General features: G+C 36.7%; 1 pseudogene; it reads left to right on the top strand.

Moving 5' to 3' along the window:
- The first annotated feature begins 66,731 nt into the window (after positions 1-66,731).
- On the top strand, positions 66,732-114,974 carry LOC149576442 (uncharacterized; annotated as a pseudogene).
- The last annotated feature ends 29,205 nt before the right edge of the window (positions 114,975-144,179 follow it).

Below are 144,179 nucleotides of genomic sequence, written 5' to 3'. Positions count from 1 at the left end.
TATTTAATTAAGATTAAATATTAATCCTCATGTTTATTAAAAAAGTTTTAATAAATATCTCCTCAACCCAAACCCTTGAAATAAATAAAACTTTATTTATTTCTTAAAAATCTAATTTATCCTCATCCTAAGAAGTTCTAGACTCTTCTAGAAAGTCTTCATGCTCATCCTAGAAAATTCTAGACTATTCTAGAAAGTCTTTATCCTCATCCAAAGTCTAGACTCTTCTAGAAGATGTCTTTAAACCTAATCCTAATCCCCTCCTAACCATGTCACATTCCCTAAACATGGGTTAAAACTTACTAACCCAAGCCAAAGTTAACAAATATCTCCTCCTTCACCCACCCTCATTAAATGCCATCCACTTGCCTATCCCTAAGCTAATCCTAAACCATCCTAATCCATCTTCTAATCATTTGCACAAGCCTAAACAAGCTTAAAACTTTCCTAATCAAGTCCAAGTCGAAATTGCTCTCATCACCCTCAAAATATCTCAACCATAAAACTTTATGAAGTCCACTAGGTCATAAATGACTCTTACAAGCCCTTTTATTGCTCTTACAAGTCATTATGAGGGTCTTTATGAAGATTTTATCCCTTGAGCCTCCTTTGTTGACTCATCCTTCCCCTTTCCTCCATCCTATCACCATGTGACATGTGTCACTCCTTGATTGGCTATAAGGAAGCACAATCCATGTGCTCTCTTCTCATGCAATCTGAGCCCTCCATAAGCTTTTTCCCATCCTTGCATCCTAGCTCTTGATCCCTCAAGCCCTTTGCCTATTTAAGGAATCCTCTCCCAAGTCATTTAAACACAATCCATGAAGTAAAGTCATAATGCCATTTTGAGAAGCCATTTTACATGAAAACCATACACTCACATCCAAATTCCAACTCCATTTGAAGCCCTTTTTGAAGCATAAGCTTGAGCATATATCCTATCTATTTAGACAAAGCTACTCAACAAGAGAGCTTCTCATTGAGAGAGCCCATTAATGGCTCATATTCTCAATTGAGAGCTCATCTTAGTCTATCTTGAAGTTTATGAATTTTGTTTAGTTTGTAGAAGCTTTATTTAAATTTGGTTTCTATTAGCATACTAACATTTCTCATATACAAGCTCCACTCAAACATTCCATAAGATCATCCTTTCTTGGCAAAGAAAATTGATACTTGATGGTTATTCTATTTATAGTTCAAGAGTCTATACACATTCTCCACTCTCCATCCTTCTTTGGTGCCAACACTATAGGTACTGCACATGTACTCAAGCTCTCTTGAATCAAACCTCTCCTCAATAGCTCCTAAACTTGTCTATTTAGCTCCTTAGTCTTATTATGAGTCATCCTATGAGCAACCTTGTTAGGAAAATTAGCTCCAGGGACTAAATCTATTTGATGACTGATTTTCCTTACTGGTGACAACCCTTCTAGAATATTATCAGAGATGACATCTCTATACTCACTTAATAGACTAGAAACTTCAAGTGGAATTTCACTACTACCTTCCTTATCTTTCCTAATAATTAAAGCATAACACATATGCTGATGTTTCATGCCATCCATAAATTTTCTTCCATCAACAAGACATACCCTAGCACTATTGCATACCTTGTAACCCTCCTTTATCAAGGGCTTTAATTTGTGGCAAACTCCATCCTTTGTCAAAGAGTATGTATTTGCATGAAAATCATGTATAGCATGCCTATCTAACTACCACGACATTCCCAACAATAAATGGCAAGCATCTATTGGAGTGATGTCACAAAGAGCCTTGTTATGGTAACTCCCAATCTTGAACTTTACCAAACATTGCTCACTAAAAAGGACCTTATGATCATCTTGCACCCAAGTAATCTGATAGGGTTGGGGGTGTTTCTCCCTCTTGAGCTTTAGCTTTGAGACCATCTCCTCTGACACCAAGTTTTTAGTGCTTCCATAATATACAATCACATCACAACATTTACCCTCAAACTTGCACTTGGTATAGAACAAACTCCTCCTTTTTCTAGGTTCAGTCTCACTGCTCAGTAAGACCCTTTCATTAACTAGAACCTCTCCTCTTTCTACATCCTCTAAATGTGATGACTATGCATCATCATCCACATGAGCAACCCTTGCTTGACCATCAGTTCTCCTATCTATCCTTCCTTGGTGTTGAGGGCATTCAAAGGTTCAATGACCTTCTTCATTATAATGAAAATAGGTACCATGAAAGCCTCCAATTATTGAACCTTGTCCATGTCCTCTACCTCTTCCTCTTTTATCTCTAAAGTTTTGATCACTAGAGTGGTTGAAACCATCATTCCTTTGATTTTGGCTAGTACCCACATCTTCATTTTCCTTTTGGTTCTCATTTCGGCCTCCAAATGACCTTCCACCACCCCTTCCTCTACCCTCTTTTCTTTCCATCAAAATTTTTATTTACCTTCCCCTCAAATCACAAGGAAAACCAGTATGCCTCTTTAATGCTAGTCATTCTAACTAGACTTAACTCCTCTTGAATGCTAGGTCTTAACCCACTAAGGTAATGGGCAACCTTCTCCTTTTTTACTTCTGCATGCCCCACCCTAATAAGGACTTGGTAAAATTCCTCTATGTATTCCTGGACAAATTTTCCCACTTGCTTTAACCCTTGCATCTTTTTAAACAAATCAAGCTTGTAATCAATAGGAATGAATTGCTTCTTTAGTTTGTCCACCATGTGATCCCATCTTGTGATTTTCTTCTTTCCTCTTCTATTTGTTTCCAACTAAATCTCTTCCCACTAGATTTTGGCATGGCCTTTCATTTTTTCCTTTCCAAACTTAACCCTCTCAGGGTCCCCAATATCCTCATACTCAAAATGTTCCTCTACCTCATTGATCTAGTTGATCAACTCATCCGAGTTTAGATTTCCCAAAAACATGTCGACACTAATTTTAAGTCTTTTTCCAAGCTTGGCAATGGCCCTAAAAAGCTTTTCCTCTGCCTAGTTTAGGAATTATCTATCTCCTTCCCCTTCCTACCTAATATTTCCTTCTTCTTCATTTTCTTCCTCACTTTCATCACCTATGACAACATTCATCCCTCTACAGATGTCCTCCTATAATGCCTGGACTTGTCTCTAGAGGGCTCTAACCTTAGGTGTAACAAATTTGGCCCTTCCACCATGCTTCCTTCATGGAGGCATCTCCTTGTATCAAAACCCATACCCACATAGTCCTGGTGCAAACTGCCTCACAGTCGGTGCTTTGTCTACACACTCAAGAAAACTTGGCTCTGATACCACTTGATGGGGACATAACCCAAGAAAAAATGAATGCAATAGGAAAAGGGAAATATTATTATCAAAAGTAATATGATATTACATCCAGTACAACAAAAATAGACTCCATGACATGCCCTATAGGCTTACAATATTATTAGATTTTGGAGAAAACCCTTCTCACAGTACCTTCTCCCAAACTCCACCAAAACTACCTTTACAATGCCAAAAATGTTCTTAAGTAGACCAAATTAGGTTTAAGGTTAGAAATGCATTTTAGAATATTCAATTTGGCATCCACCACCAAAATAGAAGGTTCTAGAAAACATGTTAGAATTCAGTGTAAAATTAGAAGAATCCAAAAATTGTAGTCCAACTTCCAGGAGACATAACTTTTGATCTGGGACTCCGATTGAAAAACTGTTTACATTTTTGGAAAGATCTCCAAGCACTCTATATCCCTATCAAAAATCTGTTCTTGTCCCCCATTTTTTGGGCCCTTATGAGGCCATTTAGTGCCTCAAATCTGACTTTGAAGTGCTCTTAGGAGGTCTCTAGGCAACTTAAAATTGCAATAACTTTCAAACCTGATTCTTAGGAGGTCTCTTTTGACCTGATTCTTTTTCTAGAGTTCTTTAAATTACAATTATAATCATCCCTCCAACTTACACCCTCTAAATAATTATAATTATGGCTTAGTTACAAAATAACCTATTTTCTACATTGGCACATATCCCAAAACTCTAACACAAATAACCAATAGTGGAACTATGAGAGTTGAAATCTTTATTTGACCCAAATCAGTATCCAAAAATGAAAAAAATTTAAACAAAAACTAACACTAAGAATATTTTTGGATGATATAGGATTTCCCTTACACCACTAGATGCTCCTGCATAAAAAAGAACAAGGGCTCCTGCATCATTAGTTGAAAAGTATTATAATGATGTGTGTTTCCTAGTTGACACTGATTACACATGTATATAGGAAGTTAAGCCTAGGGTAGCCTAGCTTAAACCTTTTGGATATGAAATAGATACTTTTGATGTGAGTGCAACAATTAATACACTATTTACTAAAGCGGTTGATGCAAGGGACTAGCCATTTGGAAAATATGAGGAAGAAAAATAAAGAATAATAGTCAATATTAAGCTCACTTTTACTAACAAGAAGAGGAAGAAAATGATTGAAGACCTAGAAGGGAAGCTAGGCACACAAATGAAAGGAAAATGACCTTTAATGATTACACAAGGACTTGGAGAGGATCAAGATAGTAAAGGCGATGCAAAGGAAGAGGAAGAAAGTGTAGAGAAATGGGGAAAAGCCCTAGTACTTGTCACCCCACCAGCATAAAAGGCCAAATCATAGTGCCTAAGGTGAGGACGGATGTAAATAAGGTAACATCTAAGCCCCTCTCTCCTCCTACACTATTAAGATTGAGAAATAGGGTAGCAAAAACAAAAGGTGCTAAGACACCAATAAAGAGGGGTGTTGTAATGATTACAAAACCTAGTGAAGGTTCTAGTGGCACAAGTGTAGTAAAAGGAAAATTGCTAGCCACCAAAGGTAAGAAAAAGAAGAGAAAATTGATAGCACAATAATATGCTAAAGAGGAAGATGTAGGGAGAACTTATCTTATAAAATTAGGCCATGATTAAGTTTCTATGCATATAAAGCCTAATACTATTGATGAGGTATGTGATAATATTAGGAACTCTACATGCTTATCAGGTTTCAAATTTATCAAGTATGGAACATTAAGTGTTGTTGACAAAGCTAAGCTAGAAGAGGCCATATTAGAGATGATGGAAAAATTCAAACTAACACCTATAGAGATATGAATTAAGGTTCCTACTAAATTATATAATAGAACTAACACCAAGTTGCAAAATGCAACAATAATTGAAAAGAAAATAAGAGAAGTGACATTAGCTAAGATTATGCTTGAACTAACAACTAAGAAAAAGATAATAATTTTGGAGAAGTATAACAATGGTTTTATGCCTAAATATAGAGCATTTATGATATTACAAAATAAAGTTGAGGTTGTTGTACAACATAATGAACTCTTGTGGAAGAGCATTTGTGGACTAACTATAGTTGAAAAAAGTAAAGGAGGTGAAAAGGAGAAAGAAAAAGAACACTATAACTATTGAAGATGATCATAATGATGAGGAAGATATAGATGTGCTGAGCCTACAAGGAAATATATCCCCTATTCATGCCACCACACATGACACTCCTATGATTCAAAAAATAAAGGACTATGCTAAGATAGGGAAAATAAAAGTTCAAGTTGTTGATTTTAATGAAAAAGTAAAAAAGATTGAGTAACAACTTTAACAAGCCTCACATACCAAAACATTGGTAATAGAATCCAAGGAGTTAGAAAAGGAGAAAGAAAAGAATGAGAAAAATAAGAAATTATATGTAAATCAATCTACTGCAAATCAAGATAGACCACAAGTCTCAGGACCTCTAGATGAGGGAAATATAGAGACAGAACATAAGGAAAAGGAAAAGGAAAAAGAAGATAATAAAAATGTAGAGCTGAGTGTGCCAATTCACATAAAAGAAATGTTAGATCTCACATCTGCACAACAAGTGTAAGTCCCCACAATTCAAATCACACTAAGTGTTACCATCACTATCTCTGGAACTAATACACACACTAGATCGAGTGGTGAAACCCCTTCACCTACTTTAGCCCTAACTATGCTAAGCATAAGAAGGAAAAAGGGAAGAAGAAGAAGGCTAGTTATCTAGGTACAAATATCACCTTGGATGAAGTTATTGAAATGCCATATTGGGATTTGAAGAATCTCGCATCTAAAAAAACTATAATGTTGCAAGACATTTTGGAAAGAAAGAAACAACAAGAGGAGATGCGAAGAGAGCAACAAAAAAGGCAAGTGTTGCATGATGTCAAAGATATATTTGTTAATACTTTTGATATTCATAACATAGATGAACATGCCCCTATTATCTCCCACCTAGTAGAAATTTTTGAGAAAGTCAACACCAAGGATATAGAAGCAAATGAAAAATTAATGGCATAGTCAGAGAAAATGTTTGAGAAGAAGGTATTGGAAAAAGTTTCTACTATGATTTCTTTAAGGAAGGTTGAACTGTCATCAACAAAATCTAGAGGAACTTGTGAAGAAAGTACAAGATCTGTACAATATTCTTTGTGATGTGCCCCGATTCACAAATGAATTTCAAGCTAGCATTTGAAAGATTTAGGTTGATTTGATATTATTAGGAAACTCTATCTCTCAATTAGATGGATCAAGCTCAAAGCACTATAATATATTATTGTTTGCACAAGGAAGGTTGGCCAAGCTACACATAGAAGACAACAAGATGAGGGCCAAGTTTATCTCCATACAATCAATGTTGATACCTCACTTGGAGGTCATGCAATGAGAGTTGGTTTCAGTAAAGGATCTAGTTCAAAAAGATCATAACCTTTCTACTTCTAATAGCTTAATTAATTTAGTTGTCAATTTGGAGATGAAGATACAAATTTTGGAATCGGCTAGAACCACATGGGATCATGCTATTTCCATGATCATTCAAAATCATAAACCATTCATTGACAAATATGGTTTGATTCCATCCTCCCAACCCCAACAATAGACATAAGTGAAAAAATCAAGGGGGATAAGATATATTAGATAAGAAATAAAAATGAAGAAATCAAGGGGGATAAGATGAATAGATTGAATGAAAATGATATAATAAAAGATGCAGAGCTGAGATGATAAACTAAAGTTAGAACAAAGGTATGCCAAGTCAAATTAGACTATTTTGAGTCATGTAACATATGTGATATCTCATATGTGATATCTCAGTTTCCCAATAAACTTCCAATAGAGATATTTGAACTATAGTGATATTTTTTTTGTAAACTTTATTCACATATTTAGGCTTTACGAGTTAGTAAATTTTTTCATGTTTATCTGAAGTTATTTGGATTGAAAATCTAGTATACTTAATTTTTTGTGTAAGTGTATAATTGTTTTTTGTATGTTCCTATTTTATAATTTGTATTTTTTTACTTGTTGAGCATTGTAATTGCACGACAAAAATGACATAAAATTTTGAAAATTTCTCTTCAAAAGTCAATAAAATATCAACTCCAAAGTTTCAAGAGGTTGTCTTTAATCGACTGGGTAGCTCAATTGAAGATAAATGTTTATATTTAATGAGAAGGCTTTTGCTGCTTCAATTAAGTCTAGTCTATAACTTTGTGACACTTAAAAAATATCTAATAGAATTTATTATTTTTTGTATTGTATAATTCAATGCTGATAATACATGAAAATCTAAATTAGTATAAATCTCCGGCTTAACCATATTTTGTGAAAATAAAATTACAAAGAGATAAGGTAGCGAGAAGATAAGAAAATTGTTGAAAATGAAATTTAAACAAACAAAAGTCATAATGGCAAAACATCTAAGAATTAAATATTCAAAGGGGATGGTAGGTGATGGAATCCTAATTTATAAATTTAGGGCCTCCATTTGAGTACTATTCTATCACCAATCTCTATTATGATAATGTTAGAAAATCATATATCATGGCTTGATGAATATTATTATCACTAGATTTTTCTCTTTCATGCCACTTCAAAAGTCTATTTTTCACAAGTATTCTGCTAATATACTGTGATGAACCTCCTTATAGCAATATCGTGAGAATGCTCGCAATAACAGAATACAAAGTGATAGCAGAACTCAGAATGAATCTATTGATCGCAGGCCACTTCGAGGGGGTAACCTCCTTTGAGCAAGCTCAATACAATAAATTCGTCCGTGCCCATCAAGGGCCTCAACCTATTCTTATATATTGAGTACGATCTAGAAAAGTAATACTACCTATGCATGTGGGATAATAAAATATACTCACGGGACGACTTACAAAGCATATGCGTCCAACAACACTACTCTAACAAAATAAACAGAAGGAACACACAGGTTCCTAACATCCCCTCTCCCTTAGAAAAAAGCTTTGTCCTCAAAGCTTAAGGTGTGGAAATTGTTGTTGAATCTGAAGAAGGGGTTCCCAGGTAGCATCCTCTGGTTGCATGCCATGCCACTGAATCAAGACCTCAGAGATGGAGCGAGAGCGAAGCTGGCGAGTGCGCTGGTCAATGATTGCCACCGGCTCCAGGATAATGGATCCTTCTGTATCCATTTCAGGGAGAGTAGTTTGTGCTCTGACAGTGGTACCCAGAACTTTCTTTAGACAAGAAACATGAAAGACTGGATGAATGCGGGAAGAAGGAGGAAGTTCCAGTTTATAAGCAACTGAACCAATCTTCTGCAGAACCTTATAAGGCCCATAAAATTTTGGGGCCAGCTTATGACGCCCTGTCAGCTTTAGGGAGGATTGTTTGTATGGCTGTAGACGAAGAAAAACCATATCCCCAACTTGAAATGAGCACTCAGAACGGTGTTGATCTGCTTGCTGTTTCATCCGATTACGGGCCATGTGAAGATTATCCTGTAAGGTACAAAGAATCTGATCCCTGCTGCGGAGAACTATGTCAACTGCCTGGACTGGTGAGCTGTTGGGAGTGTAGGGAAGGAGCACTGGAGGTGCCTGACCATAGACTGCTTCATATGGAGTCATTTTAGAGGCAGTGTGGTAAGAGGTATTGTACCACCATTCAGCTAAAGGGAGCCACTTGGCCCACTGATGTTGCTGTTCGGAAGTGAAGCAACGAAGATAAGTTTCCAAGCATTTATTGACAATTTCAGTTTGACCATCAGTTTGTGGGTGATAGCCCGAACTCATCTTCAGTTTGGTGCCAGTTTTCTGAAATAGTTCAGTCCAAAAATGACTGGTAAAAGTTGCATCACGATCAGAGACAATGGAAGAAGGGAGTCCATGAAGATGAAATATCTGGTCCATGAAGATTTGTGCAACAGAGGAGGCAGTATAGGGGTGGCTGAGGGCACAAAAATGACTATATTTCGAGAGACGATCAACCACAACCAAGATCACTATCTTGCCACCGGATTTAGGAAGCCCTTCAATGAAATCCATAGAAATATCAGTCCAAATCCGTGTAGGGATGGGCAATGGTTCGAGCAAGCCAGGAAGGAGGGTCGTTTCACCCTTGTGGCGTTGGCAAGTATCACATTCAGCCACCATCTGTTGAATCGTCTGTTTCATCCCTTTCCAAAAGAAGTTTCTCCTTGCTCGCTCATAAGTTTTGAGGAAGCCTGAGTGCCCTGCTGAAGGAGAAGCATGGAGTTCATAAAAAATAGCCTGATGTAGAGCTGGGTTCTGAGGAAGCACTAGCCGACCCTTGTATCGAAGAGAAGCACCATCCCAAGAGTAATGTGGTATAGCAGAAGGATTATTGGCTAGCTGGTGAATGATTTGAGATAAAGAAGAGTCACTGTCATAGCCCTGCTGAACAGACGCTAACCAATTGGGAATGGGCATAGAAATAGCGGAAAGGGAAGCTTGATTATCAAATGTGCGAGAAAGAGCATCTGCCACAATATTCTCCTTACCCTTCTTGTAGGTGATCTCATAATCATACCCCATGAGTTTGCTAACCCATTTCTGTTGTGTAGGAGAGGATACCCGTTGTTCCAGGAAGTATTTCAGACTTTGGTGATCGGTTCTGATGCAAAAATGACTCCCTAAGAGGTATGGCCGCCACTTCTGTACAGCATGCAAAATAGCCATCATTTCTTTTTCATAAGTAGAGAGGGCTAGATTCTTACCAGAGAGGGCTTTGCTAGTGAATGCAATAGGATGGTCATCTTGCAGGAGAACAGCACCCAATCCATTGCCGCAAGCATCACTCTCAATAGTGAAGGGTTTGGAAAAATCTGGCATTGCGAGAACAGGTGTACTGCACATAGCCTGTTTCAGTTGTTCAAATGCAGTCTCAGCAACAGGGGTCCAGGAGAAGGCATCCTTTTTTAACAGAGCTGTCAATGGTGCTGCAATTTTCCCGTAATCTTTGACAAACTTGCGGTAGTAGCCAGTCAACCCCAAAAAACCCCGAAGGCTCTTGAGAGTTTTAGGATGCGGCCAAGTTTTCATGGCATCTATTTTTGTAGGATCCACCCGCACTCCATGGTGTGCAACAATATGCCCGAGATACTCCACTTCCTCCTGGCCAAACACACATTTAGATAGTTTTGCACAAAGTTGATGATCAGAGAGAAGTTGCAAGACAAGCTCCAGATGATGGAGATGCTCAGCCCAAGTTTTGCTATATATGAGGATATCATCAAAGAAGACCAGAATGAATTTTCGGAGGTATGGTCGAAATATGTTATTCATCACTGCTTGAAATGTTGAAGGAGCATTCGTGAGGCCAAAGGGCATGACTAAAAATTCATAGTGACCATCATGTGTGCGGAAGGCAGTTTTAGGTATATCCTCCTCATTAACCCGAATTTGATGATACCCAGAACAAAGATCTAACTTGGAGAAAAAATGAGCCCCATGAAGTTCATCAAGAAGTTCATCAACAACTGGAATGGGAAACTTGTCCTTTATAGTGAGATGATTAAGTGCTCGGAAATCAATGCAGAGTCGCCATGACCCATCTTTTTTGCGAACAAGTAGAACTGGAGAAGAAAAGGAACTGGTACTAGGGCGAATAATACCTTGCTTCAGTAAGTCATGGACAAGTATCTCGATTTCGGTCTTCTGATGAAATGGGTAGCGGTAGGGCCTGATGTTGGGTGGAACACTACCAGGAAGGAGCTGAATACGGTGGTCCTCTAGACGAGAAGGAGGTAATCCCACAGGTTCAGCAAATACACCAGAATACTTGTCCAAAATGTGTTGGAGAGCGGCAGGACTGCTAGAGACTGCTGATGGCTGCATCTGAATGGAATGGAGCTGAGCGATGACACAATGTGAATTCTTCTTAAGAAGTTTTTCCATACGGTGTGAACTGATGATGCTGAGAGACCCTGGTTGTAAGCCTTTCAAAGTGTGTTGGTGCCCCTCGGCTGAAAACTGCATCCAAAGTTCAGCAAAATCCCAGAGAATGGGGCCAAGAGTGCGTAACCATTGGGCACCCAAAACCACATCACAGCCACCTAAGGGTAAGGCAAACATGTCAGAGCGCATGTTATAATCTCCAATAGAGAGACGCACATTGCGACATTTCCCTTTACAAGGTAAAGTGCCCCCATTGGCAATCATGACTTCAAAGCTAGAGCAGGGATGGATAAAGCAATCAGCCTGTTTGGCTATTCGTGGATCAATGAAGTTATGAGTGCTACCAGAATCAATGAGTATAGTAAGAGGGATCTTCTTGAAGAAACCCTGGACCCGCATGGTTTGTGGAGTAGTGACTCCTACCAAAGCATGGACAGATATCTCTGGTGGAGCTTCTGGTGAAGGAGGTTCAGGCTGGTGAGGCTCAACCTCATCATCCACTGTTTCCTGAGCATCTACATATTCTTCCAGTTCCGGTGGAGAATCCACATCCAAGAGATAGAGCTTTTGCTGAACACATCTATGGCCCCGAGACCATTTCTCATCACAATTATAACAAAGCCCTTTGTCTCGCCTGACTCGCATCTCTGTTTCAGACAAGTGCTTGATCGGAGTAGTTCTGGGAGCTGGTATGACTGGAGGGTTGTGAGAACCTGTATTTCTGAACGGAACAAAATTAGATCTGGAGCGTTGTAGAGCACTAATCTTGTCTTCTGCTAACTTAGCCAACCCAAGGGCTTCCATCATTGTAGTAGGTCGAAACATTTTGACTTCTGAGCGAAGTGCATCCTTCAGACCACTGACAAAACAACTACGGAAGAATTCATCAGACAAGCCCTCTGTGTGATTAGCTAATTTTTCAAACTCTGTCTGGTATTCTCTTACAGTGCCTGTTTGACGCAGTTTAGTGAGTGCTCCTGTGAAATCATCAAAGGAACTAGGGCCAAAGCGCTCCAAAATGAGGGTGCACAATTCTCTCCATGTTGGGCCTACATTAGCCTTGATGTACCAACGGAACCATTGAAGAGCTTCATGTTCCAAATGAAAAGATGCAAGGGGGACTTTGTGGTTATCCAAAGTATTATGCAAGCTGAAATACTACTCTGCCCTATAGATCCATCCAGTCGGATCAGAACCATCGAAGCGTGGAAAATCAAGCTTTGGTCCACGGAAATTGCCAGAAGAGGACCCAGTATCTCCTGAATGGTTTCGGCTCATGGCTGACTGCTGAAAGTTAAGACCCAGAATTTTGTCATCCAGATCTTGAAGTTTGGTTTTGAGGGATGCCATTTCTTCTTCCATGATTTTTGCTCCTGAAGGCCACGACAGAAAAAAAATTTGATGTAATTTCCACCCAGCGAGCCCAAGAGAGTGCTCTGATACCAGATGTGATGAACCTCCTTATAGCAATATCATGAGAATGCTCGCAATAACAGAATACAAAGTGATAGCAGAACTCAGAATGAATCTACTGATCGCAGGCCACTTCGAGGGGGTAACCTCCTTTGAGCAAGCTCAATACAATAAATTCGTCCGTGCCCATCAAGGGCCTCAACCTATTCTTATATACTGAGTACGATCTAGAAAAGTAATACTACCTATGCATGTGGGATAATAAAATATACTCACGGGACGACTTACAAAGCATATGCGTCCAACAACACTACTCTAACAAAATAAACAGAAGGAACACACAGGTTCCTAACATATACATGGTTTTATGTCATTGATCCTATCTCAAAACTTCCACATGGCAATAAGAAAGAGTGATTGCAACAACATAGACAAGGCTCAAAAGGAGGCAAATACTTAGATGTATATCAATAATAAATCATGTGGGGTTTAAATGAGACAAAAGAAACATGTGTGATAGTTGGTAATGTTTATGTCTGGGCTTGCAATGATAATACATATATCACACATACATACACTAGCTTTCTTGAGACATTATAGGTATTGAATAAGCTAGATGAAATATGTACTTCATAGTGATACATGGAAGAGTATATATTTAGCATAGATTCATTCAATAATTTGTTTATCTGGGCTTACTCATCATTAGAGGAGTTTTTCAAAAAATATTACAATGATTCATCTTGGTTATATGAGACCAAGTAAATCATATGAGATTTGAAGAAGAACAATAGAAGAATGTCACTTAGACACATCAAGGTAGTTGTTGTGTACACAAGAAAAGTTAATATTTATAGACCCAAATAGAAAAATAACTGATCAATATTTTTGTAGGGTACATTAAACATGTTATAGAAAGTGCAGTCAACATCCACCTTTACACTATTGAACATCACTGACTTTCAACTTCCAGTCACCAACTTCAGGTCAATCATATTCAAGGATTTTACATTCAATGTTTTTTACATTACAGTGAGCTCGATACCACTATTTGTGATCTTCATTTAGGGATTTGGAAAATATGACTGATTAGTTCATGCATAAGAAAATACATACTATTTGAGTAAGGGTTTAGTGTCTATTCATTATTATATAAATATAAGGGGCAAAAAAAAGGAAGATAATAGATTTTTGAATTTGACCTTTATCATCAATAAGGCAATTATTGAGTTATTCCTTACAAACGTTACTCATTATATATTTGATAGAATTATTTGTTTGATAATCAAGGATAATGTGAAATATATAAGTATTTCTTCATCCATGTCTAATTGGGCTTCCCACCAAAGAAGATAAAATTCCTTTCAGACTAGCATCAAATTTCATATGTGATTTATATTATGCATTTGGGGTATAAGAGTAATTGATGATATTTTACTATATTATCTCATAAAGTTTTATATAATAATTTCATTGTGGTTGACTCTATTGCTCAAATAAACAAGAAATTGGTCTTTCAAATCATTGAAATGATTGTTGGGTTCATAGTTGAAGTTAAAGATTATTTTTCATTTTTCCTTCTTACAAGCATCAACTCAATTATTATATAAACATTCAATCATATCAAAGAATTCATTTAACTTTATTTTCATCAATTTTAAATATTTTTCCAACTTATAACTCACAAATTTAAAATTTATATATAAATTTTTTGAATTGAGTCATAAGGGTTTAAGGAAGGTTCACCTGCCTAGGTTTAGCAAAGCCTAAAGTGTAGGGGAATTAGATCAAGAGCTTATTCTCATTCATTGGCCAAACATGATTGAGTAATCCTATTGGAAAATTAGAAAATCTCTTTGATTTCCAATCTATGGTTTTGGGGACCAATAGTAGGAAACCAATAAAATTCAGAGTAGTACAATCGTACTCTCCTTAGTGCAATCGTTAAGAGAACTTTGTAAGAATATATGATTTTTTACAACTCATCAAATCATGTAGCCATAGATGTGCATGCACATGAGACAAATTTCTATGAACATACATGTAGAAATCCCCTCTAATTCATCACTACAGAGGTATTATGTGGCTAATCCTAACAAACTCCTTGAAACTAAAATTGCATAAGCATTCTAAAAATAATAAGACTATTAGCTCCTTCATTATTCATAAATTATTAGTTCACAAAGAGAACACAAATTCAACAAATAATCACTGCACGTAGAATCAAAGCACCAATAGAATACTTTATTTCATAAAATGTTGACCTTGAATACATATTACAACCTTGTATTTATAGTGAACCCTCTCCTTCAAGTAAATTTTAGATCTGGGTTTTTTCCCATGCAAAGAGTATGCTAAAAATATTAAAATAAATCTAAATATATAAAAACTGACCCCCAATATGGTTCTAAGTAGGCCTACACACTTGATTTCATCAATTACATGGTGCATGAGCCTTTACACTTCTCAAAACTATAAAGAGAAGAACAAGTTAGAAGGGATACATCTTCAAGTGGTAGCTAAAGCTTACGAGCCTACCAAAAAGAGGAACTCAACCTCCTCCATGCATATCTACCAATTAACCATTTCCAAGGTCAAAAAATGTAATTTTGGTGCGTGAAAATGTAAAATAAAGAAACTAACAATTAACTGGTAGTGCAACTATGTCGTAAGAAATAATCGCACATGCAAAGTTGTGGAATTGCACACATGCAGAGGTGAAAATTTTTTCTTCATCAAAATCTTCAAAATTGTGAAGATGCAGAGGTGTGCATGTGTGCACACCGAGGTCCCAGGATCAAAATTGACAAAATTTTGTCTTAGTCAAAATCTCAATTTCCAAAATCTAGGTCGTGTTGAACTTTGACCAAAATGATGTATGGATGAGTTGTATTGAACTTTTTACTTGCCATTGTGATTTTTTTGGGATTTGAAAAATCAAGCACTTCATACTTATCGCTTATGCTCCTATGAAAATCATGGACCTCTTTTTGTACTTCATCAAAACTCTCCATTTTTTTAATCTAACACATTTACTGCTTCCTTGACTCTAAAAATTATCTTTATATCTTTTGAGGAGACTGCCTCAAAAGATGCCCAAAATTTGTGTAATACTGCCTCTACTAAACATAATATTTCTTTAGAGTAATCAACACAAATCTCTAGACTTTTCACACTATAATATTGGCATGCCTCCAAAATCTTGGTCTGGACCCTTTCCTACATTTCTTCTAAATCTTGGAAAATTGTTCCCATGGCCTTGCTTCTTACTTGGATATTTTCAATGCAATCATCTAATGTATTGAATTCCTTGATTGTGAAAATGGCTAGCAACATTTTGTACCTCTTGCTTTGATTTTCTACAAATCCTCCAAGTCATTGGACCATGTTTTGATCTCATCTACTAGAGAAAACTCTTGCTCTATTTTGCATCCCATTTTCTTTGCAAAATTTCTAATGTCATGCAAGAACTCCATACTTAGTTCTATTATATTCTCTCCCCACTTCTCAAAATGGTGATGCCATCTTTTATAGGCATCCAAAAATGAATCACTTGGTGGAGAGGCTAAAGCTCATTTCTCGAGGGTAGCCTCTAATGCCATCTCAAGGTGAGCAAGGTAAATGGGACATGCTACCTCTTTGTAAAATTCTTGCAATTTTGTTTCCTCAAAACTTGGATCTCTTCTTCACTTGATCCAATTCGTAGAAAAACAACCGTAGGCCCATGGTAGTCAAAACTTTGGTCGTTGCCTTTGTAGCCTTCCCTAATACAATTTCCTACATATGATAGTCTTGGGGAGCTATAGTTTGTGGATTGGTATGAGGCAAACGGATAACCACATGCACTATCAAATTATCCTACCTATCCCTCATTATAAATTCCAAATGCTAGGGATCCTCTGAAGGGGGCACATCTAGTTAACAAAATCTTTCAAGACCACCATTTCATATGCTAGAGTTTTTATGTATGTCCTCCTATAGGTCTCTACTATCTTCTTTAGCCATTTTATGTTTGTACCTAACAGAGACATAAATTGACTTGGTGATGGGTTTATCAGTGATGTTAGTCCTTTTCCTTTGTCTATTCTCCTCTCCAAAGTCTTCTCCACTCTTGGTTATTTAACTACTTGTGTGGTTATTGTGTGTCTTGAAGGAGAGGGAGGTTGTATCCCTATCTAAGGAGCCTATTCTTTCATAGGAGCTTTCTCTTCTATGGGATCCTACTCTGGTTGAGTTGTATGTACCTCCCCCTTTGTGGTAATATGACTTTGTTCCTTTGTAATGGGAGGAGACATTTACACTGCCATTGTATCTAGATTTGGTAGAGGTGAAGGTGGCATTCTTGACCTTCCTAAAGGTGAAGGAGGCATCTCTATTTGTCCTTGTGGGAACATAGGAGTAACAATCAAATAACCACCTTTCAAATCCTTGCATGGTCTATCCTGATGTAGAGGGATTTTAGAACCTTTAGAAAATAAAATACATGACTTCAGGGTTCACATGCATGAATGCAAATTTCAGCAAATGGATAGAAATTTAATGAAATGAGGGTCAACACATGAAGATGTTACCCATTCAAATCTGCATTACAACTGGGTTTTCCTGTAACCTGATATGAGACAACAATACAAAAATAAATAAATGCATGAAATTATAGAGGATCCTCCAATGGCCAACAAAGACCATTGGAGGATCTTTAGAAAACCCCCATGCAAAGACCACTCTCAAAACAACAGAGAGATTTGGCTGATAGGAAATGAAAAATAAGAAAATATTAAACTATTAAGTTCTGATTTTCAGATTTCTTCCAAGATGTTGATCTAAATACAAATAGAAAAATGCATGTAGAATACTACATAATCACATCTGTACAACACTAGAAACTTAAGAAAATTATAGGAAAACTCAAGAACTTCATTCTATTCACTTTCTCCCAAAAAAAAAAAAACCTCTCTCCAAAAATCTCCCTTACAATATGCACTCTTTCTCTTTTTGAAAAACCTTCTAATGTAACTCCCAAAAACCATCATAGCTTTCTTGTGGCGGTTACAATTTTAATGCCTACACATGATGCTTTAGGAATATTCATCATTTTCTTCTTTTTGATTTTTCCCATAAACATTTTTGAAAATTAGAAACTTTAACACACCCAAAATAAACTAAAATAAACTCATACTAAGTCTTAAGTGAATAATGTCGGGTAGGATTATAAGAATGCAACCTAAACATTTCCACCACAAGAAAAAGGACATTTATTTTAAAACATAAAACTCTAAACTCACACACACAAACATTTCAAATTTCAGATTTTAAACTCAAAACTTTCTAATATTTGCTTTGTGCCCTACATTTTAGTCATATTGCATGTTATCTTCTTGTCGCCACTAAACTTCCTGTCGCAGACGTGCTCTTGCACCATATCCCTTATTTCTCCTTCCTCCAAGTATGTTCCCATAGGTATGAAGTCAAAATTAGAGAAATCAAACTCATTTGACCCATCCCCTACTATTGATTCTATCCAACCTTCCTTCTTTTGAATTGTAAACTCTTCGATTGGGATAGGTTAGTCTTGTGTAGTTGATGGAGTTTTTATCAGGCTCCTCCTCCTCTCCCACTCATTAGCTTCCCTAATAAAATATGTTTTCCTATTCATGGGGATGTAATCTATCTAATCCTTTTCTACTTCCTTAGGATCTTCTAGTATGGTTTTAGGGATAAAGGGTGAAGGAGTGGTTTTCTTCTTCAATTGTCACTTCTTCACTACAATAACTATTGTTTTTATTTGGCTCTTCTTTGAGACTAATGGGGAGGCTTCATATTGATCTTGGGGTTCCTCTACCTATGCTTCTTCCTCTTGTACCACAACCTTTATCTTCTTCTTACCCTTCTCCTTTTACTCTCTATAGATGAAGACCACCTCCCTATCATACTTGTGGATCATCTTAGGCTATGCTGGAGACTTCTCCTTATATGTAGGATTAGTGACCCTGCCCCTTTTCCTTTCTTTGGCTTGGTTGACACTTTTAGAGTTGGTACACTAGGCAAGATGTCCAATGGAGAGGTCTTTGTACCAAGTGTTTGGTCATCTTAATCACATGTTAGGTTTAGTGTTGAATGTCACCGTTTTCCTCCATGTTTGCCTCAACATTCATTATCGGGTACTCAAAGATCTTATCCCTATTATAAGTGTGATCTAGGAAATTCGGAGCATCCTTATTACACACTTTATTGGATATCTATAGGTTCAAAACCTTTTCTATAAGTGTCAGGTCCATCCTGCAATATTCCCTAATTGAGACTTCATAATCATCTACATAGTTTTGCCAGTGATCCTTGATGGATGAATCAGGAATAAACTCCCATCTTGTAACATGCTTGAACATCCATATGTCACCAAAATAGGTGCAGGCTGCCATGTATTCTTCTAGGGTATAATTTTCCCATTCTATCTCATAAGAATCAATCTCCCTCTTCTCCTTGACCTTATAAGGCCCAATGAAAATAGGCCATACCCATGTATTTATATGCATGTCATAGATTATAGCATATGCTAACTCAGTTATTGGACAATTTCTAGGAGGATCAATGACATAGGGAGCATGCATGAGGAGACCTATAACAACATGTGAACTAAACTCAACCTGAAACCTTCTACCCCTATCTAGATTTACACATGAAAGCTATACATAAAACCAATGAAACCATAAAGTACACAAGACCAGATGCAACATATTTTAGGTGTGATCATTTAACTTCGCATAAAGAAAAAACCAAGGGAAGGCCACCAAGTATTCTTCTAGGGGATAATTATCCCATTCTATCTCATAATAACCAATCTCCTCTTCTCCTTGACCTTATAAGGCCCAATGGAAATAAGCCATACTCATTTATTTCTATGCTTGTCGCAGATTCCAGCATATGCTAAATTTAGCTACCAAGCAATTTCTAGGAGGATCAATTATGTAGGGAGGTTGTATGAGGAGTCCTATAAAAACATGTGGAATAAAATCAACCTACAACCTTCTACCCCTACTTAGAGTTACACATAAAAGCTATACATAAAACCAATGAAACCACATAGTACATAAGGCCAAATGCAACATATTTTAGGTGTGATTATTCAAGTTTGCATAAAGAACAACCACAACATGCCCAAATGTGAGGCCTTTTGGGGTGCGACCTTAAATAAAAAATAAATATAGAAAGTTAGAGCCTTAACTCACATCTTCTAAGCTTCTTGATCTTCTTATTTTCTCTTCCTATCTATTCTTCTACATCTAACCAAGACTCTTTTATACCCAGCTAAGCCACAAGTCAGCTAGTCAAACATTAATTATAATTTAGGACCATGCTTGGAAGAGTAAACAAAGACCCACATAAATGGTCATATAAAGCTACGTGCACTTGAAGGTAGGTCCACACATGTGTTAGAAGTTATCTCCTAACTACCCAAGAATCCATGCAAATAATAAAAACCATGTCGATTGGATTAAAATGTTACACAAGGTGGAAGCAATGGGGAAATGTGACTGAAAAGTTTGACACAAAACTTGAGAAATATCTAACATAATAATTTGCACACTTAGGACAAGGATTTAAGATAAGTCCTCAACATGATGAAAATTACACACAACACAAAAACAAAAGCAACAAAGAATACTTCACAAAAAATAGACTAATACACCAAGTTAGAAATATTTTTGGGTGATACAAGATTTATCAAAGAACCAAGATGCTCCTACATCAGACACCTATAGTTAATAAAGAATTGACGCCCACATCAAGCATGACTGTCATTCTGACCTGAATCATTGAGATCCAACTCATCTTGCAAAATCCATGAACTATCTTCAATTGGTTTGTCCTTCCACTGAACTAAGTATTCCAAGTAGTGTTTGTATCACCTAAAATTTTTTAGTGTCAATGGAATACAATAGTTAGACGAAGCATTAAAAAAAAAAACAAGGTTAACACCTATGAGTGGAGAAAAGGAAACAAGGTAAAAGAGAATGCCAATTCCAGAGTCTCCTGATAGTAAATGGATAATTCTTAGAAATGGATAAAATAAGTTTTAAATGTTGCAGTAGTGATTCAGTTTGAATCTAATTAGTGCTAGGTGTTTATTTGATCAGTTTGAGATTAGGTGTTTGATTTTGAATTTTTTTAAGCTGGGCCCACTTTTCGACTCGATTAATTTTCATTAGGTTGATGAGAATTGAAGATGTGAAATGTTTAAGGAGGAGATTATAGTGTTTTAATCATCATAATATTTTGATATGTATAGCTTACCTTTTTTCAATTAAATGAATATGCAGAGCTATATACATATGGTGAACACTAGAGGAAGGAGTTAAAACATATTGCTAAGTTGCCAATGGTCACAATTATTCAAGACCAATCCATTATTTATTTTCCTTGGTTGTAGTTATAAAGACCACATAATATGATTTTCATGTTTGAATATATAGTCCAAGTCACTTTGGTCATGCCTTATATTCAGCCTTGGAAGTTCTGATCAAAATTGTGAGGAAACACGTATGCTTAGTAAGTACATGCAATGTTAGAGGGTCATTGAATGGAATCTAATTTTTTTTGTCTCTTCACCTGGGGAGAGATATAGGTATATATCCAAATGATTAAAGAATGGCTATAATAGTTGTGCCATGGAGTCTTATCCCATGTAGAAAATCATGCATCTTTGTTGTGATGATTGAGGCCAAGTCACGAGTCTCTGTTTTTAAAGTTTCATCCAAGCTTTCTCACACCAAATAGGAGAAAATAATGTATGAACTTGATGCCTTGAATTTTTTTGTGAAGGAACCTTTCCTAATTGAAGAATTTAATGCTGAGTTTGCCCAAAGATTAGAGCCCTTAGCTACATTACCAAGATAGCCAGTGAAAATTGTAGAATTCCTATCAGTAGTGGATTCAATGGTCAGAAGGTTGTAGGGATTTGAAGGAGCAATGCAATGGAAAAAGATTGGAAATATGAGTTATTAACTAGGAGAAGAAATGTTGTTTTGATTCTTTGTTGTAGTTTGAAAAGTTGGGAACCTTTTCCACTAAAGATCCCTCTACAGCCTACATTAACTATGAAATGGTGAAATTGAAGAGAGTTGTACAACAATTTTAATTTCCTGGAGAAGTGTCAATTTAAGATTAGTCACGTTTGCATGGTATTAAAAAGTCTGAGATGACTTCCTCTACTTGTGTGGAGTCTGCAAGAAAATCCAAAAGAGAGAGACAAAGTAGTGGAGGCTCTTGTTCTTCCCTACCATCAAATTATTTTCACTCTAGTAGAGTGCCAATATTAGTAAAGAATGAGCTAGAAGTGGGTGGTGTTAGTACTGAGACTACACTTAAACCAAAGAGCATCCATTAATCACACCATTTTTTTGTTGAAGTATGGAGGAGTACAGAATCAAAGATCATCATATCTACTTAGCAGGATGGATTTCTTTGTTCATTGTAAGAGACAATCATCTATCTTATTTTTTCCTAATCATCAGGAATCACCAACTTGTAGGGGTCATCACTATTACTTGAATTGATTATGCATTGTGACAGATAGATATATATTCTCTCTCATGGGTGGACTCCATGTTTGGTAGAGATTTTTTGAAAGAATAATTTTTTTCCTCCTAATCCTCATGTGTGTGCTAGTTCTTCTCCTCTTTCTGGATGCACTAGTGGTGGTGGTCAACTATACATGTAGGGCAAGATGAAGCAAATTGGAGACAATTGGATGTATTCAAAACCAATTTTGATTTAAGCAGATGGCATATACGGTGCATGGATTTGGTTATGCACATAATATGATGCTAAAAATTCATCTATTGGTTGGGGTGTGTCTCAAAGTGGAGAAGAAGTTTTTTAGGTATATCCAACTGAATGCAAACATCACTGTTGAAAGGCACACTTATTTCAAAGAGAAAGTGCAATACACAATGCAAGATTAAAACACATAAGGCATTCTTAGCAGAGATAGCATCACATTTCCAAAAATAGTGGAGTCACATCTTTTAGTTGAAGAATACACCCCTTAGCAAGGATGAAGAGATAAGAAGCAAACCTACTAGTCAACCATGGCATGTTTTCAGACCCAATAGGTACAGAGATCACATGTGATTTGATGGAGCTATGACTAGTGCTAGTGCATTTGAGATGCAAAGTTCATTCACCAATATGTGCTCAAAGTAGCCACAAAATACATAAGTGTGATCTTATAGGACAAGGCCCAATTTGGATGCACATCCTAAAAAGTTATGATTTTTCCTAAATTGGCATGATGTAGACTAGAGTTTTAAAAGGTACATGTTGAAATTGTTGGGCTTTCTCAAATGACAAAGGCATCATGGATTTGTAAGTTGCACGTAGGTATAGTGTTATCTTTTTGTCCCACATTTGTAGGGTGATTATGTCTTTTTTGTTTTTATATGAAAACATTAGGTGTGTTAAGGTGTAGAGCTTCAAAGCTTTATGGAAAAGAGGGCATCTTACACGTGTGTGTCCCATCTCAATGATAATTAAAGATGACTTTTGACTAACCATGTGCGCAACTAAGGCTAACATCAGTAGTGACTAATGACTAATTAGACCAATGACAGAGTGCCACGTGGTACATTTTCAAAAGTAGATGGGAAATTTGACCAATCTTGTGCACAACTAAGGATGATGTTAGTAGTGACTCAATGACTGGTTAGACCATGTGGCATAAATTTTAGGGAAGATAGTAAAATAAGAGTGTGAAATATGGAAAACACCAAAGGTGGGCCCAAAGGCCACGTGGTCAACAATTAGTTTGTCAATTGCGATTGTGCAAATTGGTTAGTCTAGCAATTAAGTGGGTGGTTTCACACAGTCAGTGGATAAGAAAGTGGTTTCAGGCTAGCAGTTTCGACCATGTGAATCGCAGTTCGCAGGTAGTCAAAAGTGTGATTACAGGATAAAAATTCCAAGCAATTATAGTTTCTCTGACACTTATTGATTTTGCACCCTCTAGCATATATCTCTCAAAGTTTCAAGTGGGTCACTTGGTCACTTAGGTTAGCACACAATTAGTGATAAGAGTCGCAAAGGCGTGAGATAGTGACATGTGGCACTATGGGCCTCACAAGCAACTAAGGTGGTAGATTTGTGAGAGAATTAGATCATGAAACATGGTGATGATATGATGTAGGTGCCAAGTGGATGCTAATGTCATTAGTGACTATGCAGAGCCATCCATTCAAAGAGTGCCACATGTCAAGTGGCTAGTCAACTAGGTTCGACTTGAATTAAAAATTGGGAGAAATTACAAAGTTGCAATTTTTTTTTTTTTATTCATCTTTTAGAAATGAGTGTACATGATTTTTAAATCAAAATTGGTTTTATCATATAGTTTCAATTTTAGCTTAAATTTAAATGTTTGCAAGATTTCAAGCCTTGTAAACCAGTTTTCAACCTATAACTTCAAATGGTTTCTGTGGGTAGTTCTTTGAGGCCAATATAGGCTTATCATATATCATAAAAAAGATATCAATGTCTAGCTTCTAGATATCCCATCAAATTCTACAAAAGTATCATTGTGTAGTAGCTATGATCATTTTTGTCTGAGGTACTCTTTTCCAACTACATTTTGGTGTGAGCAATTCCAATTCAATTTATGGCAAAATAGTTAGATGGGTATGTGCCAAACTTAGAGAGATTCATCCTAGTAGTATTATTTTGACTTAAAATAAGTTTGGTAGGGGTTTTGGTAAATTTTGTTAACAAATAAGATCTCTTATTAGAAAGGGGCTTTTCTCATCATTTAGAGAGATATTTTTAGAATTGGTTATTCAAAATGATGGGATTTGATCTAGTTTTCAGTAGGAGAGAGAAGAGAGAGGCTTGGCTTCAATAGATGGAAGATTTTCAAGTGGAAAAGTGTTGATTCTAGATGACATCTAGGATTCCTTCTTTCTTCTATATGTTTCTTTTTTCTCTCATTGTAAGAGGTTCTAGACTTTTGGATAGGTTTCCATAGTTATGATACCACCAAGGTTGGATGTTATTGGTTCTAGACTATTGAGCAGAGCTCTAGCTATGTTTCCTCCATTCTCCTTAACATTTTCTCTATATGAACAAAAATAATGAAGCATAGAGTACAATTCTATTTATTGTGTGTTTTATGGGTATTTCATGCATCTTGAATGTACTTGTTTCAAAGGAATGAATACAAAGACCAGTAAATTACTTAGTTTCATTCTAAGTCTTGTCTCATGCCTCTGCTATTTGTAAACTTTTGTGAACTATTGACAAAGAACATAGGTCCAATTGCATTTTATCTTGAGTTGTATATCTTGATGTATTTTTCTTTTGGTTCAAAGAACCAAGTAAATTCTTGATATATTTTGATAGTGTTGCAGATTTCATAAGAAGGATGTCTAATAAGCACAAGGTTCAATATGAACATTGATGTTTGATTCACAAACTGATAGGATAGATCTAATATCTTTATGTATGAGATATGACATTGATAACTTTTGTCACAAAAGCTTTCACCCTTGTCCAAAGTCTTACCTAAGGACAACCTCATGAAACATGGAAATAACCTCCAAGTTGTGGGACTTGAACTATGAGGTTGAGTCTCTAGAGAAGGTCAAATTCCTCTACTATTAGGATGCACTTAAACTATTCTTGAAGAGAAAAGGGTGAGGGAAAACATGAAATCAAATACATAGTCTATTCTAAAGAGGTGGTGCACCAAAATAGGGTATCTAGATCAGTCTCTACCCATGCATGCACAATGCTATCATTATGATAGTGTAAAGATATACAGATTCAAACACTACTTTAATCTATAAGCTACGCATAGACCAATCAACAATATGAGTGATACAAGGAAGATGCTTCACTTCTTATCATTCACATGCCAAATAGATACAAAGAGTGCATATTACATATATTCGCAGTACTCTAGAGAAAGGAAAACAAAGTTCACGCAGTACAACAATAGTTGAAAGAGATAAGTCAAAAAGTCATATAACTCAAAGGCAATAGGGAATTTATAGTAGCATACCAAGGCAATACTAAAACAAAAAAGAAGATTTGACCCTAAGAAAGAGTACAACACTTGCCTTTATAGTGTAGGCACAACTTAGACAACTTCTATTACAAGCTAAAATTCAACAACAATGATCAAATCTCTAGAGAACAGTTACTGGAAAGTTGAAAAGATCTAGCCATTGAGTAAATCCACACCTAAGAGGATCACTTCCACACCAAAAAAATCCTTGAGAGATTAGGAGTGATGGATTATTTAATCTCTATCTAAATGAATGAATTAGCAAATGATGGTGGAGTATTTCTTTACACTTATCAGGCCTAGGGATCAATGAAAGTGGTTGTAGGAGATTGAAAGATCAAATTATTTATTCAAGGAACTACTTTTGCTATCACCAATCCACCAAATTGACTGTGATTTTAGTCAATTGGGACTAATCACCAAGATCTACCATGTGGACCAAGCATTTCTCACCCTTATGCCACCTTGTCAATGGTCCAAGCCTTATGTTCTACATTAATGTCACTCACGATCGTGTCTTCACCACCACATTCCCTTAATAATTATTACTTCTCATGAAACTGTGATTTGCTAGTCATCATCGCCTTGCCACCTTGAACTGGTATTACTATCTGACCTTTGTGACCAAGAAAAACAAAGGGAATTTCCCGATCACAACTCAAGTCATAGCCACCTCTCAATCCATGACAATCATGTGCTAGCTATAGATCTAAAAGATCTAATGGTGTAGGATATGTCTTAGACACTGGAGATCTACCACTAGTACATTTGCACCTATTTTTCTACCAAAGCTATGAATCCTCCTTATTTTTTATTTTCATTCCTGCATTAGTCGAAAATAAATTTATATGCCCCCTTTGGTCAAAATTTTGACCAACCTATGTTTTCCCAAGTTGAATTTCAACCAACTCATTCATGGAAAAAAGAAGAAGTTTCATTTGTGGGTAAAAAGGAAAAAAAATAATTCATTTGCGAGTAAGGTATGAGCATAGGCAAGATTCGTTTGTGTGCCTGAGCTAGGTATATTTTCTTCATTCCTTTCTTTGCCACATTTCAGCAAAGGTTCTCTAATGACAATGTCTTCCAGGCTATGAAGGGACTGGTTACTTTAACAACATAGGTTGCAAAGATGTGGATGAATGCAACAGGTTAGGGAGCATAAAAAATTAGTGAAATGTTTTTCATTACTCGAGCCTAGCAAGTGTCTTATTAGTGGATCTATAGATAAAACTATGTGCATTTGGAATAGTCTATAGGAGAGATTGGAGTGTATAATGGTGATAGACATAATGGATTCAATACATGAGGTGGATTCCCATGGAGAGATGCTTTTTCTAGTCACCAAGAGTTGGGGAGTTAAGGTACAACATGGATAGAGGGTAATAAAGGTTCTTAATGAAAATAAGAAAATTCAAAGCCTTGTCATGTCTGAGGACAAAATCTTCTGTGGATGCAAAGATCTAAGCATACAAGAGATAGATGTGGCAGGTAGCTAGGCAAAAAAATCCAAGGATGTACAAGAACCTAGATGGGAAAGAAACTGGTGTATGCAAAAGTCCCTTTTAGAGATTGGATTTATACTGTAGGTGCCCTAGTGGATGGTTTCAACCTCAAAGTATGGAGGAAAAAGGATGGAGCACTCCTTTCAATGGCATCAATAGGATTTGATGTTTGAGCAATAGCTATAACTAAAGAATTCGTTTACTTGATCTACAATTCATCTCCAACTAAAATTCAAATATGGCTATAGAAGAACTACAGAAAGTTACTAGCTAGTTAGTGGGCAGTAGAATCACAAGTCTCCTTGCATCCAATTACATCATGTTTTGTGTTCCAAGTAGCAATGTTGCACATACTAGAGGAAATGTGCTGATTTATTTATGGTATTTTTCATTTAGCATGAACATGAATGAAGTTGAAGTGAGGACATTGATGGGATTTCTAGATCCCATTGGGTAACTTTCAAATTCCATAAAATTTACAAAACAAGCAAGAAGTGTATTTGAATTTCATAATTTGGTGATGGTTAGACACTTTTTATTGCCAAGGTCAGGGTGCAGATAAGTTTGGGATTGTGAAATTTGATTGTGGTAGCAACAATCTCAATAGCCATCAATCTTCTCTTTTGGGTTCCCACTATGTCATTTTGCACTAACTATGCTTTGCTTTTCAGACATAGTGTAATAATTTTGGAGGTAGTATCCAAATTGACATAATTTTTGGCACTCATTATTCTCTTGGATGGTGTGCAACTAACTCACTTAGGTTATTTTTTTTCTCTTTTCTAGTAGTTTTGATCATATGAAAACATAAATATTTTATTTTGGAAAGAATGTTGATCTTATGATCTTGTGACAATTCTATGTAATGTATTTCTTCTTATAGGAGCAGGCACTTGGTGTAATTTATTCTTGCATGGCTATGGATAATTCTTGTTATTCTAAAGTATCTTTTCATAGGAGTACAACTTTTAGGTCTGCTTCTTATGCCCTCTATATATAATTTAAGCTTTCATTTCATAGCATTTTATTCCATCCAAGCTTAATTGGACCAAGTTGCAACACCAATTTTTTGTCCATTAGCTAAAGAAAAGGTATTAAAGGCAAGGGGTACAATTACTAGAGGTGAAGGCATACAATAAATAAATATAGATAGGGGTTACTGGATTAGGGTTATTATTTTATTAATTTGTTTCAATTTAAAAAACCTATACTTGAGCAGATTAAATGACACTTTTTTTTAAAACAACATACAATTTGTAGATAGATAATTGCACATAGAACATGATTGTCAATTACTTTCAAAGATGGTTAAAATTCAAATATAAATATTAATCATTTCTATTTTCATTCATCTAATCCAAAGAAGTAGATACAATATATATTTTATTGGTGTCTTCTTTTAGAGACTAGTCATCATATCATCTTCATGATTATTTGCCTAAGAAATGCTTAAAGAATGACATTGACACCCATGACGCCAAGCCTGTTGGTAGATAAATCCATCAAGAGAGACTACTTCACTTATAGATCTTTCATTGGCCTCTCTAGCTACTAGGTATTCCCTCTAAATTTGCATGATATATTTGTTAAAAAGATTTTTGTTTTAGGTTCTAGTCAATTAGGTTTGTATGAGCTAGGCTTTCATTTATTTAAATAAATATTTTTCTTAAAGGTGTAGACACCTAAAAACCTTTAGAAAATAAAGTATTTTTATTTTCTGAAAAAGTCCTGATGACATCATCATTTATTAATTAATTATTTATTTAATTAATTAATTTATTTTTATGCCATTAAATCCCTTTATCTTAATTAAAAATATTTAATTAAGAAATCCCTTCAAAAAATGTTTAAATCTTATTTAAACATTATTTCCTTATTTATTAATTATTTAATTAATAAATTGACCAAAAATCCTAAAATAAATAAAAAATTTATTTTTTGCCCAAAACTTGGCCAATTTCCTTATGACCAATAACCTCTTCCAAAATCTTCTAATCCTTCTTTAATTTTGATTAAAGGCTAATCCCATCATTTCCTACCCCTAATCCCAACTCAAAATATTTAATTAAGATTAAATATTAATCCTCATGTTTATTAAAAAAGTTTTAATAAATATCTCCTCAACCCAAACGCTTGAAATAAATAAAACTTTATTTATTTCTTAAAAATCTAATTTATCCTCATCCTAAGAAGTTCTAGACTCTTCTAGAAAGTCTTCATCCTCATCCTAGGAAATTCTAGACTATTCTAGAAAGTCTTTATCCTCATCCAAAGTCTAGACTCTTCTAGAAGATGTCTTTAAACCTAATCCTAATCCCCTCCTAACCTTGTCACATTCTCTAAACATGGGTTAAGACTTACTAACCCAAGCCAAAGTTAACAAATATCTCCTCCTTCACCCACCCTCATTAAATGCCATCCACTTGCCTATTCCTAAGCTAATCCTAAACCATCCTAATTCATCCTCTAATCATTTGCACAATCCTAAGCAAGCTTAAAACCCTCCTAATCAAGCCCAAGTCAAAATTTCTCTCATCTCCCTCAAAATATCTCAACCATAAAACTTTATGGAGTCCACTAGGTCATAAATGACTCTTACAAGCCCTTTTATGGCTCTTACAAGTCATTATGAGGGTCTTTACGAAGATTTTATCCCTTGAGCCTCCTTTGTTGACTCATAATTCCCCTTTCTTCCATCCTCTCACCATGTGACATGTGTCACTCCTTGATTGGCTATAAGGAAGCACAATCCATGTGCTCTCTTTTCATGCAATCTGAGCCCTCCATGAGCTTTTTTCCATCCTTGAATCTTAGCCCTTAATCCCTCAAGCCTCTTGCCTATAAATTGGATCCTTTCCCTTTGCAAAATAACACAATCCATGAAGTAAAGTCATAATGCCATTTTGAGAAGCCATTTTACATCAAAACCATACACTCACACCCAAATTCCAACTCCATTTGAAGCCCCTTTTGAAGCATAAAAGCTTGAGCATACATCCTATCTATTTAGACAAAGTTACTCAACAAGAGAGCTTCTCATTGAGAGAGTCCATTAATGGCTCATATTCTCAATTGAGAGCTCATCTTAGTCTATCTAGAAGTTTATGAATTTTGTTTGGTTTGTAGAAGCTTTATTTAAATTTGGTTTCTATTAGCATACTAACATTGCTCATATACATTTTGGCACGCCCGGTGGGACCCTACATGGGTCATCTTCATTAGCTTTTTTAGTCAAGTTTTGTATGTCATTTGCTGATTTTGGCTAATTTTTCTTGTTTTTGTGATTGGTAGGATTGTATAAATTGGTTTTGTAGGTCCACATGAGCATGAAGAAGACAAAGGAACTCATAGTCTATCTCATAGTATTTGCAGATTTTTCAAGCTTATAGGTGGACAAAGCACTTGGAATTCTTCTTCCTCTTCTTGTCTATATTCTTCTTATTCCATCTACTACTTCTTCTTCTTCTTGTGGGAGATCTTGGCCATTTTTTTTTTAAGGAAGCAAAATCATACACACTTCTTTTTAGTGCTTAAAATGAACCCCCAAATCATACTTAAATCCATTAAAAAATTAAAAATTTGCAAAAAAGAAAAAATCTTTTAACAAGTGAAACTAAACCAATCTAATCATTTGTTTCCTTGCAACATCAAGGTTTTAGATGCATTCATGCAAAGTTAGGAACACTTCATTTTTGGGAATTTAAAAAGAACTTCAAGTTTCCATTTCAAAAGGTTCAAAATCAACACTAAGTGCACACTAAAATCAACACTAAGTGCACACTAAAATCTAAATCAAACTCAAAGCATCAATCAAGGATAAAATGAACCTCATTTGCAAATATGTTAAAGTTCTTTTAAAAATCTCATGAAAACTAAGAGTCCTAAATGGTTGCCAAAATTGTCCTAAAAAGCTTTGTTATTTGTTCCAAACAAATGTCTTGTTGCAAAATCTTGAATGTTTTTTAGGTTTTTTATGCATCAAAACAATCTAGGAATACCATTTTTGGGCTTAAAACATGCAAAATAGAACACAAAATCTTGAATGAAAAACAAAGTCCAAAGAGTCATTTTCACTTTTGAGTCCAAAAACAATCTTGAATGATCTAAGGTTAAAACAAAGCACTTCAAAGTTCTTAAAACAACACACAAAATCTCAATCTTGAATGCTCAAAGGAAAAAACTTGAATGCTTAATCACTTGTCTTTGAATGCATGTTGCTAAAATCACTCTTGAGTGCCATGGATTAAAATCAAAGTTTATTTTTTTATGAATGCATGATTAAAACAACAAATCCAATCTTGAATGCCATAGATCAAATAATCATCTTTTAGAGCATAAAAAGAATCTACATTTTTGTAATCTTTTAAGTTATAAAAACAAATAAAAACACTTTGAGTGAGTTTGTTGTTGGACTCACCCTCTTTAATCACCCATCAATTTAACCATTGGTTGCAATCTCAGCGCCATCTATGGGGATGCGTCCACCTAAGAGGGTGTTAAGTGCTCCACACAAATTAAACTCCACTCACTTAGGTTTTTAGTGGTTTTTCTAAGTTAGAAAATTCCTTGAATGCGCATTAGTCTCGCTAACACTTCATTTGGGCATAAAAATTGGACAAATCTTGACGTGGAGGGCCTCTGGGCGCGCGCTTGAAATCGAATCTCACACACCTTTATTTTGGGCTTAAAATAAACTCACACTCAATCTTGAATGCCTTAAAGAAAAATCAATCAATACTTGACGTGGAGGGCCTTCGGGCGGACGGGTTTACCTTCTTGTTGACCCTAACTCTTCTTCTTGTTCGCATTCTTCGATCAATTTTATTTTTGTCGACGCTTCAAAGTTGGAATAAACATTGTATCTTAAACATGAGTGCTTGCAAAGTCTAGATCAGAAAACTTAAGCGTCAGTTGGTAAAAGAACAAGCGTGTTTTTTAGCCCAAGATCATCCAAGTCTTCTCTCCCCTTATCGTCTTTCGAGGCCATCTTGGGTGCATAAGATTAGGATCCAAAATCTTGTCTTAGCTTTTTAGGAGGCCTGCTTGGGGATTTCATCACCCCTTGGGATGACCTCAACTCCAGTGTTCTGGCAGAGTATAAAGATCGGGAGGTGAATCCAAAGACACCTCTCTTGGGATCAAGATTTTGTCACTCGGGCTAAGCCTCAAGGAACTTTATACCATTGAGAAGTGAAAGAGGAGAAGTGGGTTACCACTCCTCTCGGCTGTGTGACATCTTTTTGGTTTCATCTACGGATTTGGGCCTCACGTACCTTGTGTATATCGAGGACTCCCTAGCTATAACAAATTTCATCCTTGTAGAAAGCTTCCTAGGATGTTGGTGTGTTTATTGTACTTGCTCCAAAATTTTGTCTGCTTGTTTGTTCATAGCTTTTGAATGAATGTTTGCCAACTTTGGTCAAAATCCCAAAAAAGCAGAAATCTCCCAGCTCAAGGCATACTTAGCGTAGTCACTGCCTCATCAGAAAATCATCCAAGCTCCCCCGATGCAGCCAAATCTATCTAGTTCTTTACCTTAGAAAAATCCCAAATCCAAAGTCCATCCAAATCATCCCCCCCATCCAGCTAGCAACCCAATCCAAAATCACACCCAAGCCTTTAGAGAGTTGTTGTCATTCTGCTAGAATTTTCTATCCAATCAATCTGACCAACCCACCAGCCTCACCAAGGTTATCCCTCTGACAGAGCATTGTCTAGGGTAATCTATCTTTGTCACTTGCATCCCTCATCACTTTGAGCTAAAGGTTGGGATCCACAAGTGGTCAATCTCGTGTCATGCCCATAGGATCATTAGTCTATCCTCAAGTTGACACAGCCACCACCAAATCCAGCTCATAGGAAAGCAAAACTCTAACTTTTTGATAGCATGCCCTTGAAGTCTTCCATCCATAGGAAAGCCAAAAATCTCTAGCCAATCCTCCTTAGGTCTATCATACAGCTTTGACTTTCCCTAAGAAATCCTTCATCGGCCAATGCAAAATCTAGGCTTAATCCAAATCCAACCATGAGCTTTCGTGTTCATCCATATGCAAGACCCCATCCCCATCAAACTCATCATCAAAGCATGAAGTACCAATCCTATCATGATGTGTTTGGTCGCATTGTCCTTGCTCTCACCACCTCCTATTCCAATGATGATGAAAATCTTGTTGACTATGACGGGTATATTGAAAGCCTTATAAACATTCCCCCAAGCATCCCCCAAAATCCAAGAGTTATTCCAAACTATCTAATCATGCCATCTGATATTCCAGCTTCCCCTCCATCACCCCATCAACCAAGCTTCCTATCTTCCACCCCCATCACACTAGCTACTCCTATCAATCCACCTCCACCTTCGACACACGAGTCTCCAAGGAATCTCCTAGAGGAAATACAAGAAAAGTTGCCTCCAACAGTCGATAAGCCATGTCATCTAATCCAACCATATGAAGTAGTCAGTGATGAAGCTTCCCCATCTATAATATCACCTCCATCTCCCATAGCTATCATCCCCATACCATCCATCAAATTGCTTAAAATCCTTCCACTTCCCACAAGCATCAAAATCCCACCACCTGTCAAATCCCTCCAAATCCTATCCACATTTCCTCCAAGCATTTCCCAAATCTCTCGTAATGACCCTTATGCATCCATCTTCTACTCACCCATCTCCACTACTGAATCTCCCATCTATCCATCCGCTACCTTTGAAGAATCCATCCCTTCACCTCCTATTGCACCATCCACTCCAAACCAATCCTATCAAGATCCTGCCCAAAAGCATGTTGACATCCCCCAAAGCATAAATGAAGATATCATCATACCATGTCTTCCATCCATAGTGCAGTCACCATCTCCTCCATCTCCAAAACCTCAAGCCATATCTCCTCCACTACAAGATATCTTGTCATCCCACCAGCTACATCAAGATCCTATCCTTCCATCTCCCCCGCTCCATGCTTCCATCTTACCACCTATCCAAGCTATTCCACCATCTATAATCTACCCTCTTGGTTCACTTACATTCATCCACGATGGCCCTCTCTCAGCAGAAGAATTAAGAACAGTATCCCCCCATTGCAATACACCTAATAAATCACTTCTACCATTTTCTGCAAGCAAAAAGTTTCCTCAGCTTGTTCAAATGCTCAATCGATGGCATTATCAAGGTCAAGGTTTAGGACCACAAGAGCAAGGAATCAGAGAGCCTATTATTGCACAAAAAAATCTAGGATTTCATGGTCTTGAATATGTATCCAAAGGCTCACCATCTAAAGGTGTTGGTAAACCACACCCCCAAACCAAGCCTATCTCCAAGCCCACCATGCCAGCCTCCCATCACTCCTTCAAGAAATCTTATGTCATCCCCCCTCCACCATCTTTGCAACCCAAAACAACCTACCATATCCCCCCTTCATCCGCTAAATCCATTTTGGGTCCCTATGTCCCAAAATCTACCATCCTCCATCCTCCTATTAGCTATCATAAAAATCCTATTCCATCCATTTCTATGCAAGATCAACAAAGGCACATATCAGGGTACATCATCCATCATCATCCCCCTACATGCTCTTTCATATCCTCTCCATCTCTCAAAGCTTCTCTTAACCATCTTCCCAAAGATTAGCACAACAATGTGAATGCCAACTTCAAAATGCATAAAGCTAAAAATCCACATCCTAGGCAATCATATGTCTATTCTAAAAGACATACTCCAAAAAGGAAAAATCCAATCAAAGAATGCAAAACAATGCAAAAGCCTATGAAAAGAAAATCCAAAACCATGTGGATCCCCAAGAAAAAAGTTGAAACCCAATGCATAATGGCATCCACCATTGCTAATCCCCCATCTAGTGACTCATGTCCCCCATCTCCTAACTCCATCTTGGGTGCCTATATCCCCAAGCATGCTTCCACAAATCCTCCATCACGCCCGCATCTACCATCTATCCCCCATATGCTCTTTTCACACCCGTTCCAACATGTGCCAATGTTGCTCTTGCAAGCATCCCCATCTCATGCTCCTTTCCAGCATTTTCATCCCTCCATGTCCTACCATCAATCCCATCTAATCCGATCTATTGCATAAATCACACATCCGGTGTACCAACAGCTAGCAACAAAATTGAACATTCCAATAGCCAGTGAAAAATTCCAAAATAGCCAAAATAGCTGAAGAAAGCCAAAATCATTCCAGCTAAGTCCAAAGTCAAAAAGTCCAAAAAGAAAAGAAAAATAAAACGTCCACTGGTGAAAACTTGGCAATTCAAGCACCTTGGACAAGTACCATGATGAAAACTTGGCAAACAAGCGTCATGCATAATCCCGCCATCCCCAGCTTAGCCTATCACCCTCATGCTTTTGGTCATCTCTTGACATCCAACTCCATCTTCCAATCTATCCACCTATCCTCCATCCTCTAGCTTCCATCTCACACCATCCACTAATCTTATGCAGCTTCAGCCAATCATCTTAGCTATCATCCATCTCCCTAGCCCCTTCAGCTTTTTCCATCCTAGCTTCAATCCTATCACATCCATCATAAGACCTCCTTCCACACGTTATCTTCTAATTGGGGGCACTATATTCCTTGGAGATCTTGTCTTGTCCATCCTCCCTTGTCATTGGTATCTAGCTCTAGGCTATCCTCATGCAAACCCAATGTCATCTCTTTATATCCATCATAATCCTAGCTATCTACCATCCTATCCAGCCATCTCATCCTACTTGTCTAGCTATCCTTGGTCACAAAATCTCTCATCATCATTGGATGCATCCTGCCAAATCCATATCTTTCGTTATCACCCCACCCTTAGCTTTCACATCTTGCACAACATCAAACCATCCCACTATCCTATCATCCTGAGCTTTTGCCTGCTTGTAACTATCTTGGTCTGTTAGCTTGTACCATATCTTGGTCAGCTTCAGCTTGTAAATATCTTTGTCTGTCAGCTTATACATCCTTTTTAGCTTAGAACCATTGCATCTATCCAGCATTCGTGTCAGTTCATCCTTGATCAGCATCTTGCACCCATCACACATCTTTGTTAGCTATTCCAATGCATCCTTTAGCTAGATTTCATGTCACCAAAGTGTTATCTTTCTTAGTTCAGCTTGCTAGACACATCACTCATCCAAATCCACCAGCTTAGGTGCTCTCCGATAGGTCCTTGCAGGATATAGCTTTCCTCATGTCTGATCTTGGTCCGTTAGTACCTCGTTCTACCCATCTCATTGGAAAACGGTTCTCTTTTGGATTTTCGCTTTCTTTTGATTTGGACTCTTCCCTGTTGGGTCTTGAAATATCTTTTCTAAGCAATCTCCTTGTTCCCTCCTCAAGGTTTCCATGATCTTCCATATCATGGTATACTACGAATGGGGCAATCAGAGCGTAAGGTCTTGATCAAGTCTTTTGTTTTTTTTTCTTTTCTGCTTGTGGGTTACTCGGTGTTGGTTCCACACTACTTCCTCTTGGACTCATGTGTGATGTTGGGGCAATCTTTGCGTGTTTGTTTTGAGTCAGTTCGTCAGTCCTCTGGACAGTTGGTGAAAAGGCCTTGATGTTCTTGGTAACCTTGGCAATTAACCAACAGTCCTATAGAAAATCTAGTGCTCAACTACATGGTTGTACTTCTCTTTGAAGTACCCCCCCGCTCAAAAATCTTCAATGGTTTTCCTTCATCTCCATTATCCCCCATCCATATCCAGCATCTGTCTCTCCTACCCCAACTTATGCATCAGTATCTCTTTGAACCACTCCTCACCTTTAGCTTTAGGGATCCACAATCCTAGTCTTAGGGATCCACCAATCCAAATCAATCCACCAAGCCTCATCTTTCGAGATCCACAATCCTAGTCCTAGGGATCTGCGAAACCCATCTTTCACCAATCTGACTCTTTGAAATCCTGTTGCATCAGCTTTTTTTAATCCCCTCATCCATCTCCCCATCCTAGATTCCTTTTATAGCGCTCCGCTCCTTCATCCTCTGCAATCCCTGAGATCTTAAGCTTGCTTCCTCTTGTGCCTCTGTTTCTCCCTTTATCATTCTCCCGTAGTGAGAGTTTGAGCTAACCAAACCTCTTCTCTTAAGCAAATCTGAGTCTTCTTGTTCATCTCAGATTCTTTTACTTTTCAAGAAGTCATCGAGCCTTGCTTTCTCTCCCCACCGCCTTCTTGAGGGGGCATCTCACAGTCCATTCTCTCCTCTTCTGCTCTAGCCTTGGGCATCTTATTTTCTTATCTTTGATGCCATGCCACTTGCGACATCACATCAAAGAGGGGCAAAATTTAGACACCTAAAAACCTTTAGAAAATAAAGTATTTTTATTTTTTGAAAAAGTCCTGATGACATCATCATTTATTAATTAATTATTTATTTAATTAATTAATTTATTTTATGCCATTAAATCCCTTTATCTTAATTAAAAATATTTAATTAAGAAATCCCTCGCAAAAATGTTTAAATCTTATTTAAACATTATTTCCTTATTTATTAATTATTTAATTAATAAATTGACCAAAAATCCTAAAATAAATAAAAAAAATTTTTTTTTCTCAAAACTTGGCCAATTTCCTTATGACCAATAACCTCTTCCAAAATCTTCTAATCTTTCTTTAATTTCGATTAAAGGCTAATCCCATCATTTCCTACCCCTAATCCCAACTCAAAATATTTAATTAAGATTAAATATTAATCCTCATGTTTATTAAAAAAGTTTTAATAAATATCTCCTCAACCCAAACCCTTGAAATAAATAAAACTTTATTTATTTCCTAAAAATCTAATTTATCCTCATCCTAAGAAGTTCTAGACTCTTCTAGAAAGTCTTCATCCTCATCCTAGGAAATTCTAGACTATTCTAGAAAGTCTTTATCCTCATCCAAAGTCTAGACTCTTCTAGAAGATGTCTTTAAACCTAATCCTAATCCCCTCCTAACCTTGTCACATTCTCTAAACATGGGTTAAGACTTACTAACCCAAGCCAAAGTTAACAAATATCTCCTCCTTCACCCACCCTCATTAAATGCCATCCACTTGCCTATCCCTAAGCTAATCCTAAACCATCCTAATCCATCCTCTAATCATTTGAACAATCCTAAGCAAGTTTAAAACCCTCCTAATCAAGCCCAAGTCGAAATTGCTCTCATCTCCCTCAAAATATCTCAACCATAAAACTTTATGGAGTCCACTAGGTCATAAATGACTCTTACAAGCCCTTTTATGGCTCTTACAAGTCATTATGAGGGTCTTTATGAAGATTTTATCCCTTGAGCCTCCTTTGTTGACTCATCCTTCCCCTTTCCTCCATCCTCTCACCATGTGACATGTGTCACTCCTTGATTGGCTATAAGGAAGCACAATCCATGTGCTCTCTTCTCATGCAATCTGAGCCCTCCATGAGCTTTTTTCCATCTTTGCATCTTAGCCCTCAATCCCTCAAGACTCTTGCCTATAAATTGGATCCTTCCCCTTTGCAAAATAACACAATCCATGAAGTAAAGTCATAATGCCATTTTGAGAAGCCATTTTACATCAAAACCATACACTCACACCCAAATTCCAACTCCATTTGAAGCATAAAAGCTTGAGCATACATCTTATCTATTTAGACAAAGCTACTCAACAAGAGAGCTTCTCATTGAGAGAGTCCATTAATGGCTCATATTCTCAATTGAGAGCTCATCTTAGTCTATCTTGAAGTTTATGAATTTTGTTTAGTTTGTAGAAGCTTTATTTAAATTTGGTTTCTATTAGCATACTAACATTGCTCATATACAAAAGGTATGCACACAAATCTAATAATTTTGTGTGGTTGTGAAACTTTTTATTGATGACATTAATGACTCAGCACCAATGCCTCCAGGTTGTGAAAATCTTGGCAATGTACTTGGCTGGCCCTCAATACAAGGTTAATTTTCTCATTGATATTTTAAGCATGGGTGATGGAAATATATCATATGGTCTTAATGTGAGAGAAGGAAAATTTCTCTATAGGAGTATGTTGGATTTGGTGAGCTCAATTATGGGGAGATGGGGTTATGTAGTGGTAGTAGGAGAGGAGCAGAATCGAGACACAAATTTGCATGTAGAGGATGTGTGGCAATTATAGTTTGAAGGCTTTCTAAAAACAACCTTATCTAACTATCAGGTGAAAGATGAATTCTATCCTTCTTTCTCTACAATGAAGCTTTCCATGTTATTCTCAATTCCTACATTGGTGGATGCCCAAGTTTCATTGATAGTGAGGAATTGGCCGATCAATCTTATGCTAAGAGGCAACTCTAAATTAAAAAATTCTGGTTGTAAACTATAATTCTTGAGCTCTGGTAGAATCACCCATGTAAGTATATTATTATTAATATGAAACTTAAATTGATTCTTCAAGAAATCTAATGAAGAGGAGACAGAGGAAGATGCCTAATGAAATTGACATAGAGTTGATAAGAAGGTTGTGGGGAGGAGGCAAAGAGGTAATATTGCTACAATGGCCTAATTGTATAGGTATGCTTACATTTCACTTTGATTTATCTAATAGATAAAAAATTTAGACACCAAATCTATTATTCAGAGGCATCACGATAGATGTAGAATATTATTTGTCTCATATGCTTGAAATTAAAATATATTAGCATTATGTTTTTCTATTGGAAGTATTTGGACGTCATTGAGACATTGCTAGATTAGTCTCTTGTGTTTGGTGATAGTTTTGTGTAATATTTGATCATTTTGATGTCAAATATGAGGGTCATTCATCCCCAGATGTGACCAATAATTTGTGATAGACTTGTACTCATAGTTAGTTCCTCAACATTTTGAAGTTGATTTGTTAAGCTCAATGTTAACAGTGCTTGTTTCATACCTTGGGAGGCAATCTATGGGGAGAATCGATAGGGCCTTATTATGTTGACTCAGATGCCATGTATACAACTTCATAATAGCATTCTTGCAACAAACTCTACTTATTCTTATATACCTATAACCTTCATCTTTGCCCCTATTTTCAAGCTATGCAATGTTACAATTTCATATGTATATCTCTTACATGTTTTTGCACTATCATATGAAAGATGTGTCAAATTCATTTTAATGAGAATTGCATTTCTATTTAGTTTACAACTCCTAAGATATTTGTACAAATCTTTGAGTAGCCTTCTCCTCTTCTATGCTCACCACTATTGAGTGTGGTGCCCTGCCTTCTAGACACACATTAGCTTGTTGATGCTAACTATCTCATGTCTAAAATTTATAGGTCATTTATTATAGTGACATATCTCTATGATAATAATTTTACTTTTTCTCAAAGATGAAATCTTTCCTTGAAACTTCTCAATATTTTGGCTTCTTTCTTCTCTTCCCATGGTATGATTCGTGTGATTGGTTAAAATCATTTCTATTTTCGTCATTTCAATCAAGACATTTTTAGGTCATTTCATGGCATATAACTCTTAAGGAAGTCTAAAATTTAAAATTTCAACCATGATTAATATTGTTTTCATAACCAATAGTATTGCTCAAATTTTATTTTGTTAGATTTATCTTCAATGTTTATAAAGGAAAGATGATTTATTTTTAGTTGTGATATTGCTATTAGGATTTAACTCTGTGATTTTGTGTCAAACTCATTGACCCATATTTGTTTTTTGTCTAGTATAAATGTTGGCACATTTTGTTTGACTAAAATGGAGGCTTCACAAGTTTGTGTGCAAGAGAACTAGCAAATATTAAAGTGATACGTTGGAGCAGTTAGGCATGTTTTTTAAAAAATGTGGAGAATATCAAAGTATTTGATTGGCTTCCTTTTAAGCATTAGATTGTTAAAAGATTAATTTTCAAACTGAAGTGTGTTGGCAGATTGTAGAAAAACTTGAGCATCTATGTATAACTATAAACCTGCACATTGAAGTATGGTTGGTGGCTTGGCAAGTTAAGGATTAATAATGTATTAGAAACCTTGCATATTGAGATGATGTCTATAGTGCCAAGCCACGTGGTGAGCATGTACAAGAATGTTGAGGACATGCTAGACAAACATTGGAATGAAATTGTTTTTCTACTCTCTAGTGCAATGAACTTGTTTCTATGCTCTCACATTTAATATATTTTCTATTGTGATGTCATCATTTACATTGCTAGTTTCTCCATATCATAGTTAATTTATGCATCATTATCATCAACTTCAATTTGGTACCACTTCATCTATAGCTAATGAACATGATCTAAAGTTCAAGTTTTGCTTGGTCAAAATTGGCAGCCTACCCTTTACCAAATCTTTAAAATTTTTGTGTTGAAATGAATGGTTTAAAAATAGTGTATTACATATTACTAATTCACTTTTGATGTGGTATAGCTTGATATATTGACTCCTATATGTTCCAAGAAACAATGTTGCACATACTAGAGGACATGTGCTAATTTATTTATGGTATTTTTCATTTAGCATGAACATGAATGGAGTTGAAGTGAGGACACCAATGGAATTTCTAGATCCCATTGGGTAACTCTCAAATTCCATAAACTTTATAGAACAAGCAAGAAGAGTATTTGAATTTCATAATTTGGTGATGGTTAGACACTTTTTATTTTCAAGGATAGGGATGCAAATGAGCTTGAAATTGTGAAATTTGATTGTGTTAGCGACAATCTCAATAGCCATCAATCTTCTCTTTTGGGTTCCCACTATGTCATTTCACACTGAGTTTGCCTTGCTTTTCAGACAAAGTGCAATAATTTTGGAGGTAGTATCCAAATTGACATACTTTTTGGCACTCATTATTCTCCTAAATGGTCAGAAACTAACTCACCTAGGTTATTTTATTTCTCTTTTCTAATAGTTTTGATCATATGAAAACATAAATATTTTATTTTGGAAAGAATGTTGATCTTATGATCTTTTGATAGTTCTATGTAATGTATTTCTTCTTGCAGGAGTAGGCACTTGGTGTAGTTTATTCTTGCATGGTTATGGATAATTCTTGTTGTTCTGAAGTATCTTTTCATAGGAGCACAACTATTAGGTCAACTTCTTTTGCTCTCTATATACAATTTAAGCTTTCATTTCATAACATTTTATCCCATTCAAGCTCAATTGGACCAATTTACAGCACTAATTGTTTATCCATTAGCTAAAGAAAAGGTATTAAAGGCAAGGGCACAACTACTAGAGGTGAAGACATATAAGAAATAACTATAGACAAGGGTTATTGGATTAGGGTTATTATTTTATTAATTTGTTTCAATTTAAAAATCCTATACTTGAATAGATTAAATACCACTTTTTTTTAAACAACATACAATTTGCGGGTAGATAATTGCACATGGAACATGATTGTCAGTTACTTTCAAAGATGGTTAAAACTCAAATATAAATATTAATCATTTCTATTTTGATTCATCTAATTCAAAGAAGTAGATCCAATCTAATTTTTGTTGGTGTCTTCTTTTAGAGTCTAGTCATCATATCATCTTCATGATTATTTGCCTAAGAAATGCTTAAAGAATGATAGCAACACCCATGATGCCAAGCCTGTTGGTAGATAAATCCATCAAGAGAGACTGCTTCACTTATAGATCTTTCATTGGCCTCTCTAGCTACTAGGTATTCCCTCTAAATTTGCACGATATTTTTGTTAAAAAGATTTCTGTTTTAGGTTCCAGTCAATTAGGTTTGTATGAGCCAGGTTTTCATTTATTTAAATAATTATTTTTCTTAAAGGTATGCACACAAATTTGATAATTTTGTGTGAGTGTGAAACTTGTGATTGATGACATTAATGACTTAGCACCGATGCCTCCAAGTTGTGAAAATCTTGGCAATGTACTTGGCTGACACTCAATACAAGGTTAATTTTCTCATTGCTATTTTAAGCTTGGGTGACAGAAATATCTCAATATTTTTCTTATAGATAAAACATGTTTATCTCTCCTATGTGGACTAAACTCCTGTTCACACTGCAAGAAGCATAAGATGGAACATGTTTCACACACTTATGTGGACTGAAATTGCACTTTACTTTCCACAAACTAGAATTGGATGATCATCAAGAGTCTTTGAAGAAAACTTGTAATAGAAATTAGTTCAGAATTCCACAAAATAGAAGTGAATGATCATCAAGAGTCTTTGAAGAAAACTTGTAATAGAAATTAGTTCAGAATTCCAAAAATTGAAACATCTAATTAGAGAAGAAGTACCTTCATCTTGGTCTCTTCAAGTAACATTTGAAACAAAACTAAATGAGTTAGGTTAGCAGCTTTGTCTTTTTAGTAGTTGCATCTCAAGTGACCTTTGTTAGGAAATGCCATTTTTTTCCTTTAGTGCATCACCAAATTATTATTACTGTGATTCAAATTATTATTAAAGAACCATGATTCTTCAAATCTTGGGCAGGAATTTAGCTACCCTGTGAACCATGATTCTTCCAATCTTGAGCAGGAACTTAGCTGCCTTGTGGCTCTTGTTGTTAGCTGGTGTGTGTAATGAGTACTCTTATCCTAGAGAATGCAAATGATAGTATCATTAAGGATTGACTTGTTAATCTAAGTTTATGTTTTATGTCAGTTGTAGATTCATCTCAATGATTCTATTGCATTTAAAATTTATATTTAAATAGATCTAGAGATGTTGAAAAGCATAGGGTAATGTTGATGTTTATATGTTCTTTGGACCTAGATTACCAAATTATTGTTATTTTATATTATTGTGCCAGCTATATCTGACAACATTATGTTGAGATTGTGTAGACTCTATCCTTGTTTGCTTCAAACTTTTCTGTCCAAAAATGGACGGTAGGAAAATTGTAAGTTTTTTTTGTATATAGCATATGCTATGCTGGTCGGGTTTTCACCGTGTTCTAGTTAGATTTCACCAAAATATTAAAGCATGTGCATACTAGGTAAATTATTCATTTTTAGGGTCTTGTAAGTTATGCATTTGATTGTATTTTAAAACTAAATTTTGAGTGTTGCAGGAATTCCTGATTGGCAGTGCATCAACATTAGGAAAGTAGAATTTTAAGGAGTCTATTAGAGTCTCATTTTGTCTAGATATTTACTAGCAGGTTGATTGTATAATTAGAAAGGATGAATTTTCAATAAGATAACCTTTTATTAGTACTAGTTCTTTTTTCTTATTTTGAAGAAAGTGTCAGTATATAAAATTATAATCATTTTTATTGTCACCATTGAATGTGTAGGAAATGCCATGGCATGGTGTTGGAGTTACAATTCCAATTTTTTCTCTTAGAACAAATGATGGCATAGGAGTAGGCAAATTTTTGGACCTTAAACTACTTGTTGACTTGTAAATCAAGACTGGCTTTCATTTGATTCAACTACTTCCTGTGAATGATACTTTTATTCATGGGATGTGGTGGGATTCTTATCCATATAGGTACAATGGCTTGGAAATAATACTTAGGGTTATGTTGAGTTATACAGTAATATGTTTTTATTAGAAATCTATGCTACATCTAGTTTCACTTTCTTTCAGACACTAATTTGGGAAACAGGTCTAAATGACTAAAATGTAGTTGGATATTAGATTATTTTTGATGCATGGACAATATTCATAATTATTTTAGAAGAATTAGATTGTAAAAAGAGTAATTACCTTTGCAATTTGATAAATTGGACTTTTCAGCATTTGACTTCTCAATATTTGAGTTATTTTTGAACATTATTGCCTAGTTCACCCAATTAGGACATTCTTCAAATGGTTATGCTTTCTTTGAGGCTCAAGGCTCTAATACCAACTGTTATGTTCTGCACTATTTATGTACTTTAAACTGATTGGATAAACATAAAATAATAGCAATAAGAAATAAACTGCCAAACCACAAAGTAAACATCCGATAATTCATGACACCATGATTTTTGCTTTGGAAACTCAGTTAAGGGAAAAACAAGGGTGGGGATGGAACCTACAAATATTACTCTGCAAAAGTAATTAACCCTATTAAAGGTTTTAGTACAAAAGGTGTGAATGCATAAGCATTTAGGCTTACAACCTAGAACACACTGCTCTAATACAAAATGAGTGGGCTACAACCCAATTGATTATAAAAATAGGGCTATAACCCTAGATGAACAATCCAAAATCTGAAATAGCAACACTTTATGCTTGAATAGTTCCCTATAATTGCAATTTGATCAACTTGACCATATAAATTTTCCTTTTGCATAAATAATGTAGTACAAACACATCAACAATTTCACTCATCACATTGCTTATTATACAAAAAATTGATCTTATATACTTGATATAGTTAGTATTGATATAGTTTAACATAGGATATAGGCCTGAAATGCATTTGAGCTCAAGAGCTGTCTCTTTTCCAAAAGTCAACAAGGCTTGCCAAAGATCAAAATAAATCCCCTTTCCAAACACAAAAAAATCATGTTTGATGAAGAGGATTCTTCTTCTAAAAATAGCTCAACAACTTGTGAGGAAGAACAAGAGGACCAAGTTAATACTGCCCCAAATTTATCCAAACAAAAAACTATGACAAAGGCTTACCAAGTTAATGATATTGTGAATAATGATTATTCTAGTGATTCTCAAAGAGAGGAGAACAATAATGAGGAAACTTAGGAGATGGAGGAAGATGAGGTGACCAAGTTGGACCCTCTAAATGGAACAATGGAATGACTAGATCGGTTAGAAAGAAATTTGGATGAGAAAGGCTAGGCCATTGATAGAGCCTTGGACTCTATTGTTCGAATCATGGATGGAATCATGAACAAAGCTATAATGGCACTTCCACTAGGAAATCAAAGATCAGGAGGCATCTCTAAAAGCTCAGATACAATGCAGCTAATACCCATTGTATATGAACAATGTTAGTATGCTAATAGAAACCAAATTTAAATAAAGCTTCTACAAACTAAACAAAATTCATAAACTTCAAGATAGACTAAGATGAGCTCTCAATTGAGAATATGAGCCATTAATGGACTCTCTCAATGAGAAGCTCTCTTGTTGAGTAGCTTTTTCTAAATAGATAGGATGTATGCTCAAGCTTATGCTTCAAAAAGGGCTTCAAATGGAGTTGGAATTTGGGTGTGAGTGTATGGTTTTGATGTAAAATGGCTTCTTAAAATGGCATTATGACTTTACTTCATGGATTGTGTTATTTTGCAAAGGGGAAGGATCCAATTTATAGGCAAGAGGCTTGAGGGATTGAGGGCTAAGATGCAAGGATGGGAAAAAGCTCATGGAGGGCTCAGATTGCATGAGAAGACAACACATGGATCGTGCTTCCTTACAGCCAATCAAAGAGTGACACATGTCACATGGTGAGAGGATAGAGGAAAGGGGAAGGATGAGTCAACAAAGGAGGCTCAAGGGATAAAATCTTCATAAAGACCCTCATAATGACTTGTAAGAGCAATAAAAGGGCTTGGAAGAGTCATTTATGGCCTAGTGGGCTTTATAAAGTTTTATGGTTGAGATATTTTGAGAGAGATGAGAGAAATTTTGACTTGGGCTTGATTAGGAGGGTTTTAAGCTTGCTTAGGCTTGTGCAAATGATTAGAGGATGGATTAGGATGGTTTAGGATTAGCTTAGGGATAGGAAAGTAGATGGCATTTAATGAGGGTGGGTGAAGGAGGAGATATTTGTTAACTTTGGCTTGGGTTAGTAAGTTTTAACCCATGTTTAGGGAATGTGACAAGGTTAGGAGGGGATTAGGATTAGGTTTAAAGACATTTTCTAGAAGAGTCTAGACTTTGGATGAGGATAAAGACTTTCTAGAATAGTCTAGAATTTCCTAGGATGAGGATGAAGACTTTCTAGAAGAGTCTAGAACTTCTTAGGATGAGGATAAATTAGATTTTTAGGAAATAAATAAAGTTTTATTTATTTCAAGGGTTTGGGTTGAGGAGATATTTATTAAAACTTTTTTAATAAACATGAGGATTAATATTTAATCTTAATTAAATATTTTGAGTTGGGATTAGGGGTAGGAAATGATGGGATTAGCCTTTAATAAAAATTAAAGAAGGATTAGAAGATTTTGGAAGAGGTTAGTGGTCTTAAGAAAATTGGCCAAGTTTTGGGCAAAAAATAAATTTTTTATTTATTTTGAATTTTTTGGTCAATTTATTAATTAAATAATTAATAAATAAGGAAATAATGTTTAAATAAGATTTAAACATTTTTGGGAGGGATTCCTTAATTAAATATTTTTAATTAAGATAAAGGGATTTAATGACATAAAAATAAATAAATTAATTAAATAATTAATTAATTAATAAATGATGATGTCATCAGGAATTTTTTAGAAAATAAAAATACTTTATTTTTTAAAGGTTTTTAGGTGCCTACATTTTGCCCCTCTTTGATGTGATGCCACAAGTGGCATGGCATCAAAGATAAGAAAATAAGATGCCCAAGGCTAGAGCAGAAGAGGAGAGAATGGACTGTAAGATGCCCCCTCAAGAAGGTGGCAGGGAGAGAAAGCAAGGCTTGACAACTTCTTGAAAAGTACAAGAATCCAAGATGAGCAAGAAGACTCAGATGGGCAAAGAGAAGGGGCTAAATTAGCTCAAACTCTCACTATGGGAGAATGATAAAGGAGAATCAGATGCACAAGACGAAGCAAGCTTAAGACTTTAGGGAAGGTGGAGGATGAAGGAGCGGAGCGCTATAAAAAGGAATCCAGGAGAGGGAGATGGATGAGGGGATTATAAAGCTGATGCAATAGGATTTCAAAGAGTCAAATTGGCAGAAGATGGGTTTCAGAGATCCCTAAGACTAGGATTGTGGATCTCAAAAGATGAGGCTTGGTGGATTGATTTGGATTGGTGGATCCCTAAGACTAGGATTGTGGATCCCTAAAGCTAAAGGTGAGGAGTGATTCAAAGAGATACTAATGCATAAGCTGGGGTAGGAGAGATGGATGTTGGATATGGATGGGGGATAATGGAGATGAAGGGATTCCATTGAAGCTTTTTGAGCGAGGGGATACTTCAAAGCAAAGTACCACCATGTAGTTGAGCACTAGATTTTCTATAGGACTATTGGTTAATTGCCAAGGTTACCAAGAACATCAAGGCCTTTTCACCAACTATCTAGAGGACTAACAAACTGACTCAAAACAAACACGCAAGGATTGCCCCAACATCACACATGAATCCTAGAGGAAGCACCATGGAAATGACACTGGAGAACCCACAAGCAGAAAAGAAAAACAAATGAAAGACTTGATCAAGACCTTACGCTCTAATTGCCCCATTTGCAGCATACCATGATATGGAAGATCATGGCAACCTTGAGGAGGGAACAAGGAGATTTCTTGGAAAAGATATTTTAAGACCCAACAGGGAAGAGTCCAAATCAAAAGAAAGCAAAAATCCAAAAGAGAACCATTTGCCAACAAGATGGGTAGGACGAGGTACTAATGGACCAAGATTAGACATGAGGAAAGCTATATCCTGCAAGGACCTATCGAAGAGCACCTAAGCTGGTGGATTTGGATGAGTGATGCATCTGGCAAGCTGAACTAAGAAAGATAACACTTTGGTGATAGGAAATCTAGCTAAAGGATGCATTAGAATAGCTAACCAAGATGTGCGATGGGTGCAAGATGCTGATCAAGGATGAACTGACATGAACGCTGGATAGATACAATGGTACTAAGCTAAAGAGAATGTACAAGATGATGGACCAAGATATGTTACAAATGTACAAGTTTGTTCATGTTTTGGTTTTTGTGAGATGGAAATATTTGTGAAGGATGGGATGTCTATAATAGGTGATAGGTGGATGGGTAGATGGTTTGCAAAAAGCTTAAGTGAAAATGGGGTTTTGTGTGTGCACGTGATAGTATACAAGCTAGGATACAAGAGTATTTATAGGCTGGAATATGGTACAAACTTTGGACAAGATTCAGATATACAAGGTATGGTACAAGATTTACAAGGTATAATACAAGCTTTGGTACAAGATTTTACAAGCTGAGGTACAAGATTTTACAAGCTGTACAGGAGGTATTTACAAGCTCCATTAGATTTTGGGTATTTGGTTGGAACACCAAGAGAACAAGCAGGTATTTTATGGGATGGTGGGTGAATGGATGAGGGATAGGATAGTGATAGATAATGGATTAGTCTTAGTACACAAGGCACCTGAATTACCAGGTTTTCACCAAGGTACCTATCCAAGGTGCTTGAATTGCCAAGTTTTCACCATTGGATGCTTATTTCTCTTTACTATATATATATATATATATATATATATATATTTTGTATTTTTCAAAAGCTAGGTATACCAAGGATCTTCAAGCATAGAACTTCTTGAGATGAATGATGTTAGTAGGATCATTCAAGAGTTCTCCTTCTGGTGTAGATAGCTGATAGGCTCCGGAGCCAAAGGAAGCAGTGACAACATAAGGACCAAGCCATGTAGGTTCAAACTTGCCTTTCTTTTCTCGATCTGCTTGGACTTTCATGTTTTCTTTAAGGACCATGTCACCTGGCTGAAAGTGTCGTGGAAGCACCTTCTTGTTGAAATTCCTTTTGAGATGAGTTTGATAGACTGTGAGATGATCATAGGCTTGTTGTCGCTTCTCGTCTAAGAGATCTAGCTGGGTGAGCCAAGCTACTCTATATTCTTCATCTGATATTTGCCCTTGCAAAGATATGCGCAAGGAGGGAAGTTCAACCTCTATAGGTAGTACTACTTCGATACCATAGACTAGGGAGTATGGAGTTGTGCCTGTAGATGTACAGAAGGAAGTTCGATAGGCCCATAGGGTTGGATTTATTTGTAGGTGCCAATCACGGCCAGAATCATTGACAACTTTCTTTAGGATTTTGAGGAGGGTTTTGTTAGTTGCCTCTGCCTGGCCGTTACCTTGTGGGAAATATGGGCTAGAAAAGTGGTGATGGATGTGGAGGGAAGTGCATAATTCTTCCATGTTGATATTTTCAAAGTTACCTCCGTGGTCGGTGAAGATGGTGGATGGGATGCTGAAGCGGCAAAAAATGTGGTACAAGATGAACTTGGAGACCTGAACTCCTGTAGCTGAGACTAGGGGGACTACTTCCACCCATTTACTGAAATAGTCTGTAGTTTATGTCCATCAGATGAGAGGGGTGTGATAGTTCCAACTAGATCTAGGCCCCAACAAGCGAAAGGCCAAGGTGGTGCAATAGGCTGTAGATCCTGTGCTGGAGCATGCACAAGATTTGCATGCTGCTGACATGGGAGACACTTTCTGACAAAGTCACAGGAGTCTTCTTCAATGGTAGGCCAATAGTAGCCTGCTCTAAGGATTTGTCACGATAGGACAATACCACTCGTGTGGGCACCACAAAGTCCAGAGTGTACTTCCTTTAACACCATCGCGGCCTCGTTTTGGTCTAAACATTGAGAGAAAGTATCGTGATAACCCTGACGATATAGGGTATTGGCTATGATAACATAGCGAGATGATTTTCGGATGAGGTTTTGGCGTTGGGTACGTGTGAGGTGAGGGGATATGATACCATCATTAAGGTAAGCATGAATCTCATGGTACCAAGGGGATTGGGGACCAACCAAGATACAAACACGGTTTGAATCCTCATTCGCATAGGTAGGTGTGAGGAGCTGCTCCACTAAAAGCTCATACTGTGTAGCTGCTTGGGGAATTTCCAAGAGTGAGCCTATAGTAGCCATAGCATCTACTGCTTTGTTTTGTATTCGAGGCACTTGTGTAAACTGAAGCCTTGTAAAATGCTGGGTTAGCTGATCAACTAGCTCTTTTTAGGGTAATAGCTTTTCATCTTTGGTTTGATATTCATTTAGGGCTTGTTTGATGATGAGTTGAGAATTGCCAAAGATTTGTAGCTCAACAATGTTCCATTCTGCAGCTATCTTTAATCCTTCTATGAGGGCCTCATATTCAACTATATTGTTGGTGCTAGGGAATTGTAGCTTGAAGGCTTTTGGAATGTAATCTCCTTGAGGTGTGACCAACAATATTCCTGCCCCTGATCCATGAGATGTGTATGAGCCATCAAAATAAAGTTTCCATGGGGGTTGTTATTCAATTAGACAGATATGCTCATCTTGAAATTTTGTGATCAATGGATAAGAATCTATTAGAGGTGCATCAGCTAGGTGATCTGCTATAGCTTGCCCTTTGATTGCCTTTCTATCCACATACTGGATGTCAAATTCGCTAAGGAGCATAACCCATTTGGCCAAATGGCCTGTAAGTGCTATTCTGGAGAGCATATACTTGAGAGGGTCAATCTTGGAGACTAGTTGGATGGTATGACTTAGCATGTAATGGCGAAGCTTTTGAGTTGAGAAAACAACTGCCAAACAAGCTTTTTCCATAGGAGTGTAATTGAGTTCATAACCAACTAGGGTTCTACTGATGTAGTAGATGGCTCTTTCTCTACTGTAGTCATCGAGCTGTGCTAGAAGTGCCCCTAGAGCAGTAGGTGTTGCTGATATGTACAAAAGCAGGGGATGACCAGGAACTGGTGGAACCAAGATAGGGGGATTGGTGATATACTGCTTGAGCTGATTGAAGCTGTGCTGACATAAAGGATCCCACTTGAAGTTCTCATCCTTCTTTAGTAAATGTGAAAATGGTGTACACTTATCTACAAGCTGGGAGATGAAGCACCAGACAGATTGAAGCTTTCCCTAAAGAGAGTGAAGCTGTCGCAGTGTCTGGGGAGGAGGCATGTCTAAGATAGCCTTGACCTTCTTGGGGTCAATCTCTATACCTCATTTAGACACTATAAAGCCTAGAAGTTTGCCAGATGTGACCCCAAAGACACACTTCTTGGGATTCAGCATGAGATGATATTTGGCTAACCTATCAAAGACTTTCTCCAGGTCAGCAAGATGATCCATGAAGGTATGAGATTTGACCAAGATATCATCCACATAATCCTCCAAAATGCTATGGATGAGATCATGAAAGATGGCTATCATAGCTCTTTGATAGGTAGCCCCAACATTCTTTAGGCCAAAAGGCATCATGTTGTAGCAAAAGGTTCCCCTAGGGGTAGTGAATGATGTCTTATGCTGATCCTCTTCTGCAATCTTGATTTGATTATACCCAGAAAATCCATCCATGAGGGACAAAATTTCATGTCCAGCTGTAAGATCTACAATCATATCTTTGTTGGGCAAGGGAAAATCATCTTTTGGACAAGCTTTGTTAAGATCTCTAAAATCAGTGCAGATTCTGATGTCACTAGAAGGCTTAGTGATGGGGACCATGTCAGAGATCCACTCTGAATAGTCAATAGGTTGGATAACCTTAGCAGCTAACATTCTTTCTAACTCAGCTTTGACCAGTAATGCCACCTTGGGGTGCATTTTTCTAAGCTTTTGTCTGACGGGCTTGATCTGTGGATTGACTGCAAGATGATGAACTACAAGCTTTGGATCAAGCCCTGGCATGTCTTGATATGACTATGCAAATCAGCCAATGTTCTCTCTTAAGACCTCAAAGAGGAGATCAGCTTGGTCTTGTGATAGGGATGCAACAATGTGAACAAGCCTAGGGATCTCTGAAGAACCGATGTTGGCTTCCCTAGTATCCTCAATTAGAATAGAAGATATCTCTGGTTGATTATCTTGAGGAGGTAATGCTAAATCCTCATGTTCTGCTTGTGGCTCTAGATCTTCTTGCTAAGGGGTTCTCTTTGCTACCTTAGCTAGTCTCAGATTCACCTTAGTTCCAGTTTTGGGTGTATCGAAACTAGGTTGGGGATTTTCTCCAAAATACCCTTTGGGATCTAGCTTGTAGATATAGGCATAATCTGGCTTTGTTTTCTTGTGAGGTGTTTCAGCTCCCATGAATCTTAGATGCGCTTCCTCTGATGTGAACTCATCAATGTGTATGACGCTTGGTTGGTCCCAATCTATGAGTTGTGGATGGGCAAGTGGTAGGTCAATGAGGTGGATGGATAGTTCTTGGAGAACAGAGTCTCTGAGGGAGATTTGGTCTAGGATATCATCGTAGGCTCTCTTTTCAACTTCCTTAGGAATGTCTTCAATTTCGACAAGGTCACGGTGAATGTTCAAAAAAGCATGACCGTTCGTATTGGTGCCCTCAGTTGTGGGTATGCCAAAGCCAAGACCTGACTTCGATTCCCACTTGTGTGCGTCGATGGGGCACTGCATACCTCTTTCTTCTGGTCCTAGACCACCACCTTGATAGTTCCATTTGTTAGTGATGAGCTTATGTTCTTTGGGATACTTCTGGCTGAAGTGATCAAGGCGTGCCTGATTCCTTTGAGGTGCATCCTTATGTAACCATTTGTTGATATCTAGAGTGAGCTCCTCATGAAGAGGGATTTTCGAGGATACAAAGGTTGTTGGGCCAAACTGTTTGTATTGAGGAGGTGGAATCTCCTTAGCTTTGTGATATGTTGGTCATCCATGGGCATGTGGATCAAGTGGGAGTGCCCCGACAATAAATGCATCCGGCAAACTATACTCTCCACAGTCGTTGTTATTGATCTTCACGGTAGACAGGGTAGAGGTGAGGATGGTTTTTGCATCATTACAAGTGTGGGATGAGATAGCGATGGATGTGCCAATATCAATTTCAGGGCAATGGTTTTTATATGAAGCTTCAACCGCATTGCAGTAAGCAAAGGGTTATGGATCGGCATGGATGGTTACCTCAGTGCCTTGATGTGGAAATTTGACGCACTGATGGTAAGTGGATGGAACGGCTTTTATGGCATGAATCCATGGGCGGCCGAGGAGGATGTTGAATGGTAGGTTTAGATCAATAACATGGTAGAGTGTTTCTTGGATGACTAGCCCAACCTTGATTGGCAGCAAAATAGTTCCTTCTGTGGTTCTTTCCAAGTTGTCATAAGCTTTGATGGTGATAACCTCACTGATGATATCTGCCTCAGTATACCTAGCTTGTTTTATGAATTTTAGGGTGCAAATATTCAAGGCTGATCCATTATCTATCATTACTCTTTTCATGGAAAAATTGGATACCATGATGGCTATGCAAAGCGGAAGGGTGTGATCTGGCTCGACCACAGGTATGTCGGTGGGTTTGAATGATAGGGCACATGAGGAGGATAGGTGTCCAACAAGATTATGAAAATTAGTGGCATTGATATCTAAAGGGACACGGGATTCTATGAGAGCACTATCAAGGATGTTCTTGTACACAAGACTAGTGCGAAGAAGGTCTAAAATGGAGATTTGGGCTGGCATGTTCCTAAGGTGTTCCAAGATATTGTACTAACTTTTTGATGGAGCTGATGGTGCTAGTGGAATGGGTGGGCCTACGATGTTAAATTGCACTCTTCGAGTGGTGACTGCACATTCATTGTTTGGTCCTTGGATATTGATAACATCGACAGAAGGCTCTTTCCTGGATATACAACCTATAAGGCTACCATAGTCTATATAGGATGAAGTGTGGTCATTGTTCTTCCCATGTTGTTGGTTTGGCTGACGGTTGTTGGTGTTGTTGTTGTTGGTTTGGATAGGTGCTTTTCCAATATTTTGGTTGTGGTGTGGAGGAAAAGCATTTTGATAGATCTATAAGCCTGCATTGGGAGAAGTTTGGGCACCAACAGTGATTTCCTTCCGATCAATGAGGTCCTGCACATAGTCTTTCAGTTTCATGCATCTGAGGGTAGTGTGACCTTTTACCCTATGAAATTTGCAGTACTCATTATCTTTGTACCATGCAGCTTTAGATTGGCTTGGGTCAATTTGCTGGGTAGGAGGAAATTTGACGAGGTTTTCCTTGACTAATTTCTCAAAAATGACATCCAAAGGTTCACGAAGGGGTGTATAATTTCTAGGTGCAGGTTGGAATCTGGGCTTTTGTCCTGCAGCTACATTGATGGCATTAGCTTGATTGCTAGATACTTGAAAGTTGGGTCTTGGATTGTGGTTTTGATAGCTTTGGTGATTATGCTATTGGTAATTGATAGCTTGTTGATTGTTTGGTTGATATGGTGAGTTGGACAGGTTTTGAGAAGGACCAATAGTATTCACATGTCTGGTATCAGTGACGCCATCTGTTGCAATGTGCTTGTTTTTGTTGCAATACCTAGACTTGTCATTGGAATGTGATTGATTTTGGTTGGCTTCCTTGTAAATCTTGACCACACCATATTTAATGAGTCCTTGCTCAAGGATCATTCCTTTCTCTTTGATTTCTTTGTAGGTCTGCAAATAGTTCATGGTCATGTGGTGAGCCAAGCTAGGATGGGCATTATCAATAAACATTTTCACCACATGGCGCTCTGGCAAGGTGCAGGATATGTGGGTGGTAAGGGTTTGCCATCTTTGCAGGTATTCAGCAAGGCTTTCTCCACCTTTTTTCTTAGTGTGGACAAGGTCAACTATTGATAGCTCTGTTTCAACAAGATGGGCATATTGGGCTACGAATGCCTCAGATAATTCAGAAAAGTTTTTAATTGTGCCATAGGGGATTCTATAAAACCATTCAAGAGCTGGTCCAACCAAGCTTTTGGGAAAAAGGTGCAAGAGGAAGACATCATTGTATGCTACGTCCTGGCAGTGCATGTAAAATTCTTTGATATGTGTGACAGGGTCTCCTTTTCCTCTGAATTTGTCAAATTTGGGTACCTCAAAGTGTTTGGGAAATGGTGTCATGGTAATGGCTCTGTCAAATGGGTAAGGACACACATTCTCAAACTTGAATGTCTTCGGATCATTCCCTTCTTGGACGGCTTTCAGAGCTATCTTCATTTGCTCCCATTCTGAATTGATAGGTGATGGCTGGGGTGCCCAAAATGTAGGAGTGCCTTGAGGTAGGTATGCGCTAGATGGGGCCACTGAATATGGATGGCTGTGAGGGATTCGCTGATAGGGATTGTACATTGTTTGGGCAACTGCATGGTGGATGATGGGTTGTTGAGGGGGAGGTGGCGCATATTGCTGCATGTGCTACAGGGCTTGCTGTTGATATGGGATTTGAGGTTGGGATTGAGGAACATAAGCTGGCTGTGGGATAAATGAATGCCTTTGTGGAGGTAAGGTATAAGATGGCTGTGAAGCTTGGGAAAAGGATCGGGGGGCTTGTGGGGTTTGACCAAGGTATGTGGGCTGTGCCCCCATTTGGGATGGTACCTGCAAATAATTGGTGGTTGGCTGGATTGGTGGATTACCTCCTAGAAGTGGCATTGAAAAGTAGTTGGTAATAGGAGGTAATGGATTAGTTGGTGGTGGAGGTGGTGGGAATTGAAAGCTTGGAAATGAAACTGATGGGGTTTGATAGCTTGGTGGCTAGATTTGAAAGCTTGGTAGAGTGGTGGCGGGAGCTGGGGTTACTTGGGAGCTTGGTAGAAAATTGGTAGTAGCTTGTGGATTTGTGGCTGATGGCACTGAGCTCCCAAGACCTAATGGAAATGATGGGATTGTGCTTTGGGCTATAATAAACAAGCTGGGGGTGATGAAAGGTTGATTACTTGGCCCCATGGGTGGCATCCCTATTGTATATTGCTGAGGTTAGCTAAAGATGCTAGCACTGATTTGGGAGATGGGTGGATTTGGAAGGCTGGGTTGGGGAGCAGTAGCAACAATAGTGAAGGGGGTGAACGGTGAGCTGTTTTGGGTAAAGGGGGTTTGGAGCAGAGAGGTATGAACCAAGGATGGAGTGGTGGTGGCTGGGTTGGCTTGCGGCATGGAGATTTCAACTTGGGTGGATGATGGTATGTTTGGGTCTGTTGGATCATATGGATTGGCTGGAGGCTCTTCTTTTGGCATATATTGAGGATAATTTGGATCATGAGAGCCTATGGGTGGTGGTAGCTGCCCAAACAATGGGTGAGATGGATCTGATAATGGAGGGGGTCTTCCAAAGTCAAAGGTTCCTACATTTTCCCTTCAAAAATTAGCCATGATTGTCTCTTTGTTCTTGTCTATAATGGCATTTACCAATACTGCATTTCCTGGTTGGTTCATGAAAGCTTCAATGTTAGTACATGATGGCATAGCTTTCTCTGGGCTGAAGGATGGCTGAGTGCTCAAGGGGGGTCAGGCTGTTTGATCCAAATGATAGGGCTCCATTGTTTCTTTGTTCTTGGCTAAGCGAGTGACGGGTGGCATGAAAAATGCTCCTAGGGATGAGATGCAATAATGCTGATGGATGCAAAAGGGGGAAGGCTTCTCTATGCAAATGATTTCCTAGGTTAAGGCAAAGCTATATGAAAAAACCTAAGGAGGATTGGGTTGGAGATTCTAACTTCAAAGATATGTTGCCAAAGCACGAAAGGTCTGCTTTCCTATGTGCAAGCTTGGTGGTGATTGTGTCAACTTAAGGATAGACTGATGATCCTTTAGGAAGAACACGAGATTGACCACTTGTGGATCCCAACCTTTAGCTCAAGGTGATGAGGGATAACAAGTGACAAAGCTGGATTACCCTAGACAAAGATCTGTCAAAGGGATAACCTTGGTGAGATTGATGGATTTGGAAGATTTTAGGAGTGGCAAACTTTTGGCAAAAGTGACAACAATTTTGAAGGCTTGGATGTGAGGTTTTGATTGCTGGCTAGATGGTTTGGTTCTAAATGAGATGAATGAGCTAATAATGCTTAAGGGGATAACCTAAAATGGCTAGATTTTCTACAAAGATGACTCTAAAGTGAAGCTTATCCAAGAAGATGTGGAGAAACAAGGGGGTCTAATCATAGAAATCATGCCTAGTTGGTAAGGCATAAGCAGGATTAACTCCTGGATTTTGGCTAAATTTGATGGTGCGCTCTAACCAGGCCTCTTGAAGTGCTTTGTCGGTAGCTTTGTCCTCTACTTTGTGGAGTTTGGCAATTCAAGGACTTGGTGTTAGTTCCCTTCTCTTGGCTGAAAGTTCTTGGTCTGCCTGAGATGGTTTGAGTTTAACTTTGTGGAACTTCTGTTTGGGTTTGGGTTGCTCTGACATCAATTCTTGAATCTGCTTTGCTTTGAGAGATCTTGGTTATTTTGCTTCAACTTGTTCAACTTCTGGGATAGGTAGTGACTACGCTAAGTGTGCCCTAAGCTAGGATTGACCAAGTTTGGAAAACATGCATTCAATAAGTAAAAGACCAAGCAATAGATAGAAACAACCAGATAGAAGTTTTGATTCCCAGAATGTGATACTGGGGCCAAGGAGTGTGTGTGTTTTACAAATTTTTCAATCAGTCACTTCAAACACATTAACATCCTAGATGGTTGTCTACAAGGCTGACAGTTGGTTTAGCTAGGGAGTCCTCAATATACCCAAAGGTACGTGAGGCCCAAATCCGTAGATGAAACCAAAAATATGTCACACAGCCGAGAGGAGCGGTAACCCACTTCTCCTCTTTCACTTCTCAAGGGTATAAAGTTCCTTGAGGCTTAGCCCGAGTGACAAAAATCTTGATTCCAAGAGAGGTGTCTTTGGATTCACCTCCCGATCTTTATACTCTGCCAGAACGCTAGAGTTGAGGTTGTCCCAAGGGGTGATGAAATCCCCAAGCAGGCCTCCTAAAAAGAAACAAGGTTTTGGATCCTAATCTTATGCACCCAAGATGGCCCCAAAAGACGACAAGGGGAGAGAAGACTTGGATGACCTTGGGCTAAAAAACATGCTTGTTCTTTTACCAACTGACTCTTATGTATGCTGATCTAGACTTTGCAAGCACTCATGTTTAAGAGACAATGTTCAATTCCAACTTGAAGCGCCAACAAAACAAAATCGAGCAAAGAATGAATACAAGAAGAAGAGTTAGGGTCAAAAAAAAAGTAAACCCGCGCGCCCGGAGGCCCTCCACGTCAAGTATCGATTAATTTCCTTTTAAAGCATTCAAGAGTTGGTGTGATTTTGTTTTAAAGCCCAAAGCAAAGATGTGTGAGACTCGATTTGTCAAGCGTGCACCCGAAGGCCCTCCACGTCAATAGTTGTTCAATTTTATTGCCCAAACTTAAAGTGTGATCGATTTAATCTAGAGTTTTGATCATTTAAGAATTTTGATAAAGTTAAAGAAAACGTTCAAAGACCAAGTGAGTGAGTTAGATTGTGGAACATTTAATACCTTTTTCAAGTAGACCCATCCCCATAAATGGCGTTGAGATTGCAACCAATGATTGAATTGATGGGTGATTAGAAAAGAGGTGAGTCCAAGGAACTACTCAAGTTGATTTTTGAAAATTTGTATTTAACTTAACAAAGTTTCTTAAATGTCCAAAAATCAAACTTTACCTAGATTGCATGTGGAAAAGAGATTTGTTCTGTTCAATTTTAGAAGCTCCAAATGAAGTGTTTGATATTGCAATGGTTAATTGATCTTTGGCATTCAAGATTAGATTTGTTGTTTTAATCATGCATTCAAGGAAAATTTGATTTTAATCCATGGCATTCAAGAGTGATTTTAGCAACATGCATTCAAAGACAAGTGGTTAAACATTCAAGTTTTTTCCTTTGAGCATTCAAGATTGAGATTTTGTGTGTTGTTTTAAGAACTTTGAAGTGCTTTGTTTTAACCTTAGATCATTCAAGATTGTTTTGGACTCAAAAGTGAAAATGACTCTTTGGACTTTGGTTTTCATTCAAGATTTTGTGTTATAGTTGCATATTTTAAGCCCAAAAATGATATTCCTAGATTGTTTTGATGCATGAAAAACCTAAGAAACATTCAAGATTTTGCAACAAGAAATTTGTTTGGAACAAATAAAAAAGATTTTAGGACAATTTTTGGCAACCATTTAGGACTCTTAGTTTTCATGAGATTTTTAAAGAACTTTAAAATATTTACAAATGAGGTTCATTTTATCCTTGATTGATGCTTTGAGTTTGATTTAGATTTTAGTGTGCACTTAGTGTTGATTTTGAACCTTTTGAAATGGAAACTTGAAGTTCTTTTTAAATTCCCAAAAATGAAGTGTTCCTAACTTTACATGAATGCATCTAAAACCTTGATGTTGCAAGGATGCAAATGATTGGATTGGTTTAATTTCACTTGTTAAAAGATTTTTTCTTTTTTGCAAATTTTTAATTTTTTAATGGATTTAAGTATGATTTGGGGGTTCATTTTAAGCACTAAAAATAAGTGTGTATGATTTTGCTTCCTTAAAAAAAATGGCCAAGATCTCCCACAAGAAGAAGAAGAAGAAGTAGATGGAATAAGAAGAATATAGACAAGAAGAGGAAGAAGAATTCCAAGTCCTTTGTCCACCTATAAGCTTGAAAAATCTGCAAATACTGTGAGATAGACTATGAGTTCCTTTGTCTTCTTCATGCTCATGTGGACCTACAAAACCAATTTATACAATCCTACCAATAAAAAAAAACAAGCAAAATTAGCCAAAATTAGCAAATGACGTACAAAACCTGACTAAAAAAGCTAATGAAGATGACCCATGCAGGGTCCCACCAGGTGTGCCAAAATGTATATGAGCAATGTTAGTATGCTAATAGAAACCAAATTTAAATAAAGCTTCTACAAACTAAACAAAATTCATAAACTTCAAGATAGACTAAGATGAGCTCTCAATTGAGAATATGAGCCATTAATGGACTCTCTCAATGAGAAGCTCTCTTGTTGAGTAGCTTTGTCTAAATAGATAGGATGTATGCTCAAGCTTATGCTTCAAAAAGGGCTTCAAATGGAGTTGGAATTTGGGTGTGAGTGTATAGTTTTAATGTAAAATGGCTTCTTAAAATGGCATTATGACTTTACTTCATGGATTGTGTTATTTTGCAAAGGGGAAGGATCCAATTTATAGGCAAGAGGCTTGAGGGATTGAGGGCTAAGATGCAAGGATGGGAAAAAGCTCATGGAGGGCTCAGATTGCATGAGAAGAGAGCACATGGATTGTGCTTCCTTACAACCAATCAAAGAGTGACACATGTCACATGGTGAGAGGATGGAGGAAAGGGGAAGGATGAGTCAACAAAGGAGGCTCAAGGGATAAAATCTTCATAAAGACCCTCATAATGACTTGTAAGAGCAATAAAAGGGCTTGGAAGAGTCATTTATGGCCTAGTGGGCTTCATAAACTTTTATGGTTGAGATATTTTGAGGGAGATGAGAGCAATTTCGACTTGGGCTTGATTAGGAGGGTTTTAAGCTTGCTTAGGCTTGTGCAAATGATTAGAGGATGGATTAGGATGGTTTAGGATTAGCTTAGGGATAGGCAAGTGGATGGCATTTAATGAGGGTGGGTGAAGGAGGAGATATTTGTTAACTTTGGCTTGGGTTAGTAAGTTTTAACCCATGTTTAGGGAATGTGACAAGGTTAGGAGGGGATTAGGATTAGGTTTAAAGACATCTTCTAGAAGAGTCTAGACTTTGGATGAGGATAAAGACTTTCTAGAATAGTCTAGAATTTCCTAGGATGAGGATGAAGACTTTCTAGAAGAGTCTAGAACTTCTTAGGATGAGGATAAATTAGATTTTTAAGAAATAAATAAAGTTTTATTTATTTCAAGGGTTTGGGTTGAGGAGATATTTATTAAAACTTTTTTAATAAACATGAGGATTAATATTTAATCTTAATTAATATTTTGAGTTGGGATTAGGGGTAGGAAATGATGGGATTAGCCTTTAATAAAAATTAAAGAAGGATTAGAAGATTTTGGAAGAGGTTAGTGGTCTTAAGAAAATTGGCCAAGTTTTGGGCAAAAAATAAATTTTTAATTTATTTTGGGTTTTTTGGTCAATTTATTAATTAAATAATTAATAAATAAGGAAATAATGTTTAAATAAGATTTAAACATTTTTGGGAGGGATTCCTTAATTAAATATTTTTAATTAAGATAAAGGAATTTAATGGCATAAAAATAAATAAATAAATTAAATAATTAATTAATTAATAAATGATGATGTCATCAGGAATTTTTCAGAAAATAAAAATACTTTATTTTCTAAAGGTTTTTAGGTGTCTACACCCATGGGCCATGACCACCCGAAGGTAGGAAAGTTGGACACTTGGCTTGAGGTGCTTTAGGAGCTACACAAATATTAGAGCCTTGTTGAAGGCATCCAAATGTCCTAATGGTTCCTATGTTTGCTTTAGTCTTGCTTGTTGTCCCATTTAGGTTGACGCTATTTATCCATTTAAAGAGTCAGTGGAATATTATCTTTTCCAAGTTCCTTAGACTATATTGCTGATAAGTAGATTATCAATTTTACCATTTACTATTTTTTTAATACTATCATGGACACTATTGTGCATATTTGTAGTGGTACTATTTTGCATGTTGCTAATCAAATAAGCCTATTCTACTTAGTCAGTTTTGGGGGGTTTTGTGATAATCTAGTTTTATATAGTGTAGAGGCCCCTCACTATTTTTCTATGTCCTTATGCTATTTCTCTTTTCCTGTAATAACTGCATGGATCATAAAAATTGCCAATTTTAATAGATATTTTAGTATTACCTTACTGCTAGAAAATCTCACTTATCTTAAATAAAAAATTTAGACTTATTTAAAGAAATTTTCTAATATTACTACCTATAATAATTGAAAGTAGTAAAATTGTTATGTACATACCTAGTTGAAAACTAAATATGATGAAGTAGGAAATCCTAAAAATGCATAAAGCCAATCTCATCTTCTATTAAATGATAGGAGATGAGGACAAAGAAAAACTATGGACTGAGACAAAAAGATGAGCGAATGTCTTAAACATGAGGCTTCTATGGACAAATTTCTCTAGGATGGGACACCAAGCTTCTAAAGATGGGGATTGTGCCTCATGTTTCACAAAGGAAAGACACTTTGGTGGCCTCTATCAAGATGAGGCTTTGAGGTACAAAGATAGAGACTAAGCATCCAAAGCATATTGGTCTAGGTTCTCGATGAACTATGAGAGCTTTAGCAAAAGCAACCACTGACTCAATCCTAGTTTATTATCATCTCCATGATAGTTTTATAATTTTTGGCTCTTGATAAATTTTACAAACTCTCCTCTCCAAAAGGGTAAGAGGCATCACCTCATTTATTTACATTTCCATAGAATTTTTTAATTTTCTACCTCTAACATTGATAAAATGTGTGAGTGTGAGTACTACTCTCCAACCAATAGGGTAAGAGCCACTCTTTGTCTTGTTTCATTTTTTGTTTTCATCTCTATGGGAATCTTGGAGTTTTTAACTTGTAATAATTGTTCCATCTTCCGCACAATTTTCTCTCCAAAATGGAAAAGAGACAGCTCTAGAGATATAGTTTAACATAGGATATAGGCATGAAATGCATTTGAGCTCATTCATTAAAACAAGTTCCAATGTTTTGGCTTTTCCCTAATGAATATTCATTACATAAGTTTTGGGATTTAATTTTTAAAGCTAAATTTGAAGTATGTCCGAGCTTTAACAGGTACCACAAATCACTATGACTTTTCTCTGATACTTAGTTTTTTTTGTTTGTTGACCCTACCAATCTATGCGCTCAACAAGTTTATTGCCTATCAAGTTTTATTTTTCATTCTCCTTTCAGCTAGATGAACTGTGTTTTAACCTTTAATATCAAACCATCTCTAGAATTATTGCTGTGTGATTGACATCCTCAAGTTTCATTTGTGAAATTGGTTTGTAAATGCTACTTTGTGTTTTGCTTCAAATAAGTGCTTTGATGACCATGGTAGATTTAGTAAAGAGGTTAAGTCAAGGTTATTTTTACAACTGAAATTCTTTTAAACTGTAGATTTTTTAATTTTGTGTGATAATATAGAAATCTTGGATAATTTGTTTATTGAGTATATCAAACAATTCCAGTTTGCTTAAGATTTGAAGTATCATTTACAAAAGTATAGAATTTAGTGTTAAATTAAGGTACAATTTCACTTTGAGGTGATGTTTACATTTGTCATATTTCTGGATCCCTTGTAAATCAAAGTGTGATTGGATTGCTATAAAGAAATTGCCATCCATAAATATTGAATTTATTAAAACCAGAAGGGAAGATGCGAGGATAGCTCATGAAGGAAATTATGGAAGTGAATTGATGAACATATTTTATAGCTTTGATGCATGAACTTCTAGTTTTGATTGCATATGTATTTTGAACAAATTTATCACTCTTAATTTTATCGATGATAGGTTTTCAAACTTTGCTTTAAGATCCATCCATCATCCTTGTTTAGATTGTTTGGTCATATTTTGATAGCCAACGCTTCCGTAATGTGCCTTATTGTATAATGGTGGCAAATGTTTCTAGTCATTTAAGCTACTTAAGGTGTTTGAATGCTCTTCATCTATAAATTTTACAATGCAGTTGGATGTAATTTTCCACACCATTCCTTGATTCTAGTTTGCATTCTATGAACATTTGTACTTGTGAAAGGAAAACTTCACTTAGTAGAGAAAATAGAGACAAAGAAACAATCTTGTGGAGATCTTATAAACCTAATATTCTATAAACTATTTCTAGAAGGACAAAATTGGAAGATGCAAATCTTAAATATGAAAATTTTGCTCTCATCCATTTTATTGCACATCATATATTTCATTTCATTTGGATTAAGTATTTGAACTAATCCAAAATGATTGAAGGAGATAGGCACTACTAATCTCTACATAGTTAAATTGTCTAGTTCATAGACTAAAAAAAAACATTTAATTTGTTTCTTATCAGTTTATTTAGGCATGAAGAGTTGGGCATAGGAGCATCAATTCTGCCAGAACTTCATAATTTAGAGCTGATTGAATTAGAGCTCTCACTTGCAATGGAAGCATCAACAAGTGCCTGCGATGTTTTTGAACCATACCCAACCTTTCTTCTCATGCAACGTGAAATTAGAGGCTAGTCTGGGTCCTTCAACACTGATATAAATAGAAGTGTAGAATCATTACATACCACTCAATCTATTGGCTAAATGTAGCTTTTCCATGATGTTAAGAATTGCTGGACATTTAATAGGGATAATATGAAGATGGATGTCTTGATGGGGCTGATAAATTCATTTCCTCTAGTTGCAAATATGTAAAAATGTCAAAGTGAATTTGAATTGATATTGATGCTATCAACATCACTTAATTTTTTTTTGATAATTGATAAATTTGATGCCTATGAGGGTTTGAGGGAAGAGTTTGTTAAAAATTTATGGCTTCTATACAATGTTCTCAGATTTGTGCTATTCAGTAATAGGTTGTAGCTCAATCTACTCAAGGATGAGTTTAATCTGGAAATGCCACATTCCCATTACCAATTTGCAGTTTTATATGACTCTAAAAGGGAGGAATACTATGAGCATTGTAGGGCCAGAAAAGGATCATTCTTTGCCTATCATGAAAGCCTATAGAGAATTAGTACTCTATATTAAGGTTAGTTACTTTGGAGTTGCCTTTTCTAGTTGGAAATATCATGTGTGATATCTATATTTTTGTTTTTGGAAATGTTGTTCTTGACTTTTGATTTTGGATCATAGTTATAGGGAAAATTCATTATAGGAACAAAAACTGAACCTTTGTCCCCTTCTTAACATTCTCAATTTTTGATATATACATATATTAGTTTTATCTTATTCATTTGCTAATGGGCTCTAATTTGATTGGCATCTCTATCTCCATACTAGTGCCTATTTGCCTATGTCTCAAGCTGATTATGCTTTGGTAATATTCGTGCTCAAAATCAAGGATGTTGTTAAGAAATAGATTAGAGGTTGTTTCTAATATCCAACAAATAGCTTGAATACATGTCAAGATATTTCTTTAGGAAGATATTAAATGTGTGATTTGATTCAAATTTTGGCTACCTAATTCATGGATGTTGTGTTTTTCTATAGAATGCCTTGTATATTAGTTGGCATGTTTGTCATAAACCAACTTAAATGTTTTTATTATCTGCAGGGAAGACATTACTTAAATCTATTAAATCATACTTTCTGCTGATGTGGGTAGAGAGTACCATACTTGCATTGAATTGTAGTGGTGCAATTTTGCATATAATTAATGGTGCTTTGGAATCCCCTGGACTAGGTGTTCTTGATGGTTTTTTTGCAAGTTTGTCTATCATCATTTTTAGTGAGGTAGTATTCTATTTTTGAACATTTTAATGGAAGTTAAACAATGGTTCTCTTATGTTGCAATTTTGGTGAATTCTATTGCTTATTTTTGGCATTTATGGTGAATGCAATAATGTGCACATTAAAGATGTAACCATCCTTGCTCCATTGCACTCACCAAATACTAATGGAATCGATCTAGGTGACTTGATTCATTTTTTATATTAATAAATATCTAATGTATCAATATTTGTGGGGATGTGGTTCCTTTTTTTTAGTACATATTTTGAATTTTAATTTCAGACAACTCATTGAGCATTGAATTTTAAAATGTCATCAATGAAATTTATGCTTTTCAAGCTACATAATCTCTTAAAGTACGGTTGCATTATCAATTTAAACAAGGCAAATTAAAAATCTTTAGTTGTACAATTACTACAAAAAAATGTGGCATGGCATGGCTATTTATATACTTATTTGCATCTTTTCTCACTATGGTTGTGTTGTATGAAAAAGGGAGATTGCTAAATGATGGATGGAACTAGTTTGTGATACTTTGAACAAATCTTTGAACTTTGTGTTGATGGTTATGTATAATTTGTAACTAGTTTTTGTCTCGAGGTGTAGTAGGCCATTTTGTTTTGTTTTGTACAGTAAACAACCTCTATTTTGGTACAATGACCTAGAGTTATGCTTGAAGATCTTGGAGGACAACCTGCCATGCAGAGACCACCTAACATAGGACCAAATCCATTTAACAGTCCATTCCAAGGAGCTAGTTCTACATTTATTTGAGATGGATTAGGGGTATATGGAGAGAAATTTTTTGGAACTAGTTCAGAGTACATGTAAAGCAATGTGTGTAATGTCTCTATCTCTTGATTGCATTTTTTTTGAAATCTATTGATTGCTTTTGATTCTTTTGTCTATAGACTCCATTTTAGAAGACTTTATAGTATTTCTTACTTCTAGCTTTAGACTTTAAAAAATGATTGACCATATGTTTTAATTTGATGGTATATTCAATTTTTTTTTTTTAATGGAACATGTTTTGTAAGTAGATTAGCAAATATTTTTCTAATCCTCAATATTACTTTCAAGTTAATGATCAATACATGAAGAACAAGGTAAGTTGGTAAATTTACAATTTGGTTGCATTGAAAACATATCTCACTACTGTGCAAAATGCTCTAGTTGAGGATTGTTTTTGGATCAATTATAATTAACTTGGGTATGTATTTTATTTTATTGTTAAGGGTCATTGGACAATGATAGTTGAGCAGATTCTAGGAGGTCTCACATACAAGCTGCCTGTTTATGACATCAATGCTCCTAATTTATATATTCCTTTTATGGCATTTGGCACATATGTTATCTTTCTGGTATCACATTAGGATTTCTTGGAAAGTAAGCATGCTACCTTGCCTACATTTTTTGTGTATATTGACCTTTTCATCTTTTTGTGTCAATGCCCATGGCTCATATATTAAGCAATACTCATCTAGTTTGGTCTTTACCATTTTCTAAATGATCTATTGTCCTATGGAATCCAATCATAGGGGAGAAATGTAAAGTTTCTATTTTCTCATCTTAGGTTTTACATATATGGTCTGCATTTTGATTGGCTCCTTCTTCATCTAGCTACTTTTCATGTTTTCTATCTTTATACTATAGATGCTAAAAAATGGTTCGCATTTACGGTTTCATCAAAATGAAGCTCCATTTGACATATAGAGCACTTTTTGAAAGAAAAAGTCTTCACCTCATTCTAATTGGTGCTCATCACGTCTTCTCAATCTTCTATCATTAATTTCTTCATTCAACACAATGATCATGTATTCCGATGCACCAAATCATCTTCATCTTGCATTCCTGCATTCATACATCATCCCACACTGTTTGTCAACCTTCTGTGGCTTTCCACCAAGTACAACCTTTGTCTGACCAAGATTAACCAAATTTGACCATTTTTGACTGATTTCACCCATGTTATGAACTTTTTCTATCATTTTTGGCATGTATGCAAAGTTTTAGGTTATTTAAAGTCTAGTCGGGCTATTTTTGGCCCTCGAAGCCTTCTGGGGCATAGTCTGCACTCTCAGAGCACACTTGGGCTTCTTAAGTGCACCATGGGCACACTTGATACTATCATATCATACTTGGGCTTATCAAGTGCAAACTAGGCATACTTGGGTGCATTTTGGGCACACTTGGGGAAGTAAGATGCCCATAACTACTCACGTAACCCCTATGTTGCACTCTGGAGGCCATAACTTTTGCATTTCAACTTTGATTTATGAACTATCAGTTGTGTTGGATTTGTATCTTCATTGTTAAAATATTGAGCTACCATTTTCATTATTTGGTCATTGTCTTGAGTGGTAACCCTTGAAAATACTCTCGGGCCCTTGAATCGACATCACTTTTCATAATAATTCATCCCATTTTCTCATTCCACTAACTTTGATCTTTTGGCCAACATGATTGTATCTCAATAGTTTTTTTCATCATTCATATCCTCTTTCACATTATTTTCACATCATTTTGGAACCATTTCAACATCATTAGAAACCATTTCAAATCAACTCAAAACCATTTCAAATCAACTCAAAATCATATCAAATCAACCTAGAATCACCCCAAATCAACTCATAATCACCTATAATCAGTCCTAATCAACTGAAAACATGTCAAACATCCCAAATAAATCATCATTTATCCAATCCTAGGCATTGTTGTGGCTTTTTGTGCCTTGGAAACCTATCAATCTATCAAATCTTATCAATCTGATCTTAGTATTATCATGGCTCTTAGTGCTAGGTCAAACTATCATTCACATCATCTAATCTTTGATATTGTCGAGTCTCTTAGTGTTGGATGATGACCTTATCAACCATTTAATAAAATTTATAGTGTCTATCAATGTTATTATGATCAACCCTATCAACCAATCTCGATCCTATAGCATTTTACAATGTTAGTTAAGTGTTATATATCTTTAGTTCATGTCATGTGTCATTGGCATGTTATCATTTCAACCTATCAATCAATTTGACCATGGCTTTGGTCTATCCATCATCATCCTAGTCAATCTCCATTATTTTCATATTTCATCAAAGCATATTGTTGCACTTATCAAATCAAACTAGCCAATCATCTACTAATTTTTCCTATAGGATTAAACAACCCATAATTTCATCCTATGTCATTTCACTAATTATTATTCTTAACTAACCTTCTTAATTAATTGATATTTTATTAATTAATTGAGTCATCATTTACAAACCATTGAAATTCTTAATTTCCTAAGTCATATTTTCCACCATTAATTCCATTTTCCACGAATTTCTATTTGTGTGGAATAAGGGATTTTTAATTCAAATATTCCACATGAGATTGACATCAATGTGAGACATGGGTGTGACACCTCATGGATTCTCCATTGACAGTTGGCTAAGATATGTCATAATCCATATATTCTTATTCTCTTATGCACATCCATATTTGGCTTCCATTGTCATAGATACTTGGCTTTAAGTGGGTTTGAGGTGCCATATGATGCATCATAGAATCTCTTCCCTCTTTAGCCAAGTTTGACTTCCAAGTGTCATGCGATCCAACATTTAGCATCTCATGTCATATGCATCATGGATTCTCAAAGGAATCTCTTGCCAAGTTGCATATCCAAGGTGACAATTCCAATGCTCTCATCCTCCATGTTGATTATAAAATGAGTATTCTTCCTCTCATTTTCAGTCCCTAGTTTATAGACTTTTGCTCCATCTCTCATGCTAAAATCACATCCTCTAATATTCTCATACCATTATCCCTATCATAGATTTTTTCTTCAAAATTGTGTGCACTATAGGCAATTTGGAGCTACATCATATGGAGAAGAAATAAGGACATGGGAGCTACAAATGAAAGAGGGGGTTTCTAACCTTATGTTGCTTCCTTTCTATTAATTTGGCTTTCATGGTAGACTAGAGGGTGTCAATATATGTTTAGTGAGTTTGTGATTTTCTCATAGTATGTTAGACATTAGCCTAATTTTCTTATCCTACAATTGGGAACCTGATGTGAACATGCTTAACCAACTTGGGTTTCTTGTGTTTGTTCTTGTAGGTGCAAGGAAGAAACTCACTTGGCGGGGTATAGGGCTTATTCTCTCTCCTTTATCACACCTAGCATAATTAGGGGACCTATTAGTATGGTTTTATGCTCTTATTTCATGAATTTTGATAGCTTTCTATCCTAGGGTGCACTCTACTCTATCAGGGTGCACTTGGGACCCCTAGGAGGTAGTTTTAGGAGTCTAGGAGCCACTATAACCCCTATATGCTATTCTTAGCTTACCAACTACACTTAGAAACCATCAAATACACCCTTATGGGCCCCAAATACACCATGAGTGTAGTCTACACTATCTAAGAACACTTGGGAGGGTAGAGTTCAAAAATCTAGTTTCTGGGTATTATTTAGGGCTCAATTCCCTACAATCTGCAACTGACCTCCCATTTGTGCCTAGAAACTACCAATTGGACCCTTCTAGGCCCCAAGTTAACCATGGGTGTAGTTATCACTATTTGAGTGCACTTGGGGGCATCTCGAACCATTCTAGCCTTCTGGGGTGTAGTTTGCTCTGCCAAAGTGCTCTTGGTTCACAAAAAGCACATGTTTCAATCAGAATTTGAATTTAGGGTTTTTGTTTGCTTCTAGGACCTAGAGTAGATGTTTTTGTGTTACTAATGGTCTATTTTCAATGTGTAGTGATCATTGGATGAAGACATAATCCTTAAAAACTACTAATTCTTATTTTTAGGATGTTGGCAAAGACCCTATGTGTTTGTCAAAACCATGTGTGTGGATTTCCTAGATTAGATAACACTTTTTTGGGTGCATAAAATATACTTTTTCTTTTCCACTTGGCATGTCTATGGTGTTTAAAACCCTAGGGGTTACATGGACATATCCTCTCCCCTCGCCATTCATGGATCTTAGGTGTAAGAGAAATCTGTGTGACTTCTATAGGAAGCCTGCCTTGGACCAAGATACTTGATATTGGGTATTCCAGGGGACAACTTTAGAGTGATAACAAGCCAAAAGCCAGGTCAACATTCCAGTTGCTATATAAAACTCATATATGGTGAAAGCTATGTCAATGGTATTGCTATGTGATAGCTCTCTTCTAATACCCTTGTGGTGTGTCAAACATTGGTTCTCGGGGTTGGAAGACCTTTTGAGGAAGTTTATCATTCACTTGCTAAAAAACATGCCCTTACTAAAAACCATGTTTTAGTGGCCAAAATCCTTTCTATCCACTAGCTCAAGGGGTCACCCATGTCCATGATGAAATCCTACATTCTCACAGTCTTTAGTAGAGACAATAGTCCCTTGGAAAGTAGTTCTTGGTAGCCCTAAGAAGTGAGTGCATTGTAAGGGGGAGCCTGTGGTGCCAAGATCCTAGGTTGTTCACTCTAGATAAGTATGAATGAACTTCAGTTCAAGTAGGAATTCAGTGGATATAGTCCTAAAGCCTAGGTTGTGGTGTATTTTTTCACTTTTAACAACAACTATTCTTGTCTTAATGTGACTTGCATGTGTGTAAAACATTAATCAAGATAAAAGCCAAAATTCAAATTTACACCTTGGAAATCATTACACATTTTCGAAACATTACAACCTTTGTCAAAACTTTTCAAATTTTGGTCCTAAATGTGCAACTTGTTATCCTAAATATGCTTGGCATAACATAGGTTTCATCCTTACATATAACCCACTTGCATTCACCCTACTTTAAGCCTCATACTTACATAATATAGGCTTTATATTTCATCTTTTAGTCCTCACTTAGTATCGCTTATCTTTCATATTACATTCATTAGGGCTTAGCTTACATTCTTTGCATTTCAACCTCAAAATTTGCACTTTGCATCTTCCATCTTGCATCTTTGCATACCCAACCTTCATCTTGCACACTTTAACAATAATTATAGGCATCTTAAACATTATCTTGAACCTTCATGCTGATCTTAGCATTGTTCTCTACTATTTAGCTCACTGTGACATCAATCTGGAAACCCTAACACTTAAAATTACCTCAGTTTCAACCCAGCTTCCCAATTGCACTTTAAAACTACCAACTACACCTAAACTAGCTTCAACTACACCATAGGCCTAATTGGTACTATTTGAGTGCACTTGGTAGTTTGAGAACCCAGTTTGGGCTTCCAGATGGCATTTTGAGGCTTCAAAGGTGTCCATAAGTACCTAGATAGGCCCCCCTATAGTGGCATGCCCTGATCTACATTCTGCATCTCCTAGCCTTCATTTTCTTCACTTAAGACATCATTCCCTAGGTTTTTACCTTCATTCTAGATCTCCTAACCCATCAGAACATCATCCTTAGCATCCTAGGTTCCTGACATAACAACTTGACAACCACCCCACTCAAAATCAACAACCCTTCAACCTAGCTTCCCAATTGCACCATGAAACTACCAACTGTGTCTAAACTACACCATAGTTACAATTGATACTATTGAAGTGCACTTGGTGCTATCACAGTGTAGTAGCACACCTATATGACCATTTTGAGCCTCCAAACTACATTTTGGGACCCAAAAACTACATTTAAATGCCACTATAGGTCTTCACTATGCATCTCACCCAAAATGACATCCTGTACCCAAAATCTCATTTTGCATCTTAGGACCTATTGTCACATAGGTCTGCACCCTTGTCCAAAGTCTTACCTAAGGACAACCTTGTGAAACATGGAAACAACCTCCAAGCTGTGGGACTTAAACTATGAGGTTGAATCTCTGGAGAAGGCCAGCTTCCTCTTACTATCAGGGTGCACCTAACTATTCTTGGAGAAGAAAAGGGAGAAGGAGAGCATGAAAGAAAATCTACCTATTCTAATCTAAGAAGGTGATGCACCAAAATAGAGTGTTCAAAGAAATCTCTATCCATACATGCACTAGTGAACCATCATGACACCAAAAGATATACACATTCAGACTTATTTTAATCTAACAACCACATGCAAATCAAAAAACCTAGATGAATGACACAAGGAAAGAGAAGATTCACTTATATATCATTCATAAGCCAGAAGAGATATAGTCATCCAGATTACAGATATCCACAAAAAACTAATGAGAGGAAAATAGTTCTTGCACTTTACATCAATGGTTAAAGGAGATAAGGTAGAATGCCATATAGTTTAGAGGCAGAGGGAATTTACACATGAAATTGCAGAGCAATATCAGAGAAGTCAGAGAAGGTTTAGCCTGAACAAAATCTACAAAAATTACCTTTATAATTCAAGCATAACTAAGATATTTCTCCACTGACATTACTCTACAACCATTGCATTGAAGTCCTGCAGAGAATAATCATGGGGAAAATTTGATCTGAGTATAGATCTAGATGCAATGATATCTGATCTTTGTTGGAATAGGGCCCTAAGAAGATAGAAATGATGTCATTAAATTGTCTGACCAAGTAGACAAATCAGATCAGAGGTGGTGGAGTGCTCTCTTGGGGGTAGCATTCATTCCAGAGTGGTTGGCATCAATCACAAGGATTGGATCGCGCTGGAAAACCTAATTTTCTAGTTCTAGCTTGTCGATTAGCAAAATTAGCAAGTCAAATGAATCCTGCAAGAAAAATGAGCCACGTGGGCCAATGGTCTTTTATCCTCCTACCATCTCACAACGTCTTCGCACGGCTCACCACATCCAACTGACTAGCTGCACCACCTCCTCAAACCTTGACCATGATAATACATAACCGCCAGATCAACTGTCAATGCTAACTTTTAACACCTTGGCTAGGCCCACTAGGACATGTATCCCTTAGGTGCTTCCTTGCAATGTTTAAAGGTTATGCATTTTCAAAATGTTAGAATCCCCTGATCGTTGATCTCTGCAAGATCGACGATCATGAAAGATCCTCAAAAAGTTGTGCTTGCCCCCTCGAAATTCTTGGGCCCACAAGACACTTAGCATTCAACTTACCAACTACCCTGGCAACAACTGGCACCACTTGGAAAAAAATTGACCCCACAAGGACACATGGTAGCAAGGAACTTTCTTGCATTTCTTATCTTCCTCGCATCTTGTTAATGTGGGGAAGTGCCAGCCCTACGGGGACCAGAGATTTAGATGATTGTGTACCTAGTCAGTGAGATTGACCAATGAGATGCCCCTATTGTACTCTAACTCACCTAATAGATGCCATGAAAGATGAGCTATCATTACCACTTTTAGAAGGGTGGGCCCATGATGTCACACTAGCCACGTATTGCAAGGGTGCATACCTGCATTGCATAAAATCCTCACAACTCCTTATTGTGAGTATGTGTCACCCATTGATTAGATTGCATTGAACAGTGCTCAAAATCCATAACTTCTAAACCTTTGCAACCATCTACCATGACATCACTTGGATGTATGTCACCAAAGTGGTTCTCTGCATTGTTAGGAAGTTTGACAAAGCTTAGAATGTGGGAAAGCAGGCACCAATCAAAATACCAGCTCACCTTGCCACCTTGTCCACCCTCCAGCCCAAAAGAAGGACATGGACCCACCTACCACGTGTTATTAAGGGGCTTCCTCACATTGTTTAAATATCATGTATTTCCAAATTGCAGGAAAGCACCAACTGTAGATCTAAACCAGATCTACGACGAGAAAAGTTGTAGGCCTGTGAAGAAAATTTAGGGAATAAAGAAATAACAGAAGGTTTTTTCGTCTATTTTTCAATATTTCTTGAGCATCAAAATAATGTAAAAGATGGGAAGCAGCCGTTGGGTGGGCTCAAGCATTTGAAGTTTGAATTTTGGCAGGAGGCCAAAATGGATAACATTTATGGTGACTCAGAGGGGATGCAAGCCTGCTATGCATAAAACCAATGACCTTGCACATCCATTGGGATATAAAGTCATGAAAGATGTGGATTAGTACACTAAGAAACCCTAACCCTACCTCTGTGATAGAAAAACACTAAAAATCTCTGTCTCTGCAACTTTGCAACTGAAACTAGAGACTGAAAAACTTTTGCAAAACACATGTTCTTGTGCACTTCTTGGAAAGCAGGAAACAATAGAATGGAACTACTCTAATATGTACATGGAAAATCAAGCCCTATCAAAAACATGGGGCTTGAGGTAGATCCCATTGATTGGGATGGGAAAAACTTCACCACTAGGCTTGCTTAATTGAAAAGCATTGGCCTGCTCGCAACTGACAATAAAATAGGGACCATTCCATAGTACATCAAATTTTGATTGCTTCCTTGGTTTTGCCCTATCTGTATCCCATGTCAAGACTAAATCACCCTCCCTGAAGGTTCTGATCCTAGCCTTCTTATCAAAGCTCCTATTTACCTGCTACTGATGTGTCTCTAGAGTTTGAATGGCCTGATTTCTTTTCTCTTCTAACTCCATCAGCTCTGCCATTCTTACTATCATGGCATCATTTTCAACTAGCTCCAACTGATGAGCTAGCTCTAGGGATGGGAATTCTAATGAAATTAGAAGCCTTGCTTCTCTACCATATACCAACATAAATGGTGAATTCCCTATTGACCTTTTAGGTGTTATCCTATCAGCCCATAGAGCTATTCTAAATTTTTTATGTCAACACCTCTGGTTATCTTCTATTATCCTCTTTATGATCCTAATCAAGTTTTTGTTAGAGGACTCAACCAAACCATTGCCTTGGGGATAGTAGTTTGATGATGTGCTCAAGTAGATTCTATGATCAATTGCCCATGCAAAAATTTGAGCCCCTACAAAAGACTTTGCATTATCTGAAATAATGGTTGAAGGGGCACCAAACCTGGTCCAATTCCATCAGGGAACTCAACAACTAAAGATTTTGTGGCATCCTTTAATGCAACTGCCTCTATCCATCTGGTAAAGTAATTTGTAGTAGTTGAAATCCATTTTTGACCAGAACTAGAAGGAGGACTGATAGGGCCTATGAAATCCAATCCCCATTGAGCAAAAGGTTGGTCCACCTAGATGGGATGAATAGGAAGGGCTGCAAGCTTTTGTTTAATAGAGAATGTTGGTCTGACTTTTTCTGTAGTAAAAATTTTCAGTTAAATCATAGAAAAGTCAAATGTTCTATGCCTAAGTGAAACATAGGGTTTTGGATAAACCATCTATAAGAAATAATAGCCATATAAACCCTATATCATCTCTATTCATAAATTGTCGGGCGCGAAATTTTGAATTTTCAAAAGAGACGAATATGCTGTCATATTCCTTTTCCTTTCTCCCGGGTTACCTTTCTTCCTATTTGTCCCAACCGTCAGATCCGATTAGATCTACTATTGGCGTTACCTCACTATTGAGAGTTGCATGCTCATTAAGTATAGCGAGATAACGAGTATTGAGTATTTTAAGCGGTGGGACCATAAAGTGAAGATGCGGCGATCGAAGATTTGCTTATTAAATGTTTTATTGTGCAGGTACACTTTGTAATTCACCATCCAAAAAAAAAGAAAAAGGGATAGGGACCCACTAGAATATCTGACATCAGAGCTGAAATGTTGATTTCTCCGAAAGTTTCGCTACCTCGCTATCGGAAAATTTAGGTGCTTCACCGTTAGCGAAGTAGCGAGGCCATGTGAAAATATGAAAATGATGACATTGCATCTTGCTTGTATCATAATTACACCAGGTGGCATGACCAGTCATAAATACCGTTGTCAGAATCAGTTTTAATTAATAGAAGTAATTACTGGGTAACCCTTGCATTTTTTGGCACGGAATCCTTTTAAGTGCCGGAGCTCGCTACCTCGCTATCAAAAAATTTAGGTGCTTCACCGTTAGCGAGTTAGCGAGGCCCCGTAAAATGGCAAAAGATCAGCAAGATCTTTGATGACATGTAATGACAGATGACTATGATAAATTTTGACATGTGCCAACTATGCAGAGATCCGATTCTCATTAATACCTATCTGACTGAATGTACAAGAAATCTTGAACGTCAGCTTGAAGTGGATCAATGGAGCTCGCTACCTCGCTATGAAGAGTTACAAGGGAGATAATTATAGCGACATAGTGAGTTGGGCCCGCCGCCTTCTTTCTTAAGAAGCCCTATAGCGTATCTTTCGATCATTTCTTGATCTGATCAATGATTGTCGCCGCTTCGCCATGACAAGGTGCTTGTTCTTTATGCATAACGAAGTAGCGACATGCTGACACGTGTTCTCCGTCGTCAGTGGGTCTAAATATAAGTGCCATCAAAAGAAAGAATTCTGTACGTGGAAAGTTCTCATTGGGTAAACTAACTGACATGGCAAATATAACTCCTAGTTGTTCTCTCTGTACCGCATGATCGTAGGATCTTTGAAGATCGACGGCGCAGTTTTAAATGAAAAATGTAGTGCCACTCTCTGTATTAATTAGACAAGAAAGCTTTGTCTGTGAGGAAAAATAGAGTATAATACAGAGAGATTTCATCAGTTTCATTTCACGCGAGAAAATATTTGAAGCCATTCTTGTGCAGAAGCCATTACTGGAAGAAAAGTGTGCCAAGGTTTGATAAAATTTTTTTTTTTATCAAGTTGTCTGTTCGCGAAAAATTTGCAGGAATACAGAGGAGAATTGAGACAGATTTCAAGTAAGTAAAACTACCATCATCTTTGTGAGCTTTTAAGTTTTAAAAGATAGCCCAAGATGCCTCCTAAGAAGGGATTTACAGGTGCAATAAACTACCTGGATAGAAATGTGCATGATGATTTGCTTGAGGTACTTCCTGAATCCACTGTAGAAACGGTGCAAGTTAAGAGGTTAACCTCACTGAACCCTAGGCTAAGGATAGCTGATGGAGTGAATGATAAGGGTAATTGGGTCCGGGATGCTCAAACTTCTCAAACTGGTTTGAGTTTATTCAAAAAATGGTTTGCGGAAAGGAAGTTATATGCCCCTCATGCTAATATATGGAATTTTGATCTTGGGAAGCTTGTTGTCCCCAGCGTGTTTATGGATTTTGACCTGCTTGAAGCTATAGCAAAAAACTATGACCAAGCCACTAAGGTAGTGAGAAGAATGGATGGTGAGGCTTTAGTTACCATCAGTCCCGAGGAGATTAGGAAGGTTTTTAGTCTGGGACCCCTCACCATGTATCATGTGCCCATTAATTTGATAGATTTAGAAACAAAATATATATCCAAGAGGGATGTAGTTAGACAGGGTGCACTGAAAGCCCACATAGGCCAGATTGGAGGCCTCCCAACCATAACATCATCTTCTAAAGAACCATTCAAGAAATCATGCTTTAATGCCAGGGCAGTGGAGATATATAGGACCCTATGCAGAGTCTTCGGAGAGGGCGAAGAAGATTTTATTCCAGTGAGCTTCATGTATATGATCACCCAAATCTCCTCTTTTGGTGTGGAAATAATTTTTGATTTTGCATCTTACTTGGCAAATGAGATTCACCAGGGATTGGTGGGGATTGCACAGGGCAAGGTGGAAAAGGTTTGGGGTTAGTATTCCTTATTGATGCATATGTTTCTTTTTAAAGGGGCCACTTATTTTGGTAAAGAAATGGTTTTAAATAGAGAACAAGAAGGGGAGGCACTGCCAGTCCAATTATGGAGTGCAGACATGACCTGGGAAGCAGAAAATGCTAGCTTCGTTAGATTTGATAGGCACTTCACCTCCAAACTAAGGTGCCTCATATTGAGTGATAATCCCAGAATCCCTAAGGCATTAATGCACCTTGTTACGCCTATGGATAAAACCCATAATCTAAAAGTTTCACATAATTGGAGAGATATTATCTCATATTCAGTCTCAACTGTCATCAGGGTCTATGGATTCAAAGGAACACCCCATGTGTTAACCTATCAGGTAGCTTTAAAGGTAGGGATAGCTGAATTTTTGTGGCAGTTGGGAGGAGTGAAGGAGGCCTTTTTGCACAAAAGGGGGACAGGATCAATTTTTCCTACTTGTACTATAGCCCACCAATTTGTGATAACTAAAGAAGGGTGGGTCTTTCTCCATAAAATTTTGGATCAATATAAGATGGCAGTGTCTCACTCTCATTTTTGTGATACAGAAGGTTTTTTTAACTCTGCCCTTAGATTTAGAATCAAGCTTCGTCCAGTTCAAAATGAATTCTATTTTCCTGAAGATATAATAAGAAATGAATACTCTCTCCATGAGCAAGAAATAAAGAAAGAAAAATGGAGAGTCTATTCAAAAGTTTTGGAATTCATTAATTGTTTTGACAAAGATTTCAGTCCTCTTAGTAATGCTGCAACCAATGCGGATAAAATACATAAGCTCATGAGTACTTTCTCTAAGATAATGGAAGTAATGAATGAGAAGAAACAACATTTTATTAATTCTTTTCCAGATAAAGCCAGAGAAATTATGAGAAAATTGGGTTTCACCCCCAACATTGGAATAGGTCCACTGGTGGTACGAAAGAAGACATGATATACTATTGTTCGACAGTAGGTGCCCATTGTACATAAAGAAAAATAGATAGTTGAATCCACCAGCACTGTCCTAGAAGAAAGACCCCCTGAACCTTCTCCCAAAAGAAGAAGAATAATAAGGGAGGAAGAATCCCCTGATGAAAGTTACTCACCTTCTCAAACCCCAATAAGAATTGAGGAAGAACAGCTCACAAATGAGCAATTCGAACAAATGGGGTCACAAGGAGAAATTTTTTGTTACATAAGCAGAAATTGATGAAGGGAACCCCCAGGAACCCCCTGTGCCAAGTTTTGAATTAACTATAGTAGATTTCAGAGGAAGGGAATTGGACCCTGTTTTGGAACAAGCCAGTCAGCATTTTTTATCTGATAACAATTTTGTAAGATCTAGGGCTTTCCATCATTTTGTGTGGAGGGTAAACATGCACATTTTTGAGGAAAGGTATAAGAATATGAAAACAGAACATCCAGAAATGGATGAGACCTCCATTCAAAATCTAATAAAGGAACAAATGGTGCAAGAGTTCCAAAATATAACCCCTGATGAGGGAAGACAGATGGTAAAAAATGCTAATGTTTTATTATTGCCCAATTGGGACATTGCTGACGCATTAATTTTTAATTCTGTTTCAAATAATTTAGGACTCCAAGATCCAAATAAAGAGGAATTCTTGGGTACAGCATTCAGCAATGATCAAGCTGCCCTTGTTATGTGGTCCCTAAGAAGAGGATCCAGAACTACTTCATCACAGCCTGATGATTCAGTATTAACAGGGAGTATCATTGTAAGGAGAGTTGCTGATACTTCAAATGTACAGGCAGCCCACATGAATGTAGATTATTCTAAATTTGCCTTGGCTACTGCAGAAAGAGGAGAGAGGGAAATGATTGATATGCATAATAAATATGAAATAGTGGTGGATGCCTATAACCAAGAGGTAAAAAGGAGAATTGAGTTAGAAAACAGGGTATCTCAATTAGAAAAGGTACTTGGAAAGAGGAAAGTGGGAGAATCTAGTACACTGAGAATTGCATATCCCCCACAGTCATCTATGGGATTAACCCCTATTATTGAGATACCTGACACCCCTGAAAGACCCCAATTCTATACTGCAGAGGAATTTGAAGCAGAAAAAACTAAATTACATGAGTGGCAGATAGAATTTAGAAATCAGCAGGAAGAGAAATGGAGGCAGGGTGTGACATATTTGAGGGATAAAATACAATGGTAAACTTTTTATGATTAGTTGACAAGGATTGTAACCCTCATGGATGAGTTAAATAAACAAAAGGATGGACTAGATTCTCTTGCACAGAAATGGAGACAGAGAAACAATGATGTTACAATTATTTGTATATCTACAGTCCAAATGCCTTATCATCAGGTTGAAAGGATTTTTGATTTATTGAATTAATTAGATAATTTTGAGAATAAAAGGAAATGGATGAATTATTCAATAACAGAATAACAAACATCATCAGTGAGACTGGCCATTGGTTTTGGGCAAAGACAAATGAGGAGCTGGTAAAAATACAATTATATTACGCTAATATGAGAAAAGAATTCAATGATTTAGAGGAAAATGCCAATTCTTTAATAAAGATACAAAGAGAAACCCTAAGTTTTGATTGGCTAGATGATGATACTTTTAACAGATGGAAAAATCAGTTTAGTGAGCAGATGTCAGGAGACGATGACGAAGAAGATGTAAGAGTAATAGTTACTTTTGAAATCAGCAATGATGACATAGAAAATCTCCAGGTTAAAGTGAGTTTGCATGTAATAGAAGATGATACATCACTTACAGACCTTATGGGTATGTACTCTGAAGATGAAGAATGATTGTGAGATCAGATCATAACAACCAAGAAGTATAACATAAAGGGACCCGCCAAGAATTGTTGTTGTAATTAACCTTTCTATTATTCTTGTTTTTGTTTTTCTAAAGAAGGACACCTGTCACCTTCTTTAGCCTAAAGCTTGTTGCATCTCACATTATTTAAGTGAGATCCCAAGGCTAAAGAAGGGTCCAAATTTGGTTTTTACTAAGTATTGTGCTTAGTTCTATTTTTGGTCCAAACATTTTGGGAAGGAAATTTATAGTATACTTTTCTGTCAAAACTTCTGAGATATAGATGAATGTAGAAAGAACTGTGCTTCTTCTCTGAAGGTCTTTCTGGGTCTATTGTAAAGGATATACCATTTTCAAAGGAAATGAATACAAATTATGAACTGTCCCCATATCTGTTCTTTTCTAAATTTTGTCTCCTTTTAAATACTTAGCTACCTTGATGTTGTGTGAGTAAAAGCTTATGCAATTGATTGCAATATAGTAAGGCTGTACATCCATTTGTTATTGCTATTAATTCAATGGATTAAATAAAGGCTCTGATGAATGTGATGAGGTTGCTTGGGTGTTAATAAGGATTTTTGAATGATAAATTCTGGTAAGAATTGCTGATGAAAATTTGTTGCAAAGCAACAAATTAGATCTAAGAATTTACTTGACTCTGAATCCCTAATGGATTAGGCACTGATCGAAAGTATTTCAGCCAAAAGAGAAGTATATTATAACTGGCTTTTTCAAAGTACATCATAAAATCAATTTTTACTTATATTTCCTGTAAGATATTCAAAGTTGGCCAGCACTTGCCTGCATGGATTGTTTTAGCTTCATTTAGCCATTGCTATTGGAAACATCTGCAGAGCTATAGAAGATTTCTTGGCCATATCTGTTCAAGGGATGTGTTTATCAATTCGGTAAGATTTACGTATATGTTTGAAGATTTAGAGATGAGAATCAAAATGAAACTAAGAATAATTCTCATACAATTGTTCCATCTTTGAACCATCCTCGGGTACACCCGCCCTGGTTTTTACAGAGCCAAAAGAGTAGAAAACCATCTAAGGTTTTGTTGGAGTTGGGTCCTAGTACTTTGCATATGCAAGTGATAATGAGAATTGGCTATTCTTTAGGTTTTGTATGTACTGATATCTAGGTATTAAGCCTTTTGTCGTCTAGTAGTTTTATCACTATTAACATCATAATAAAACACCAACAATATGGTGACTCTGCTGGGGACTGTCTAACACATCTGTAAAAAGTACTGCAGTTGTCTTTAGTCTTACTAAGTAAGTATGTGTCGTGTGATCTTTATTTTGCCCATAGCTATAAGGGAATGTTTAGTGTCAAAACTTGAGGATTTAAAGAAGATATAACCCAAGTACCATTGCTACACACTGACGCATCCAGCTTATCCGAGTGTCTTATCTAACAAGCAAGAGTTGCAGTCTTACAACATCAGTGATTGGTCTCTTTGTGCTGTATTTTTGTTCCTACTTGTGTATTGTTTTCTTTCTGTCAGTAAGAGTGTTATTATATTTTCTCGAAAGAGGGTGGCGACTCAGTCAAGGTTTTGAAGCTAGTGCTTATTGTAACAAAAGAAGAATATGGCTAACAAGAGAAAAAACACAAGGGCTTACATGAGAGCCAATCCCGATGTATCAATGTATACTGATTTACCCCAAGGTGGTAGGAAGAACCAAAATAAGAAAAGAATAGATCCAAATCCTACTTGGAAGCCTAGAGGTAATGCCTCCGTAAATTCCCATTATCAACCGATAATAGCAAGAGAGTCATCTTTGCTTAGTTCTGAATCCGAAAATACAAGACTCTTAGGAGGTATTTTCAGCACCCCATTACCAGATCAGAGAGTTTTTCAAGACAAAGACGTATCTACTATGGGAATTGCTTCACTAAGACCAGGGCCTGTAGCAGATATAAATTGTAGGCTAGAATTTAGGAGTTCATCTGATACCCCTTTTAATCCCAGAGTAGCCCCATATATGGAACCAAACCTTATAGATCTAGATGACCCTGCTGATTTCGAGGCAACCTCTACTGATTCTAAAGAAGTGCAATCTGAAATAGGATTTTTGAAGAAATGGATTGCTAAGCAAGAAGCTAAATGCATCCATCTTGAAAAGGAAAGGGAGCGAGCCACTTTGGATGCAATAATAGAAAGAGATACTCTGCTAAGAAGGATGGCTGCTTTGAAAGAGCAAAATAAAAAATTAGAAGAGAATACCCCCACTCTCCATCAGGACGTCTTTGGAGATGTTGATAATCTAAGAGCTAAAGTTCAACAACAGGAGAAACTCCTAAATCAAAGGCAAGAACCAATTATTGCTCAAGTTCAAGCTTATAAACCCATTCAAGTTGATCCAATAGAGCCCACTGGAACAGTTCCAGATAAAGGGAAAGGCAAGGCTATAGGAATCCAAATAAATGAGCCTCAAGCCATACCGAGAAAACCTATACAACCCTCCATATCAAAATTAGATCTAGAACTAGAGAAGGCTCGAAAGGAGAGGGAAGACCTTGCAAAAGAACTTGAGAAGGTTGAAAATGAAGCTCAGGCCGCAGAAACTAGAAGGAAAATCCAATTCATAAAGTCTAATTCTGCATTGAATTCATGGCCTAGTTTGTCTATCCCACCTATAAATCCTACACTAGTTAGTGGTCCCATAATCTCGACTCAGAAAGTACCCCAATCTACTCCTACCTCATCTTCCAATATTGGCACTCAAGTCCCATTTGTCCCACCACAGCTGTCCCAAGCTGCTCTCCTAAGTCAAGCTAATGCAGCTAGTGCCTCTAACATTCTTGGTTTCCAGAAGAAACCTATATACCTCGAAAAATATAGACAAATATCATTTGCCAGTATTCCTGGTGCCCCCCATCCCATATCTTTTGATTTAAGGGATAAAGTGGTTAAGTTTTCTGGAAATAATGTTGTTACTGGTGAAGAACATTTGAGAATTTTCATTGACATGCTCAATGATTATGAAGTTGAACATGAGGACATGGTGATGAAATTATTTGTGCATTCACTCATAGAGGATGCAAGGGATTGATTCAGAAGGTTGCCTGATGATAATATTACTTCATGGAGTGATTTGGAGAAATTGTTCAAAGAACAATATGGGGACAATACTAATGCAGGATTCATGTTGAATGAGTTCAACAATATCAAGAAGAATCTAAATGAATCCACATTTGATTTCAATGTGAGATTTCAGAAAGGGATGTACAAACTATTTCAGTTTATGTGGTTAAATGAAGACGTCTATCTTACAACCTATTTCAATGCCTTTGATAGCAAAATGGCCTACCAACTGAGAGATAAGGATCCTAAAACTTTAAGAGATGCCTATAGAGTTGCATTGAATATAGAAAATAATAGAAAGGCCTCTGGAAAATTAGGGAGGAGGGATGATCCTAAGCTTTTCAATCCTAAGAATAATAATAAAAGGGAGGGTGACAAAACTCCCATAGGAAAAAAGCCTGAAGAACCTACTATAGGCCATGTTTTAGAAATGCTCAAGAAGATGAATCCCACTATTTTCAATAAGACAAATGTTACTTAGAGAACCCCTGTGAATAACAACAATTTCAATAGATAGCCTAGGATGCAGAATTACCCTTACACCACCCAGTGGAAAGATGGTAAACCAGTTCCCAACCAGACCCAAAATATGAAAGATAAGGGTACCCCAGACCCCCTGCAAAGGAACACTGTAAATATGAATGATGATGTACCTTGGTGCATTATATGCCAATCACCTCATTCTGCTGATTATTGTGCTGTTGCCCAGTCGTTCGCCCAAGCTCAAGGAGTGCAAGCAGAAGAAGAAACAGAAGAAAAAAACCATGATGATATAAGCTGCAATATGGTGAACACATCTGATAATTTGATAGATTCTGATTCAGAAGAACCTAAGAATGATGTTACCAGCCAGAGAATTGCTTACCAGTTACATCATCAGAAAATATTTTTAGATGATGAAAAGAATGATACTGATAAGGTATGCAATACATTTTCTGACGTAGGTTTTACAAACCTAAGAATCCCCTCCAAGGAGGAAATTGATAGAATTACAGCCGAGATGATTTCACAAGTCCATAGTAATTACAATTTGAGAAATAGAGCAATAAATAATGAGGCAGGAAGGCCATCTAGTGTGTTCATCAAAGACACCACTCATAAGACAAATGATCAACACAAGAAAGTCAGTATAGATGTGCCTAAGATCAAGGAGAACAAGAGTCAGAAATGGGAACCAAAAAAGAAGGTTCAATTTTAGATAGGTGAAGCAACAAAGACAGTAGTGCAACCAGAGAAATCAGAACTGGATGTTGTCAAGCAAAAAGCGGTGCCCACTACTCAAAAGACTCTGATTCCAGGTACTATTGTAAAACCTACTGTGGTTGAACCTATTGATATGATTGCCATGTTATCTCAAATTACTATGAAAGTACCCTTGTCTGAGCTTTTTAGAATTGAAGAGCATAAGAATAAGGCTTTGTCATGGTTGGGTGGAATAGCAAACAACAATAGTATTGATGATCAAGCTGTAGCCCAACAGACCCCATTAATAATAGAGGACAATGGTATTATATCCCAGATTTCTCAGATGTTTTTAGATGATTCATCAGTTGCGTTCATACAAGATATTGATCCTTTTTTCCTTAGTCTAATCATAAAAGGGAAAACCTTGAAAAATTGTATGATAGATTCTAGAGCTTCCAACACTATAATGCCTTTCAAAGTAATGGAAGCCCTAGGATTGAAGGTGGATACTAAGCAAGGTAGATGCTGAGGGATGGATGCTAGAGAGGTTCCAGTAATAGGTACTATAAATGTCTTACTATTCAAACTGGCTGCATTTCCTGAGGTAGAATTAACCATGTCTGTCCTTGTGGTGGATATACCCCCACACTATGGGATGCTACTTTCCAGAAAATGGAGTGCCGCCATGGGGGGAAGCCTACAATGTGACCTTACTTATGCCACCTTCCATATAGGGGAAAAAGCTATCAAGGTAAATAGGGAACCAAAGGTTAACCACATCTTAAGTGAAGAAATTGACAAAGATACCACTTGTTTCCTAGACACTAGGATTAATGCTTTTAGGGCCGAATTAATTATTCAGGAAGTGGAAAACTTGCCTGATATCATTGAAAATGAGGTTGAATGTTGCATGAACTCACCAAAATTATGGACAATGTTCTTTGATGGGGCTAGTTCTAAAGAGGGTGCAGGGGCAGGTGTAGTCTTTGTGTCCCCTGAAAATAACACCTTCAGGTATTCATTCACCTTGAAGTTTGCTTGTACTAATAACATCGCTGAATATGAAGCATTTCTGCTAGGACTCAAAGTGGCCACATACCACAAAATTAAGAAATTGTGTGTCATAGGGGATTCTGAATTGATCATCTCTCAGATCAAAGGAACCTACTCCTCAAAAAATAGGAGATTAAAACAATATAGAAACGCAGTCTGGGATCAAATAGAATTCTTTGATGCATTTGGGATCTCATGGAGAGATAGGACCCAGAATAAAATGGCTGATCTTCTGGCCAATGTAGCTATCAAACCAAAAGAAATATCATTTGTAGGAATCTCCCAGATTGAGGCCCAAAACAGACCTTCTATACCTGACAACATTGAAAATTGGCAGGTGTTTGAAGATGAAAAAGATATTACAAATTTTTTGCTAAATGAAGACAAATACCATGGTCAGAAGATGGACTGCAATGGATTGATTGAAAACATAAATGGGAAAGAAACCACTTTTGGTCAAGAAATCATGCAATTAAAAACAAATAAGATGCCTAAGGGGTTGGTAGTCTTGGAGAATATTTTTGATAACCAAGACAGAGTAAAATCGGGAGTAAATGACCCCAAACCGTAGGAGCTAGAAGAAATGAATTTGGGAACGGATGAATTCCCTAAAAGGGTTTACATTGGCCAAGATCTGCCTGTTCAAATCAGAAAAGCATTGATTGACCTACTTAGAAATTACATGCATGTTTTTGCTTGGTCATATGATGACCTTAAAGCTTATAGGGAGGACCTTTTCCAGCATGTCAGACCGTTGAAAGAAAATGTAAAACCTTTTAGGCAAAAACAGAGGCCAATCAATCCTACCCTTGCCCCAAAAATGCAGGAAGAACTGACAAAACTGAGAGATGGTGGAATAATCAAACCAATTAGGCATTCCACTTGGGTTTCAAACCTTGTTCCTGTAAGAAAAAAGAATGGAGATATTAGGCTTTGTGTGGATTTTAGAAATCTAAACATTGCATCTCTAAAAGATAATTATGGCTTACCTAATATGGAAGCCATGTTACAACAAGTGACCGGCTCTGAATTGATGTCAATGATGGATGGCTTTTCTGGATATAATCAAGTTTTGGTAAAAGAAAGTGAACAGTTCAAAACAGCTTTCACAACCCCTTGGGGAACATATGTGTATGTGAGGATGCCTTTTGGCTTGATTAATGGAGGAGCTACTTTCCAAAGAGCCATGGATGTAGCATTTCATGAGTATATTGACAAATTTATGGTTGTGTACTAGGATGATCTTACATCATATTCTAACAAGGCTAAAGATCACTGCAAACACTTGGAATTTTTTTTTATAAAAGCCCTAGAATATAGGGTATCTCTAAACCCAAAGAAATGCTCGTTTGGGGTCACAGAAGGAAAGTTATTAGGACACATAGTGTCTAAGGATGGGGTAAAAATAGACCCAGAAAGGGTAATAGCTATTGATAAAGTTCTCAAACCTAAAAACGTGAAAGGTATACAGTCCTTTTTTGGCCAGGTTAATTTTCTGAGGAGGTTTGTTACCAATTTCGCTGAAATTAGTAGACCCATTTCAAAAATGCTCAAGAAAGGAGCTGTTATAGATTGGAATGGTGAACCTTTATAGGCATTCTAGGATATAAAAACTGCGATAAAAAATGCTCCAGTGTTGAGGACCCCAGATTATACTAAACCCATGCATATTTTTTCTTTTGCATCATTCCATACTGTGGCTGCAGTTTTATTACAGAAAAACCAAGAAGGGTATGAGCAGCCTATTGCCTTTTTTAGCAAATCCCTACAGCATGCTAAACTGAAGTATGAAATAAATGAAAAACAAGCATATGCTTTGGTAAAGGCTGTAAAAGCATTCAGAAGTTATTTGGTAGGCGCTACTATTATTGCCTTTGTACCTAGTGCTGCAGTTAAAGATATTTTCTCTCAGTAGGAAGTGTCAGGAAGGATATGTAGATGGATCAATAGAATCCAAGAATTTAACATTGATATGCAGATAACTAAGTTAGTAAGAGGTCAAGGTTTAGCCAAACTTATGGCCGAAACTAACCTGGAAGCTAATCAGATAAACCTAGTAAATGACGATTTCAGAACTGATTTCTGCGACATGGACCAGTGTGACTGGTACACCAATGTTATACATTACTTGCAACATATGGAAGTTCCTCCCCATCTGCCTGATAATGAAAAAAGGAATATTAAATTGCAAGCCATCAGGTATGTAATTGTTCAAAATAACTTATGGTGGAGAAACTTTGAAGGAGTTCTATTGAAATGTGTTGACAAAGAAAGGGCAAAAGAGATTTTGAAAGAAATGCATGCTGGAGTATGTGGAGGACATTACATGGCCAAAACTACTGTGCATAAGATAATGAGGGCTGGTTTCTGGTGGCCTACTTTGTTCAAAGATGCTCAAGTTATGGTTAAGAAATGTGATCCTTGTCAGAGATTTGCTGGAAAGCTGAAATTCTCAGGAAATACTCCACTAAAGCCAGTTGAAACTAAAGCACCTTTTCAACAATGGGGTCTGGGCTTCATAGGAGAAATTTTTCCCAAGTCTAGTACTGGCTATTCTTGGATTCTGGTTGCTACTGACTACTTTACAAAATGGGTAGAGGCTATCCCTACCAGAAATGCAACGAGTAAAGTGGTAAATAATTTCCTATTGAATAATATCATTTCCAGATTTGGATGTCCACAGAAAGTTGTCACAGATAATGCTATGTGTTTAGGTCTGAGGAATTCATCAAGTTTTGTGATAAATATGGAATGACAAGAACATCATCTGCTCCATATCATCCACAAGGGAATGGGCAAGCTGAGTCCACAAATAAAAGCCTGTTGAAAATCATTAAGAGAACCTTGGACGATAATAAAAGGGCATGGGATTCCAAGTTACAGTTGGCAATATGGGCTGACAGAGTAACTGTAAAGAAGGCAATTGGGGTGGCTCCATTTGATTTAGTGTATGGAATTCAAGCTAGAATGCCCCAAAACAACTTGATGGGATTATACAATTACATCCAGTTATATGATGAAGATACTCCTGATGAAATGAAAGAAAGAATGAATGAATTGGTAGGATTGATCGAAGCCAGAAGAGAAGCATCTCTGAGGAATCAAAAATTGCAGTTACAAGTCAAAACACTCTATGATAAAAGAACTGTAAACAAGAAATTTGAAAATGGGGACCTAGTCTTAATGTGGAACACCAGATTTGAAGATAAAGGAAAACATGGCAAATTTGATCCCATTTGGTTAGGCCCATATCGCATTGAGAATGCTTGGTGTAAAGATTCTTACATAATCAAAGATATATTTGATAATATTCTTGAATTTCCAGTTCATGGATAGTTCTTGAAGAGGTATTTTTCTTGAAAAAATACTTATTTTCTTCCATGAACAATAGTTTTAGGGTTTCCTGTCGTCCTGTTTTCTATAAATCCTTGTACAATCTGAGTTTTTTGTTTTTGTGTGTTGCTCTGTGCTCTCTGAAGAAGTTGTCACTTTACCGGATGTGTGGCATGCTCTCCCATAAATTCTGAATCCTTGCATAGACTCAAGTAGTTTATCATCCCCAGACAGAGCCACTGTTGGTCTGACTTTTTCTGCAGTAAAAATTTTCAGTTAAATCATAGAAAAGTCAAATGTTCTATGCCTAAGTGAAACATAGGGTTTTGGATAAACCATCTATAAGAAATAATTGCCATATAAACCCTATATCATCTCTATTCATAAATTGTCGGGCGCAAAATTTTGAATTTTCAAAAGAGACGAATATGCTGTCATATTCCTTTTCCTTTCTCCCGGGTTACCTTTTTTCCTATTTGTCCCAACCGTCGGATCTGATTAGATCTACCGTTGGTGTTACCTTGCTATTGAGAGTTGCATGCTCATTAAGTATAGCGAGATAATGAGTATTGAGTATTTTAAGCGGTGGGACCATAAAGTGAAGATGCGGCGATCGGAGATTTGCTTATTAAATGTTTTATTGTGCAGGTACACTTTGCAATTCACCATCCAAAAAAAAAAAGAAGGGATAGGGACCCACTAGAATATCTGACATCAGAGCCAGAATGTTGATTTCTCTGGAAGTTCCACCACCTCGCTATCGGAAAATTCAGGTGCTTCACCGTTAGCGAAGTAGCGAGGCCACGTAAAAATCTGAAAATGATGACATTGCATCTTGCTTGTATCATAATTACACCAGGTGGCATGACCAATCATAAATACCATTGTCAGAATTAGTTTTAATTAACAGAAGTAATTACTGGGTAACCCTTGCATTTTCTGGCACAGAATCCTTTTAAGTGCCGGAGCTCGCTACCTCGCTATCGGAAAATTCAGGTGCTTCACTGTTAGCAAGTTAGCGAGGCCCTGTAAAATGGCAAAAGATCGGCAAGATCTTTGATGACGTGTAATGACAGATGACTATGATAAATTTTGACATGTGCCAACTATGCAGAGATTCGATTCTCATTAATACCTATCTGACTAAATGTATAAGAAATCTTGAACGTCAGCTTGAAGTGGATCAATGGAGCTCACTACCTCGCTATGAAGAGTTGCAAGGGAGATAATTATAGCGACATAGCGAGTTGGGCCTGCCGCCTTCTTTCTTAAGAAGCCCTGTAGCATATCTTTCAATCATTTCTTGATCTAATCAACGATTGTCGCCGCTTCGCCATGACAAGATGCTTGTTCTTTATGCATAACGAAGTAGCGACATGCTGACATGTGTTCTCCATTGTCAGTGGGTCTAAATATAAGTGCCATCAAAAGAAAAAATTCTGTACGTGGAAAGTTCTCATTGGGTAAACTAACTGACATGGCAAATATAACTCCTAGTTGTTCTCTCTGTACTGCATGATCGTAGGATCTTTGAAGATCGACGGCGCAGTTTTAAATGAAAAATGTAGTGCCACTCTCTGTATTAATTAGACAAGAAAGCTTCATCTGTGAGGAAAAACAGAGTATAATATAGAGAGATTTCATCAGTTTCATTTCACACGAGAAAAGATTTGAAGCCATTCTTGTGCAGAAGCCATTACTGAAAGAAAAGTGTGCTAAGGTTTGATAAATTTTTTTTTTTTGTCAAGTTGTCTGTTCGTGAAAAATTTGCAGGAATACAGAGGAGAATTGAGACAGATTTCAAGTAAGTAAAACTACCATCATCTTCATGAGCTTTTAAGTTTTAAAAGATAGCCCAAGATGCCTCCTAAGAAGGGATTTACAGGTGCAATAAACTACCTGGATAGAAATGTGCATGATGATTTGCTTGAGTTACTTCCTGAATCTACTGTAGAAACGGTGCAAGTTAAGAGGTTAACCTCACTGAACCCTAGGCTAAGGATAGCTGATGGATTGTATGATAAGGGTAATTGGGTCCGGGATGCCCAAACTTCTCAAACTGGTTTGAGTTTATTCAAAAAATGGTTTGCGAAAAGGAAGTTATATGCCCCTCATGCTAATATATGGAATTTTGATCTTGGGAAGCTTGTTGTCCCCAGCGTGTTTATGGATTTTGACCTGCTTGAAGCTATAGCAAAAAACTATGACCAAGCCACTAAGGTAGTGAGAAGAATGGATGGTGAGGCTTTAGTTACCATCAGTCCCGAGGAGATTAGGAAGGTTTTTAGTCTGGGACCCCTCACCATGTATCATGTGCCCATTAATTTGATAGATTTAGAAACATAATATATATCCAAGAGGGATGTAGTTAGACAGGGTGCACTGAAAGCCCACATAGGCCGGATTGGAGGCCTCCCAACCATAACATCATCTTCTAAAGAACCATTCAAGAAATCATGCTTTAATGCCAGGGTAGTGGAGATATATAGGACCCTGTGCAGAGTCTTCGGAGAGGATGAAGAAGATTTTATTCCGGTGAGCTTCATGTATATGATCACCCAAATCTCCTCTTTTGGTGTGGAAATAATTTTTGATTTTGCATCTTACTTGGCAAATGAGATTCACCAGGGATTGGTGGGGATTGCACAGGGCAAGGTGGAAAAGGTTTGGGGTCAGTATTCCTTATTGATGCATATGTTTCTTTTTAAAGGGGCCACTTATTTTGGTAAAGAAATGGTTTTAAATAGAGAACAAGAAGGGGAGGCACTGCCAGTCCAATTATGGAGTACAGACATGACCTGGGAAGCAGAAAATGCTAGCTTCGTTAGATTTGATAGGCACTTTGCCTCCAAACTAAGGTGCCTCATATTGAGTGATAATCCCAGAATCCCTACGGCATTAATGCACCTTGTTAGGCCTATGGATAAAACCCATAATCTAAAAGTTTCACATAATTGGGGAGATATTATCCCATATTCAGTCTCAACTATCATCAGGGTCTATGGATTCAAAGGAACACCCCATGTGTTAACCTATCAGGTAGCTTTAAAGGTAGGGATAGCTGAATTTTTGTGGCAGTTGGGAGGAGTGGAGGAGGCCTTTTTGGACAAAAGGGGGACAGGATCAATTTTTCCTACTTGTACTATAGCCCACCAGTTTGTGATAACTAAAGAAGGGTGGGTCTTTCTCCATAAAATTTTGGATCAATATAAGATGGCAGTGTCTCACTCTCGTTTTTGTGATACAGAAGGTTTCTTTAACTCTGCCCTTAGATTTAGAATCGAGCTTCGTCTAGTTTAGCATGAATTCTATTTTCTTGAAGATATAATAAGAAATGAATACTCTCTCCATGAGCAAGAAATAAAGAAAGAAAAATGGAGAGTCTATTCAAAAGTTTTGGAATTAATTAATTGTTTTGACAAAGATTTCAGTCCTCTTAGTAATGCTGCAACCAATGCAGATAAAATACATAAGCTCATGAGTACTTTCTCTGAGATAATGGAAGTAATGAATGAGAAGAAACAACATTTTATTAATTCTTTTCCAGATAAAGCCAGAGAAATTATGAGAAAATTGGGTTTCACCCCCAACATTGGAATAGGTCCACTAGTGGTACGAAAGAAGACAGGATATACTATTGTTCGACAGCAGGTGCCCATTGTACATAAAGAAAAATAGATAATTGTATCCACCAGCATTGTCCTAGAAGAAAGACCCCCTGAACCTTCTCCCAAAAGAAGAAGAATAATAAGGGAGGAAGAATCCCCTGATGAAAGTTACTCACCTTCTCAAACCCCAATAAGAATTGAGGAAGAACAGCTCACCAATGAGCAATTCGAACAAATGGGGTCACAAGGAGAATTTTTGTTACACAAGCAGAAATTGATGAAGGGAACCCCCAGGAACCCCCTGTGCCAAGTTTTGAATTAACTATAGCAGATTTTAGAGGAAGGGAATTGGACCCTGTTTTGGAACAAGCCAGTCAACATTTTTTATCTAATAACAATTTTGTAAGATCTAGGGCTTTCCATCAGTTTGCGTGGAGGGTAAACATGCACATTTTTGAGCAAAGGTGTAAGAATATGAAAATAGAATATCCAGAAATGGATGAGACCTCCATTAAAAATCTAATAAAGGAACAAATGGTGCAAGAGTTCCAAAATATAACCCCTGATGAGGGAAGACAGATGGTAAAAAATGCTAATGTTTTATTATTGCCCAATTGGGACATTGCTGACACATTAATTTTTAATTCTGTTTCAAATAATTTAGGACTCCAGGATCCAAATAAAGAGAAATTCTTGGGTATTGTATTCAGCAATGATCAAGCTGCCCTTGTTATGTGGTCCCTGAGAAGAGGATCCAGAACTACTTCATCACAGCCTGATGATTCAGGATTAACAGGGAGTATCATTGTAAGGAGAGTTGCTGATACTTCAAATGTATAGGCAGCCCACATGAATGTGGATTATTCTAAATTTTCCTTGGCTACTGCGGAAAGAGGAGAGAGGGAAATGATTGATATGCATAATAAATATGAAATAGTGGTGGATGCCTATAACCAAGAGGTAAAAAGGAGAATTGAGTTAGAAAATAGGGTATCTCAATTAGAAAAGGTACTTGGAAAGAGGAAAGTGGGAGAATCCAGTACACTGAGAATTGCATATCCCCCACAGTCATCTATGGGATTAACCCCTATTATTGAGATACCTGACACCCTTAAAAGACCCCAATTCTATACTGCAGAGGAATTTGAAGCAGAAAAAACCAAATTACATGAGTGGCAGATAGAATTTAGAAATCAGCAGGAAGAGAAATGGAGGCAGGGTGTGATATATTTGAGGGATAAAATACAATGGCCAACTTTTTATGATTAGTTGACAAGGATTGTAACCCTCATGGATGAGTTAAATAAAGAAAAGGATGGACTAGATTCTCTTGCACAGAAATGGAGACAGAGAAACAATGATGTTACAATTATTTGTATATCTACAGTCCAAATGCCTTATCATCAGGTTGAAAGGAATTTTGATTTATTGAATGAATTAGATAATTTTGAGAATAAAAGAGATTCTTTACAGAGAAAATTGTTACTCTATTTTTCAAAATATCTTGCTAAAAAATTCACCCTATTTCCTTGTGCCTTAGAATCTGTTGATACGGTAAAGGAAAAAGAAAAATGGAAAAAGGAAATGGATGAATTATTCGATAACAGAATAACAAACATCATCGGTGAGACTGGCCATTGGTTTTGGGCAAAGGCAAACGAGGAGCTGGTAAAAATACAATTATATTACGCTGATATGAGAAAAGAATTCGATGATTTAGAGGAAAATGCCAATTCTTTAATAAAGATACAAAGAGAAACCCTAAGTTTTGATTGGCCAGATGATGATACTTTTAATAGATGGAAAAATCTGTTTAGTGAGCAGATGTCAGGAGACGATGACGAAGAAGATGTAAGAGTAATAGTTACTTTTGAAATCAGCAATGATGACATAGAAAATCCCCAGGTTAAAGTGAGTTTGCATGTAACAGAAGATGATACATCACTTATAGACCTTATGGGTATGTACTCTAAAGATGAAGAATTATTGTGAGATCAGATCATAACAACCAAGAAGCATAACAGAAAGGGACCCACCAAGAATTGTTGTTGTAATTAACCTTTCTATTATTCTCGTTTTTGTTTTTCTAAAGAAGGACACCTGTCACCTTCTTTAGCCTGAACCTTGTTGCATCTCACATTATTTAAGTGAGATCCCAAGGCTGAAGAAGGGTCCGAATTTGGTTTTTACTAAGTATTGTGCTTAGTTCTATTTTTGGTCCAAACATTTTGGGAAGGAAATTTATAGTATACTTTTCTGTCAAAACTTCTGAGATATAGATGAATGTAGAAAGAACTATGCTTCTTCTCTAAAGGTCTTTCTGGGTCTATTGTAAAGGATATACCATTTTCAAAGGAAATGAATACAAATTATGAACTGTCCCCATATCTGTTCTTTTCTAAATTTTGTCTCCTTTTAAATACTTAGCTACCTTGATGTTGTGTGAGTAAAAGCTTATGCAATTGATTGCAATATAGTAAGGCTGTACATCCATTTGTTATTGTTGTTAATTCAATGGATTAAATAAAGGCTCTAATGAATGTGATGAGGTTGCTTGGGTGTTAATAAGGATTTTTGAATGATAAATTCTGGTAAGAATTGCTGATGAAAATTTGTTGCAAAGCAACAAATTAGATCTAAGAATTTACTTGACTCTGAATCCCCAATGGATTAGGCACTGATCGAAAGTATTTCAGCCAAAAGAGAAGTATATTATGACTGGCTTTTTCAAAGTACATCATAAAATCAATTTTTACTTATATTTCCTGTAAGATATTCAAAGTTGGCCAGCACTTGCCTGCATGGATTGTTTTAGCTTCATTTAGCCATTGCTGTTGGACACATCTACAGAGCTATAGAAGATTTCTTGGCCATATCTATTCAAGGGATGTGTTTATCAATTCGGTAAGATTTACATATATGTTTGAGGATTTAGACATGAGAATCAAAATGAAACTAAGAATAATTCTCATACAATTGTTCCATCTTTGAACCATCCCTGGGTACACCCGCCCTGGTTTTTATAGAGCCAAAAGAGTAGAAAACTGTCTAAGGTTTTGTTGGAGTTGGGTCCTAGTACTTTGCATATGCAAGTGATAATGAGAATTGGCTATTCTTTAGATTGTTTATGTACTGATATCTAGGTATTAAGCCTTTTGTCGCCTAGTAGTTTTAGCACTGTTAACATCATAATAAAATACCAACAGAGAAGAAGGCACATTTCTCACACTTCCTCACATATTTATGACAATCATGAAATAGGGATGGCTAGTAATAACCAGCTCTCATGATCTTCATTGCAGTTGTTCTGGCTAAGAAGTGACCACCATCAGGACCATCATGAAGTTCTTTGATCATCCTTTTAGCTTGGTCTATGTCAATGCATTTTAATAGGGCTCCATTTAAATCTTTCTTGAAAAGAATACCCTCAACTAAGACATAAGGAATTGGCTGCAATCTATACTGTCTCCTTTTAGTTCTATCTAACCCTTGAGTATATCCATTGCCTAATAAGAAATTCCTCATATCATCCATCCAATTCCTTGGGTCATCATTTCTTGCTCCTTGTTGCTCTGTTAGTATCATAACAACCTCTTCATGTAATTTTTGAGATGATAACATTTGTTTACACAATCCTTTCCCTCTTACCAGCTTGGTAATCTAGATGTCAACATCATATTCCATCACTTTTGTAATTCGACCAGCTCTTTTCTCACTAATATCTTTGCTCAAAATGAAATCTTTCAAGCTGGCATGAGGTACTAACAAATGAATCTTATTATGAGACAGGAGGTGTCTAAATTTCTTCAAAGCTCTGATGATTGCAAGGGCTTGCTTCTCTACAAAATTGTACTTGTCTTCATACTCTTTAAGCCCTTCACTAAAGAAGGCTATGGGTTGCTCTTCACTTTTATCATTTTTTTGAGTCAAGACAATAGAAATACCCAACTCACCACCTAGGGTATAGAGAATGAAATCCTTCTCAAAGTTTGGATTAATGAGAGTAGGGGCCGAGGCTATGGCTTCCTTGATCTCTTCAAAACTTTCTCTCCCTTCCTTGGTCCATGCAAAGACAAAACTTTTCTTAAGCATATCTGTAAGAGTTTCACCATGGTAGCAAGATTGGGGATGAATCTTCTCACAAAATTTATCCTACTAAGCAAACTTTGTAGCCCTTTCTTATGTTTAGGAAGAGGAAGAGTAAGTATTGCTTTTGTTTTGTTTGGATCAATGGTTAAGTCATCTTTAGATACAATGTGTCCTAATAATTTTCCTTGGTTGGTAGCAAAGACACACTTGCTTGGGTTAAGAGATACCCAAAACTCTCTACACCTTAAGAATACCTATATTAAATGATCAAAATCATCTTCTATATTCTTTGAATACACTATGATATCATCAAGGTAAACTAATACAAACTTTTCAATCATGTTTTTGAAGGCCATATCCATTGCCTTTTGAAATGTAGCACCTGCATTAGTTAGTGAAAATGACATCTCACAATAAGCACAGGTACCCCACTTGGTGGTAAATGCAGTCTTATATCTATCAGACTCTTTGACCAGTACCTGATTATAACTAGAGAACCCATCAAGAAATGAAAATCTCTTTGAACCACTGAGCTTGGTTAAGGTCCCTAAAGTCCACACACAATCTAATTTCCCCATTTTTCTTCCTAACGGGGACAAGGTTTACTACCCATGATGAGTGCTTGATAGGGAAAATTATGTTGGCCTCAATCAATTTGGATAGATCCTTTCTTATTGAGGGTTCAATTTTAGGATTCACTAGCCTCTATTTTTGTCTTACTAGTTTGACATCATCAATTAAATCTATGGTATGCTGAAAAAAACTTGGGTCAAAACCCTTCAAATCATCATATGTCAAGGTAAATATATCATTAAATTCTTGACATAGATGAATAAAACTTTTTTGCTCAATTTTAGAACATACCTTCCCCAAGTTTAAGGATTTTCCATCAGCAATCATGACTGGAGTCTGATCATCTTTGTTAATAGCTAAGTTCATGACTCTACCTCTTGCTTGATTAGCAGGGTTAAAAACACTCTCCAAAGTAATGAGACTTTTAGGCAATTTGTTGGAGCTAAGATTAATGATTTGGTCCCCATACTGATCCTGCAACCTTGACTGATTTCTCTTTGAAAACTCTACTTCATTCTGCAAGAAGCTTACAATTTGTTCATCAGATTCAAACACTTGCAAATGAATATTACTATCATGGATGGCAGGCCTTACTACCACTCTAATTTGTTGCTCTTTCTTCACCTCAAGATTCCATGGCACATCATAAGAGCACCTATTGCTGGAAGTCTATCAGCATATCTATTTTCTCTCTTAGGGATGCTTTGAATATTAAATTCACTAAAACCTTCAAGAAAATCCCATACCCTATGTTTATAAGACTTGAGAAAACCATTCTTGGTGATATTCTTATTTCTCACTTGATTAACCACCAAATCACTCTCTCCATACACACTTAAGGCTTGAATCCCTCTTGATGAGCAAGTAGGAGACCTTGAATCAAAGATTCATGCTCGGCTACATTATTAGTGCAACTAAATTGGAGCCTAAAGGAGAAGTAGTACCTTACTTGTGCAGGAGAAAGCAACATCACATCCACCCCTGATCCATTCTTATTTCTTGAGTCATCAAAGTACATACTCCATATCCCACTCATATCTTCTTTAGTCCCCACAAGATCAAGAATTAGGGCATCCTTTTCTAATATACAATAGGGATTGAGGCCTATCTCAAGGGTTTCTGGCATAGGATCAAATTGATATGCATTAGCCCATTCATCTAAGAGAAAATTAGGTATCTCTACTAGGGAAGTAGTAGGCTCATTGACTATGTCATTCTCATCTGCTTCTAGGATAGTGCAATTCATGTTGATGAGATTAGGGGTATAGGGTTTAGTATGGTGGAGGGCTAGAGGCTCTTCTCTGATTGACACTTTGGCACCATATCTTGTCCTAAAAAACATATATGACCAATCAGAAGATATGTAACACCTATTTGGGTAGTGAAGTCTCTTGACAGACAAATGGCAAAATGTGGCTTGAACTTAACTACTGATATATCTTGAGTGATAATACTAGGGCATGCATGTAGGGCCATCTCTACATTCCTAAGGATCCCTACAATCTTGACAATACTGCCATCTAACTGTAATACATCCTTAACAATGGGCTCATATTTCATCCCCAAAGTATCAGCAATGCACCTATGCATCACTAAACTACTAGCCCCTGAATCAATCATGCAATTGAAAACTAGTTTTATCCCCTATAATTAGAGAAACATAGAATGGAGGAGGTCTGACCTTTTTACTTGTTTCTTCCCTATCTGATGGTTGCACTAGACTTGTGGCACTTTCCATACTAGGTGTCTGATCCTTTGGTCCAATACTCTCCAAATCTTGCTACAACAACCTCTTTTGCATGGGTATAGTAGCAACATCATCCCATATGGAAATATTCACATTTGTCTTATTCATTTGTTTTACCATGCTGAATGGAGTAGAGGGCACTTTGGTAGAAGCCTTGGGAGCTGTCCTTGCAGGAGGTTGAGGTGGAACAATCAGAGGGTCACTCACATCCTTTCTGACATTACTTTGCCTTTGCTGTTGAAAAACATTTGATTGATCATCTACTATTGATTGCTCATGAGGTGTTGTATTTGAAGTCGAGGCCTAATTAGGAGGATGAGGGGCAGCATCTTCCGTAGCTCTTCTTTTGCTCCTAGTATTGTGAGCAATGGAATCCTGGTTTACATTACAATGTTCCTCCACTTGATGATTCATAAAGGAGCAATCACCTTTCCTCTGCATATATGAGGTCTCCTTAAATTGGTCCTATTTGTATGATTGTCCTGCTGTAGGCTCTTGGATGGTCAAAGCCAAGTAAGATTCAACCTTCTGACACATGCAATGGGCATAGGAGTAGTTATAGGAAGGAAAAAAATCTTGATCCTAGGCCATGTTGTTTTGAGGGACTATGGCCCTACTTTGGTTTACATTGGAGGTTGAAGCATGACTACTTTCCCTACTTTGATCAAAAGAATTTTTCCCATAATTTTGATTTGGGGGCCTACCACTATTCATATTTTGGTGTTGCAATTGATGAGCTTTACTACCTTGAGCCTACCTTTCTAAAGTCACCACCTTGTTGCTCATTTTCTACATCATAGAGAAGCTATCCTCTAACTTCTTTTCTTGGCCTTGCAATCTCTTATCTATGTTCATCATCATGGATTGCATCATCTCCTTGATTTCATCTATTCCATTTGAAGATGTGGAAGGTTGAGGGACTAGAGCAAGGGATTGTGAGGTGGAAGCTGTGGGAGGAGGAGCCATTGCTGGTTGAAGGTTTGGGACATCAGGAAAGAAGGGCACAAGAAGCCTTGGAGCTAACTTCCCTCCTTGTATCAATATATTTTCTGCCCTTATTGCTGTGTCATAAGCATTAGGTAAGGTATCTCCTCCCATAGTTTGGATTATAGTGGAAATGTCACTGTTGAAAGCTCTGAGGTAATGCAAGAAGGCATTACCAAGGGTAGGTTTTAATGAAGCAGGTATTCTATCCCATGTCTTTTTAAATCTATAGTTGAAATCAGTCATACATTCATGGGGGGCTCTTTTTATAGTAGTCAACTATTCTAAAAGTGACAAATGGTTACTTTTATCCTCAAAATGTTTATATAGTCCTACTTCTAATCCATCCCAATCTATTATAGAACCATGAGCCAAACCTCTATACCATTGTAGTGCTTTTCCTTTCAGAGATTAGGCTATAAGTCTAACTGCAACGTCATCTTCTGTAATACCATGGATATTACAAACATTTGCAACCTCTTTAATGTGATTTGAGGGAGAGATAGAAGTTTCACTAGTAAATTTTGGTATACCTTCAAGTGCAGCTATCGGTATGTCATGTCTTTGGGAAAATAAAAGAGGACTTCCACCATTAAAGGTGGAAAAGGTATGGGCTCTAGGCTGTGCCATATAGACCAGTGGTCTATTGATATGTGCTGATGGCAACCTAGGCTAAGATCTAATAGTAGGAGGGGTAGAAATAGATCTTGCAGGTGTATTTTTTACTATTGCACTCCTAACTGGTGATAAAGATACTCTAGTCCTCCTTCTTCTAAGATTTGAAAATGAAAGCTCTTGGTACTAAAATTTACCTCTAGAAAATGCCCTTGTTTCAGCTTTGGGCATGAATTGCTGCAACTTTAGTTTGGAACCATATGTATTTTAAGCTTAGAGTTGCCAAGTACTTTGTAGAATGAACCAATTGAAGGCTTGAACACTGAAGCCAGTACTGTCTCTTTAGTATTGATCTTAAAATCTTTCTTCTTGGCACTAGTAGACTTGAAATCTTCTAATATATGTCCCATAGGGCATGCCAAAAACTGTTGTCATAGAGGTCTGCACCCTTGTCCAAAGTCTTACCTAAGGACAACCTTGTGAAACATGGAAACAACCTCCAAGCTATGGGACTTGAACTGTGAGGTTGAATCTCCAGAGAAGGCTAGCTTCCTCTTACTATTAGGGTGCACCTAACTATTCTTGGAGAGGAAAAGGGAGAAGGAGAGCATGAAAGAAAATCTACCTATTCTAATCTAAGGAGGTGATGCACCAAAATAGAGTGTTCAAACCAATCTCTGCCCATACATGCACTATTGAGCCATCATGACACCAAAAGATATACCCATTCAGACTTATTTTAATCTAACAACCACATGCAGATCAAAAAACCTAGATGAATGATACAAGGAAAGAGAAGATTCACTTATATATCATTCATAGGCCAGAAGAGATAAAGTCATGTAGATTACAAATATCTACAAAACACTAATAAGAGGAAAATAGTTCTTGCACTTTACATCAATGGTTGAAGGAGATAAGGCAGAATGCCAGATAGTTCAGAGGCAAAGGGAATTTACACATGAAATTATAGAGCAATATTAGAGAAGTCAGAGAAGGTTTGACCTAAACAAAATGTACAAAAATTGCCTTTATATTTTAGGCATAACTGAGATATTTCTCCACTGACATTACTCTACAACCACTGCATTGAAGTCCTACAGAGAATAATCATGGGGAAAATCTGATCTGAGTACAGATCTAGATGTAATGATATCCGATCTTTGTTGGAATAGGGCCCTAAGAAGATAGAAATGACATCATTAAATTTTTTGACCTAGTCGATAGATCAGATCAGAGGTGGTGGAGTGCTCTCCTAGGGGTAGCATTCATTCTAGAGTGGTTGACATTGATTGCAAGGATCAAATTGCGCTCGAAAACCTAATTTTCTAGTTCTAGCTTATGGATTAGCAAAATTAGCAAGTCAAACAAATCTGGCAAGTAGAATGAGCCACGTGGGCCAATGGTCTTTTATCCTCCTACGATCTCGCAAGGTCTTCTCATGGCTAACCACATCCAACTGACTAGCTATTCCACCTCCTCAAACCCTAACCACGATAATACATAACCACCAGATCAACCGTCAATGCTAACTATTAACACCTTGGCTTGGCCCACTAGGACATGTGTCCCTCATGTGGTTCCCCGTAATATTTAAAGGTTGTGTATTTTCAAAATGCGAGAATGCCCTGATCATTGATCTCTGCAAGATTGATGATCGCAAAAGATCCTCAAAAAGCTGTGCTTGCCCCCTCGAAATTCTTGGGCCCATGAGAAACTTGGCATTTGACTTAGCAACTACCCTAGCAACAACTAGCACCACCTGCAACAAAACTAACCCCACAAGGACACATAGCAACAAGGTGCTTTCTCGCATTTCTTATCTTCCTCGCATCTTGTTAATGCAGGGAAGCACTAGCCCTTGATCTATTTTGAATCTATGACAATCAAAGCTTTATGTGATTGTGTACGTAGTCAGCAAGACTGACCAATGAGATGCCCCTATTGTACTCTGACTCACCTGATAGATGCCACGAAAGATGGGCCATTGTTACCTCTTTTAGAAGGGTGGGCCCATGACGTCACACCAACCACGTATCGCAAGGGTGCATACCCGCATTGCTTAAAATCCTTGCAACTCCTTATTGCTAGTATGTACCAATCGTTGATCAGATTGCATCGAATGGTGCTCAAAATCCATAACTTCTAAACCTCTGGCAACATCTACCGTGATGTCACCTAGACGTGTGTCACCAAAGCACTTCCTCGCATTGTCAGGAAGTTTGTCGAAGCTCAGAATGTGAGAAAGTGGGCAGCAATCAAAACACCAGCTCACCTTGCCACCTTTTACATCCTACAACCCACAAGAAGGACATGGAACCACCTGCCACACGTCATTAAGGGGCTTCCTCGCAACATTTAAAGATCGTGTATTTCCAAATTGTAGGAAAGCGCCCACCGTAGATCTGAACCAAATCTATGGTGAGGAAAGTTGCATGCCCATGAAGAAAATTTAGGGAATAAAGAAATAACATAAGCTTTTTCCATTCATTTTTCAATATTTTTGGACCATCAAAATAATGTAAAAGATGGGAAGTAGCCGTTGGGTGGGGTCAAGCATTTGAAGTTCAAATTTTGGTAGGAGGCCAAAATGGATAACAAGACCTTTGCATATTGCATATCCACTGAGCATAACTAGCATTTTGAACCCCAAAACCTTTGAACTTAGTCAAAATCCTAAATAAAGTATGAGTCCTAGAGTGTCTCCTAGTGTTGATGGATGATGGATCTTGACAAGTCCTTTTGTCTTTTGTTATCATTTTCTTTGGTCAAACTCTGTTTGTGTCTTGATAGATTTGACCTTGTCATCTTTTATCAATTTGATCTTTTTGTCTTTTATCACTTTTTGGTCAAGATCCAAAGTCCTTCCTTACAAGGTTAATCTCCTAGACAAAATACTTTCCAAAGATTTCACCTAAGTTCAAAACCTTGGCTATACCCTTATCATTAGCATAACCATATTTCTAGTGTCCCTAAATGTCATTTTTACTAACCCTAGTGGTATATCCCCTTCATCTTGCAATTTTCCAAAATCCTAGCATCATTTCCACCAGCAAACTCTATCAACTCATTTATCAACTAACTTGTCTCCTTGATCATTTACCCTCATTTTGCATATCCCAAACATCATTATCAACCCTAACACACCACCCCTTACATAGTCCACCTTGCATACATGAACCTCTAGCATCATTACCAAGTGCAAAATCCAACCCTAACCTTCATTTTGCATACACTAATCTTCATTTTGCATACCCTTTAGTCAAAATCCCAAAACATCATTCACATTTGCATTTGCATAGTTTCCCTAGAACATTTTCATCTTGCATATTTAAACCCTACTTCATTTGGCACTTTTCTAGGTTGCATAACATCCCTAAACACCTAAAAACCTAGAAAAATCTCACATCTTGCATACCCACTTCCAGATCATCAAGTTTTGACCTATTTTCCCAATTGCACCCTTGTTTTACCAACTGCAAACTTCATGTGTGTAGTTGGTAGTTTTAGAGTGCACTTGGTAATTAGGGATTTCATTCTAGGTTCTAGAACACTAATCTACACTTCCATAGCCTTCATAGCATCCCAAAACCCCATGAAACACTCAAAATCATTCAAATCAATCATTTTTTGTATTTTAGGCATCCCGACACCTCTTTTTACCAGCCGCATACCTTATACTTACCAACTACTTACCTTTAGGGCCCCAAGTGCACCAAGGGCCCACTTGGTACTATATGAGCATATTTGGTAGTTTAGGTGCACACTTGGGAGACTGAAAGTCCATTTAGGTTTTCCTCTATTGCAATTTTATCCCTAGGTATCATGCCAGCACTCACTAGGACACAATAAGCTTAGAGACCTAAAGAACTTTACCACCCTTATTTTCTAAGGTAACGACACAACCAAAACCTTGTCCAAGACAAAATAAGAGTAAGAAAAACCAAAAAACCTTTGATGTAGACCAAATTGAGGCATCACAACCATTACTTGCGGACCACTTAAACATGTATCCACAAGATCACCATAATCAAGAGATGGCACAAAAAACCCTAAATAATGCACTTACCATGAGGTTTCCTTCAAACACTTCCACTACACATGGGATGGTTCAATGGAGTGCTAACTTTGAAACTATATTTGTTTTGATACCACTCAAAGGTGGAAGTGTACCAACCACACATGAGGATGAACAAATACATTCCTTTGAATTCGACAAACCCAACACAAGTACCTTCAACTCTAATACATCAAACACACAACAAGGTATTGTACACCTAAATTATGACTCTAACATTGATTATGGCATCACTATTGGTGAAATGGCTAGGGCATGTCAAGACAATTTTTTTTGTAAGAACTTCAAACTTTTGGCAGCCCAAGAAATTGTCAAATTTAACCCAAACTTGGAGGGGCCTAAGTCCAAACATCAAACCAACACAAAAATTGAACACATACAACCCATGATCAATTTGGACTTAGATAAGGGAAAACAACCTTTGGAGTTTTCAAACACAATAATAGTGCCTATAAGGTCCCATAAGGAATCAACCATCAAAATCCTTTAAAGTACATTTGAACACATCAACATTAATCCCTTGTTTGATGAACCACAACCAATGAAAGGAAACAAGGCTCTTCTTAAGTATCCTAAAAGGACATTAAGACTTGATCTCAATTGCATGGTGCAGCAAAAAGACATGCCTAAAGGGACTTGTACTCTAGGAATGACAAACATACCTTCTTTGGAGGATAATCAACAAAGTGCACCTTTGCTCCTAACCCTACCAAGTTTTATGACATCAAATGTTATGGAACCTCCCATGAGTACACCATGTGAAACATCAATTGCAACAATCCCTATTGATGCACAAAGGAAAAGTCTTATTGAAATTACACCTATTCCAAAGAAGAACACACCACATTGTCAAGTCAATATGATGTCCCAAGGAGAAGCCTCTAACACACAAAGGTGCCAAAACAACAATATTAACATGGTGATCAATTCTCAAGGACATAACCAACTACCCTAACAACATCAACCTACAATAGTCCAAGGACTTAATGTTTCCAACACACATTTAATATATCAACAACAACATCAACCACACAAACCTGAAGTGGTGCAAGCATCCAACATCCCTAACACACAATCTAATGTAAACCCACTTGACTTCCATGCAATGTATGCGCAACAATTCCAACAACAACAAGCCATGCTTGCTAAACAAAAAGAGTGACTCAAACAATAGTTGGAATACCAAAGACACCTTGAGTAACAAATTGCATATCAATAACATTTGTTACAAAAATAGCATGTGCCACAACAACCTCAATAGATACCTATACAACAATAGTCACATACATGGTCTCACATGCAAGCAATAGGTATCCCAACAACCATCACAACAAATGGTACAACAACAACACATGGTACATCAATCACACTTGATATCACAACAAGTGCTACATCAAATACCACAAGTATCCCAATATCTATCACAACAAGGACCCTTTTGTCTTTGAGGTACTAACGTACCTTCACCACCTAGTGACACATCACCAGACTTATCAAACACAAAAATGCCAGATTCGAGTAGACATAATTCTCACCATAGCAAATAGTCTACTCATAGACACAAAAGACTTGAAGGGAAAGCTATCATGAAAAACCCTAATGAACAGCTATTACAATAATTCAAATGACTTTCCAAACAAGTCGAGGCATTGGGAGTCTAAAAGAAATAGACTCTATATATAGAAAGGGATCTATGCCCTAATCCATTTAATAAAAGTTTGTATATGCCTCCATTCCCAAAACACTTTGAGGCTCCAAGATTCAAAAAATACTGAGGAAAAGGAAACCCCATTGATCACATCTAAGAATTTTGTGCCTCTTGTACTGAACTCAGTGATGATACCACCTACCTCATGAGATTGTTCCCTCATTCTCTAGGTGGGCCCACACTTGAATGGTACTCCAAACTTCTTGGTACTATCAAATCTTGGTCAGAGCTAGCAAAAAAGTTCTTCTCCCACTTTGCCTTTAACATTACAAATAAAGTGACACTTTTCGATTTGTGTTCAACTAAACAAAAGAAGGGAGAACCATTTATTACATTCTTACTATGATGGAGAAGTTAGTTAGTCAATGCTCACTAGATGTTCCTAAAGAACAACAAGTTAACCTATGCATTGAAAACTTAGTCTTCAACTTGATGTATGAACTCAAAATCAAAAGTCCAAGAACCATTTCTAAATTGATGAAAAAAGGGGCTAATATTGAAGATGCTCTTATATGTAAGGGAATCCTCAAGATAAACAAGGAAAACACAAACACCAACTCCTCCAATGAAAAGGAAATTTTTTTCTCCAAAAACAAGAATGTGACTAATGATGGCATCATGGATGCACGCACAATTAGCACAATAGAACCTCAACTCACTTTGAAAGGTGTAAACCCTACAAATTTGCCAACTCCCAATTAAACATCACCTCCTTAATAGAAAACTGAGACTTCCACATAGGATGGACCTCAAAGGCATCCTAGAACCAAAGATAGAAAATTTACACCCTTGGGGATACTTCTTGAGACTTCACTTCAATAGTTACTTAGTAATAACTTCCTACAGTTAACCCTGTATACACTAAAAATTGTCCTGAATGACTTTATTAATTTAATTAATACTAGTCACATTCTTCTACTTATTTAATTAAATTATTTTAATTAAATAAGTTCATTTTTGCCTAAGTATTTAAATTTAATTTAAATACTTATTAGCTCTAATGTGTTAATTTAAATTAACACATAATCCTCCACATATTCTTTTTTAAAATAAATTTTATTTATTTAAAATCCTCCATATTCTATTAATTTCTTCTAGACCTAAATTAAATTAAATTTAATTTAATTTAATTTTTATCCTAATTTATGAGTCTAAGAGTATGTGTACTCTTATGAGTTGTCATCATAAGGGTTTGCATTTCTTTTTAAGCACATGGTGTCTACAACTTGAGAACTTTCTACACACATGTGCCACCTCATCATTTTATCTTCCTAACCAAGGATATGAGATAAAGAGATAAGATGCTTAATTGTTAATCCTTATCCTTATCTTTATCTTCTAGACACCCTCTAGATGTTTCCTAAGAGTCTTTAAATAGAAGCCTTGTCTCAAGCATTGCATATAGAGAGGATTATTGGATTGCATTGATACACCATCGCTTTGAGTCTAGAATCACCACATTGAGAGCTTGCATTATAAGGTATATTTTCATATGGAGTTCATAGGCTGCATCTTAGTGATTTGATAGTTGGTAAGATTTACATTTTGTATTGCATCTTAGTTTTTGTTGTGCATGCATATTTAGTTTACATTCTAGTTTAGCTTTCATTCTAGCTATAGCTTGCATCTTGCATATTTAGTTTACATTCTAGTTTTAGTTTTCATTTAGTTATAGCTTGCATCTCTAGATAGTTTTCATAATTTCATGTTCATTCCGTCATAGAATACCTTTTGAGTGTGACTTCCTCCATAGTCATATCTTGAAAGTATTCTTCTTTTCATATAGTCTAGGATCATATTGCACATTCATTTTGCACTCACATTCACATTTGCACTTCCACACAAGGGATTTACTTATTGTTGTGTTTGTGAGAGCATACCAAACATACCCTCCATCAGAGATACACCAACAATGACTACACATAGCTGCCCTTGTTGAGTATAAGAGGTAGTTGGAATTTTGATTTGTTGGTCGCTTTTGTGAATTTCTTTTGAATTAGCTTGATTCCTTTGGCTTCCAGCAATTTTTACATTTTTTTAGCACACATTTTGGCACGCCCAGTGGGACCCACGTCCCTGATCTCGCTTCAGAAGTCTGCTAATACAATTTTCTACAGTTCGAATTAGCATTTTGTCATCTCTGATAGTCATAGTGTCGTCTGCGTTGCGCATCTACGCATATCAGCGTCTCTACAAATCAGTGTCTCCGAGAATAACAGTCTGCGCCACCGCCAAAAAAAAATCAGGTTCTTTTCTTTTTGCGTCTGCGTATTACTTATTCTGTCGTCTGCGCTTATTTCTCTGTCGTTTCCGCTCTGTGATCTGTCATCTGGGATCTGAAATTGGCGTCTCCAATTTTTATTTTAGCGTCTCCAATTTTCATTTTAGCATCTTCGCTTTTTATTTTAGCGTCTGCAATTTTCATTTTAGCATCTGCGCTCTGCACTTTGTCATCTGCGCTTTGTGCTTTGTCATCTTCATGTTTTAGTGTCTCCGATTATTAGCGTCTGTGACTGTTATGGTTTAAACTAATGGTTAACAGTTTTCTTGAGCATTTTGTGACTTTGCAGGTCGAGGATTTGTGTTAGAGGATGAACTAAAGTGCAAAAGACTAGGTCACATTTGAAATTGGAGCGTTTTAAACGGGTACATTTAGTATAGAGCACATTTGGATTTGGGCCTTAAAATGAACTCACATCCAAAGCCCCAAGAAAAATTAATTTCATTTCAGCATTTTCATTTCATCATTTCCATTTTCAGCATTTTCTTTTAGTATTTTATTTTCTGCTATTTAAAGTTGGAAAGAACCTTCTATGCTCTAAACACACGTGTCTTCAATTAGAGTAGCAAACCTAAATTTTTGTGGATAACGAACAAGTGTCTTTTAAAGCCCAAGTCCACTTACGTATTCTCTCCCCTCGCACCTTTGGGCGACCTTGGGTGCACAAGAAATAAGTGGATTTTTTTTTCATTTTATTAGGAGGCTTGCTTGAGGATTTTATCACCCCTTGGGATGACCTCAACTCCAACATTCTGGCGGAGTATAAAAATCAGGAGGTGAATCGAAAAACACCTCTCTTGAAAGTGTAAATATTGTCACTCTTGGCTAAGCCCCAAAGAACTTTATACCTTTGGGAAGTGAAGGAGGAGATTGGGTTATAGTTTCCCCCTAGCTATGTGGCAGTATTTCCTTTCATCTATAGAATTGGGCCTCACGTACCTAGTGTATATCGAGGACGCCCTTTAGCTAAGCCTTGTACAGCCTAGTATCAGCCTTATTAGGATTGTTGTTGTGTTTGGTGTGTTTGTTCAAATAATCCAAAAAAAAAAAAAAAAAAAAACAAAAAAAAAAAAAAACAAAACAAAAACTTCAAACAAGCCAAAAAAATGAGTGAAATTGTGAGGGAACCTTTTACAGTAAGATAGGTTACGTGAGGTCTCTTTGAAACACAGTCATCTTTTGGAAGTTTTGCACTAGAGTCACATTTTGAGTTTTGGTTGAGTTTATTTTTGATGTCAAAAAGTTTGAGTCTTGTTTTGTTCTTGCCATGACCAAAAAAGTCAACCAAACCAAGCATAAGAAAGTGGAACTGTCCAAACCCCCTATCTACAAAGAAAGGAAGAGACTAAACCACGGTGATAAACAATTCAGCTACGCGATCAAGGACTTTCAAAAAGAAGAAGCTAGGAAAGACCGCTACGATAGGATCACCTATAACGGAAAACTTCAAAACTGGTCTGCTTTCCCAGGTGTAAACCCAAGGTTCTTATTTCCCGTAAACAAAAATTGAATCAACCGTACAAGTGGCCATCATACATTCATCTTTCTTATTCATTTCCATTTCTTCCATCTTCAAACTTTCTTCTAAGAGAGCTAAAAACCTAAAAACATCTTTTTATCGTGACATTAGACCTTACATCCATAAGCAAACATCATATCCTAATCACATTCTCTTGTTTGGGACCACAAGTCAGTCTCCAAATAGCAAGCAATCCATTTAGTGTCCTATCTTTCCTATAAGATTATATTTGACTATCTTTGGTAAGAGAAAGATACTCAAGTCTTACTTATTTGGGATCACAAGTCAATCTCCAAATAGTAAGCAGTTCACTCAATACTTTACCTTGCTTATTTGGGACCACAAGTCAGTCTCCAAATAGTAAGTGATCCATTTGGTGTCTTATCTTGCCTACAAGATCATATTTGACTATCTTTGGTAAGAAAAGGATACTATTATCTTTCAATATCATTTTGTTTGCTAAACTAAGGTCTCTTGTTCAAATTTGGGTAGTTGACCCACTAATCATCTAAGGTTAAGAGCTCTCATTTTCATTTTCTATTTCTCTCATAAGCCTTCATTCATCATTTGGCCATTCTTGTATGGTAAACACATGATCAGGAAGGTTTACATTCAACCCCAAAACACATTTGTGGGAATCAACAAAGCAATTAGAAATGGAGAATCTTCCTCTCTTAGCTACAACTTCATTAGGGGATGTGATTCCCTCTAATCCGAACCTTGGTATGCCTAATATCCAAGAGCCACAACAACCTTTTCATAATGGCAATCCAAGTGATAATGATGAAGAAGTAGACCAAGATGAAGACCCTATTTATTTTGGTGATATTTCTAGTGAGGTTAAGACCTTCCTTGCAGACCCTTACAATGTAGAGATGATGGAGAAATCCATTAAGGCAAACAAGAACGACATATTCTTAAATCTGATCAAGGATGGTGTTAACGTTCCTACAAGTTTTGATGAGAACATCCTATTTAATCAAGTCAAGAAAGGTGGTGCTCCCTTAGCACCTAGTTCAAGTGCAATACCAACATCAAGCAAAGGAAAAGGACCTACGGTGACAACTAGTGCAATGCCCACATCTAGCACTTCACCACAACCAACGCTTCAAACCAACCCTGATATCTTTCAACAATTCATCAATGCTCTATCAAATTTTTCCACATATGCTAATGCTCCACAAAACATCTCAACAACTTCAAATGTAGGAGGCCTTGGTATTAGTCAAGCACCAACTCAACCAATGGTCATTTCTACACAGCCTACACCTTCACCTCAGTTGCATGTGCCTACGACCATGATAACAACATCGGCGCCAAATGCAATGAGTGCATATTGACAGGGTGGTTCAAATGGAACAACTCCACCACCCCAGTAGTCACAAGCCCAAACGAACTCACAAGTAACACATCTCACTCAAATAATCCATGAACTACAAAATGTGGTGCGCAGTACAAACAATAAAGGGGTAAGACACTTGTCTCTTGATGAGATCTGTCCTTTTGATAAATTTGTTCCTGTTACTCCATTCTCGGTTGGTTTTGAGATTCCAAAGTTTGATAAATATATGTGAAAAACATGCCCTATCGCACATGTAAGGGAGTTTTATATTTTGTGTCAAGAGGTGGCATACAGTGATGATTACCTTAAGAGACTCTTCCCACAAAGTCTCGGAGGCCCTGCATTTGAGTGGTTCATAAATCTACCTAAGGATTCTTATACTACCTTCGATGAATTGGAAAATAAGTTCATAGCACAATACTCTTACAACACGGACAATCAGGTTTCATTAAGTGACTTGTGTAATACTAAGCAACAAAATGGAGAAACTTTTGCCAATTTCTTGCAAAGATGGAGACATCTTGCTAGTCGTATGCCATACAAAATTGAGGACTCTCATCTTGTAGATATGTTCATCAAAAATTTGATACCTGAAATGTCCTTTCACTTGAAAATGGCGAGTCCTGAGGACTTTCCTACTCTAATAAAAAAGGGTAAAAACATTGAAAGTGGACTTTTAGAAAAAGGCACCATCAAACATTATAGTTCTTCATCTTCCCATAATGAATCAAACAACGATAACAAGCCTAGATCATGGTCTAAGAATAGGGGTGTTACACACGATGGTGTCACGGATGTCAAAAACCTTCGAGGAGGTAGCAACAATAATTACCGCAACCGTAACAACAATAACTCAAATCAAGACAACCAGGGTAATCAGCAAACTCGATTCTTTCCACGTAACAATTACAATCGTGATTATGATCGAAGTAGGACATTCACCAACTTCCATGAACCATTGGAAGCCATCTTTCAAAAGGTGGTAGATCATAACTTAATGGTGTTTCCTAATACACATCCTTTTGATGAAAATCAACCAAAACCTAGGTGGTATCAAGAAAATGAATATTGCAAGTACCATCGCGTCAAAGGACATGATACCAATAAGTGTTTCAAACTCAAAGTGTTTATCCAAAACCTTGTTGATAATGGAGAAATTGAAGTGGAAGGAGGTCCTTCCTCTAAAAATGCTAAGTTGAAAATATTTCAAAAGCCATTTCCCGATCACAACGATAGTAACAATAATACAAATCAAGCCTCCACATCAAACAATGTACCTTATGATTACTCTACTAACCACATATCAAGGTTTGACTCCTTGTGTGGTAAAATAGATACCAACGATATATGTGGTTTTGACTCCTTGTGTGGTCACATCGAAAGGGTAGACACTCATGTGAATACCCTTGTCTTACAAGCAGCTGATTGTGATGCAATCACTCGACGTGGAAGACTCACTTTGCAAGCAGCTACTCCCAATAACAGTAGTTCACCAGCTCCACACGCGCTTGCTACGCCATCCACTCCACAAAGGCCCACTTCACGCTATGATGTATTATCCCAACTAGGTAAGACTCCTGCACAAATATCCATCCTTGAGCTTCTTACCACCTTGCCTGTACATAAGGAAATCTTGGAAAAGGTCCTTTTAGAGTCCTGTGTCCATGATAATATTAGTGCCGCCCAATTTACTGCCATAATTGGAAACCTTGTCGCTCAACAACATTTGGTCTTCACAGATAAATATTTCCAAGCTCCCAATCCCAACCATAATATGTTGCTCCATATTGAAGTCCTTATACAATGCCATAAAATAAAAAGAGTCCTCATAGACAATGGATCCGGTCTAAATCTTTGTACATTAAAGATGATTCATTTCTTGGGACTTCCAGAGGATCTCCTTGATTCTAGTAAAATAATTACTATAAAAGCATATGATGAAAGAGAAAGGGAATCAAAAGGAGTTATTATGTTTCCTCTCAAAGTTGGACCAGCCATTATCAATACTGAATGTCATGTCCTAGATTTAGATTTTCCATATAACATCTTGCTTGGTAGACCATGGATACACACTCTCAAAGAAGTGCCTTCCACATATCATGAATGTTTGAAATTCCCACACCAAGGGAGAGAAGTTACAATTCCAGGGGATCCTACACCTTTTGAATTTTGTAGAAGATTGGAAGGTACCCCGGCAAATCTTTGTCCTATAAGTGAGTTTTTTGCAGTCATACCTAAGCCCCTTGTCATTAAAGAAACTGCTTCCCTTCCAATACCAGAAACAGCCCATGAGAGTTCAAATTCTCGTAAAGGAAAAGAGAAAGTTGAAGATGTTAAAGTTAACACTACAGGGAAAAAGACTACCTTTTTATGACTTGGGAATGGGAGAGTATAAGTTTGAAAATGCCTTGTGTGTGGGACAATTACCACTCTCCCCTCGTTCCCATGGAAAGCCTTCACAGTTGCCATCCTCTACTGATAAGGAAACCATGCAATTTAACAAAACAACATTTGAACATTGGGGTTCCCTTAGTGATGAACACATGGAAGATAATATTTTGGATTGGTTATATTATGATGGCAAAAACAAACCTGTGGAGTTTCCTAAGGATAAATATGTCAAAGCACTTCCCATTGTTGAAAACATGGGATATCATGGTACTGGTCTTGGCCCAAATGAGAATGGAATTAGACAACCCCTAGAAGCTAATAGCTATCCTAAAAGATGTGGTTTGGGTTCCCTCAAACCTAAGGTTACCTTTGCTGACAACTATTTGGCCAAACCTGAATCTGAGACTGAAGAGGAGGAATTCTACGAAGTGCCTTTCCAATACGTCGAAGATGACCTAAATAATCATGTCCATACCATTACCATAAATGACCTTTCATCCATTGATCTACCTCTCATTAACCTTGACATGGTAGACTGGGACCTTCAAGATACGCCACCAAGTTTGGACATTTGTAAGTCTGATGAGGCAGTGATGACACTCTTTGGCCTTAAAGATCTTCGAGATTACGAGCATGAGATCCAATATGATGAAAAAGCCTACTTTGGTAGCCAAATCAACTCTCTTAGTCACAAAAGTGAAAAAGAAAACAAAAATAAAAAAATCAAAGAAACATCCTCTAGTGAAAACCCTTCTAGGGCACTTTTGGATGAGGAAAAGGATAAAATAAAGGACGCATCTTCTCGTGAAAACCTCTTAGAGGCGCCAGAAGAGGGAGAGTTGAATTTTCCATTCAAATCCTTGCCACTAGAAAAGTCATCTATTTTGAATGAAGACACTATTGCAATAAACTTGGGAACAGAAGATAATCCACAAATTACCTACATTGCTGCCACCTTGAGTCCTGAAGAACAAAAAGCTATGACAATATTCTTGAAAAAAGGAAAAATCAACCTTGCTTGGACCTATAAAGATATGCCTGGATTGGATAGAGACTTAGTGGTACATCATTTGACAGTTGATCCCAAAATTAAGCCAGTAAAAAAAAAGTTGCGTAAAATGCATCCTAAGGTAGCACTTCTAGTCAAGGTAGAATTACAAAAGATGCTTGAAGCAAAGTTCATTCGAACCATTGATTATCCCGAGTGGATCTCTAATATTGTTCCTATGGGAAAAGCGTCTGGGGGCATTCGTGTTTGTTCTAATTTTTGAGACTTGAATCTCTCATGTCCTAAGGATGATTTTCCACTACCCAACATAGACATCATAGTGGATCTGATGGCTGGACATGAGATGTTGTCTTTGATGGATGGATTTTCCATCAAGATTGCAGAAGAAGATCAACATAAGATGACATTTATCATGCCTTGGGGAACCTTTTGTTATCAAGTCATGCCCTTTGGTTTGAAAAATGCTGGCACCACATACCAACGCGCGATGACTACCATATTCCATGATCTTCTACACATCATAATGGAGGACTATGTTGATGACATTTTAGGAAAATGCAAGACTAGAGAAGCCCACATTGATGTCCTTACTACTATTTTTGAAAGATTGGAAAAGTAAAAAGTGCGCCTTAATCCAAAAAACTGTGTATTTAGGGTCAAATCTGGTAAATTATTAGGTTACATTGTATCCAGAAGAGGAATTGAAGTAGACCCTGCAAAAGTAAAGGCCATCATGGATATGCCTCCTCCTTCCACATTAAGAGAGCTTCGCAGTTTTCAAGGAAGATTACAATCAATCAGAAGATTTGTGTCACAGTTAGCTGATAAAGTTCATCCCCTTCAGCATTTGCTTTGTAAAGGAAATCAGTTTCAGTGGGATTTCTTATGCCAAAAAGCATTTGAACAAATCAAGGCATATTTAACTAATTGTCCAGTTTTAGTCCCTCTAGTAGCAAGACGACCATTGATCTTGTACATTTCAGCTACTTCATTTGCCTTAGGAGCACTCCTAGCACAATTAGATGATAATGGAAATGAACAAGCCATATATTACCTTAGTCGAACACTAGTGGGTTATGAGCTGAATTACACTCCTATTGAAAAAGCATATTTGGCCGTAGTCTTTTGTACACAGAAACTACGCCATTATATGCTTAATCATGCTACATTTCTCATTGCCAAAATTGATCCACTCAAATACCTATTGTCAAAAGCCACCCTCACTGGTCGAGCAGCAAGGTGGGTCTTAATCCTAAGTGAATTTGACATTGTGTATAAGGAGCGTAAAGCTATTAAGGGACAAGTAATCGCAGATTAGTTAGCTGAAGCACCTCTTCTAGGCAGTCACCCTATTGTGGAAGACTTTCCAAATGATACCATTATGACTATAGCCCCTAGTATATCATGGAAACTATTTTTTGATGGATCCTTTACATGAAAGGGATCAGGGGCAGGAGTTTTATTTGAAACACCACAAGGGGATTTAATTCCTAAGTCCTACAAAATTTCATTCCCTTGTACAAATAACATAGCTGAGTATGAAGCATTAGTGACAGGAATGTGTCAAGCCATTAAATGGAATATTAAGAATCTTCTTGTCTTTGGAGACTCACAATTGGTTATCAAACAAGTGACTGATGAATATCACACCAAAGATGAGAAATTGCTGCCCTACCGCCGAATAGTTGAGAATCTTAAGCAACACTTTAGAGAAATTATCTTTCAACAAGTTCCAAGGGCTAACAATAAAGTAGCAGATGCCATGGCCACTATTGCTACTATGATTGCCATGCCAGAATATAGTCCAAAATGTGAGTTTCTCGTTGAGAATCTTCTTACTCCTGCGTATGAACAGAATGATTCTGAAGTGGTGTGCGAGATTGTTGGTCCTGAGTCTCCATGGTATGCTGATATCTTTGCCTATCTACGTCATAAAACTATTCCCATAACCCTCACTCCAAACCAAAGTAAGACCTTTATTCGTCGAACCACTCGCTATACCATTATAGGTGATACCCTTTTCCAAAAACACTTTGATGGAACCCTCCTCTGATGTCTCAATTCAGATGAAGCCAAAATGACATTAGAAGAGGTTCACCAAGGGATTTGTGGTGCCCATTCTAGTGGCTTTACATTAGTGAAAAAGCTTCTTAGGACAGGTTATTATTGGCCCACTATGGAAGCAGATGCATATCATTTTGTGAAAAGATGTATCTCTTGTCAGCAACATGGCGATTTGATACACGCTCCCACCCAAGACTTGCAACCTACCATCACACCATGGCCCTTTTCTCGCTGGGGATTTGATCTTGTTGGTCAAGTGTATCCTAATTTCTCTAATGGCCACAAGTATATTATTGCCGCAACTGAGTATTTCACGAAATGGGTTGAAGCCATTCCCTTAACCTACATCACCGGCAAGCAAATTTCTAAATTTATCCTAAACTATATTATTTGCCACTTTGGTATACCTCAAGATATTATCTCTAATAATGGAACCCCATTTAAAAACCAAGAGGTAGCCACATTATGCCAAAAATTTGGAATAACCCATCATTTCTCTACTAGATACTACCCTCAAGGCAATGGCTAAGCTGAAGCCACAAATAAAACCCTCCTAAAAATCCTAAAGAAAAATGTTGATGCAGCTGGCCGTAATTGGCATCTCTAGATTGCTCCTACACTTTGGGCTTATCAAACCTCCATTCGCACCCCCATAGGAGCCACTCTGTTCTCCCTCGTTTATGGTACTAAAGCCATTTTACCCATTGAGATTGAGTTACCCTCCCTTAGAGTCTCTCTACAAAACCTCATATCCGATGAAGAATACCGAGTTGCTCGCTTGCAAGAGTTGGCACTCCTTGATGAGAGATGCTTTCGTGTCCTTAACCACCTCCACGTATATCAACATCACCTCCAACTACAATATAATAAGAGGGTCCAGCCGAGAGAATTTAAAGTGGGTGATCTAGTGCTACAACATAATATGAGGAATCTCTAGAACTATGAAAAGAAAGGAAAATTTGAGGCAAATTGGCTAGGTCCATTCGTTGTTACAGCCAAATATGGTTCTGGGGCATATCAAATTGCTACACCTAAGGGAGATCCGCTCCCTAAACCTGTAAATATTCAGCATCTCAAGCGCTTTTATGCTTGAGCATTTGTAGATCTTGTACAGTCTTTAAAATTCCTGAAAAAAAAATAAAATAAAATAAAAATGCCAATCCATTGTCTATCCAAACCTTTCCTTTCATGTCCGACCATTATTCCTTCTTTTCCATTTGTGCAGAGTAATACTTAGTCTTTCGCTTGTTGCTCAATCCAACAAAAGACCTCTTGTCTGCAAGGCCTCATTTTCATTTCCATTCTAGCATGCTTCCTATCAAATGGTTGTTTAATCGCATTCTGTTGCACACTTTTATGATAGTGACCACACTTGTATACACATAAAATCAACTTCAGGAGGCTTGACGATTTAGGAAGTTCATTCGTTTCACAAACCCCTGCCAGAATCACACAATCATATTATCATAAAACACTTGATCCAACATTTTCCCCATAGGTTGAGTCCTTCCTGTAGGCAATGTGGGGACTTTCACTTTTCCAGACTTAAGGCTCTTGGTAGGAACTGTGAGATAAATGAATGCTTGGTCATGAGGTCTCTTTTGTTTGGTTTGCCATATTTTTTATGTCTTTTATGGTTTTTACTATGTGTCTGTCTCGAATATTAATGCCTGCCGCAATGGGGGCAATTACGCAAAGGAGCTTTAACATTTATGCTTCTATAGCATGTAATGTATACACTCTTTTGCAAAATAAAAATAATGGTGTGCTCTCCATATAAACACAATAGAATCCCTTGATTTCACTTAGTTAGGGTCCATGTAATATAGGGTTTCATTTGAGTCATGCTTGAGACAAGGTTCTATTTATTTCCTCCTCCTATGCTATGCTCCTAGATCTTTATGGATGATGATTTTGACAGATATTCATTAGATTGCATCTTTAGATGCAGTGTTCATTTTTCATCCTTTTAAGTCACATAAATTGTTCAGTATGGATTGCATTAGTTTACTCATCAAATTAAGTTTCTTAGTGCTCATTAGATAATCTAGTTCATTTTAGCATTAACATTACATTTAGGGGCACATACATATCATAATGCATAAGTCTCATAATCGCTAGCCAGTCTGCATCACACATGCTAAGCATCATATAGTATATAGAAAAGATACATCACATCCTGCATCATAAATGTTAGTCTCATAAGCATCACATAAAATCCATACATATGCATCATAAACACTCATAAGCATATAGAATCATCAACCCATGTCATGTATATATATCACAAAAGAATCGATGTCTGTACAGTCCAAATACATATAGAATCATATAGTACAAATGCATCATCTGTACATATCTGCCAAAAATATCGTATCTCTATACAAAATCCAGGATCCATGCTTTGAGGGTCCTGCTCCTCCTATATCACCCCCTCGAGGTGGTCGGCTCTGCCCTACTGACTGCTCTGATCTGGCTCTGCCACCCGTGGTCCAGGAACTAGCCCCTCTCTCAAAATTAGGCTGCCGTTGGTCGGCAGGTATGGCATCATGATACAATGACCTATAATAGGCTGCCTCTCATACTGCTCATGCCTCAGATCGCCTGGATGAGATGGCCTCTTGCATCACTGTCATGCTAGCCCCCAGCATAACCATCCACCTCGCTATATCTCACTACCTGCGATACTCATCAACCTGAGCCTGATATGTCACTCGCTCAGCATGCAAGGTAGCCACCTCTCCCTGTAACCTCGCTTGCTCCTCAGGATCAGCATGCACTGCCATACCCGCAAAATCCTCAGTATCCACCCATGCCTGTAAGGCTGCTAGTGCCTCTTGTGTGCTATCTACTCTGACTCTCTGCAACTGTACCTCTGCCTGTAGCCTGGCAACCTCTACCCGTAGACTATCTCGCTCAGTCCTGACTATGTCTGGCTCCTCTCCCGGTACCTGTCTCTGTGGAGGTGCTTGTGGTGGTACCTCTGCCTATGCCTGTGCCTGTGCCTACACCTTTGGTCCCCTCTGTGGTGGTACTTGTGCCTGTGCCTGTGCCTATATCTGAGGTCCACCTAGATGCTCTTCTCGTGGTGTGACAATGACCTTCCTATGGGTCCCTTGGAGGCTTATGTAGGCCCCATGGACCCCGTTTGCGCCCTTCTCTACTCTGATCCATGTCTGTCCCATGCTTCCTCCATATTTTCTCCTATTTTTCTCATTTCTTTCTTTCGCTTCTTTCCGTTCCAAGACCTTTTCATGAAAATTGCCCAAAATTGTATTTTTTTTTTTGCGCAATTTCTGTGAGGGGGCATCAGGATTCTCCTTCCTTCTCTGGGGCAACCTGCATTTTATTTTCTTTGATATGATGTCGTCCTGACATCACATCAAAGAGGGGCAAAATGTATACACTAAAAATTGTCCCGAATGACTTTATTAATTTAATTAATACTAGTCACATTCCTCTACTTATTTAATTAAATTATTTTAATTAAATAAGTTCATTTTTGCCTAAGTATTTAAATTTAATTTAAATACTTCTTAGCTCTAATGTGTTAATTTAAATTAACATATAATCCTCCACATATTCTTTTTTTAAAATAAATTTTATTTATTTAAAATCCTCCATATTCTATTAATTTCTTCTAGACCTAAATTAAATTTAATTTAATTTAATTTAATTTTTATCCTAGTTTATGAGTCTAAGAGTATGTGTACTCTTATGAGTTGTCATCATAAGGGTTTGCATTTCTTTTTAAGCACATGGTGTCTACAACTTGAGAACTTTCTACACACATGTGCCACCTCATCATTTTATCTTCATAACCAAAGATATGAGATAAAGAGATAACATGCTTAATTGTTAATCCTTATCCTTATCTATATCTTCTAGACACCCTCTAGATGTTTCCTGAGAGTCTTTATATAGAAGCCTTTTCTCAAGCATTGCATATAGAGAGGATTATTGGATTGCATTGATACACCGTCGCTTTGAGTCTAGAATCACCACATTGAGAGCTTGCATTATAAGGTACATTTTCATATGGAGTTCATAGGCTGCATCTTAGTGATTTGATAGTTGGTAAGATTTACATTTTGTATTGCATCTTAGTTTTTGTTGTGCATGCATATTTAGTTTACATTCTAGTTTAGCTTTCATTCTAGCTATAGCTTGCATCTTGCATATTTAGTTTACATTCTAGTTTTAGTTTTCATTTAGTTATAGCTTGCATCTCTAGATAGTTTTCATAATTTCATGTTCATTCCATCATAGAATACCTTTTGAGTGTGATTTCCTCCATAGTCATATCTTGAAAGTATTCTTCTTTTCATATAGTCTAGGATCATATTGCACATTCATTTTGCACTCACATTCACATTTGCACTTCCACACAAGGGATTTACTTATTGTTGTGTTTGTGAGAGCATACCAAACATACCCTCCATCAGAGATACACCAATAATGGATACACATAGCTGCCCTTGTTGAGTATAACAGGTGGTTGGAATTTTGATTTGTTGGTCGCTTTTGTGAATTTCTTTTGAACTAGCTTGATTCCTTTGGCTTCTAGCAATTTTTACATTTTTCCAGCACACAAACCCCAATCAAAGATGAGCCACTAACTAAAGTGTCTTAGTGGGATGACAAAAATTTTTGTGGTTACCACTATACCAAAGGACATAAGACCTCATCATGTTTCCAACTAAAGCATGCAATACAAGAGCTTATTGATGATGGTGTAATCATAGTTGATCCATCACTGCTAGCATCTATCTCTAATCACACTATCTTCAAAGATCCTTTGGATAATCATGACAAAGAGAAACCCTCCAGTTCAAACTTTAACTCACAAGTTAATGTGAATTACACAAGCATTGGATATGACTATACCATCCACTATATCAAAGGGTCTAATTCCTGCATATCCACATTCACCTTAAAGGTTGAATACCCTTGTTGCACTATCACTACATGTCGTACCAAGATCACCCTACCTAGAACCCCATCCAAACCTACTACTTCTACTAGACATGCACCCCCTAGTAGACCCATTGCTCCTCCTTCATCTAATTATAGCATTTTTGAATAGGTTGGTAAGACCCTTGCACAAATATCCATCTTGGACCTACTGTGTGTGTCTCCCCAATGTTAGAAGATCTTGGATCAAGCCCTTAAAGAGTTAGTAGTCCCAGATAACATTGATGTTTCCCAGTTCCAAGCCATGGTAGGGAACCTATTGGCATCACAATATATCACCTTTTCACCTTAGGATATTCCTAAAGACAAACCAAACCACAATGATCCTCTTCACCTTGAAGTCTTTGCCCATAATGTTAAGGTTAGATGTGTCTTGGTAGATGGAGGAGCAAGATTGAATATCTGTACACTCAAATTAGTCAAGGGTTTGGGTTATTCTAAAGATGATGTGGATCCCTCTTGAAGAATCATAATAAAAGCCTATGGTGATGGTGAATTCTACTCTACGAGGTCATTATCTTACCTATTAGAGTTAGTCTAGCTACTAAGAATACTTTATTCAAAGTCCTAGATATAGAAATGAATTGCAACATGATACTAGGATGCCCAAGGATCCATGCTATGAAAGCAGTGCCTTCTGCATATCACTAATGCTTAAAATTTTCCTATAACAATGTAGAGGTTACTATCCCTGGTGATCTAGATCCTTTCCAATTTTGTGCTAATCTAAGAGATGCTACTACATACCAATTCCCAAAAAATAATGAAGCACAACCCACAAATTCCTCAAAATATGTGGACATAGATATACTCCTCAGTAAAGCCAAGGAAAAGCTAAATATTGAGGATAAAGGGTGTGGAGAGTACTTTTTGTCTCAAGTATCCTAGGGAGTCACCAATTTCTCCCTAGTCTCATGGTAAATCACAACTATTGCAAGCACAACATTATGATATTAGTACACAAAATACCACTTCTATCAATGAGAATACATCTATCTATATTGAGAAAGAAAAAGCATAAAAAAAAACTCACTTTGGTATCTTCTAACAAGTATGGACCTAAGTTTACTATCATGCAAAAACAAGGCTATGATGGCTACAATAGTCTTGGATATTAGAAACAAGGAATAATTGAACCTATCACTACAAAAGGATGACCTCCTAATGTGGGGCTTGGATTCAAACCATTACAAATAGGTCCTCCAAGTACTATGATACCTATGTGTAAGACTATGGATGTTTTAAATGATGAAAAGGCATTTAAGGTTACGCCATCTAAAACCAATAGTCCTCTAGCTTGTAAGTCTGACCAAAATGATACAACTAAATCTAATGCCCATATCTATACCTTCAACTAGAGCCTATTCAACACTAATGATGACATCTTCTCAAGTTATCTTGAACTATTGGATTGGAACCAATGTGGACCACTAATTTTTGATCGATTCAACATTGATGACACTCTTATAACAAACTTTGAAATATATAGAGGCATTATGAGAAACAATCATTTAGAAACAATTTCTTTTGAAGTGAACACATTGGCATATTGTGGGGAGGCAACTCCATCTTCTAGTTACAAAATTGAAAGCAAAGAAAAACATAAGACACATAAGTCTCTTGGTGAAAAATAAAAGGCACCATTAGACCATGAAAGAGAAATAGCTAAGCAACTCCCAAGGATACAAAATGAAAAAGATGATTCCATGAATATAAGTGTTCTAGTGTTCAACATACCACAAAGTCTTTTTGAGCACTCTTGATCAACCTTCATGTGGGAAGTCATTGGTCTCACTCCTCCCAACCATTCCTTATATCCAACTATTTATCCACCAATCTTACTACCTAACTTATCCAATAACCAAAATACAACCTCTAGCTAGCAAGCCTTTGAGCACATCATCATTAGTGACATCCCACACAACATTTTCATTGACCCATTTATCCTAAAATGCCTTGATTTGCAAGAGGAAGACACTATCTTACATACGGTACACAATGATATATCTCAAGGTCTTTCTAGTGGTTTGATCTTAGCTACAGACTCAGAACAACTCCTAGATAGTTATGGTAAGTTATGGGTCCAGAGATTATCAACTAGCAACATCAACAACAGATTCCTTCTTAGTAGTCATTAGTAACATTTGTGATTCTATCTAAAAATCTTGAAAAAATAGCAAAAAGTCATTTAAAAAAAAAGAAAAAGAAAAAAATGAAAAAGGTCATGAAAAAATGGATGCCTTGATGAAAACCTAGAAAATAGGCATCTTGGCATGAAAATTGAGTCAAAAGAAAAATTGCATCCAAAAGTGTAAACTTGGCAAATAGGCACTTTGGGCAAGTACCATGGTGAAAGCCTAGCAAATAGGCACCATGTGTAATCAGTTGTTGCTCCTCCATCTATCGGGATTCCATCTGGTTTTTCCCCCTTTTGTCATCTCTTGATCATATCCTTCATATTGCGAGACATCCCTCTTCTCTTGTCATGGCCCATGAACTAGTTAATATCCATTTTTATCTTACCTAAAGCATCACCAATCTGTACATACTCTGTCATTGGACTTTGTACATAGTTTGCATCTTGTTTGGGGGCATATTACCTACATAGTGCATGAGTTTAAGCTTTAATTGGGGGCATATCCTTAAGCACTTTTTATCTATTGGACTTATTGCATAATGGATTGGAGCTAACACTTCTATATGCTTTTATGATCCTGAAAAAACCCTAAAAATTCAAATACAATCCTAAAAAAAATCCTAAAAATTCAAATATGATCCTAAAAAAATTCTAAAAACCATAAAATGTCCTAAACAAATTCACTACAAATTGTAAAATTTCCTGAAAAAAACACTAAAAATATTAAATGTCCTAAAAAATCCATAAAAATCATAAAATGTTCTAAACAAATCACTAAAAATCATAAAATGTCCTGAAGTAAACACTAAAAGTTGTAAAATGTCTTGAAGAAACCAGTCACACAAAAACATCAAATATCCTCAAAAATCCTAAAAATCATAGAACCCATCAAAAATTTGTAATAAACCTTGTACATAATCACTCCTTTTTCTTAACACTTGTGCTTTCACAAATTGAAACACAAAGCACTCCACTTCAATGACAAGCACACCTATCTGAGCAATGTGAACTGACAATCAATCCAACATGTCACTATGAACTTATCAATTAAATCAACAATTAGACCTATCACATGATCAACCTATCAAATACTATATGAAGACTTACAACACTAACAAAGCAAGTAATAATGGACAAGAATAGTTGTTGGCTCACACTGTTTAGTGAGTGATTTATTTTTGCTTTGGTTTTTCTTCGATCATGTTCCTATACCACTTAATGATATAAACTAATCTATGAGAGTGGCTAGGATGGTTCGTGGTCATCTTTTATTTTTTTCTATTAAAATGTACCTTTGAGAGTTTGAGGCATGTATATATGCCTTAGGAAGGACAAGGTCATTTTCTATCTACATCATGCTTGTTTACACAAAAGGTTTGCATTTTTCACTTTGGCACTTTATGCTATGATGCATTACATTCCATTTTCCATATCAAAATAAATCTCCATTTGACATATAGTACACTTTACAAAAGAAAAAGTCTTTTCATCATACTAACAATTCCTCATCTCATCTCCTTTATCTTCTGTGTCTTCTTCATCAGCTACCTTGGTCACATATCCATCAACATATCTATGTCAACCTGTATTGTCCCTAGCCTTGCAACCTCTGTTTGGCCTTGAGGATGATCTGTCTACTATCTATAGTGGCCTCATTAGCCACATTGACCCCCGTTCTACATACTAGACCTCATAACTTTCACATTTTAGCTCTAATTTGTGATCTGTTAGTTGCTATGACTTTGTCATCTCATTGTTGACAAATTGACCTATTGTATGCATATCTTAGTCAATTTCTTATGGGGGCATGCATATATATCATTCCTCCTAGGGCATGGTTAAGGCCTTCTCATCAGTGTTCTTTGTCACAATGCTCTAAATCACATTGTATCAAAGAGGGGCAAAATGTAGACGCTAAAAAATGGTTCGTGTCTACAATTTCATCAAAATGAAGCTCCATTTGACATATAGTGCACTTTTTGAAAGAAAAAGTCTTCACCTCATTCTAACTGGTCCTTATCATGTCTCCTCAATCTTCTATCATTAATCTCTCCATCCAACACCATGATCATGTATTCTGATGCACCAAATCATCTTCATCTTGCATTCCTGCATTCATACATCATCCCACACTATCCATCAACCTTCTATGAATTTCCACCTAGTCTAGCCTTGGTTTGACCTTTGTTTGACCAAGATTAACCAAATTTGACCATTTTGATTGATTTTACCCATGTTGTGACCTCTTTCTATCATTTTGGGCATGTACACAAAGTTTTAGGTCATTTTGAGTCTAGTCGGGATATTTTTGGCCCTCGGAGCCTTCTGGGGCATAGTCTACACTTTCAAAGTGCACATGGGCTTCCCAATTACACCATGGGTACACTTGGTACTGTAATAGCACACTTGGGCTTATAAGGTGTTCACTAGGTGCACTTGGGGTAGTAAGATGCCCAGAACTACTCTCATAACCCCTATGTTGCACTCTGGAGGCCATAACTTTTGCATTTCAACTTCGATTTAGAAACTATCAATTGCCTTCGATTTGTACCTTCATTGTGAAAAAATTGAGCTATCATTTTCATTATTTGGTCATTTTCCTGAGTGTTAACCCTTGAAAATACTCTCGAGTCCATGAATCAACATCACTTTTCATACTAATTCATCCCATTTTCTCATTCCACTAACTTTGATCTTTTGGCCAACTTGATTATATCTCAACAATGTCTATCATCATTCATATCCTCTTTTACATGACTTGGACATCATTTTGGAACCATTTCAACATCATCGAAAACCATTTCAAATCAACTCAAAACCATTTCAAATAAACTCAAAATCATATCAAATCAACCCAGAATCACCCCAAATCAACTCAAAATCACCTGGAATCAATCCTAATCAACCCAAAACATGTGAAACATCCCAAACCAATCATCATTTATCTAATCCTAGGCATTTTTGTGGCTTTCAATGCCTTGGAAACCTATCAATCTATTAAATCTTATCAATATAATCTTAGTACTATCATGGCTCTTAGTGCTAGATCAAACTATCATTCACATCATTTGATATTTGACATTGTTGAGTTTCTCAATGTTGGATCATGGCCTTATCAACCATTTAATAACATTGATAGTGTTCATCGATGTTATTATGATCAATCCTATCAACCAATCTTGATCTTGTAGCATTTTATAATGTTAGTTAAATGTTACATATCTTTAGGTCATGTCATGTGCCCTTGGCATGTTTTCATTTCAATCTATTGATCAATTTGACCATGGTTTGGGTCTATCCATCATCATCCTAGTCATTCTCCATTATCATCACATTTCATCAAAGAATACTATCGCACTTATCAAATTAAACTAGCCAATCATCTACTAATTTTCCCTATAGGATTAAACAACCCATAATTTAATCCTATGTCATTTCACTAATTATTCTTCTTAACTAACCTTCTCAATTAATTGATATTTTATTAATTAATTGAGTCATCATTCACAAACCATAGAAATTTTCAATTTCCCGAGTCATATTTTTCACCATTAATTCCATTTTTCACTAATTCCTATTTATGTGGAATAAGGGATTTTTAATTCAAATATTCCACATGATATTGACATCAATGTGACACATGGGTGTGACACCTTGTAGATTCTCCATTGACACTTACATACAATATGTCATACTTTATATATTCTTATTCTCTTACACACATCCATATTTGGCTTCCATTATCATATATTCTTTACTTTATGTGGGTTTGAGGTGTCATATGATGCGTCATAGAATATCTTCCCTCTTTAGCCAAGTTTGACTTCCAAGCATCATAAAATCCAACATTTGGCATCTTGTGTCATATGCATCATGGATTCTCAATGGTATCTCTTGTCGAGTTGCATATCCAAGGTGACAATTCCAATGCTCTCATCCTCCATGTTGATTATAAAATGAGAATTCTTCCTCTCATTTCTAGTCCCTAGTTTCTAGTCTTTCACTCCATCTCTCATGCTAAAATCACATCTTCTAGTATTCTCATAGAATTATCCCTATCATAGAATTTTCTTCAAAATTGTGTTCACTATAGGAAATTTGGAGGTACATCATATGGAGAAGAAAGAAGAATATGGGAGCTACAAATGAAAGAGGGGGTTTCTAACCTTGTGTTGCTTCCTTTCTATTAACTTGGCTTTCATGGTAGACTAGAGGGTCTCAATATATGTTTAGTGAGTTTGTGATATGCTCATAGTATGCTAGACATTAGCCCATTTTTCTGGTCATACATATACATCATTAGTTTGGAAGGTAGGAACTGGTTAAGTCTTGAGTGCATCTTGAAGATCTTGTTACTTTCTGGGCTATATGTCTACAACTAATTTTTATGCTTAAAGAAAAAGAAACAAAGTACTGACCAAGTTACATCTTTAGCATGATGGAGATTCTATTATTGACTAAATTGCATTCAAATAATATCTTTGAATATTTAAATGGAGGCTTTTAATGGTGGTTGCACTCTAAAAAATGAGAGACATTATAGTCCATTAAAGGTAGCACTCTAGATCAAGGAATGCTCACTTCTAAATAAAGAAACTTGGGGCTTCATTAGGATAGATTATTTTTATATGCACTATAAATTCATTGATAAAAATTGACATTCCTCATAGATCTTCTTATGCTCATGTTCACTTTCATCATGGTAATGGGTCATGGAGTGTGTTCCAAAAATTTGATACAAAAATCTCACACACAATTGAATCTTGAAACAACATCACCTAATTATATGGATTGTGGAAATTTCTCATCACTAATTCCATATAGGAACTATTGATAAAGTGTATATCCCATTGTGTCTAGTATTTAATGTTTTTCACCGCTATTGGACATGGTGTAAAGAATTTTTGGATATTGTCCATTAGTGTATATATTCAAGGAATGTTCTATGGGAACTTGGGAACTGCCCTGTCTCTTTAGCAACTTATTGTTTCTAATAACCAAATTAAACAATTTAGAGCTCACTGTTCGTGGGCTCCATAATATTTCTTGGTGTATTCCATCCGTTATGTGGCACATAAAAAAATAATACATGACCACATTTACACTAGCTTATATTAATTGGTGGCTTTAACCCCAAAAAATTTGGCTACATCTGCATCACTCACATTATTGATTGTGCCCTATGCATAAATGTCCATTTGTTCCATGTTGCATCAAGCAATTGTTTCTTATCCAAGCCATTTAATTTGCAACCTTTTAAATCTCTACAATGATAAAGTTAGAGTAGGAGAATTTTTCTTCTCAAAGGTGTCCTGTGATTGTAAAACATCGATTCCATTATCCATTGAACTAGATATGTCTTGTTTGTTGAATAGATAATGGAATGGACAATTTACAAATAAAGGACACCTTTGAGAAGAATTTTTTTTATTTCTCCAACTTTATCTTTGTAGAGATTTAAAAGGTTACAAATTAAATGGCTTGGATAAGAAACAATTTCTTGATGCAACATAAATATTTTTTTTGACCAAACATTGGTGGAATTTTTGACCAATTCTTGATAGTTTTCTACCAATAATTGGTCAAAATTTCCACTAGTTATTAAACATTTTCAACCAAACATTGGTGAAATTTTTCATTAATTCTTGATAGTTTTCTACCAAGATTTGGTTGAAATTTCCACCAATGATAACTTTTTTTGACCAAACATTGGTGGAAATTTTGACCAATTCTTGATAGTTTTCTACCAAGAATTGGTCAAAATTTCCACCAATTCTAAATTTTTTTGACCAAAAATTGGTGGAAATTTCAACCAACAATGACAATAGAGCTAGAAAAATTTAAAATTATTCAACAAATGTATTGGTCAAAATTTTTCCAACATGTAGGTTGGTCAAAATGTTGATGAGAAAAATTACCATGAACTACTTGGTCAAAATTTCAGCCAAATTTCATCAAAAATTGAGTTTAAATTTACTAGTGTACTTTGCCACAACATTGCAACTCAAACCATAGCATGTCAACATAAGCATATGATCAGATGAAATCAAAGCAAAGTGCACATCCTCTGCCTTAACCTTAGTAAGTGCTCAATCATCTGTGAACATGCAAATGACATAGTTGTGACTTAAAAATATTAAGGGCATAACTTTAAATAGAGAATATGACTAACATTAAATCATTTATGAGAATCCTAGGTGACTGTTAAAACAAATCATTATTTGAATTTTATTTTTTGGCGGGAGACAATTTTGGGCTAATATTTTTGGTGACTCAAGAGGGATGCAAGCCTACTTAGCATATAACTAGTGACCATCAAAGAGATCCATTGGGGTATAACATCCCTAAATCTATAAAACTCATCAATTTACCACTTCTACTACACTTCCTCCCATAACAAATCCTCTTCCTTTGTAACTTGCAAAACTTGTAGAACTAGACTCCTCTTCTACAAAACAAAACATGTGCTTGTGCACTTCTTTGAAAATAGGAAAGAATAGGAAAGTGAAACTACTCTGACTATGTACATGAGATAATGATATTCATCAAAAATAGGGTTTAAGATGTATCCCATTTATAGGGATGAGCAAGACTTTATCGTTAGGTCTACCCAACTGAAAGGCATTAGACTATTGTGATATTTAACTGTGTGATTTTGGGTCAAACTCATTGACCTATGTTTCATGAGCAGTGATTCAAGATGAATCCATCTCTCATGAGAATAAATGGAACACTTAGCACTCATTAGATCTAGGTGATGCTCACAGGGGTGAAGCACCGAGACTTTTTGGGAGGTCACCCATCCCAGTACTACTCCAGCTTGAGCGCACTTAACTATGGAGTTTCCTCCATGGTTAAACCCAAATCTTGCAACCTCATTTGCAAAACCTTCACCAAGTGTTGCTAATGAATGGTTCATAAGAAAAAACACTTGATGAAGGTTTTGCAAATGGGGTTGCAAGTTTTGGGTTTAACTAAGGAGGAAACTTTGTAGTTAAGCATGCTTAGGCTGGAGTAGTACTGGGATGGGTGACCTCCTAGGAAGTGTTGGTGCTTCACCCCTGTGAGCATCACCTAGATCCAATGAGTGCTAAGTGTTCCATTTATTCTCATCAGAGATGGATTCATGTTGAATCACTACTCATGAAACATGGGTCAATGAGATTGACTCAAAATCATATAGTTAAATCCTGATATTAATATCACAATTTGACATGCTATGGAAATTATCTCCTACTTATGGCATTAGACTAGTTACAACTAACAATGACATAGGGGCCACTCCATAAGGCATAAAACTTTTGGTGTCTCCTAGCCTTTGCCCTGTCTCCCATTTCAACACAAGATCACATTCTCTAAAATTTTTGGCCTTAGTTTTTTTTTTATCAAAACTCTTCTTCATCTATTGTTGGTGAATTTCTAAGGTTTGGGTTACTTGGCTTCTCTTCTCCTCTAACTCCATTAGATCTACCATTTTTATAGACATAGCATCACTTTCAATCAATTCCATCTGATGAGCCAACTCAAGAGTAGGAAACTCCAGTGAGATAGGAAGCCTAGCTTCTCTACCATAGACTAACATGAAAGGGCAATTTTCTATTTCTCTATTGGGTGTTATTCTATCAGCATGAAGGGTAGTCCTTAACTTCTGATGTTAGCATCTTTGGTTATCCTTTGTAGTCCTCTTGATGATCCTGATTAAATTCTTATTAGATGACTCAGCCAAGCCATTACCCTGAGGGTAATAATTAGAGGATGTGCTCAAGTAAATACCATGATCAAGTACCCATGTACAAATCTGAGCTCCTATGAATGATTTAGCATTATCTAAAATAATAGTTGAGGGGGTACCAAACCTAGTTACAATCCCATCAAGGAATTAAATAACTAAAGGCTCTGAGGCATCTCTTAGTACTACTACCTTTGTCAACCTTGTAAAGTAGTCTTTAGTAGCTAAAATAGATTTATGACTAGAGCTAGAAGGAGGATTAATAGGACCAATAAAATCTAATCACCACTGAGAAAAAGTTTGATCTACATGGATGGGGTAAAGTGGAAGAGCTGCAAGTGTTTGCTTACCTAAGGAGAAAGCATACTTCTTGCACCTCCTCAAATATTTGTGGCAATCATGAAATAGGGATGGCCAGTAGTAACTAGCTCTCATAATTTTCATTACAATAGTCCTTGCTGAAAAATGGCCACCATTAGGACCATCATTAAGTTCTTTGACTATCCTTTCTACTTGGTCTATATCAAAACATCTTAGTAGGGCTCCATTGAAATCTTTCCTAAAAGGAACACCATCATCTACATCATAAGGAATAGACTATAGTCTAAATTGTCTTCTCTTAGCTTTATCTAGCCCCCGAGGATACCCATTCCTATTCAAGAAGGCCTTCATATCATCTATCCAACCCTTAGGATTGCCATTTCTTATCTCTTGTTGTTCTGTCAATGCAAGACAACCTCCTTTTCAATCTCATGAGATGAGATAATTTTTTTACACAATCCCCTTCCTCTTATTAGATTGATAATTTGTTATGATACAATAGTTGTCTAAATTTCTTCAAGGCTCTTACGACTGCAAGGGCCTATTTTTCCACATAGCTATATTTATTTTCATACTCTTTGAGTCCTCCACTAAAAAAAGCAATAGGCTACTCTTCATTTTTTCATTTAGCTATGTCAAGATAGTAGAAATAATCGATTCACCTCCCAAGGTGTAAAGGATGAAATCCTTATCAAAATTTGGATTAACGAGAGTGGAAGCTAAAGCTATGGCTACCTTGATCTCCTTGAAACTTTCTTTCCTTTCCTTAGTCCATGAGAAGGTCAAATTCATTTTTAGCATAGTTGTAAGAGGTTTCACCATGGTAGCTAGGTTAGAAATAAATCTTGTTACAAATTTTATTCCCAAGAAATCTTTGTAGAACTTTCTTATGAATAGGAAGAGAGAGGGCAAGTATTTCCTTTGTTCTTTCTAGATCAATGGTTAGGCCCTCTTTAGATACAATATGTCCCAACAACTTTCCTTGATTGGTGTCAAAGACATACTTACTTGGATTTAGGGACACCTTGTCCTTTCTACATCTCACAAATACCTATCTAAGGAGACCAAAATGCTTTGCTACATTCCTTGACTATATTGTGATATCATCAAGGTAGACCAGCACAAACCTTTCAATCATATTTTTGAAGGCCATCTCCATCACTTTTTGAAATGTGGCACCTACATTTTTTAGTCCAAATGGCAGTTTACTATAGGAATAGGTACCCCATTTGGTAGTGAAAGTAGTTTTATATCTGTTAGTCTCTTTGACCAACACCTAATTATAACCTAAGAACCCATCCAAGAAGGAGAATCTCTCTAAACCACTGACCTTAGAAAATATTTGTTCCGTAGAGGGGAGAGGATGGTGATCTTTGAGGGAGGCTTGGTTAAGATCCCTAAAATCTATGTACAGTCTAATCTCTCTATTCTTTTTCCTAAAAGTGACAAGGTTTACCACCCAAGAGGAGTGTTTGATAGGGAAAATGATATTGTGCTCAATTAATTTGGATAATTAATTTCTCATTAGGGGCTCAATCTTGGAGTTTATTGGCCTCTATTTTTGCCTAACAAGATTGACATTATCCACTAGATCTATAGTATGTTGAAATAGGCTAGGATCAAATCCTTTCAAATCATCATATGTCGAAGCAAATATATCATTGAATTCTTGACACAGATGAATAGAATTTTCTTGTTCATTTTTAGAACATAGCTTTTCCAAGTTTAGCATCTTTCCATTAGCAAATGTGATTGGTACATGGTCTCCTTCATTTGTAGCAAGATTCATGCCTCTTTCCCTTGTTTGGTCATCAAGGTTGAAGATACTCTCTAAGGTAATGAAACCCTTAGGTAATTTATTGGAGATAAGGTTGATGATTTGATCTCCATATTGGTCATGCAACCTCACCTATTTTCTTTTTGAGAATTCTACCTCATTTTGCAAGAAACTCATAATTTGTGTATGAGATTCAAAGACCTGCCAATTGAAATCATTGTCAGGGATAGTGAGCCTAACTACCATCTTAATTCTCTATCTCTTCTTATCTTTGAGGCTTCTTGGGACATCATGAGATACACCCACTACCACAAGTTTGTCAACATGTCTATTTTCTTTTCTAGGAATGCTTTGAATACTGAATGCACTAAAATCTTTAGGTAAATCCCATACCCTATATTTGTAAGACTTGAGAAAATTATTCTTAGTGATATTTTGATTCCTCACTTGATTGATCACCAACTCACTATCCCCATACACATTCAATGCTTGGATTCCTCTTTTTTGGGAAATTAAGATGTCCTAAATCAAAGCCTCATATTTGGCCATGTTATTAGTACAATTGAATTGCAACCTAAATGAGAAATAATACTTTTCTAATGTAGGAGAAATCAACTTTACACTAGCCCTTGACCCATTCTTATTTCTTGATCTATCAAAATACATGCTCCATATCCCACTTGTATCTTCTTTGGATTTCATCAAGTTAGGGATGAGAGCATCCTTTTCTGATATACAATATGTGCCCAAACTAGTCTCTAAGGTGTCCGATATGGGGTCTAAATAATAAGCACTAGCCCATTCATCCAAGAGGAAATCAAGTGTATTAGATAAGGAAGTGGCAGGTTCATTCGCTATATAATTCTTATCTACTTCTAGGATGGTACATTTCATATTGATGAGGTTAGGAGTATAGGGCTCAATATGATGGAGGGCTAATGGTTCTGCTTTAATTAAAGCCTCAATTCCATATCTAGTTCTAAAAAACATATATGACTAATCGCAACATATATAACTACCTATTTGAGTAGTGAAATCCCTTGACAGATAAATGGAAAAATGCATCTTGACTTCAATAATTGATATATCTTTAATTGCAGTGCAACTTGGAAAGGCATGTAAGGCCACCTCAACATTCATAATAATTCCCATACTCTTGACACTACTACCATCAAGTTGCAACACATCTTTAATAGTAGGTTCATATTTCATTTCTAAGGTATCATCAACACACTTGGGCATTACTAAACTACTAGCCTTAGAGTCAAACATCCAGTTATGAACTAGCTTATCTCCTATGAGAAGAGAAAAATAGAATGGAGGAGGTCTAACCTTTTTTCTTACTTTAGCCTCTCTTGATGGTTGCACCAAGCTTACAACATTCTCCATTCTAGTTGGCTGATCTCTAAGTTCAATGCTTCCTAACTCCTACTATAGTAGCTTTCTTTGTGATGGTACAATAGTTACAACATCCCACATGGAAATTTTCACATTGGTCTTCCTCATTTGCTCTACCACACTAAAAGAACTATTAGATGTTCTAGTAGGAGCCATGGAAGTAGAAGTTTGAGATAGGATAATCTGTGGGTTGTTCACATCCTTTCTGCTTTCATCCAATCTCTGCTATAGAGAAACATCAACAAGTTGATTCGTATTGTGTTGCTGGGTGACTGTTTGTGCATGTGGTACTATACTTGATGTGGAAGGTTCTGGTGCAGGAGCACATCTGCAATAGGAAGACAACCTGCAATGTGACTAAAATGCAAGGCACAAAGCAAATATCAAAAATTTTTTGAGTTTAAAATCTAAAATTTGAAATGTTTGTGTTTGTGAGTTTAGAGTTTTATGTTTTAAAATAAATGTCCTTTTTTGTGTGGTAGAAATGTTTAGGTGGCATTCTTATAAGCCTACCCAACATTATCCACTTAGGACTTAGTATGAGTTTATTTTAGTTTATTTTGCGTGTGTTAAAGGTTTCTAATTTTTGAAAATGTTTATGGAAAAAATCAAAAAGAAGAAAATGATGAATATTCCTAAAGCACCATGTGTAGGTATTCAAAATGTAACCGCCACAAGAAAGCTATGATGGCTTTTTGGGAGTTACATTAGAAGGTTTTTCAAAAAGAGAAAGAGTGCATATTGTAAGAGAGATTTTTGGAGAGAGATTTTTTGGGAGAAAGTGAATAGAATGAAGTTCTTGAGTTTTCCTGTAATTTTCTTAAGTTTCTAGTGTTGTATGGATGTGATTGTGTAGTATTCTACATACATTTTTCTATTTGTATTTAGATCAACAATTTGGAAGAAATATGAAAATCAGATCTTAATAGTTTAATATTTTCTTATTGTTCATTTCCTATCAGTCAGATCTGTCTGTTGTTTTGAGAGTGGTCTTTGCATGGGGGCTTTCTAAAGATCCTCCAATGGTCTTTGTCAGCCATTGGAGGATCCTCTATAATTTCATGCATTTATTTATTTCTATATTGCTGTCTCATATCAGGTTATAGGAAAACCCAGTTTTAATGCAAATTTGAATGGGCAACATCTTCATGTGTTGACCCTCATTTCATTAAATTTCTATGCATTTGCTGAAATTTGCATTCATGCATGTGAAACCTTAAGTCATGCATTTGATTTTCTAAAGGTTATAAAATTCATCTGCATCATTTTTGGTATCAGAGCCTAGAAAAAGATCTGGGTAGGGAAAGGTGATTTGGTATTTGATTTTGTAGTTATATGGGGTTCCATGGAGGAAAGAATCAAATCACATATTTGTTCATGAATGCTGAAGGAGAAGGGATCCAAAAGATTTTTGGATTGATTTGTTATTAAATCACTTGGATGAATCAAAGGAATTTAATCACTATAATTTGAAAGAGAAATATCTGAAGTTGAAACTATTGCATGCATGTCAAGATTCCTTAAATCTGAAGCTTCCTGATTTCGGGCAGTGTGGTGGAAAGCCTTTCCTTATTTTTTCATGAAGTATTTTCTTGTTATGCATGATATATTTTTGGAAATATTATTGAATATAATCTCATCTAGTTCAATTTTGGTTCATTTTCATATAGAAATGAGCAAGTTATGCACAATTCTGTGAAGCTGGTCTGTTCAGATTTTAGATTTACAGTCCAAAGAAAAATTTATAGCAGTCACGTATGGTTTCATAGAGACCAAAAATTTTTTGGGAGGATATTTCATTATGTTTTGAACAACTTTCATTCTTTCTAGAAAAAAATATCTTGTTATTTGAGGGGTCAAACAGACCCGTTTCTAAAAACTATCCTATTTACTGTCACTGTTGCTACAGGAAGGTAGCAGTTTGGAAAGTCTTTTCTTTTTTGATTTTCATGGTGTCAAGAAGGAATGTGGTTGAAAGAAATTAAATTTTAATATTTGGAAATAAATTCCCAGCTCTAAAATCAGCAGCATTGAGTTGGGTAATTTTTTTTGGTCATGGTTAAAGTATGGTTAGTTTTCTTTAGTTGAGGGGATAAGTGTTTGACAAAATTTCTGTCACTGTGAAGACACAATTACCACTACTTGGAGTCAATGAGTGAAAGAACAAGACTGATTTTTTGGGTGGAAAAAGATTTGTTTTGTTTAAGTGTACTATGTTGCTGAAGCATTTTATGTTCATGTAGCAGATTATGTTACTGTAGCAAAATACAATGTGCAGATTGTGAAGGTTTCCAGATTGATGAGTGTGAGCCTTTGAAGCAACCCTTCGAGTTGAGTATATCTACGAAAGGTTTCCAGAGTGTAGCTCTGCATCATAATGGAAGAAGAAGAAGAAAAAAGACAAAGCTATAGCCAAAGACATTCTATATTCCAAACAAAGTGCAAGTGCAAGAATAAGGTATGCAAAGTTATAGTTGGCAGTGGTTCCTTTGAAAATATAATCTCAGTAGAAATGGTTGAGAAATTGAATCTTCCAAGAGTACCTCATGATTTACCTTACAGAGCATATGGGTTAGGAGATGAATAGTGGATTGATGTGTTTAAAAATTCATATGTTTCTTTTAATATTGGACCATATTTTGATACCATTGAATGTGATATTATGCCTTTAAAAGATTGTCACTTGATTTTGGGAAGAGCATGGCAATATGACAGGTCAACCATATATGATTGTAGAGAGAACACATAGACCGTCAACAAGAATGGGAAGAAGATGGTTTTGCTTCCATTGAAGGATGATGAAACATGGAAGGAATCAAGAAGTTTAGGTCTTATTGATAGGATAGCATTTCCAATGCATGATGAAGTGAAAGAGGAAGTGAAAAAAGTTTTGGTAGAGGCAAATGAAACTACAAAGAAGGCAGCCATAAAGAGTACAAATGTATGTGAGTGGTACAGAAATCTCAACAATGATAGATGTAAGTTGTCCTTTGGAAGGGAAAGAACATGAAGAGCAAAAAGAAGATAAATTGCAGCAAGAAGCAGTGCAGCAAGTAAATATTGATGAGAGGAATAAAGAGGAAAGTCCTATGGAATTTGAGTGTGATAAAGTTATGGTTGGAACAATAATGTGTCCTTTGAAAATAGAGATGAGTACAATGCTGAAAGGTACTCCTATGAAAGAGAGTTTGGAGGAAAATAATGAAGCCTTCAAAATACATGATGTAGTGAAATGTCAAGAGCAATGGCATGAGGATGGAGACAAAGATTGTGTAGTAGCAAGTTTTGAAGAAGAATCTGATTTATGGGAAGAGTTTACAACTATCATGGGAGAATGGAAAAGGAATGGTGGTAGTACAGAGACTCAGCATGAAGAAGTTTCCAAAGAAGAGGTATCTGATGATGTTATGGACAAAGAAGATGAGGCTAAATATATTTATGACAGGGCAACAAATTATTTTTGGGACATAAAATTCCGAATAAAAATTCAAGTGTATGCAACAATAATAAAAATTTAGAATGTGATGAAGTTACAAGTGTATGTAGCAGCCATACAAATTTAGAATATGATGAATTGGATGCATAGTGAGAAGCAAATAATTTTTATCTTACCAATGGAAAACAAACCAAAGGTAAAGATGAAGGAGAAAGAGAAAATTCAAATGATACAAGTTCAAGAAAGGCCAAGTTTTCTAATGGAGGAAAAGTACAAACCCAAAGTCAAGATGAAGGGATCCATATGTTTTTTTAATGCTTTGTTTTGTAGGTGTTTCCACGGGACTTGGAAACTTTTGAAATTTTGGAGTATGGTGCAGGAGCACGTCTGTGACAGGAAGTTTGGTGGCAATAGGAAGACAACCTGCAATGTGACTAAAATGCAAGGAACAAAGCAAATATCAAAAAAATTTTGAGTTTAAAATCTAAAATTTGAAATGTTTGTGTTTGTGAGTTTAGAGTTTTATGTTTTAAAATAAATGTCCTTTTTTATGTGGTGGAAATGTTTAGGTGGCATTCTTATAAGCCTACCCAACATTATCCACTTAGGACTTAGTATGAGTTTATTTTAGTTTATTTTGGGTGTGTTAAAGGTTTCTAATTTTTGAAAATGTTTATGGGAAAAATCAAAAAGAAGAAAATGATGAATATTCCTAAAGAACCATGTGTAGGCATTCAAAATGTAACCGCCACAAGAAAGCTATGATGGCTTTTTGGGAGTTACATTAGAAGGTTTTTCAAAAAGAGAAAGAGTGCATATTGTAAGAGAGATTTTTGGAGAGAGATTTTTTGGGAGAAAGTGAATAGAATGAAGTTCTTGAGTTTTCCTGTAATTTTCTTAAGTTTCTAGTGTTGTATGGATGTGATTGTGTAGTATTCTACATACATTTTTCTATTTGTATTTAGATCAACAATTTGGAAGAAATCTGAAAATTAGATCTTAATAGTTTAATATTTTCTTATTGTTCATTTCCTATCAGCCAGATCTTTTTGTTGTTTTGAGAGTGGTCTTTGCACGGGGGTTTTCTAAAGATCCTCCAATGGTCTTTGTCAGCCATTAGAGGATCCTCTATAATTTCATGCATTTATTTATTTCTGTATTGCTGTCTCATATCAAGTTATAGGAAAACCTAGTTGTAATGCATATTTGAATGGGCAACATCTTCATGTGTTGACCCTCATTTCATTAAATTTCTATGCATTTTTTGAAATTTGCATTCATGCATGTGAAGCCTTAAGTCATGCATTTGATTTTCTAAAGGTGGAAATGCTTAACCATCCATGACCATGTGAATCACATGGTCATGACTTAAAAATATTCAGGGTATAACTTTAAATAGAGAATATGACAATCATTAAATCATTTCATGAGCATCTTAGGTGATTGTTAGAATAGATCATTATTTGAATTTGATTTTTTGGCGAGAGACAATTTTGGGCTAACAATATCCTAGATGTATGCTGTGATTTGTGGGATACCCATTGTACAGGGCATTGATCAACTATAGGATCAATTTAGTTTGTTCTTGCATATGGGGTTTTGTTGATTCAAAATCAAATATGAATTATCCATTTTCCCTTTCTATTTAGGAGTTGAAATGATACCCTCATTCAACTTTTGGATTTCATAGGTTTTGTAACTTTCTATTGCATACCTTTGTTATTACATAAGTATAGGAGAAACAATAGTTTAATCTTCTTTGTATAGATTCATATTTTATGCTTTGAATTGGTACCATATGAATGAATCTAAAGGTCTACCTACCTAGGTTTTGTAAGGCTTGAAGTAGAAGGAGTTTAGCCTTATTGTTAGCCCAGGTTCTTGACAAATTATGTCCATCATAGGAGATAGATGCCCTTAGATGAAATCTTATCTTGGCTACTTGATAGTTAAAATCATTGTTAAATCAAGAGCCAACAAAATAGTGACTTCACTAGGGAACAAAGTTGCAAGGCTTTGTAAAAGGAGTTTGAATCTTTACTCTGCCTTATTCATGACAACAATACTTTAAGAGTTGAAAGAAAATTGTATACTACAACCACAGTAAATTTATAATCAATTAGTTTAGTTGGGTAATGTTTTAAAATGCTATTGCAAAATTCAAAGTCAAGAATGATCAAATGTGTTTGCCCTCTTTTACAAGTGTGTAAATATTCAAAAGTGGTTTGATGGTCCTCAAGTTTCTACAAATTGAAAGTCTGGTTCAGATTTTTGAAGTTGCAAATTTTGTTTTAAAATCTTCCTCAAAAGTGTGAGTGACAACTCTAAAAGATCTTTGTGCCAGTTCCTAATTAATTTCATGTAAATGTTTTAAAAGACTTTTAGCATTTTTTTGAGCAAATCTAAAGCTTTTGATAGTAGTTATTGGAAAAGAAAGTTATAAGTTCTTGATTAGAGAGTTTCAGTACTATATGCATCTTGAATGTACTTTTTTCAAGGGAATGAATACAAAGAGTAGTAAAGTACTTAGTTTCATTTTGAGCCTTGTCTCCTACCTCTGTTGTTTACAAAATTTTGTTATCTATGGACAAAGAACATAGGTCCAATTGCATCTTGTTTTGAGATGTATATGTTGATGTGTTTTGATTTTGATTTAAAGAAACAAGTAAACGCTTGATATATTTTGATAGTGTTGTAAACTTCATGAGAAGGATGTTTGGTAAGCACGAGGTTCAATATGAACATTGATGTCTGATTTAGACAATGATAGGATAGATCTAATATCTTGATGTATGAGATATGTCATTGATACCCTGGATGTATGTTGTGATTTGTGGGATACCCAATGGATAGGGCACTGATTACCTATAGGATCAATTTAGTTTGTTGTTGCATATGGGGTTTTTATAATTCAAAATCAAATATCATTTATCCATTTTCCCTTTCTATTTAGGAGCTAAAAGGATACCCTCACTCATCTTATGGATTTTATAGGTTTTATAACTTGAAATTGCATACCTTTGTTATTGAATAAGTATAGGTGAAATAAGGGTTTAATATGATTTTTATAGATTCATATTGTATGCTTTAGACTAATACCATACAAACAAATCTAAAGGTCTACTCACCTAGGTTTTGTAGAGCTTGAAGTAGAAGGAGTCCAACCTTACAATTGGCCTAGGTTCTTGAAATTGTTTCCATCATAGGAGATAGCTACCCTTAGATGCAATCTTGTCTTTGCTACCTGGTAGTTAAAATAATTGTTAAATTAGGAGCTAATAAAATGGTGACTCTGATGGGGAAAATAGTTGTAAGGATTTTTGAAAGGAGTTTGGATATTTGTTCTTTCTTATTCTTGAAAAAAGTACTTTAAGAGTTGAAAGAAAATTGTGTGCTACAACCATAGTAATTTTATCATCAATTAGTTCAGATGGGTAATTTTTTAAAGTTTTAATGCAAAATTAAAAGTCAAGAATTATCAAATGTGTTTTTCCTCTTTTATGAGTGTGTAAATATTCAAAGGTGGTTTGATGGTGTGCAAGTTTTTGCAAATTGAAAGTTTGGTTCAGATTTGTCAAGTTACAAATTATGTTTTAAAATATTTCTCACAAGTGTGTGTGGCAACTCTAAAAGATCTTTGTGCCTTTTCCTAATTGATTCCATGTAAATGTTTTAAAAGACTTAGCATTTTTTTGAGAAGATCTAAAGCTTTTGATAGTAGTTCTTGGAAAAAAAGGTTATAAGTTCTTGATTAGAGAGTTTTAGTGTTGTATGTAGCTTGAATGCACTTGTTTCAAACAAATGAATAAAAAGAATAGTAAATTACTTAGTTTCATTATGATTCTTGTCTCTTGTTTGTATTGTTTGCAAAATTTTCTGATCTATGGACAAAGAACATAAGTTCAATTGAATCTCATTTTGAGCTATCTATCTTGATGTGTTTTGATTTTGGTTCAAATAATCAAGTAAATTCTTGATACATTTTGATAGGGTTGCAAATTTCATGGGAAGGATGTTTGATAAGCATGAGGTTTAGTATGAACATTGATGTATTCTTCACAAAGTGATAGGATAGATTTGATATCTTGATGTATGAGATATGTCATTGATATCCTGGATGTATGTTTTAGATTAAGGTAAAAGAAAGTTTTGAAGGGGCCTCGAAACCCTTTACAATATAAAAAAAGATTTACCATGAAGCTCTACCAGGTTTTAAATGAACCTGAAACCATCAGACCCAGGTTAGGGACCTGGAAAGATAGACTGGATAAACAAGAGAAACCTCCCAAACCAGAAAAGAAAGGACTAAGATTTCAATTTCACTTCCTTTTTATGAGAACACA

This window comes from Cupressus sempervirens, chromosome 1, assembly GCF_028749045.1.
Source record: "Cupressus sempervirens isolate cs-2001-9-10 chromosome 1, ASM2874904v1, whole genome shotgun sequence".
NCBI classification, from domain to species: domain Eukaryota; kingdom Viridiplantae; phylum Streptophyta; class Pinopsida; order Cupressales; family Cupressaceae; genus Cupressus; species Cupressus sempervirens.
Note: the sequence above shows the minus strand (reverse complement) of the source record. Positions and strands in the feature narration are given on the sequence as shown.